At 30.8% G+C, this 144,179-nt stretch overlaps 14 protein-coding genes, 8 long non-coding RNA genes and 1 other non-coding gene across 25 annotated transcripts; 13 read left to right on the plus strand and 10 right to left on the minus strand.

The window, feature by feature from the left end:
- Positions 1 to 680: 680 nt before the first annotated feature.
- On the minus strand, positions 681 to 6,734 carry LOC133031165 (uncharacterized). The gene is made up of 2 exons (XM_061104593.1): positions 6,168 to 6,734; positions 681 to 6,056 (listed from the first exon to the last, which is right to left on the minus strand). The coding sequence occupies exons 1-2, from the start codon at positions 6,402 to 6,404 to the stop codon at positions 5,646 to 5,648; spliced, it is 648 nt and encodes a 215-aa protein (XP_060960576.1). The 5' UTR covers positions 6,405 to 6,734; the 3' UTR covers positions 681 to 5,645.
- A 1,574-nt stretch (positions 6,735 to 8,308) lies between these two features.
- On the minus strand, positions 8,309 to 9,679 carry LOC133028955 (uncharacterized). Its single transcript, XM_061117344.1, has 2 exons — positions 9,482 to 9,679; positions 8,309 to 8,947 (listed from the first exon to the last, which is right to left on the minus strand). Exons 1-2 carry the CDS (start codon positions 9,677 to 9,679, stop codon positions 8,309 to 8,311), a joined length of 837 nt encoding a protein of 278 aa, XP_060973327.1.
- Positions 9,680 to 15,337: 5,658 nt separating this feature from the next.
- LOC115708994 (protein ALP1-like) lies at positions 15,338 to 16,750 on the plus strand. Its single transcript, XM_061117392.1, has 3 exons — positions 15,338 to 15,874; positions 15,969 to 16,194; positions 16,284 to 16,750. The coding sequence occupies exons 1-3, from the start codon at positions 15,338 to 15,340 to the stop codon at positions 16,748 to 16,750; spliced, it is 1,230 nt and encodes a 409-aa protein (XP_060973375.1).
- A 295-nt stretch (positions 16,751 to 17,045) lies between these two features.
- Positions 17,046 to 18,110, plus strand: LOC115711326 (uncharacterized protein At2g29880-like). Its single transcript, XM_061117447.1, has 2 exons — positions 17,046 to 17,408; positions 17,526 to 18,110. The coding sequence occupies exons 1-2, from the start codon at positions 17,046 to 17,048 to the stop codon at positions 18,108 to 18,110; spliced, it is 948 nt and encodes a 315-aa protein (XP_060973430.1).
- A 13,239-nt stretch (positions 18,111 to 31,349) lies between these two features.
- Positions 31,350 to 35,935, plus strand: LOC115704825 (IAA-amino acid hydrolase ILR1-like 4). The gene is made up of 5 exons (XM_061104595.1): positions 31,350 to 33,901; positions 34,051 to 34,149; positions 34,605 to 34,919; positions 35,110 to 35,238; positions 35,330 to 35,935. Exons 1-5 carry the CDS (start codon positions 33,566 to 33,568, stop codon positions 35,729 to 35,731), a joined length of 1,281 nt encoding a protein of 426 aa, XP_060960578.1. The 5' UTR covers positions 31,350 to 33,565; the 3' UTR covers positions 35,732 to 35,935.
- Positions 35,936 to 36,034: 99 nt separating this feature from the next.
- On the minus strand, positions 36,035 to 36,841 carry LOC115704114 (serpin-ZXA-like). The gene has a single exon (XM_061104598.1). The coding sequence runs from the start codon at positions 36,701 to 36,703 to the stop codon at positions 36,035 to 36,037; it is 669 nt and encodes a 222-aa protein (XP_060960581.1). The 5' UTR covers positions 36,704 to 36,841.
- Positions 36,842 to 41,253: 4,412 nt separating this feature from the next.
- Positions 41,254 to 42,515, plus strand: LOC133039951 (uncharacterized). Its single transcript, XM_061119099.1, has 2 exons — positions 41,254 to 42,069; positions 42,149 to 42,515. Exons 1-2 carry the CDS (start codon positions 41,618 to 41,620, stop codon positions 42,300 to 42,302), a joined length of 606 nt encoding a protein of 201 aa, XP_060975082.1. The 5' UTR covers positions 41,254 to 41,617; the 3' UTR covers positions 42,303 to 42,515.
- Positions 42,516 to 43,741: 1,226 nt separating this feature from the next.
- On the minus strand, positions 43,742 to 45,991 carry LOC115704116 (uncharacterized). Its single transcript, XM_061117488.1, has 3 exons — positions 45,970 to 45,991; positions 44,999 to 45,907; positions 43,742 to 44,934 (listed from the first exon to the last, which is right to left on the minus strand). Exons 1-3 carry the CDS (start codon positions 45,989 to 45,991, stop codon positions 43,742 to 43,744), a joined length of 2,124 nt encoding a protein of 707 aa, XP_060973471.1.
- A 1,425-nt stretch (positions 45,992 to 47,416) lies between these two features.
- LOC133031169 (uncharacterized) lies at positions 47,417 to 48,441 on the plus strand. Its single transcript, XR_009684655.1, has 2 exons — positions 47,417 to 47,657; positions 47,733 to 48,441. It is a non-coding gene; the product is annotated as an uncharacterized LOC133031169 (long non-coding RNA).
- Positions 48,442 to 51,709: 3,268 nt separating this feature from the next.
- On the plus strand, positions 51,710 to 53,021 carry LOC133031171 (uncharacterized). The gene is made up of 2 exons (XR_009684657.1): positions 51,710 to 52,063; positions 52,736 to 53,021. It is a non-coding gene; the product is annotated as an uncharacterized LOC133031171 (long non-coding RNA).
- Positions 53,022 to 59,387: 6,366 nt separating this feature from the next.
- On the plus strand, positions 59,388 to 62,862 carry LOC115707021 (uncharacterized). Of its 2 annotated transcripts, XR_004009675.2 has the most exons (3): positions 59,402 to 59,911; positions 60,072 to 60,307; positions 62,038 to 62,862. It is a non-coding gene; the product is annotated as an uncharacterized LOC115707021 (long non-coding RNA). The 2 variants fall into 2 exon arrangements; XR_009684658.1 differs by having other exon boundaries at positions 59,388 to 59,911; positions 60,072 to 62,862.
- Positions 62,863 to 68,001: 5,139 nt separating this feature from the next.
- On the plus strand, positions 68,002 to 69,444 carry LOC133031173 (uncharacterized). Its single transcript, XR_009684660.1, has 2 exons — positions 68,002 to 68,488; positions 68,989 to 69,444. It is a non-coding gene; the product is annotated as an uncharacterized LOC133031173 (long non-coding RNA).
- A 2,634-nt stretch (positions 69,445 to 72,078) lies between these two features.
- Positions 72,079 to 74,726, minus strand: LOC133031186 (uncharacterized). Its single transcript, XR_009684662.1, has 3 exons — positions 74,353 to 74,726; positions 72,410 to 72,559; positions 72,079 to 72,330 (listed from the first exon to the last, which is right to left on the minus strand). It is a non-coding gene; the product is annotated as an uncharacterized LOC133031186 (long non-coding RNA).
- A 1-nt stretch (position 74,727) lies between these two features.
- On the plus strand, positions 74,728 to 75,397 carry LOC133031181 (uncharacterized). Its single transcript, XR_009684661.1, has 2 exons — positions 74,728 to 74,849; positions 74,949 to 75,397. It is a non-coding gene; the product is annotated as an uncharacterized LOC133031181 (long non-coding RNA).
- A 2,295-nt stretch (positions 75,398 to 77,692) lies between these two features.
- On the plus strand, positions 77,693 to 82,922 carry LOC115713565 (uncharacterized). Of its 2 annotated transcripts, XM_061104618.1 has the most exons (9): positions 77,693 to 79,006; positions 79,118 to 79,977; positions 80,127 to 80,417; positions 80,524 to 80,862; positions 80,966 to 81,046; positions 81,180 to 81,511; positions 81,618 to 81,747; positions 81,888 to 82,384; positions 82,517 to 82,922. In XM_061104618.1, exons 2-9 carry the CDS (start codon positions 79,708 to 79,710, stop codon positions 82,704 to 82,706), a joined length of 2,130 nt encoding a protein of 709 aa, XP_060960601.1. In that variant the 5' UTR covers positions 77,693 to 79,006; positions 79,118 to 79,707; the 3' UTR covers positions 82,707 to 82,922. The 2 variants fall into 2 exon arrangements, with proteins under 2 accessions (XP_060960601.1, XP_060960597.1); XM_061104614.1 differs by having other exon boundaries at positions 77,693 to 79,977.
- Positions 82,923 to 83,031: 109 nt separating this feature from the next.
- On the minus strand, positions 83,032 to 84,767 carry LOC133038904 (uncharacterized). The gene is made up of 3 exons (XM_061117536.1): positions 84,428 to 84,767; positions 83,810 to 84,000; positions 83,032 to 83,655 (listed from the first exon to the last, which is right to left on the minus strand). The coding sequence occupies exons 1-3, from the start codon at positions 84,765 to 84,767 to the stop codon at positions 83,425 to 83,427; spliced, it is 762 nt and encodes a 253-aa protein (XP_060973519.1). The 3' UTR covers positions 83,032 to 83,424.
- A 2,452-nt stretch (positions 84,768 to 87,219) lies between these two features.
- On the minus strand, positions 87,220 to 89,203 carry LOC115704117 (serpin-Z3-like). Its single transcript, XM_061104631.1, has 2 exons — positions 88,296 to 89,203; positions 87,220 to 88,210 (listed from the first exon to the last, which is right to left on the minus strand). The coding sequence occupies exons 1-2, from the start codon at positions 88,731 to 88,733 to the stop codon at positions 87,365 to 87,367; spliced, it is 1,284 nt and encodes a 427-aa protein (XP_060960614.1). The 5' UTR covers positions 88,734 to 89,203; the 3' UTR covers positions 87,220 to 87,364.
- A 9,315-nt stretch (positions 89,204 to 98,518) lies between these two features.
- On the minus strand, positions 98,519 to 100,090 carry LOC115704118 (serpin-ZX-like). The gene is made up of 2 exons (XM_061119101.1): positions 99,418 to 100,090; positions 98,519 to 99,328 (listed from the first exon to the last, which is right to left on the minus strand). The coding sequence occupies exons 1-2, from the start codon at positions 99,853 to 99,855 to the stop codon at positions 98,564 to 98,566; spliced, it is 1,203 nt and encodes a 400-aa protein (XP_060975084.1). The 5' UTR covers positions 99,856 to 100,090; the 3' UTR covers positions 98,519 to 98,563.
- Positions 100,091 to 100,392: 302 nt separating this feature from the next.
- Positions 100,393 to 102,176, minus strand: LOC115705113 (serpin-ZXA). Its single transcript, XM_030632352.2, has 2 exons — positions 101,636 to 102,176; positions 100,393 to 101,553 (listed from the first exon to the last, which is right to left on the minus strand). Exons 1-2 carry the CDS (start codon positions 102,080 to 102,082, stop codon positions 100,744 to 100,746), a joined length of 1,257 nt encoding a protein of 418 aa, XP_030488212.2. The 5' UTR covers positions 102,083 to 102,176; the 3' UTR covers positions 100,393 to 100,743.
- A 16,125-nt stretch (positions 102,177 to 118,301) lies between these two features.
- On the plus strand, positions 118,302 to 118,408 carry LOC115708433 (small nucleolar RNA R71). Its single transcript, XR_004009933.2, has one exon. It is a non-coding gene; the product is annotated as a small nucleolar RNA R71 (small nucleolar RNA).
- Positions 118,409 to 119,709: 1,301 nt separating this feature from the next.
- LOC115706465 (uncharacterized) lies at positions 119,710 to 121,811 on the minus strand. Its single transcript, XR_009684663.1, has 3 exons — positions 121,534 to 121,811; positions 120,771 to 120,846; positions 119,710 to 120,616 (listed from the first exon to the last, which is right to left on the minus strand). It is a non-coding gene; the product is annotated as an uncharacterized LOC115706465 (long non-coding RNA).
- A 256-nt stretch (positions 121,812 to 122,067) lies between these two features.
- Positions 122,068 to 125,549, plus strand: LOC133031202 (uncharacterized). Its single transcript, XR_009684664.1, has 3 exons — positions 122,068 to 124,578; positions 125,095 to 125,150; positions 125,255 to 125,549. It is a non-coding gene; the product is annotated as an uncharacterized LOC133031202 (long non-coding RNA).
- A 4,225-nt stretch (positions 125,550 to 129,774) lies between these two features.
- LOC115707110 (uncharacterized) lies at positions 129,775 to 134,602 on the plus strand. Its single transcript, XM_030634960.2, has 3 exons — positions 129,775 to 131,282; positions 133,346 to 134,057; positions 134,149 to 134,602. Exons 2-3 carry the CDS (start codon positions 133,619 to 133,621, stop codon positions 134,376 to 134,378), a joined length of 669 nt encoding a protein of 222 aa, XP_030490820.2. The 5' UTR covers positions 129,775 to 131,282; positions 133,346 to 133,618; the 3' UTR covers positions 134,379 to 134,602.
- Positions 134,603 to 144,179: the final 9,577 nt, after the last annotated feature.

The following is a 144,179-nucleotide window of genomic DNA, read 5'->3' on the forward strand; positions in this document are numbered from 1 at the left end:
GTAATTAAACAGATCTGGAGCTCCCCCTCGAATCCAAAAAAAGGTATGATATGAAAAAATTTTCACCAATGAATATACGTTATATTCAGTTGCATTTCTGGTTGATTCACTGGTGTACAACAGGCAATTCAGATTCTTAAAAACAAAAAATAAGATCTGATTCTAATTAAGGAACCACATGTTACGAATAAGGCTGTTTTTAATTTTGTGCGTTGCCTTACAGTTGCAATATCGTTTTAAATTGGTTTACGAATTATGAAGGAGTGTCACTTGACGTGTACCAAAAACTAGCAGATATACAAGGTACGATTTATGTAAATGGTGGCAAATTAGTTTTATAATAGTTGGAAATTGATCTGATTCAAATAAACATGATGAAAAGTCACAATGAGAAACAACTATGTTAATTTGAGTAAAGAGTTGTGGTTTTTAAGTTGATTTACAGTTGCATAATTATTTTATAATAGTTTAATTACATTTTTTGCAGGAATTTATTTTGGAAAAGAGAAAGTAGAAAACACTTTGAGAAATGGTTAGTTTCTGAAATATTTTTTGACGTTTCTTAATAGTTTTATTTTAGTTTCCTTATAGTTTATTAACAGCAAAAAAATAAAATAAAAATGGCAAAAGCAGGAATCAGGACAGGAAATACAATGCTTGAACAAAGGGACAAAAATAGAAGTAAGTTTGTACTCTATTTCATAACAAAATCAAACCAGTTTTAAAATCGTTGCCTTGCACTAATAACCATTTCAAAATCACAGGAAAAGAAAGACATTCCATTCCTAGTCTTCTGCAATGGACAATTTGATGATCGAATGAATTATGAAAATTATGAAGCTAGTGGACATTACATTTCAGCCAATTGTAACTATGAAGAATTACAACAGAAGATGAAAGATGTCCTGGAATGCAACCAAGAAATCACTGTTTTGCAACTGAAATATCAAGTGAAGGAAGGATACCAACCATTGAGGATAAAGGATGATCAAAGCCTGCATTTCTACATACAACTCAAACTGAAGGACCTCGACTTCACAACATACCCATTGTGTGTGAATGTCATCAACAACCCAAGCGCCTTCGAACCGATCGAATACAATGCAACAACAACAGAAGACTCAACAAATCAACAACATACAATTGAAGCTACAGAACCGGAAGATGGGGCAGAAAATTTTGACTTCATGGACTATGCAAAACTTGTGGCAGAGGAGATAGTTGAGCAACTGGAAAACAACAAAAACAGTGAACCAGAAATCACAGATTATGACGAACTACTAATCACAGATCCGCAACATCCTGAAATAGAAGAAGCATAAATATACAAAGACAAAGAAACACTCCAGAGTGTGCTTGGTTTCTATGCAATTAGGAACAACTTCCAATTCAGAGTGAAAAAATCATGTGCAAGAACATACAAAATTTGTTGTTTGGATCCAAAATGCAAATGGGCACTAACTGCATCCAGAAACGGGCCAACAAAGTCATTCATCATTCGAAAGTATGACAGCAAGGTGATACACACTTGTGATCTAAACATAAGATTTGCCGACAAAAGACAAGCTACAACGAAATTGATTGGAAACTACATCAAGCCACGGTTTACCAACATAAAAACAACTCAAATGCCACAAGACATCAGAGGAGAAATGAAACACAAGTATGGGGTGAGAATGAACTACATGAAAGCATGGAGAAGCAAAGAGCATGCGCAAGAAGAATTACGAGGAAAATCCAACGAATCATACAAGCTGCTGCCAAGTTTTTTGCACATGTTGCAAAAAACTAATCCCGGAACAATAGTGCACATGCAAACAGAGGAAGACAACAGCTTCAAGTACTTGTTTGTCGCACTGGATGCTTCAATAAAAGGATGGAAGAAGTGCAAACCTATAATAGTTGTTGACGGAACTTTCCTTAAATCAACATATGGAGGTACATTGCTCTCTGCTTGTACACAAGATGCAAATGGGCACATTTTTCCACTAGCTTTTTCTGTTGTGGATTCAGAAAACAACAACTCATGGCAATGGTTTTTCACAAAAGTAAGAGAAACATATGGGATTAAAGAGGAACAATGCTTGATCTCAGATAGACATGAGAGCATAATTAAGGCAGCTGCTCATGTATTTCCAGAAATCATGCATTGCTATTGTGTATACCACCTGTTAAGCAACCTTCAAGAAGAATGCAAGCAAGCTGGATAAACCATTCTTCACTGCTGCCAGAGCATACATAGAGAGGAAATTTGAATACCATATGAGCGAGTTGGTCAGCTTGGACATCCATGTCAGACCATATTTACAACAAGTTGGATACCATAAATGGTCAAGATACCACTGCAAAAACAACAGGTATTCAACTATGACTTCAGACATTGCTGAATCTCTAAATGCAGCAAACTTAGCAGCTAGAGAGCTACCAATCACAACACTGATGGAGTCATTGAGAGCTTTGATACAACAATGGACATACACAAACAGGAAAAAGGCACAGAAAACAACAACATTTTTAACACCTACACCAGAGAAGAAATTAGTTAACAACTTTGTGGACTCAATGACAGAAAATGTAAAATCTCTTAAATTTTTAAGTTGCATTACGGTTTCTTAATAGTTTATTTTTCGTTTTATATATATAATAACAATTTTATAAATTTACTTAATTCGTAGGTAAAGCCAATAAACGAGACCATGTTCGAAGTTGTAAAACTAACCAGATCATGGGTCATCAACCTGAATGAGAAAACATGCAGTTGCAATCGATTCCAACTTGACGAGTTACCGTGTGCTCATGCGCTTGCTGTTATAAAAGAGATGAACTTGAATGTTTACAACTATTGTTCAGGTTATTACACGATAAGAACATGGCTTGAAACATACAGCGGCTCAACATATCCGGTACACAATCACACAACATGGGATGTACCACAAAACATAAAAGATCTCATTGTTCTGCCACCTAACCAGAAAATAAGATCTGGAAGACCAAGGAAACGAAGGTTTTTATCTGAATGGGATACAAAAAAACATAACAGGTGCAGCAAATGTGGTCAACACGGGCACAACCGAAAGACATGCAACAATCAAGCAATAAAATATATACATATGAATTATTTGAATTGTTTAATTCTGTGTGAGAATTCAAACAGGTTGATATGTTATATTCTATACACATGGGATTTTATTTGTTAAAATTTTTAAACAGTTTGGTAATAGTTGCAAAATTGTTTTGTTACAGTTTTGACACTTCTTAAATAATTAGTACAAAAATAACTTCTTCATTAAAGTTTTAAAAAAAGTCAGATAAGAATTGATAAAACATAAGTAATTAAAGAAAAAAGTAGCAATGAAAAAACAGTGAATACAATACATTGATAGTCAATTTTAAAATACAAGTACATTGTTTGTATATAGTTGGAAAATAGTTTTTATATAGTCGTGCGACTGTATATAAAAACTTGAACAATTAGAAAAACATACAACTTTTGCTGATACAAACATATAGAATAAACATATTATAAGGATTAATGTCAAATATCCTAAAAGTTTAAAACCAGATCTAGAGTATAAAACTAAATATAATACCTAGATTCAACCAATAACACTAACTATTGTCTGATAATAGATTCAACCAATAACACCAAATAGTCACCAAATGAAAAGACCCTACTTTTCAATTTAGAAGCCTTAGAAGACTTGCTTTGCTTCTCATCCTCGCTATCAATACTTTCATCAATTTTCCTTTGGCCATATGAGAAGAAAAGGGCAGCAAGTCGAGTACGATAAACTTCGATGTCAAAATCTGCAGGAACATCTTTTCCATGAATGAAGAACTCGGCAAATGCAGCCACATATGCGCCGCAATCTCTATAAAAACAGAAAAAGGAAAAACAGTTTAGCAACTAAAAAACAACATAAAATAAACTTAAAAGAAACAACTCACTTTTTCTGCTGAGACGGCAGACCACTAATCTCCACAATTCTTAGAGGACCTGTAGGGTCAGAACGTAAAGCAGGAGCATGTGACCTATTCTTCCAGAAACCAAGGAGATCAAAAAACAAAGGGAGCAACACAGAATAAGCCTTCATGGCATTCCTAGCTGCAGCATTCATTTTCGCAGTCCTCAAAGAATTATACAGAAACAGAATCCCTTCATTCAAGTCAAGACGACCAAACACCCAATGACTTTCCCTCCTTAGATTGATGATGAATAACACATGATCGGCTTCATACCAAGGCTTAGAAAACGGAATGCGCAAACCTCGAATGTAATGAGCTATTGGGTGGGCAGCGTGAATGTGCAACATCTTAGTCTTCATTGACTTGGCTTTGTTAAATTTGTTGTACAAAGCTTGGATGGAATCATCAAAGAGACAATCAGTTGTCGCAAAATTCAATGTCACATCGGAAGAATATTTACCTTTTTTCCTAAGGTAATAGAATATGGTGTTCATATGCTGAAACAAAAACATCACAGAAACACAAATCAAAAGGTTGAACAACTGTTTAAAAACTTTAATACAGTATCTAAACTTAAAAACAATTAAAAACAACTGAAAACCAACTATCATAAACTATAATGGAAAATGGAAACTTTACCGAGTCATTTATAAACATGTCGTAGGTAGCCAAATGATAAAACCATGTTTTATCCTCCACATAATCAACACCTAACCTAAAACTCGGGGAAAATTTCTTCGCACCATCAACATAACAATTGTAATGCCTAAAAGAACAAACAAACAACAAAAAAACAATATTAAAACCAGAATAAAACTGAAAAATAAAACAGAATACAAATACAGATTTAATAAAAATAGTCACCTAGGATGTTTAAGCAAGCCTTGACCAATCCACGCGTCAAACTTTGCCTCAATCTCAGGAGATACGGGCTCAGCAAATGAATCATTAAGAGCATAAAGGCCCTTCACATAAGTAACCAATTTAAAATCCCTATCATCCCCAACTGATTGAGAACCTGAGGACATTAACTCCATTGGAGTGCTCCCCACATCAGCCGACCCGAAATCAACAAAAGTAGATTTCAAGGCCGGAGCACGCTTCCTCTTATCCAACAGAGGTGTATCAAATACAGTGTCCTCAGTTTCTTCATCAGTATGAAGGGCAGCTGACTTTTCACCAACAACATCTGGATTGGGTTGGGGAACCTAAAAAAACAAAGACTGGAATTAATCAGTTGCAAAACAAACAGAAAACTATTAAGCAACCAAAATGAAACATAATTTTCTTGCAAACAAATCAAGATGCACTTACATGGATTTTACCAACAGCCTCCAAGCCAGCCAACACAACTTGATCATCATCTATTTCAAGCTGGCTTAACCCATCAAAAAAATCGTCCCCCTTTAATCCAGACTCATTGCCCTTTGGCTTCTCAACATCCTTAGCCTTCTCATCACTGCCTCCAACAACCTCAAATGGATTCACATCAGAAGGAGGAACATCATTAACAACCTTATCAGCATCATCAACATCACCACCATCTTTAACCAACTCATCACCATCATCGGAGTCGGAATCAATATTTTCAGGATTAGGCAGTTCCTTCTCATCATCCTCAGCATCATCATCATCATCAGAATCTTGAGTTACTAATTCATCAGATGACTTTCCCTGATTCAAACAACACAAATGCAACTTAAATGAAACAGTAAAGAAACTAAAAACAAAGTATGAAAAAACAGAAACAATAAACTATGAATAAATACCTCATCAGAAGGACGACGATGAATGGCATTAACCTTCTCCTGAATATCCTTAATTACAGCCATTACAGACTTGAAATTAAGATCAACAAAACACCTCAAGGATATGAAGTCTTCAGCCAATGATGCTTGATTCGAAATGACCATCTCCAACTTAGATTTCATCAAATCAATATCCTCTGAATCAGATTTCTTTGAAGATGACCCACTCTCAAATGTTTGCTTTGATATACCACGGTCATCAATAGACTCATCAAGAAATAAACCTTCAAGTTGAAGCTTCTGCCTCTCTTCATCAGTAGGACACATGTTTTTGATCTTTAACTGAACAGCATAATCAAACAGAATATAAAAATGAAAAAAAACAATTAAAAAATCAAAATATTAACAACAGCATAAAACTGAAAAAAAAACAGTAAAGAAACTGTATTTTACCTTGTTCAACGGCAAATCAAAAATCTTGCCCTTCAAGTCTCGAAGAGTTGGATTTTTGGTCACAATGGTGTTGCTCCAATTCAGAATCCTTGGAATCGTAGATGAAACTCTTTTACAGAAAGAGTTGACCATAGCAGGACAACATTCATAAAACCAAACAGTAAAAACCCATGGACATCCCAAAGCCCTATACCAACCATCATACTGGCCTCCCTTCTCTGCCTTCTTATTTTTCATTATAATCCCATGCTTGTTGGAAATTATTTTATCAGGATCTTAGATCTACTCACAAGTATGTTGATTAACACCCTAAATATGAACTTCTAAAACGATTATAAAATTAAACACATATAAAGTATGAGAAACCTTACATTGGGTGCAGCGGAATAATATGTCTCCTTCCGTTCAGATCTCTAACCCTTGTATCCTTTCTGTCGCAGAGTATTATCAAGATCTGAACCTGGATCTCTTTCTCTCCTTTCTGTAATGCTGAATCTCCTTCTTGTTGAATGTCTTTCTTCACGATCTTCCTCACTATGATTGAGGTATCACTTGCTGTGTGTGGGCACTACTCTATCACTAAGAGGTTTGAAATTTAGAATGAAGAAGAAAGAGAGAGAAGAAGGTGGCGGCTAGGTATAGAGAGAGAAGGCTCAGGTTTTTCTCTGAAGGAAACAAGATGTGAAAGTGTATATTTCCTGAAGCCTTCACTATCTATTTATAGTATACCACATAGTGTTAGGCTTGAATTATTTGACATTAAAATAATGAAAATATCAGATGATATTTCCTATAAAGTGGCCGGCCATGGCTTTATGGATTTGGGCCTCCCTTTTGCAAATTTTGCAGTTTTATCAATTCTACATCTTACTTCCTCAAAAATGCCAATTTTCAAATTCAACCATTTAAATACCAATTCTAACTATTTAATAACTATAAATAATTATTAAATAATATTGTCATTTATCATATTTATTAATTGAACCATACAAAGTATCTTAATTAACAAATATGCCCTAAAAACTTTTTCTTTACAATTTCACCCTTACTTAGTGAAAAATTCACAAATAGACATAGTCTAATTTGAGAATTATAATTGATTAATCAAAACCAATTAAATGAGTCTTACAAGTAATATTGTCTCAACTAGTGGGGGGACCATGGGTCTATATAACCGAGCTTCCAATAAGCAGATCAAGAATTTATAACCTAAATTCACTGACTTATTAATTCTTCGTTGAATCCATGCGTAGAACTTAGAATTGCACTCTCAGTATATAGAATGCTCTATATGTTCCACCATATAGACACGTCATTAGTTATCCATTGTTATAATCCTAATTTGATCAATGATCCTGTATATGAATGATCTACACTGTAAAGGGATTAGATTACCGTAACACCCTACAATGTATTTTATCCTTAAAACACTTAACCCCGTATAAATGATATTTCAGCTATGTGAAATGAGTACTCCACCAATTATTTTCGTTTGGTCAAGCTCGAAGGAAATCATCCTTTACTTTCTATTCGCCAGATAGAAGCTATAGATTCCATATTTATGTTAGCGCTCCCACTCAATTGCACTACCGTGTTCCCAAAATGTACGTATCACCCTGTCCCAAAAGTAGGATTAACTAACAAATCAAAGAACACGAATAACACTCTTGAGATTGAACCTAACCATATCAGGATTGAGATCATTTGATCTAGGATCAACTAGGCGATATTGACTTGAATAGATATTACGGTAAGTTTAATAAATCTATGTCAAAGTTCAATATCGGTCCCTTCCGATGCATACTCCATGCACCCAACCTGAGCTTTACTTTAACCAATACTCTGGAAAGAACATAGCATTTCTCCAAATGCAAGTAAACTCTGTTGTAGATTGTCATATTAGTAAAACCCCATGTTCTGATAAATCTAGGAATCTTTATTCACATAGTCATGTTTACTTTCCAATGTGTTGACAACACAATAAACAGGATCAAGTATGTGAAAAGGGTTTCAGATGAATTTATAAATCAAATAGACAAGCAATTGATAAGATGAACCAAAACATACACAAATGAATGAAAAATACTTCTGTTTCTTTATTGATGTTGAATAAAATGGATTACATTGAAATAGAGTTTTATTTAGGGCATAAAACCCAAGAGCTGAATTCTACGTTTGAATGAATCAATAGTCAATTCAAAGGATTCCCTACCCCAACAATACTTGTCCCATCGACCGCTATCCACAACATCTAGATCAAACCTAGATACTTCTTTATCATGAGTATTACTAAGAAGAAAACACTGAATAAAATACAACACAACCATTTTCAATCCAAGGGACTCACCCAAACCCCACCTACTACCCAAAAAAGCATCCTCAATAGCTTTGTGGTCAATGGTTTTTACACCACGAAAACAGATTTCTACCAACTGATTTGATTCCTGTAAAAACAACAACTTGTTGCAATCACTGAAACAATCAATTCCAGTAATCAAATAAAATTCCTCAACACTAAACCGTATGAAACGACCAGCAACCTTAGCCCAAAACTCTTTAGGATTGGGCTGGAAAACTTCCCTCAGTAATAAACTATGAACAACTTGGGGATGAAAAACAAACTCAGGCATATCTAGAAAATGACCAAACTGAGTCTCACGAAACATGGACAGTAAATTAACAGATAAAATTTTCTTAATATTATCAATGACAGAAAAAAGACTAGTGCAAACACATTTAGATCTGTAGTAATCAGATGGACTAAATTTGTAGTCCCAGACCTGCAACATAACCAAAATGGCCACAGTAAATTATTAATTGTGAATAATGCAGTATGACAACTAAAATAACACTATAACAAAACAAAAAAAAAACTACCAAATAGATACAACTATACAAATATAAAATGCAAACATCTGAAATCATATTGATACCTAAAAACTAACAGCAAACAACTATACCTAATGAAAATCCAAAAACACATCAAACATAACAATATTAAACTATAAAAAAACTAATAAGAAACTACAACCAACTGAATACACACACTAAAACGAAAACAAATACAGAACCTAAAACACAAACGAACATTGTAAAGAAAGAAAACACAATGAAATTAAAAAGCCAAACCCAGAAAGAACAAAATAAATTGCTCAAAACCAAAAATAAAGACCTAAAAATTAAACAACATCAAACGGAATTTTAAAAAGGAAACCCTAAAATTTCACAAAATAGAATGAACAAAAAAACGCAAAATCTGGAAATACACTAAAATGTTCAAAAAGGGGGAAATGAAAATGAAACTGAAAACCAACCTCTGTTCGAACTTCGGCAGCAACACTAGCTTTTTTACTAGAAATTTCTTCAACCATTTGCTCCTCCACACTGAGCTTCGATTTCTTCTTAGCATGTGGCCTCCCACGCTTGGTTAAAGGAGGAGCAAAATCAGAATCCTCCTCTTCAACAATCGGACGTTTACCCTTTGCTTTGTTAGCTAGAGATTTCAAGCCCATTTTCGAATTTTTTTTTCTGAACTGGGGAAGGAGATGAGGATGAACGAGTGATGGCCATTTTATAAAGAAATTGGAAACAAGAATAAGCCGAGAGGGAAAAAAACGTGAGGAATCGTGGGTTGAGTGGGAGTTAAAATTTTTTGGAAGAACAAAAAATGAGAGGGAAAAAACCGTGATGAATAATGGGTAGTTATGCTTCAACAATGGAGGTTATTGATCTTCCAAACAAAAAAAAAACTGAAAGAAAATCAAAAATCAAATGAAAAGAAAAGGAAAAAAGAGAGGGAAGAGAGTGGAAGTTGATTGATGTATGATGGGGATGGCACACGTGTCTGTGCATGGAAATGATGTGTAAGTGGTATTATTGTAATAAAAGAAAGAGGATAAGTAAAAATATTGATGTAGGCGTGTAGGGGTAAATCTGTAATAAATTGTGTAAATCAAATTTTTGGTGTAAAAATTTCTTAATAATATTGGTAAATTAAAAATACCAATTTGTCGAAAAAAAAAACACATCCAAAACTCTAACTACACACAAAGAAAATATATATATATATATTTATATATATCTTTATATATTAAAAGTGCTTATCTAACGGCATTTCTTGGTTTAACAGAATATACTTAAAAATAAAAGAATATTCTGTTAAATTTAACGATTAGGTTTGATCTCCCGTTAACAAGTACACCCAATAATTAAACCCAAAAAATTAAACAATCTTTCAAATATTAATAATCTCTTTTTAAATTAAAAAAATCATCTTAGCCACATATCTCTCTAACAAACCTATCTTGGGAGAATATTAATAATTTTTTTTATTTATTTTTTAAAAAAGAAAAATCTTTATATATTAAAGTTAACCTCACGTTATCTAATGTTTTCTCTGGATAAGCATAGGAAGCAGAAATACTACTTCTATCTTTGTGTGATTGCAGATATACCAATTCTGTCATTGACCCACTTTTTAGCTTTATAAATGGAGATGTTCATATAATATTAACACTTTACAGAATATTTATAGATATAAACTTACATTACAATGCTATGTTAAAAAAAGAACTAAATAAAATAATCTACTACTCCAATAATAAATTTATTTACAATTTTATAATTACACTAATATTATTTTTAATACATTATTAAATAATATTTCAAATATAAATATTTAATTTTTTCAAACAAAAAATTTGTAATCTTTAAAAATAAAATACATTCAAAATCTTAGAAAGACCAAAATCTTAAATGAAACTAGCAATACGTGGTTCGACACGTACATTCACCTAGTATATATATAAGTGAGTGAGCAAAGCTCAAAAATCATTGTGAAACTTTCTATAAGCTTTATTTTTAGAGGTATATTTTTTAATAATTTTTTTTTATTATTTTTCTTATATTACGATTTCTTTTTTTGTTATATTTTTTTTTCTCTAAAATATCTCTCTATTTCAAATTTCCATTTTTTTAAATTATTTTTATATAATAAAACAAAATATCTATTGATTTTCTTTTTTTTTTATGTTTTTTTTTTAAAATATCATCCATCCCAAATTAATATTTTTGGATGTTTTAATAAATTAACATCGTTTTCAAAAAAATTATTTAATTAACATCCTTTTAACTCTTTTAAGTCTATTAAATAAAATATTTATATTTCGGGTAAAATTAATTTATGCATCCCTCCTAATCACTTTCTAAACTTATTTATGTATTTTTTTTAATACTTTTACAAAAGAGATAAATATTAAATTAAAAATTAATAATGTTACCTTAAAAGAATATTATATTATTCAAATAATAGTTACATTAAAAATTAGTGATGATCACAAATTAAAAATAATAATCAATTTTTGATTAGTTTGGTTGATTATTAATTGTTTAATTTATTTATTTATAATATCAAGAAGAGTACGGTGACAATATCCGTTTTAAATATAGAGATAACATAACAATGGATGCTTTATTTTATCCGTAAGAAAGAATCACAATAAGATTTTTGAGTAAATAACGACATAAGTACTCAATGTATTAAATTTGTAAGTGTCATAAATACCAAGTATTTATAAAATTGTATTTTTTCTCTAATTTTTCAGTACAAACTGTGAATTGTCTTAAACAAGACATATATAAGACTCAGATTCTAAATCGTTAGGTCGGATTGGGCTGATTTAATATCTAACTTAAGTTAAAATTGATATAATTTTATTACTTAATTATCATCAAATAAAATATATAATTTATTTCATATGTATAATTTAAATTTTTTAAACATCCGCCGCGAAGCGCGAATTGTTTACTAGTACCATAAAAAGTAGTAAACTTAAAAGTCTCATATTTTTATAATAAAATCTTAAAAAATTATAATGAGGCAATTTTCTAATTTAATATATGATATTATTAGTATTACTCCAAGAAAATAAAATCTCTATTCGAGCGATTTTTTTTTTTTTATTATAATTTTCTTAAGAGAACGATAAATCCATCAACAAATAAATGTGTATTGGTTTTTTAATAAATAACTTTATCGTTATATAGTTAGTATAAAGTGTGATTATTTAGATATTTTATGAGTGGTTTGGTAGATTGTATTGTATAATATTATATTAAATTATGTTATATATAATATTATGTTAAGTTTTTATTTTATGTCAATATATTATATATTTATATAGGGGCTTATAAAATACTCAATTCAATCCGCACGATCAAATTTAAAACTATTTACAAAGTGCGGATATCCGTACTTGTGCAGATTGGATTGGATTGAAAAATTTAAATTTTGCGAGTGCTAATTGCACTCTTCCTATTGTGTACTCTTTTGATGTTACTGGTGCTTATCTGCCTTTGAACTCTGCTATCCCTGCTTCTAAGGTTCAAGCTACTAAACTCCTATCTAAGTCTAAGGATAAGACTATTTTAGGGGCTAAGAGATCTGCTTTCAATACCCATTCTGTTTTGGTTGGTGAATCTGTGAGGAAGTTGTCGAAAAGAGCTAGATATAGCTTTATTGCTACCGTGACCACACCTGCTATTGTTGTTTCTCTTGAACAGGCAAGTGTTGCTGAGAAACCCCTCCCTAAAAAATGAGTCTGTTAAGTTGGAATGCTCGAGGGTTGGGGAATCCCTGAGCATTTTGAAACCTCTCCCTTGCTGTAAATAAGAATAAGCCTATATTTCCTTTTGTTATGGAATCTAAGCTCATGTCTGGTAGTTGTGAAGAGCTTAGGGTGAAGTTGTCTTTTGATCATGCTTTTGAGGTTCTTAGTTAAGAGTTAGGGGGTAGTCTTTTGTTGTTTTGGAATCAAGGAATTAATGTTAATATTTTAAATTTATCTCTTAATCTATCGATTGTATTATTAAGTTTAATAATAATGTTAATTATCATGTTTCTTACTTTTATGGCTTCCTTTATTTGCATGAAAAAGATCATATTTGGACCTTAATAAATAGGCTTATTGATAACACTCCCTTTCTTCCTTGGCTTATTATTAGTGACTTTAATGATTATCTTTCTATTCATGATAAAAAAGTATAATTCAGACCCCCTCATATGCTATTACTAATTTCCAGAACTTTGTTAACAATTTTGACTTTCACCCTATTCACTTTATCGGGAATTGTTTTACTTGGAAGCATGGTTCTTCTCTTAAGCGGTTAGATTGGGTTATTGCTAATCAAAACTAGGTTGATATTTTTCTGAATGCTACTCTCTATCACATGAATTTTTATGACTATGATCACAGGGTGTTGAAGTTAGTCCTTAATGATAATTGTATGACTAGTCCTTCCAAAAAAGGTTTAGTTTTGAAAATCACTGACTTACTGAGTCTTCTTTTTTTGATATTGTCAATAATTCTTGGACTAATAATGTTGATTGTGGCAATGCAAATTGTTGACCTCAAAAAGTGATCAACTGGCAACGGGATCGTATAGATATGATATTTGCCACGTGTTATAGAAATAGAATGAAAATTTATAAAAACACACAGATTTATTATAGAGGTTCGGTCCCCTTGTGATACCAGGTAATGACCTACTCCCCTTTCGGTTGTATTGATACCTAGAGATAATACTATTCAGATCGCTATAGGTGGGATCTGATATAGCTCTCTATGAGGAGAAGAAATATGAATCAGTAGGTAGATCTCTAATGAGAGAGTGATATTACCTTAGAGGCATGTTAGAGATATTAAGAGAGGAAGCCCTATTAGGCGTGTAGCAGAGAGAGAGAAAGAGAGACTAGGATTTCTGACTTAGAGTGATTTACAGGCTTAGTGACTTAGGTTTTCTAAGTTAGAGTTAAGGCCTTTATAGAGGAAGCCTCAAAACCCTAATTTACAATAAAACCCTTAGGTTGTGTTTGGTTCACTTGAATGGACAATGGAATGGACTTGTCATTCCTTAGGAGGGCCCAATCAAATGTTTGGTTTTTTTATTAAAGTTTGAAAGCCCATTCCAATGGAATTATAAATCACTTAAACTAAGGATTTCCATTTCCATTATAAAATCAGTAGAAAGCCAATTCCTTACCAACAAAATTCCATTTTACCCTTATCAATTCTTCTCCAAGAAGTTCCAACGGTACTTTCTCATCCTTTCTCTTTTTTTTTTTTTTTTTTTTTTCCCTTTAACGAGCATTTCTTCTTCTTCCTTCTTCTTCTTAAATATCATATGTATATATATATATATATATATATATATGTTTCTAGACAGGTGATTGTGATTGTTGTTCTAATAATAATGTATTTTTTTTTTTTTTTTTTTCAGATTATGAGAGCTTCTAACCAAATATTTCTGTAGGATCAGCTTAAATACTATTGAAAGGTATTTTTTTTATGCGATTTATTGTTCTTCCTTGTATTAGAAAGAAAATTTCTTTTTTAGGGTTTATATTTTTGATGGGTCATCTACTACTTTTTTTATACTCTTATAAGGATTGTGTTTGAGGGTATAAATATATAAATATTTATATATATATAAATTATTTGAGAATGTGTTTTGGAACAATAATCTTGTGAGGTAGTTATTTAGAATATATATATATATATATGATAATCGATTTAAAAAAATTGTTTTTTTTTTTTTTTGTCATTAGTAGTCTTCAAACCTATGTTAATCAATTGTTTATATAGGTTTATAAGCCATATATTTGATTTGGTTTAGTATTTCCTTCTATGTGATAAGAATTTTTTTTTTTTGTCTTTTTGCTCATGTATATATGCAACATGCTTGATGAATAATCGATTATTTTATAATTTTTTTTAGTGACTTGTGTTTGAGTGTATGTATGTATATATAAATTGGTGTTTTGGGACAATGATGTTGTGTCTTTTATTTTTCTAAGTTGTTTTCATTGGTAGTCTTTAGTACTCTGTTTTAGTTTAATATGTTTCTTATTTAATTTTATTAGACATATATGTTTGGGTTGATTTACTTTTTTTTTTTTTTATGGAGTTTGCTTTCTATTGCCTTAAGTAATTTTATAGGTCTTAGTTTAAGATTGCAAACATGTTGTATGAGATTACTGTGTTGAGACTACAAGGCTATAATTTATTTGATTAATTTGTTGGGGTAAAAATACTTGAATATATATACACTATATGAAAATTAATCTTATAAAAATTAATTTGATGATATGCTTGTAGGAATATTTAATCCAAATGGCTCGTCTAAATATAGCAAAACGAAATATTTTGAGAAAGAAGGAATTGGTTGCTGCTGTCATCCATTGGTTGAATATTATGCATGTAGTACAATGGTTTTTTGAGTTAGTAACAAGTATCTTAAAGGGTATAGTTGAATCAAATAGTTTACAAGAAAATATATATGTACTGAATGCCTTTATAAATAGGCAAATTGTTCATCGCTTGGTCTATGAAAGTGATGTTACTTCTCTAGAACAACTTAGAATGACTAGGCACGCTTTCACAAATTTATGCATGATGCTTGAGAATATAGGTGGATTACAACCATCTAAATATTTGGCAATAGATGAACAAGTTGCAATGTTTTTACACATTATAGCTCATCATTGCAAAAATAGAGTTATTAAATTTAGATTCATGAGATCGGGAGAGACAGTGAGTAGATATTTTTATAATGTTTTACATGCTGTCATACGCCTACACAAAGAATTATTAGTAAAACCCGAGCCGGTTCCTGAGAACTCCACAGATGAAAGATGGAAATGGTTTAAGGTATTTTATGTAAAATTTTAATTAGTTATGGAAAAATAAGTTATTGCATATATATTATAAATTTAATTACATTATTTGTTTGTTTTGGTGATAGAATTGTTTAGGAGCATTAGATGGAACCTATATTAGGGTGAGAGTTCCAATAGAAGATAGACCTAAATATCGTAATCGAAAGGGTGAAATTGCTACTAATGTTTTGGGAGTTTGTTCACGAGACATGCAATTTATATATGTTTTACCTGGGTGGGAAGGCTCAGCAGCTGATGGTAGAGTACTCCGCGATGCTTTACTTAGGAATCATGGTTTGCATGTTCCAAATGGTATGTTTAGTTGTTCATAGGATGTCATATAAGTATTATTTATAACAACTTCAATGAGAAGTTTATTTATGTTGTTTATAATTATATAGGTAATTATTATCTTGTGGATGCTGGTTATACAAATTGCAAGGGGTTTCTTGCTCCTTTTCGTGGACAATGTTACCATCTTAGTCATTGGAAGGAGGGTCATCAACCAAAGAATCCAAAAGAATTTTTTAATATGAAGCATTCCGCGGCAAGAAATGTGATTGAAAGATGCTTTGGTGTCTTAAAAAATCGTTGGGCCATCCTTAGAAGTCCTTCATTTTACTCCATAAAAACTCAAACTCGAATTATTATGGCATGTTGTCTATTACATAATTTTATTAGGAGAGAAATGCCTAATGATCCTTTCAATACAATATCGCAAGAGCCACAATCAAATGATCAAGTAACTATTGAGGATGATAGTAGTGGAATAACTAGAATAGAACCTTCTGATGAATGGAGTACTTGGAGAATGAACTTAGCAGAGCAAATGTATAATGAGTGGAGAAATCGTAGGCATGCAAATTAGGATGTAAAATAACATAATGTTTGTTTGTTACTATTATTAGATGACTTGCTTTTAAGTTGTAGTTTTGGATTTTGATTGGATAATATGTTACAAATTTATAAATATTTTAATATATGAAGTTTATGACTATGTTTATAAAGTTTGGTATTATTATTATTGTTATTATTATCGGATGGCTTGTTATCAAGATGTAATTTTAAATTATGATTGGATAATATGTTGCAAATTTTGTAAATATTTTATTATATCATATTTATGATATGTTTATAAAGTTTATTATTATTATTATTATTAGATGGCTTGCTCAAGAGATACTTCAAAAGTCAAAGGTCCAGGACAGAATAAGAGATTTTGGACAGAGGAAGAAGACACAAAATTGATTGAATCACTTTTAGAAATGCACAATGAGGGAACGTTTAAAGCTGAAGGAAACTTTAAACCAGGATACTTGAAAGCTCTTGAAAAAGCATTAGCAACTAAAATACCAGGATGTGACCTACAAGCTAGACCACATATTGAGTCACGGATGAAAACTTTAAAAACACATTTTCAAATTGTCCATGAGATGTTAACTGGACCAAATTGTAGTGGATTTGGTTGGGATCCTCAGAAGCAGATGGTCACTGCAGAAAAACCTGTGTGGGAGGCATATTTACAGGTAATCACACATATATATAGATATATTTATTAAAATAATTATATGCTAGCTATTTTGTTTTCGAAGCATACATGTACAACACTTACTATGACAATAACATGTTTATTTTTTTTTCAGAGTCATAGAGAGGCAGCACCATTCAAGAATCAAATATTTCCTTATTATGATGATTTGTGCACAATTTTTGGGAAAGATCGTGCAACTGGAAAACATGCAGAAACCCCAACTGATGTAGAGGAAAATGAGAAAGAAGATCAACATGTTAATCTTGATGATGATAACTTCAACTTTTTTCATACTATGGGGGATACATATGCTGAAAATGGAGAGTCTATGTCATTTTCACAAGCACAAAATGGACCAAGAGCTCCTCCAATCCAATCAGATGGCTCGTCAAAGAAAAAGCGAAAAAGTTCAAGTTTAGGAGATATTGCTGAGGCAATTAAGGATGCTTCACAATTCATCGGAGAAAAAATAGAAATGTCTTCTGTTCGACTAAGTCGTGCGATTGGCGAGGAAATGAATGACAAACAAATGCGAGTCAATGAAGAGATAATGAGAACCACGTTGCTTCCCATGATGGATCGCCATAGGGCTGCTCGCATGATTATGAGTGATAATGCTCTTGTTTCATTCTTCTTTAGTCTCCCTGATGAAGAGAAAGATCATTGGGTTAGAGCTTTACTAATTGGAGCTATCTAATATGTGGTTATGGATAACTTTTGTAATCTTTTGGAATGCATACTGATTGGAGCTTTGTATTTATTGAAGCTTTCTAATTGTATGCATTGATAACCTTTTGAAATCTTTTGCAGGTTTTACCACTTATTACTCTTTTGGATGTTACCATTATATTGCTAATGTTAAAATTATGTAATTATATTAACACTTTGAACATAATTATAATTATATAGATATATAATATCACTGTGTGGTGATTAAATTAAATAGATGAAATTTGTGTTGATACTAATTATTAGATATTTATATGTAATTTTATTATTTTATTTTTTAATAATTAGATTTAAGAATGTGCATATTATTATCACGTGATAAATATATTTGTTTGCTAAAAATATTATTTATTTTTTCAATTTATAAAATAATGGTAATTTAATAAAACAAATATCATTTTTGAAAAGTAAAGGGTAATTTGGGCAAAATAATAAATGTTCTATTCCATTCCATACAATACCAAACATAATAATTCTTATTCCATTGTTAATTCCATAGCCTTTACCAAACAAAAGAATAGAAATTCCATTCCATTCTATTCCTATTCCTATTCCCATTCCTATTCCCATTCCATTTTCACTTACTAACCAAACGCCACCTTAGATATTTATATATTAAATTGATTAAATATAAAAGACTAAACTACCCCTTGAAACTAGATATTTTCCATCAGTTTGTTGGGATATTAAAGGCCTAATTCGTAGGTAGCTTGTTGTCCACATTTTGGGTTCTACATAGAATCCTGCTAGTTTAATCCTGGCCGCCCATAGACTTACAGGGTGAGGTCTGGCCACCCAAGGCCTGTAGGATGAGGCCTGGTCGACCATGCTCCTGCCACGTCACTATGGCCATACCAAAAGGAGGCCAGCCTTTTGCAAGTTGAGGACAACTTTGTACATTGTTTCCTCGTAGAGGTCAAATTCCCTTGGTCAAAGGAAAGCTCCCTTGGTCTGGAAGTCACTTTTTGGCTGGCCAACTTGTGTACAGATCCTGGCCGGTCTATAGGCTCACCCTGGTCGGCCTATAGGCTTCTCTTGGCTAGCTAGGGATGTTGGTACAACTCCCGAGGGCTTGCTTCACTCCATTCAGTTATTGTTTGACGGTTTTGCTATATCTTGCATGGAGGCCCTGTTCTGCTACTGGCAGGGTTGTACTCTACCTGTACTCTGTTTTTGGCTTACGTGGACATGCCACGTCAGGTGGACAAAATTTGGAATAACAAATATCTATTGAATAAGTTCATTTTCAAGCAAAATAATTATGTTAATTCCATTAAGAATTGGAAGAACTCTTTTGATAATTTTAATACTAGAACTAACACCATTAATAATACTTTTAATGCTTATTACTCTAAACTTTCTCTCTCTTATAATGATAAGTGAAATTTTATTTTTATAATTACCAAGTGAAATTATCAAATAATTTAAATAATGTGGAACTGTAGTAAAATTGTTTAAACAAAATTTAACTATGTTCTATCAGATACAAAATCTAACAGAAAAGAAATATACTGTAAAAAGTAAAATTGTAGAAAATAAAATGACACAATATTTTATATGTCCACCGGGCCACGCCCAATGAATAAAATTTATTAGATGAATCTTAAGAGATTATAAAACCAAATTGACTTATACAAATACAGACTCTCTCTTTGAATTTATCGCAACTGTTGTAATCTATTCTTCAAATCAAATTTTTGACGTGTCGAGACCTTGAACTCCCTTCAAATAGTAGCACTTGCACACTTCGTCTTAAAAGTGACTCACTTGCAATCTTTCTCCCGAAGAGTGTCTATAATTTGCACTTTTTCTCCCAAAAAGTGTCTCACAAACAAGACTTCTCCCAAATCTTGATGAATGATATTCAAGGTGTTCAACCTGCACAATTTCAACAAGAAACAATATAGAATAACACAATAATAGAATACTAAGAACTTGTTGGACTCAAGTTCTTCACACAACAAAGAAACTCTCTCTAAATTTGAAAGTAATTTTAGACATGATACACCAAGAGAGATAAAGGAAAGCAACGTCTTGATGGTGTATTTATACACTTTAGAATCCCTCTAGGTCGTGATCAAACAACTAAGAAACAATCAGGTCAATAAATAGAAAATTTTTCCAAACAGAAAAGTCAGATGCTGTTTAAATAGACAGTCAGTCCATTAAAGGAAGTACATTGAATCTGGATAGCTTTTCAACAAAGTTTCTCAAAACAAATAAAGAAACTTTGACAACCCTTACACACACAGTTGTATATGGTTTCTTGGTTAAGAAATCATATAAAAAAAATAAAGCTAATTAGTACTTTTTTCCCCCGAACTTTGACATGTACTAAATCGTGTCCCTTGAACTTTTTTGGCCGTTAAAAATTTCCCCCGAACTATTGAGATTGTTAAATTTAAGGACTTTTGTCTAATTTTAGTAAGAAAATTCTAACATGGATGAAAGTTCAAGGGGCATGATTTAGTACATATCAAAGTTTGAGGGGCATGATTTGGTAGATATCAAAGTCTGGAGAGCATGGTTTAGTACATAAACAATCACTGAAACAGTAAAATTGAATGAAATTAGACAAAAGTCCTTAAATTTAACAATCTCAATAGTTCAGGGAGAATTTCTAACAGCCAAAAAAGTTCAGGGGGCACGATTTAGTACATGTCAAAGTTCGGGGAGAAAAATTACTAATTAGCCAAAAAATAAATATGATTAAGAATTTCCTTAAAAATACAAAGATAATATCAAATAATCTAAAAAAGGAAAGCTTATATTTATTCACAATAAAGTCAAAAACTGATTTGAATTTGATTTAAAAGACTTTTCAAGAATAGAAAACATATCTTTGAATATAAAATAAATGCGCACAAACAAAAATAATTTTGAAAATACCACAAATATTATTTATGTCTATTTTATCAAATATACCAATAAAATTTTTTACAATATGGTTAAGACCAAGAACCTTCAATCCCAACTTGATAGTCTGTTGTACAAATAGGAGTTTTTTTTGGAACAAAGATCTAAACTTCATCGGCTAGAAGCTAGTGATAAAAAATACTAAATATCTTCATAGTAAAGCTTCTACTAGAAAAAGGAATAATCATATTAAATCTTTCACTCTTAGGTAGGGAAGTTTCTTTTTTATCAAGATTTATGGTTTGAAATTAACAATAATTATTTTTTAACTAGGTAATATAGCCGCTCTTCGCGCGGTTAATTTAATTTTTTAGAATGATAATAAACAAATAATTCTAATATATAGTAATGATAAAATTATTAATTATTATTATTTAGAATGATTTATTAAAAAGTTTAAAATTAATATGATTATCAATGTATACATAAATTATAAATTGTTTTATTTTTTAAAAATAAAAAATAAAAAAATTGTTATTATTAAAATAGATAAATGGTGTAGGGAAAAATTGGAGTTCCCCGTAATATATTATTTTAATAATTGATCTTTTAAAATTGTTGTCATTCAAAATAAAAAAAATTGTTGTCATTATTGAATCTCACCAGTTTTCATAATCGTATCTCACTACCCTCCTTCCTAAATCTCAAATCTTATTCTTAGATTTTATTCCAAATTTTGAACTTATGTCACCATCTCATACCTCAATTTTATATAAATATATATTGATTATCATTCATTCAATATTATTATTATTATACCTCAATTTTATATAAAACTATTAATAATAAAAATCTAATTAAAACAATAAATAAAGAGTGCAAAAATTTATATAAAATTGAAAAGAAAAAAAATAAAAACATCCCATAATTAAATAATAAGTTATTTTTTTTAAAAAAAAATTAACTAAAAATATATCATCGCCTATTTTTTTAAATACCTCTCGCATAATTTATTCTCATAGACTTAGACATGTTTCGAAGAATTTATTGATGATTAATATTGACAATACTCTTGTTGGTTACTCTCATAAATAAAAATATAAGTAGAAAAAATGATTTATAGCAATTTTTAAACATCATTGGGATTCATGTATTGAACGAATATACAGTAAAAACATATCACCATATTTGGAAAAAAGATATGCTTAATAAATAAAATATTTTCTAAGTAGTACATAAAAAATGAAATTTTAAATTAATTATAAAATTTTATTAACTAAACATACATGAAAATAATTCACTCTTTTCTCTAATGTGAATCATTGAAATAAATCTGTACATGGCTTGGTGTAAAAATATTAGATTGAGTTGAAGATAGAAAGAGAATATTAATGGTAAATATTACTAATTGTGGTTTTGAGACTAAACATAACAATACGATATGGTATCTCCTCACGAGATTAAGCATAACAATGCTATCCAATAACACATACTCATTATAATGTTCATCAATAAGAAGCATATATTGACAAAAGTAAAAACCATTGAATGAAGAATGAAATAGTAGATATTTTTTATTTATAATTATATATATATGTAAAGCTTATGAGACTTCCTTCAGATATTTTTGTTTTACTGATATTTTTTTAAATTAACTAATTAATCAATATATATAAACTTAATATTTTGAATTGTATATGATTATTTTTTTAGCCGATTAATATTGTATAGGAATAGATATTTTGTTGTAGATTTGATTTTTTTAAATTGTATAAGAATATTTTTAATTAATTAATTAATTAAAATAAATTTTTGTTGGTTGCTTTGCTACGATTGGTATTAATTTTAGTTAGTTTGAAATTTTTTTGAATTGTATAAATATTTTAGTTAATTATTCAATTAGTATATATAAAAATTAAAAATTGGATAAAATTATTTTAAGTGATTTTAGAGTATTATTTTATTACTTTAAATGAGAAAATAGATAGAGTTAAATTGAGTGATTTTAGAGTGCCATGTCTGATTGATTCTGAGAATATCAGTATAGAGGTTGTTAATGATATTTACTCGGTTGTGAATAGAAGGGTTAATGAAAGTCATTATCTTTCTTTGTTTGTGCCTTTTACTGTTGATGAGGTTAGAATTGCTCTTTTTAATATTTCTAGTGATAAGGTGCCTGATATTAATAGTTTGAATGCTAGTTTTTATCAAAAGAATTGGAGTATTTTAGAATAGGACTTTTGTGATGATATTTTAAGTATTCTAAATAATAATGTATTAATAATACTCTGTTGTCCTTATTCATAGAAAATCTAATGCTTCTTGTATTAAAGATTTTCGTCCTATTAGTCTTTGTTCCATGATGTATAAAGTAATTGCTAAAGTTATAGCTAATTGAATTAAGCCTATTCTTTGTAATATGATCTCCCCTAGTCAAAGTGCCCTCATGTCCGGTCGCACCACTTTTGATAATAACTTTATTGTTCAAGAAGGTATTCATGTTATTATGGGGTTTTATTGATGCTATCCTGACATTTTTGGTTTTCATGTTAATTTAGTTAAGTTAATATTTGATTGTCTTAATACTGTTACTATTAGATTTAATATTAATGGTGTTATTTCTGTTACTATTGTGCCTTCTAGAGGTATTAGGCAGGGTAATTCCCTCTTCCCTTATCTCTTTTTACTATGCCTTGAAGGCTTATCTGTTTCTATTAGGCTTCAAGCGAGGAATGTTAGATTTACAGGCATTTCTATTTCTCACAATGCTCCTCCTGTTTCTCATATTCTTTTTGTTGATGATACTTTTATAAGAATATTTTTATTTAAAGAAATATATTTCTATTTAAAGAAATAAATTTCTATTTAAGGAAATAAATAAATAATTGATTTTCTGATAAATGAATATTTTATATTCATTGAGACTGGACATAATCAATTATGTAATATTCTATATATGGTCAGATTTCTATATTCATTACCTGATTTGATTTCCTGAATTAATTGTCAAAATATTCTGACAATTAATGTGGCACAGATACTGATGGAGTATCTCACCTATAAATATAGGGTCTCGGTCCCCGAGCTCCTCACTCATTCTGTTCTCATAACAAAATCCATCTAAAGAGAGTTGAGAGAGCGAGGAAGCCCGATTACCCACATCAATCGGTTTCTTTTGCAGATCAAGCTTATGTGGGATTAAAGCTCAAAGATTCAATGGCTGGAGGTATTTCGATCCTTAAGTTATATAGTGCATATATGTTTGATTTAATTCCGCATTTTATACATAAACATATATATTTCAATTTATACATATAAATGTCTAACAGTTGGTATCAGAGCGGATTATATATCTCTGCCTTGATTTATTTTGAGTTTCACATATATATATATACACATATATATACATACATTTACGGGGTTCTTCATTTATAATATAATATATATTTTATATATATACTTTCATATTATATAATTCCCGATTATATATATATTCATATACTCAATTTTTTATATATACATATATATATTCATCTTTATATTTACGTTCATATATATATATATATTATATACATTCATTTATACCGTATAATATATATATTTCTGAGTATACACTTTCATATTATATTCATTGATTTCTTTCCATATAATTGATTATCATATTCTTTTATATATCTTTATGATATTTTATATGGTTTGATGTGTGTATATGTAAGTATATATGTATATATATATACATATCTAGTATTAGTTTTTGTTTGTACGTATATATATTCATATTTATATATATACTTTTATATTAATATTTCATAATCTATATGTTCATATATATATGCACATTCATATTTATATTCATATACTGTGTGTATACATACAATTTTCATGCATATATGTTTATGTATAATACTCAATGCTTTTATATTTTTGTTGCATAAAATTGTATGTAATACTCTCTTTCATACATTAATGATGATTTTATGCAGTATATATACATTGTATACGAGTATATATATACATGAAAGTTTTATTTTTCAGTCTATAATTTTTCCGTTTTCATTTTCGGTATTTATTTTAAATCCTCTATTCATTACTATATTCATATAATATTTTAGATCGATTTTATGAATGAAAAGAATTTAAAACCCATCTGAAAACTGAAAAAATTCTCTTAAGAACACGATCAGACCCGAAAGAATTTTTTATGAAATTAAAGTCTACATTTTACGTGTTTTCGATGCTTGAAATCAATATGGATCTCTTAATTTATTCATTTAGATTATTTTGGAATTGGTTTCATGAATTTTGGTCATCGGTGTTGTTTTTCATGGCAGTTTTTCAAAAAAAAAAAAAAAATGAAAATTAAGAAAAATTTAAGAAAATTCCGAAATTTTGTTACTTTGATTTATTTTTGGAATTTTATTTTATTTCCTCATTTTTGTTGATTTAGTCAATTAAATTACATTTGTTTAACTTTTCATTCTTATTTAACATATATCTTCATATATTATATGTTATTTAGTAATAAATTATTATGGAAAGTTTTTAATTTGGTAAATTAATTACATGCTTTATTTTTACATGTAATTACAATAATTGTGATATTTTAAGAATGTGAATATTTAATTATTCTACAATTAAGTGCGCAATTATTATATTTATTTACCAATTAAGTAATTTATTGATTAAATTAATTGATAATCTGCCATTAAGTATATTCTTTAATTTTGCATTTAATTGATTTCATATAATTAATTGTACTAATTTGTATATTTACCTTATTTATACAAATTAATTATTAGTACAAATAATTAAGATATTATATGGTTATAAATGCATAATTAATTACATATCATGGAATTAAGCATTTAATATATTATCATACAATAATTATTTTAATTTGTATTTATTTGGAAAATTTATTTTTAATACAATTAATTTTGATTTGTATGATTTAAATGCTATACATAAATTCCTTTTATAGTGCTAGATATATTTAGAAATGTTCAAACATTAAGATAGGTTGAATATTTTATCTAGCACATTAAGTTTCATAAAACTTCATAAAATTATTCATAAAATATTCATAAAACTTCCTAAAATGAATAAAATATGAATAAAATGTAAGTAATTTTGTGGTTTGACATAAGAAAACATGAACTTGGGACAAATGCTCATATCTAGAACGGTTTTTAATGATCTTCGGACGACCACATCAGAGCACTTAATCTCTGATTGTCTATTATGTTAATAACGAAATTACTTTTAGGTAGAGCCCAATACCTAATGTCAAAGTGAAAATATAATTTTATATAATTAGGGAGTAGCCACAGCATCCTTATTTGTATAAAATTATACATTAATTAAAATTCACCTTAATGGACATAACTTGTAATTAATTATATAGGTATAATAATTTTACCCCACAGGGATTTTATTATATTTGTATAATTAATTAGGATAATATGTTAAATTAAATTCTCTTAATTTACCCCACAGGGAGTTATGGGGATTTAATTTAATAGTGTTATCACAAATTTAATTAAAGATAGATAATAAACCTTCATTTTCCAAAACTAATTGTTTAATTAAATCTATCATAAAGTTCATCTAATTTTATTAAATTTAAAATTTAGCCCACAGGCAATTTTGGATTTAGTAAAATTTTAATCTTCAGTTTATACTTTGGTGTCTAGTGAACCACATAATTTTAAATAATTAGGGAGTAGCCACAGCATCCTTAATTATATAAAATTATATATATTAAGTGGATTAAGATCACATAATGGACATGAATTATGTGAACATAATAATCTTACCCTACAGGGATTTTATTATATTCACATGATTAATATGTTAAATTAAATTCTCTTAATTTATCCCACAGGAAATTATGTAGATTTAATTTAATAATTTTATCATAAAGTATAAAATTTTGAAACATTTATAAATAATTAAGTGTTTCATACCTTTCGTTAAGATAGAAATATTAAACTTTAAGTTTTTTCATAAATTGTGTAAATCTATCATAATCTACATCTAAATCTAATCTTATCAAATTAAAAATTTAGCCCACAGGCAATTTTTGTTTAATAAGATTTCATATTTAAGCATGTTTATTCATTGGTAAGAACATGATTCATTTAAACCTCAAAACTATATATGTAATTTTATTACATCACTATTCATAAATTTCTTCCATACTAGTAGAAATTTCGAAAAATTTATTCTGATAACTTAATCTAAAATGTACAGTTTTTACTGTAAGATTAAGAAAAATAAATCACACTTTATTATCACCAATAAATTTTAATTTATTGTGTATGAATTCATTCTAATATAGTTAATGCGATTATTAATACATAGTGGATTATTTTAGATTGTTATTCCACATTCATAATTTCTTGCAAGGTTTAAAAATAAACCTAAGAAAGTCAGTAACTGTGAGCAAATCTTATCCACAGACAAGATAAGTTCTCACATTTAGAAGTGTAAGGAACAAGCAATATAGTAGTGGCTTTGTTTTAAAATTGGCAAAGACCTTTATGTTCCAAGATTCTATTGAAACTTGATTTAGACACATTTAGAGGTCTTTACTACAAATGATGTCACTCATAAAGATATGCAAGTTCAATCTGACAATAAGAAATGTGTTATTAATAAGAATTCTTCTACATTATATAGCACCAAAAATTATGGAACATATCTCCATAAATAGAATAAATATTAGTAAATGGTGGGGATCTTCATTACACTTGATTTTACTAACTTTATTTAGAACTTGTGTGAATTTCATTAAGAATATGTATTCCAACAAGTCAAAATCGGTGCATACTAGAATTCTATCATATTAGAAATCATAAAAGTCAATTAATTTTTAAGACATGGACTCAAATTTTGCATCTCTTTTTTAACGATTACTCACATAAATAATTTTTCTACAAAAGTATAGATTTATATGTTTCAAAGACATTTAAATCTTAAGTAGAGAAATGGTGCATTTTGCATATTAAGATAGTGAGATCAAATATAAAATGGAGAATACTACATTAAAATTCGTGAGTATGGATAAACTCCCAGTCTATTTGCAAAGTTTCTTTAAAAGTATGGGTCCATTACCCAATACATATGCTTTGTACACCCAAATTATAGTGTGTGACAGATTTAAGAAACTAAGCATTTTTTGGACATGGGGTGGAGCCTACATAGCAAACTCCAATCTTTCCTAAATCTGTGTCTATTGATACTCTTCAATGGGGTGTACATATCGAATCGTGTTCTAACTAAAATTGTTTCTCAAACATATTTTGAGTTGTGATAAGGTTGAAAACCGACTTGATGACATGTACACATTTTATAAATACCCATATATAGTTAGAGTACAATCGTCAAAGAAAAGATCCGTCCTAAACCATAAATGAGCATATTTCATTTGAAAAGCTATAAGGTTTAAGGGTTACATATTTTATCATCCATCTCACAACACTAGAATTGTGGAATTAAGAATTGACTTGATCAGTGGGAGTGATCAATCTAGGAACCTAGTTTCCGAGAAAGATCATTCATATTTTCTCAAACTTCCACCTCAAGTGTTAGATTAATTATGATTCACAACAACCCTTAAGATTAATGGTTATTGAGAATTCATAACTAATCATTAATAATATACAAGTCATTGGTAAAATTCTAATAAGTTATGTTATTTAGTAATTGCTTACAATTTCTAAAATAACATGCTATTGAACCATTTGCTCTTTTAAGAGTTTGTTGGTCCATCCTTAAGATGACTTATTAGAACAGTAAGATCAATGTATTCTAGTGATCACATTTTGTACAATAAGAGTTCAACTACAATATTAATTTGAGACACAAATTAAATTATAGAATGATAAAGAATTGAAGTTGTAGTACAATATGCCATGAATGAAGAAATGAATATCTTAAATAACAATAAATTTTATCTTTAGTAAAGTTGCCTAATGGGGTGGAGAACATTAATTTTTTTTTTTGAAAGAGGGAGAACATTAATTAAGCATAGGTTTTTTCACCAATAATATTCATTAGGCAACATTGAGAAACATAAAGATATAAAAAGAATATTCATTGCTAAGAAGTTCATTTTGAACTAAGAATCAATAACAAAGGAGATTTACATTCTCAATGGTTTTTATAAAAGATTCTATTATAGACCTTGGCATTTGTTGCTTGTTTTAATTCATTAATCAATTCCAAATAGTGAACTAGAGGAGAAGGTATACAAACTGCCATAAAGATTTTCCTCTAATAGTGGTGAACATATGCAAGCTTAAAGTGTCTACCTATAGATTAAAACAAACATCTCACAAATTGGTATTATATCATCTTTTCCTTTAGGTTTGAAAAGAGAATTATGGAAATAATTATATACCGAAGGTTGTTAGTGGGAGTAATATTTGTTTTATACGTAGACAATATGTTACTTGCAAATGATGATAAAAGTTTTCTATATAAGTTGAAATAATTCATATCTCAAATTATTATTTTGAGATAAAGAAAATAAATAATATATATAATTTTAATTGATTAGAGAGTAGCCACAGCATCTCTGATTAAATAAAATTATGTATTATTCATCTGATATAACTTTTATCTTTAAGTGTGATAAATTCAACTCGAACCAGCATCTGAAAAATGATCTGGAGTGAGAATAAATTAAGAACATTCATTTGCTTCTATTTTAGAAGCCTAATGTATGCCTAAGAGTCTGAATAAGACTTTGCATTACATTTGTTTCAGGATCGTTAAGTAGTATCAGAATTACTAAAGTTAAGACCACTTTATTTTTCATACAAAGTGATGAGGTATCTTTAAGATACTAAAAATTATATTCATACATATTTTAAGATGAATTGACCATATTGTTATTTCCACTATAAAAGTCAGATTCATTTATTGTTTTGAGGATACATCTCGTATGATGTATTATAGAGTTTCATAGTAGGCCTAGAGTTCAGAATTACAGTTTCATTAGGCCATTAAGAAAATTTTGCGATAAATTCAGCTACAATATTTATGGCTAATAACTCTAAGAGTACTGGTCGAAGCTAGCATATCGACATTAAGTATTTAGCCATAAAAAGGCGTGATAAGTGGTCATTAATCACACAAACTGAATTGGGTGATCGCATAGATCCTTGACTAAAGGCATGCCGCAACCAAAATTCAAGGATCATAAAGTAAATATGGGATTCAGTTAACCCATATGCAATTTTTTATTTGTACAACCAAAAATTATTTAATGAAACTCTAATTTCGATATTTTCTCATATTTATGTGCACCTCAATTTCATCTGAGAAAATTATCGTAAGAGGACCTGAATAAATATAAGGGTTAGGGTTTATTCGCTTAAGTACATTGCCACATAAAGTACATTGTTATATAATAAATATATCGTAATACATGGAAGATAATACTCGACTTATAATGAGGACATGTCGCTATGATTCGTATGTTTATTATATAATGAGGAACGTTTGGGTTTGAATGTTTTAGTCTAAATGCTGACCAAGTGAGAGAATATAAGAATATTTTTATTTAAAGAAATATATTTCTATTTAAAGAAATAAATTTCTATTTAAGGAAATAAATAAATAATTGATTTTCTGATAAATGAATATTTTATATTCATTGAGACTGGACATAATCAATTATGTAATATTCTATATATGGTCAGATTTCTATATTCATTACCTGATTTGATTTCCTGAATTAATTGTCAAAATATTCTGACAATTAATGTGGCACAGATACTGATGGAGTATCTCACCTATAAATATAAGGTCTCGGTCTCCGAGCTCCTCACTCATTCTGTTCATAACAGCAAAATCCATCTAAAGAGAGTTGAGAGAGCGAGGAAGCCCGATTACCCACATCAATCGGTTTCTTTTGCAGATCAAGCTTATGTGGGATTAAAGCTCAAAGATTCAATGGCTGGAGGTATTTCGATCCTTAAGTTATATAGTACATATATGTTTGATTTAATTCCGCATTTTATACATAAACATATATATTTCAGTTTATACATATAAATGTCTAACAACTTTTTGTTAAGGAGGCTTTTAATTATTACAATCTTGCTACTGGTCAAAAAGTTAACTATTCTAAATCCTCTGTGTTGTTTTCGCTTAATACTCCTCCTACGATATTTGAGTTTTTCTACAACACTCTTGGTCTTAAGCCTAAGCCTTTTATCAACAATTATCTTGGTGTCCCGCTTTGTTTTGAACATTCTAAAAAAAATAATTTTAGTTTTACTTTAGATAAAGTGTCTTCTTACCTCAATGTTTGGAACCATTGGCTTTTTTTTTTCTAGAGCATGTAAGGAGGTATTTCTTAAGGCTATTATCCAGGACATTCCTTCTTATGTCATGTCATGATTCAGAATTCTTGTGTCCATTTATAAAAAAGTTGAGAGTCTTAGCCATTTGGTGGGGTTCTATGGGGGACAACTCTAAAATACATTGGAAAAATTGATCTTATCTTTGTAATTTTTTTTTTTTTGAGGGTTTGAGATTTAGATCTCTTATTTCTTTTAACCAAGCTAAGTTGGCCAAGCAAGCTTGGAGAGTTTTTACCAATCCTCACTTTTTGTTAGCCACAATCTTGAAAGCCAAATACTTAAAGAATAACTCCCTGCTGGATGCAACCTAGGTCACTCTCCCTCTTATACTTGGAGGAGTTTACTTTAGGGGAGAGACCTCCTTAAAAAGGGCCTTGTTTGAAAAATTAGTAGTGACCTTAGAAGATCATTGGCTGCCAAAAATAATTACATTCACTACAGGGTTAATCAACCCCTCCTTCGGATAAGATCAATTTTATTAATCACTTGGGAAATTGGGATATGACTAAGCTTTCTCATTATTTTGATGAGGATACCATTTCCCAAATCCTTCATGTGCCTATTGGGGACTCTAGTAAGGAGGATTGCCTTATTTGGAGTTCACATTCCTCTAGTGCTTTTACTGTCAAGTTTGCCTACCACTTTGCTAAGTCTACTTCCCTCCCTCCTTCTTCCTTTAATCTCTCATTCCCCCTAAAATTAAACATTTATTACTTATAGAGCCTACCACCATGTTCTTCCATTTGCTTCCAATCATTTTACCAAAAAGATTATTTGTAATCCTAGTTTTTCTCCTTATAACTGCCCCATTGAGACTGTGACCCACACTCTGCTTGATTGTTCCAGCGCTAGTCAAGTCTGGAGAGTTTCTTCTTTAAAGAAGTTCTATATGGATAATAGATATTGTGATGTTTAAGGACTTTATGCTATGTGCTTTTGAAAATCTGAATAAAAATGACCTTGCTATTATTTTGGGTTCTCTATGGGTTATTTGGGAAAATAGGAATAATAAGCTATTTGACAAAGGATGGTTGCCGGCTACTAATGTTTTTGCTTGGATTAGATTTTATCTAGATGATTACAGGAACGCTCAAAAGAAGGTTTTTCCTACTGCCTTTCAGCTTCCATGTGTGCCCAGGAGTCTCGGGTTCCTCCTATAGCTCTTGATTCTCCAAGCTTTGTACTGATGCTGCTATGGATTGCAAAGGTAACATATTGGGATTGGGGGCTGTAATAAAAGATGAGAATGAGAATATAGTTGCTCGTTTGGCCATTCCAATCTCAGGAGCCTCAGACTCAACTTACGCTGAAGGTTTAACTCTTAAATCTGTTCTAAAATGGTGTGTTGCTGTTAGGCTCCCTATATCTGTTGTTGAATCAAATTTTGAAGTTACTTGTTAACAAAATTATATGTAATAAAATAGATTTCTTAGTGTTATCTGATATGGTTGTTAATATTGGTAATTCTTTACCCAAATTCTCTGAAGTTACCATTAGATGTGTTCTTAGGGTGTTCAATGCAGACGCTCATCAAGTAGCTACGAAGATTTTTGAGCTTGATAAAAAATTTGTGTGGAATGGTAATATTTCACAGTTTTAACATTGTAACTTGTACTCAATGTTTTTATTCTTAATGAAAGTAATTTTCAAAAAAATAAATTAAGCATGTATTCTGAAAAATAAAGTTGAATATCGGGCGAATATAATGAGTTTCGAGTTCATGAATTTTGGAATTAAAAAATTGTACCCAAATCCTGTTAAAATGTTCAATCCTATTAAAAAATAGAATAAAACAATTGCTCCTAACACTAAACATTAGGTTTTGGGGGATAATTGAATGAAGAATGTATTTGAAACATTAAAGACTGTCAGTAAAATATCTCAAGCCAAGTACTAAAATCTAACAAGGTGGCTGATTGTCCTTTGCCAATATTAAACACGTGTGCACACGCACACACACAAATGTCATTTTCTTTTCTGTCCCCCAAAGCCTGAGGTAAGCTTCATTGGACTATAACCTCTCAACTGTCTGTGTGGCCAAACCAACTATAGTGCTTCCAAAAAGGACACTAGCCACTTTATATTGTTATTATTATTATTCCTTCCTTCCTTTTACATCAACACCAATCAAACACTTCTAGGCTGCTGCTAATAACAACAATAACAACAACAATAATAATAATAATAGCTCATGGCTTTCTACTTCTTCATCATCAACTTCCTAGTGTTTATGCCATTACCCATTTCTTCCTCAAGTCACAATGATTCTCTGGGTCTAATCCCTGTTAAATTTCTCGACTTGATTCAAGAAAATGAACTTTTTGATTGGATGGTGGGTATCAGGAGAAAAATACACCAAAACCCAAAACTGAGTTTCAAGGAAATTGAGACTAGTGAGCTTATTAGAGCTGAGCTTGAGAAAATGAGTATTTTTTACAAATACCCAGTTGCTAAAACTGGTGTAGTTGGCTTCATCGGAACTGGTTCACCTCCATTTGTTGCAATCAGAGTGAATATGGATGAGCTGGTTTACTTTACTTTCACTAAATTTGCCTTTGTTGACTTTTTCGTTTTTTTTAATTAAAAAATTAATTCAAAATGTGTTCTCTGTGATCTTTGAACATCATTGGCTCTTTTTTCTTTTTCGTTTTTTTTTTTTTTTTGCTGTTAATGTAGGAGAGTGTGGAGTGGGAGCACAAAAGTAGGCATGATGCCCATGTTGCCATGCTTCTTGGAGCTGCAAAGTTACTTCAAAAGCATCGCCATGAACTAAAGGTTACATGTTTCGAACTTTTTATTATTTCTTCTTGGTAATCTCCAATGAATTGTACTAGTTTTATCATTGTGCTTGAGAAAAGAATGGTCAACTTTGTTGACAAAGAATTTGGATCATCTCACTCTGTAATTTCATGTACTAGTTTTATCTTTTCTTAATCATGATTGGCTTGAACTTTTGGATTTGTCTGATACGAACATTGCCAAAACTAACATACCTTTAGTGATTATTAGTCAATTAAAGTACCATTAACTCAATTTTTGAATATTAGCTCCCTTGTTATCATCTCAAATGGTCAAATTTTTAGAAGTGTTACAAAACTAGTGCTGGATTTGTATTGTGATAATCAAACTCACAAGAGTCATTGTTCATGTTATTGTAACTGCCAACTGGTTTAATTTCATGTCATCTTCAGACTACTATTTCTAAATTTTCTCTGATGTAATTCTTACAGGGAACAGTCCTACTTGTCTTCCAACAAGCTGAGGAAGGAGGTGGCGGTGCAAAGAAAATACTAGACACAGGAATACTAGACAATGTTGGAGCCATCTTTGGGATTCATGTCTCTCCTAGTCTCCCAATTGGCTCAGTAGCTTGTAAGTCAGGTCCTATTTTGGCTGCTGTCGGTTTTTTTGAGGCGAAAATAAGTGGGAAAGGGGGTCATGCTGCCATTCCTCAATACACAATAGATCCTATTTTAGCTGCATCAAATGTAATTGTTAGTTTGCAACATCTTGTTTCACGTGAAGCTAATCCCTTAGAGTCTGAGGTCCTCTCTCACTCTCTCTCTCTCTCTCATTAAAATTTTGTTTTTGCAGGACACATTTTTATTTGTTTATTTCTAATGAAAAGAATCAGAATGAGAACATGAGAAACTATCATAATTGTATTTTATTTTCCAACTACAACTAATAAGCTTTTAAGCCTATTTTAACTTAATGAATAGAAGAATCTTGCAGGTAGTCACTGTATCGAAATTCCAAGGGGGTTCTGCCTTAAATGTTATTCCAGATTCTGTAACGATTGGTGGCTCTTTCAGGGCATTTTCAAAAGAAAGCTTCCTTCAACTTAAGCATCGAATAGAAGAGGTATATGTCATTTCATCCTAATCAAGTTGTGCGTTTATTTTCTGTACAGATTATTATCAAACAAAGGTTTTTCCATGAACTTTGACTACAGGTTATAACAACACAAGCCAGTGTAAACAGATGCAATGCAACTGTTCTTTTCGATTCAGAAAAGGAGGCTTTCAATCCAGTAACTGTAAACGATCAAAATCTCCATAAACATTTTCTAAAGGTTGCAACTCAAGTGGTGGGAGAAAGGAACATACATGAAATGCCACTACTATTAGGATCAGAAGATTTTTCTTGGTACCAAGAGGTGATTCCAGGATACTTATTTTTCGTTGGAATGAAAGATGAGAAAAAGAGTGTGGATGAACTTGCACAATCACATAATTTTACAGTGAATGAAGATGTTCTTCCATATGGAGCAGCATTACATGCATCATTGGCAGTAACATACCTTTTGGAGAATCAACACAACTCTCCCAAACAAAGCTCTCATGATGAGCTTTGATGTGGATCAACTATCTTGGTAATAAAACTTTCTCAAATATTCAAATGGCAATTTTTTTTATGCTACAAAATTGCTCCACTTATATATTTGATTTGTTACCAGTAATTTCAGCCTTACTTATTTACTGTAAAACATAACATATATTAATATTTTTACTACCATTTCAAAAAACTTTATTATAAGGTAGAAGAAAATAACTGAAAACGAAGTGTAGATACTACTACTTAATGATTGCATAACACAAAAAGGTTTTTACTTTCGTGGATCAAGAACAGCTCCTGTAAAAACAACAAGGTTGGAAAACTATTCAACAATCATAAACATGAATGGATGGTCAGCATCAAAGGTAGGAAGTGGGGGAGGAGATGAATCTGAATCACATTCAGCTTCGATTTCAAAACGAAGTGAGGTGGCAGAAGTAGCCTTTGTACCTTCTTCATTCACTTCAATACAAGATTTGTGAAGCATAGTCCCTATAAAAACATTATTAGACTCAAGATGAGAGTAAACCATTTTTGAGAAATCTGCTTCACCCTCAGTGAAGGGCAAAGTTAATCCTTTTTCTTCAAGTAACTCCATAGCATCAACATCGTATGAGAATTTCATTTTGGGAATTGACACACGAGAAAGTTTCACCTTCCTTAGATGATTATTAAGACTCTTGGGCGCCAACAGTTTCGGATCCAAATTGAACTTTTCCACCATATCTTGTAATCCGTATGTATCATGAGGAAGAAGCAAGTACATAGAGAATTGTAAGGGCTTTCCATCATCACCAACTACTCTTTCATATCGGAGTTTGAGAACCTTGAAATCATCAAGGGATGCATAGGAGTGATAAACATAAAAACTCTTCAAGAAAGGTACTTTGATTGTTTCTCCGTTAAGAATGTGAAACTTTTCATCTGCAGTATTCGAGGCCATGAAAGGAACTTTCCATAATCCCTTGAAATATAATACGTTGAGAATCATGGGCTTCCATCTCAAAACCAATTGGAAGTACAAGACAAAGAGAGGGTGTCAATTTTACACTCTTCGGCAAAATTTCTTTGATGAGTCCTCTTGTCTCATTTTCCACCCATTGGTTTACATCATTCCTAACTTTATCAGCCTACATATCAAAATTAAAAAAAAAAAAGGAATTAACAAAGAAAACAATTACAGATATAGAAAAAAAAATATGAAATTATACCTCCAATATAAGGGTCGACGTTTTCCACTTTTGTCTTGTAGATTGTTTCAGTGATTTCTTTAAAAGATGGAATTAATTGAAAGTGATTATCAAGCCATAAGGCGTTTGCAACTGAAAAAAGAGGTTGTTTGTTGTTGTTGTGTCTTCTTCTGACGTTTTGCACGGTGAGTTGTGGTTTGAGCAGGCCCGTCTTAAGGTGATGAAAGACTTAGGGCGAAATTTAAAATGAGGCCTTTTTTATATAAAAATTTAAAATAAATTTTAATTAAATTTTGAGACAACATTAATTTTAATTTTTTTATTTAACGTAAACTAACTCAATCAAGTAATATTTAATAATTAAGAGCATATTTATTAAAGTGTTATATATTTTAACACATTTGAAAGAAAAAAAAAATAATGTATTTAAATTATATATATTTAAAAAAAATAAATAATAAATATACATTTTATTTATTATTAATAGTATGTTAAAATATTTTAAAAATTATAAATTACTTCAATATATTTTTCATACGTTATTTATTTATGAAATACTATGTAAGGCTTGCATTTAACAAATAACTAAAGTCTAAAAAATGACTGAAGAAGGGATCGAACCCACAACCTTAATGCCAACAAAAGCCCCGAGTACCAATTATGCCATACGTTTTTCATGTAACTTGTTGAGTTAAACATTTACATATTATATGTATTTTTATTTTTATATGTATATATATCAATTTTAATTTTTTCGGGGCCTCTAAAATTGTGGGGCCTGGGGCCTCGGCCCCGGCTGCCCTACCCTCTGGCCGGCCCTGGGTTCGAGTAGTGGGAACAGGGGAAGAGGTGTAGGAGGAGTGGAGAAGAGACATCATATGAGAAGAATTTTGGTTCAAATGTTCGATTCCTTTTGAACCAAGAAACTTCAAGAAATGCTCTAATGTGTTACCTTCAGCGCCAGCAGCCACCATATTCAGCATCAAGTTTATTGAGAGAGGAGACATTACAACGTTTTCAGCACTACTCTCATTCTTCTTCATCTCATTAAGAATTAATTTTGCTGCAATTTGGGTGCAAAACTCCATGACTTCTAGGCTACCTTCGCCTTGCAGTAAAAATGGAACACCGTAGAGAGCAAATTTTTATTTTTTCTATTGTAAAATTTGTCAAAATGGACTTTTGACAAATGGAAATTAGCAAAATAGACTTTTCTATTTTCTTTTTTTTTTTAATTACTTTTATTTTACACTTAACATTTAAAAAATTAATTTAATATTAAACAAAATTAATTAAAACCTCATAAAACAAAATACTAACCCTAATTTTTTTTTTTTTTTACAGCCTCTCTTTCTTTTTGTTCTTCTTCTCCTCTTCTCCTCACCCAAGTCACTCATTCTTCTTCCTAATAAGACTAAAAAGACCATGAATGCTCACAAGTGAACCATTCTTCTTCTTCTTCTCTTCCTCTTCTCATCCTTTTTCTTCTTCTTGTGGCAAGTGGTGGCAGCATAGACAAAAGAATTTAAAATTCATTCTAACAAAGGTAAACCCTAATAATTTCCTTATCTCTTCTCATTTTGTTTCTTTTCTTTATTTTTTTTTTTCAGTTGTAGCTATCAATATTTTTCTTCTCTCAATCTCTTATTGCAATAACTAATCATTTAGAATTATAATGGAATCAACAAGTGATGCATCAACCACAATACCCACACCACCCAATGAACATGAACAGGTAACATATATATTTTATTACAGTCTTTTGGGTTATAATTTTGATTTTTGTAATTTATGGATAAAAGACCTTGAATTTGCTCTGAATAACCATAAACGACCTTAAATTTACACTATGCGACCATCATGGTCTTTTATGTTCTTTAACTAACTTTAAAGAACTTGAATTTTCTCTGAACGACCATAAACGACCTTAAATTTACATTATGCGACCATCATGGTCTTTTTTGTTTTTCAACCATTCAAAGAACTTGAATTTGCATGGAACGATCATAAACAACCTTGAACTTACATTATGCGACCATCATGGTCTTTTATGGTCTTCAACCAATTTTAAAGAACTTAAATTTAATCTAAACGACCATAAACGACCTTGAATTTGGTCTTTTATGTTCTTTAACTGACCTTAGAGAACTTGAATTTTCTCTGAACGACCATAAACGACCTTAAATTTACATTATGCGACCATCATGGTCTTTTTTGTTTTTCAACCATTTAAAGAACTTGAATTTGCATGGAACGATCATAAACGACCTTGAACTTACATTATGCGACCATCATGGTCTTTTATGGTCTTCAACCAATTTTAAAGAACTTAAATTTAATCTAAACGACCATAAACGACCTTGAATTTACATTAAGCGACCATCATGGTCTTTTATGTTCTTTAACTAACTTTAGAGAACTTGAATTTTCTCTGAACGACCATAAACGACCTTAAATTTACATTATGCGACCATCATGGTCTTTTTTGTTTTTCAACCATTTAAAGAACTTGAATTTGCATAGAACGACCATAAATGACCTTGAACTTACATTATGCGACCATCATGGTCTTTTATGGTCTTAAACTAATTTTAAAGAACTTAAATTTAATCTGAATGACCATAAACGACCTTGAATTTACATTAAGCGACCATCATGGTCTTTTATGGTCTTCAACCAATTTTAAAGAACTTGAATTTGATCTGAACGACCATAAACGACCTTGAATTTACACTATGCGACCATAATAGTCTTTTATGTCCTTCAACTAATTTTAAAAAACTTGAATTTGCTCTGAACGACCATAAACGACCTTCAATTTATATTATGCGACCATCATGGTCTTTTATGGTCTTTAACCAATTTTAAAAAACTTGAATTTTATCTAAACGACCATAAACGACCACTAAGGTCGCACACGGTCGCACAGGTTGCATAGGGTCGCACATGGTCGCACTATCTATTTTCATACCACATGTGACCTTATTTATTTAGTTAAATTTGTAATTCTTTTTATACTTTTTATATTTATGTTCTTATCGTTTATGTATTTTTTATTCATTTCACTCATTATTATTGTAGATGCCCAAAACTATATTAACAACAGAGCTTCCATGTATACCTCGTGCCATTACTACTAATACAGCTGCAAAATCTAAAGTTACCATCAAATCCCCGCTAAGTGTAATAGGCCAAATAAAGAATTGGCTCACAAAGTCTGACCAGGATGTTTTTAAACATTACTCCCAATTAGGTCGTCTCTTGGACCTCGATACTAAAGGACTTTTTCCTGGCACCTTAGTAAACCAGATAGTTTTGAGGAGGGTAGATTGCCAAAAGAGGCATGAGTTATGGTTTTTGATTAATGGAAAACCTGTGAGATTTTCTCTCCAAGAGTTTGCAATTGTATCTGGATTGTACACTGATGGTGGCCCGACACCTGAAGAAATGGAGCTTGTTTCTTCTAAGAACAAGTTAAAAGAAAAGTACTTCAAGAACATGATGTCTATTAAAGTAACAGATGTTGCCAATGCTCTAGATAGCATATCTAGAGAATCAAAGACTAGAGACAGAGTGAAGTTATGCTTTATCTATTTGCTCAGTGCATTTCTAATAATGCCAAGTCCTTCTTCGGCTATAGATCTTGAATGGCTACAACTAGTGGACAATCTACCAATATTTGACAATTATTGTTGGGGAAAGCTGGCATATGAGAAAATAATAGAGCAAATTACAAAAAAAGATATGAAGAATAATTAAAGTAAGAAGGATATTAAGTGGAACCTCTTTAGTTGTCCTTGGATATTTCTGGTAAGAAATATGATTATGATTATAATTTAGTTTATTTATTTTTAGATATTTTTTATTGTATTTTGAGATATAATTTTGATATGAATTTTTCTTTGATAGATATGGATTTGCGAAGCAATGCCAAAGTTGGGTGAAATGGTAGGACAAAGAGTCCCGGGAAATCATATTCCCCGATGGCTTGGTTGGAAAATCAATGATAAACATAAAAATGTCACAGTTATAAGATTATCAGAAGTAATAGAAAATAATACTGAGGTATATTTATCCACATGCAAATTTTTTTATTGTATTGTATTAAAAAAATATGATCAAGAAACTTATGTTAGTTCATTTTCTTTGTGTATTAGTTTTTTGTACGACCTACATTAGCTCCAACCTCAAAGGAGAAGGCAGAATTGTTTTATGAAAGACTTGGTAGCTATGAGGATAATGAAGATGACATAATTGATCAGATTTCTTCATTTTTAGTGGGTGATGTCATTTTACGTAATCAACAGTGTGTTGCACCACATGTGGCCGAGGAAACGTCGACCATTGAGGTTAAGAAAACGTGCTACAAGCTTGAAATCACCTTTCACACCGTGGCCGAGGAAACGTCGATACTCTAAGTTAGAACCACCTACTTTTGATCCTTTCAGGCAGCCTATTGAAGAGGATGTGCAAGCATTCTTCAGGTGGTACAATGGCGATACAAACGGTAGAAGAACCATTCGTTGTGGCCAGACATCACATGATAGAAGTTGTTTTGAGATATTGTTGGCAAAGCAACGGTATATTGATAGTGAGGTAAGCTTTATCATTCGAATAGATCATAATTATTATATCATATTATCATCATAACTAACAATGAGAAAATAATTTTTTGGCAGCATGTAGATGAAATTACCTATTTATTTAGGAAAAGAATGGATAAGTTTCATAATGTCTTTCCAAAAGATATATGCATATTGACAGATGAGTTTGGACAGCGTGTGCGTGCTCTGTACAAAGAATCTCGAGAGGAGAACAATAATGTATGTAAGACCAATGAAGAGCTAATGATGTTTGGCGAAGGTACCAGGCCAATTAGAGGAAGAATTTGGTCAGATGTCAATTACTTCTATGTGCCTTGGAATGATGATAAACACTGGATGTTAGTGGTAGTTGACAGACATAGTTGGACAATATTGATTTATGACTCGATTCCAGATCACTGGATCTCCATAGAGGCAATGAAAAAATCTGTGGAGCCACTTGCAGCATATTTTCCTTTTTTACTTAAAAACAGTTGCCATATTGGGAGCCTCCATCATCAGTGTAGTGATCTCATGAGTATAAAAGTAGCTCCTGCAAATACTGTTCCTCTGAACAAGAGAACGTAAGTTTTATTTAATATATCTGCCTTTAAATCCAAGCTGTTAATATTAATGCTAACGTAGTTAAATTTGTCTTTATAGCGGAGATTGTGGTATATTCATGCTTAAGACAATGGAAATGCACATTGCTGGTAAGTGCAACGAGTCAGCTACAATGTTGCTCAACGACGACAACATAGATACATACAGGAAGGCATATGCAGTTCAATTATATGTGGGTAGTGCAGATCCTTAATTAACCATGTCTTTGTTCGTAATTCTGAATTTTGTAATTTTGTGGATAAACTTGAATTTACTCTGAACGACCGCAAACGACCTTGAATTTATACTATGCGACCATCATGGTCTTTTATGTTCTTCAACAAACTTTAAAGAACTTGAATTTGCTCTGAACGACCATAAACGACCTTGAATTTATACTATGCGACCATCATGGTCTTTTATGTTCTTCAACAAACTTTAAAGAACTAAATTTGCTCTGAACGACCATAAACGACCTTGAATTTACACTATGCGACCATCATGGTCTTTTATGTTCTTCAACAAACTTTAAAGAACTTAAATTTACTCTGAACGACCATAAACGACCTTGAATTTATACTATGCGACCATCATGGTCTTTTATGTTCTTCAACAAACTTTAAATAACTAAATTTTCTCTGAACGACCATAAACGACCTTGAATTTACACTATGCGACCATCATGGTCTTTTATGTTCTTCGATAAAAACATAACTTTGCTCTTAACGACCATGAACAACCTTGAATTTATACTTGTATATTGTGTACTCTAATTCTTTAAATAGTTAAAAATTAACTTATACCATGTAATTCAATGATTGAGTTATTTAAAATATGTAACTATATAGTCACCAAGACTAATACAATGTACTTTAATGGTGAAATCCCTACACAATTATAAAATATACTTTAATTATAATCTATAGATTATACTTAAATGGTTTTACATACATATTTTATAAAATAATTTATTTTATATATTGAATCTCATATATATATATATATAATATAGTTAAATAATCACATAGACTTATACAATTATATAATATACTTTAATTATAATTTATAAATTATACTAAATAATTATACACATACATATTTAATGAAATAACTTAGAAAATATAGTTGAATAATTTATTGTCATATATAATGTATTAAATGATTATATTGAAATATACTATGGTCGCACATAATCTCATAGACCAATATTATGATATATTTTGAAATATACAATGGTCGTACATAGTCGCACATGGTCGCACAGGGTCGCATAGACCAATATTAGGATATATTTTGAAATATACTATGGTCGCACATAGTCGCACATGGTCGCACAGGGTCGCATAGACCAATATTAGGATATATTTTAAAATATATTATGGTCGCATATAGTCGCACATGGTCGCATAGACCAATATCAGAATAAAGTTTTAAATATACTATGGTCGCACAGGGTCGCACAGGGTCGCACAAACCAATATTAGGATATACTTTGAAATATACTTGGTCGCACAGAGTTGGACAGAGTCGCACAAGATCCATAATAAGTACTTTAATTAGCATAAATTTTACAAATAGATATAAATAAAAGTTTGCATATATCAAACACAAGAAACATTAAATATATAATTTAGAGAACTAAATAATAATAAATCACACATGAGTTATGCTTCTACCATCTGATGGCACTTGTGGACATGTTTGCGAATTATGTCCTGACTGTCCACATGCTCCACAATTATATTGTTTCTTAAGAAATTTACCTTTGGAAGCTATGCGATTGGTTCTTGGTCTTCCTATAGCCTTGTCTTCAGGAGGTGCTATCACTTGTACTGCAAGAATATCTTCAGGAATGTCAGTCCATTGTGAGTTTGGAGGTACAGGATAAATAGTTTCAGCATATGCTAACAACCAATATTCTGATGTGTAGTACTGTGAACACATAGAATATATGAGTTCCCCAGTATTTTGGGGTTGTGCCTTTCCTGCTGCTGCTATTGCATGGATACATGGAAGTTTCTCAATATCAAAAACTTTGCACGTGCAACTCTTTGACCTTAAATTTACTATTGCATCGAGTTCTCCACACATCACATTGTACTCATTCTCATTTAACTGGAGAGTTATCAATGAACCGGCTTCATCCCATCTCTTGCGTAATATTTCTTCCCTCTTTGGTGTTAATGGAGTTGTAACTACACATGCTTCCCGCCGACGTTCAAAAAACCATTGTCCCATCGTGCTAATGATAAAATCAATCATAGCAATAATTGGATACTCTCTTGCCTTTCGCATCATATTGTTCACTGACTCAACTATGTTAGTGGTCATGACTTCATATCGGTTACCAACAAAATGTGCTTTAGACCACTTACTGAACTTGACATCATTCTCAAGATACTTAGCAACACGTGGATATGTTTTGCGAAGTTGGTCGAAGTGTTTATTAAACTCTTCGATACGGTACGCTATTGCAGCTTTCTTATACAATTTAGTCCCAGCAGCACTTTTGAAACGGTGTTTTATATTTTGCTTTACATGCCAATAACATGCCCAATGAGAAGCCATAACATAAACACGACGAACTGCATGTTCAATACTTTGATGTCTATCAGAAACAAAACATAAGTCTAAGCTATCAGGTATTAAGTCCTTCAACTTCTCTAAGAACCATGTCCATGAAGTGTTATTCTCACTGTCAACCAAACCCCACGCAATGGAGTAACTATGGTATTCACTATCTTGTGTAGTTGCTACTAATAACACACTTGTATGCTTAGTCTTGATCCAAGCTGCATCTATACCAATTACTTTTCTCATGTAAGTGAACCCTCTTATGGCCACACCTAAAGCCATAAAAAAAATACTTGAATTTATTTTCTAAATCAAGTTCAATGTGAGTAACTGTACCTGGATTTGCCCGCTTCAACATGTGACAATACGAAGGGAGCAATGCAAAATTTTCTTTAGCTGTTCCTCTAATCAAATTTTGAGCCCATTGTTTACCTTTCCATGCTTTCCAATAACTGACTTGAACTTTCATTTCCTCACGCATGAATCCTGCAAGGCTTTTTGGGTTAAGTGGGTCCTTACTATTCTTAAAGTGTCCCTGTACACGAGAACCAATAATGCGACTGGATGCTTGTCTATGATTGGCATTTCGGTTCATTAATGAGGAACTATGAAGACTATGATATTGTCGAATGACAAAGAAATGTGAATCTTTCATCTTCGTAGCACGCACTCTCCATAAGCAATTTTCACTGACACAACGAACCTCCTTTATAGACTTGTTTGATTTGGTTGTTCGCATTTCAAATCTCCCATTAATGGCAATGATGCTAAGATAATAACTCAATTCATCCTTACTCACAAAGTGTTGACCCACATTCAAATTCGATCCATCATGTCTGCCACTATCCTGACTTGCTTCTCTATTACATTGTGCAACATTTCCCATAAACATATCATAATGTTGATAAGGGATAATTTGACCTCCTCCGACTACAATGTCATTCTCAATTACATCATTATTTTCTTCAACTACTTTATCACATTCCTGAAGTTCATTGTTACCGCTCTCATGTACAATATCATCTGGTGTGGGATTGGAACCAATGATGCCTTCACCACTCTGAGGTATATCTTCATTCGGGACATAACTTGGATCATTCGGAACTTGATCTATTATATGACACCCAAAATAATTATCGTAAAAGCTTCCATTATCAAAAACATCATCATCACAATCAAATTCAACATCATTACCAGTGAGTTCATTACCATCACTATCATCATCATTGACAAACTTTGTCTTTCCTTTATCATTATTCTTTTTTACGCACACATATAAAGGAATCACTTCTTTAACTTTGTACAACTCTTTAAATAGATCCTCCACATCAGAATCACCGCAAATCTTACTTGGTGCCATCTTGTTGAATGTTTCACCTGCCACCTTATGAGTTATTTCAATTTCATACAAATTTCGATCAACACCTATTTTTTCATAGACTTTATTCACTAGTTGATGAAACTTGATACTACGATCAACCACTAATCCCTTGTTGCAACCAGTACCAAACCATTCCCAAATACGATTATCGGTAATCTTCCACTCACCATTATAGTCCATGCATATAAAGATATGATCCATACCTGTCATAAAGTTAAAGTTTCAAATTAACAAGTGTAAAGTAAGAATATCAAATCACTTAGCTTATAGTTATTTTGAAGCCATTTAGATGCATTTAGAAATACATGTCGGAATCCAAAAATTAGTAGAAAGCAACCATGTTAGACCATGTGCGACCATGTACGACCATGTACGACCTACATGGTCGCATAATATAATTTTCTAATTACATTGAGCGACCATGTGCGACCACGTACGACCTACATGGTCGCATAGTGTAATTTTCTAGTTACACTGAGCGACCATGTGCGACCACGTACGACCTACATGGTCGCATAGTGTAGTTTTCTAGTTACACTGAGCGACCATCTGCGACCTACATGGTCGCGCATGGTCGCATAGTATTTTTTTTGTTTTCACTAAACGACCATATGCGACCAAAGGCGACCAAAATTGGTCGCACATGGTCGCATATCACAGGTCATCTTCAACCTCGAACTGGAGTTGTTTTCACACCAGTTATTTTTTTTTTTTTTTTTTTTTTTTTTTTTTTTAAGAATAACCTAAATTTGTGCTTTATATTGCTATATAAATGTAAAATAACAAATACCCAATCATTAAACTTGAGAGTAAAGTTAGTTACTAACCTTTACAATTGTTGGATGGAATTTTCACTTCTTCTTTAAGGGTTTCTTAAATTTTTTAGGTCAAATGTGCATGAATACCATTGAAGAAGAAATTCTTGAGTAGTGCTATGAAGATGAAGATAAAAACTCATATAGTAATGAAGAACTCAATTGAAGATGAAGATGAAGATGAAAAGAGGTGATGGGAGTCCAACCAAATCTATTTTTTTTAATTATAAAGAAAAATTAATATTAATTGTATTTATTATATCAATTATTATATCAATTAAAAAAAAGACTATTTTGCTAATTAAAATATTTGAAAAACCATTTTTCTAATAAAAGTTTTCATAAGAGTAATTTGCGGCATAAATACCTAAGTTTTATGTCGAGTAGCAGATAAATACCAAAGTCCTATTTTTGGCGGTAAAAATACCTTCCGTCACTACTTTGGAACTTCCGTAGGTACCTCTCCGTTTTTTGCATTGTAATGTACTAGGTGTCGTGCCATGTCATTAATATAAAGGCCACATCACTACCACTACTAACAATAAGCACTGCCACATCATATATCTTAAAAAACTAATAAAATGTTTTCAAAAAATAAAAACATTAATAAAAAACTAAAATTAATTAATCACATCTCTTACTAATTAAAAAAAAAATTAATCACATCTCTTTCTCTTTTACTCTCTCTGTCTCCTGCTACCTCTTTCTCTCTCTCAAAATATCTCAAAGTCTCAACCCTAAAATGGAAGAGACGATCTGTACCAATGGGTATGAAGACCATGAATGGTCATTTCTCTATGTCAGTGAGTCAACAGAGGTATTGGCCGTTTCATCGTCTTCTTCTCCCTTCCTCACTATTTTCTTCTTTCTGCAGCTGTTGTTGTTGAGGGTGGGCAACAGCGTTTGGTGTGGGGGTTCGCCGATGGCTGGAGACGAGAAGATCGACATCGACGGTGCCGACTTTGACGGAATCGGCATCGACAGGATTATGGTTTCGACAGGACCTAATGGCTAAGAAGATCGAAGCCCTAATTTTTTGTTGAAGCCTAGATCTTCGTCTTAGTCCAACACCACCGCTTCTTCATCTCGTCGAAGGCTAGATCTTCGTGTCAATCCACCGGCATCTTCTTATTTTTTGTGATGTTTTTTTAACATGGGACTAATGTGTGGGGCTTCTGCTGTGTTTTTGACATGTACAACAAAAGGTAATAGAGCTGTAACATTCATTGATCTGAGATTGCATATATAAATAATTAGTTACAATGTGAAAATCTCTAAATAGTATATAAGAGTGATATACCTGAGTTTGTCAAGTGGGATAGCACCCAATTCGACTTTGCATACTGGACGGGAATTGCACCCTTCCTCTGTTATAATTCTCAAGAGTTTAGAATAAATCAAAAGCCATACAACCAAGGCCGGCCCTGAAAATATATGGGCCCAAGACAAATTAAATTTTGGGGCCCTCAAAAATATATAAAAAAAAATTAAAAGAAGAGTGTTATGGGATTTGAACCCATGACCTTAGACTTTATGCCATCCACCTCAACCAACTAAGCTATAAATATTTATTGTTTATAATACACTTAAATTTTACTTAAATAAAAGCCTAATAATTTTTTTTATTTTTTTTATTTTGGGCCCCCGGAAAGTGTGGGCCCTAAGCACGGGCCTAGCCCGCCTATGCCTAGGGCCGGCCCTGCATACAACCAATGTTTAAGTTTTAGTATATGGATCTAAGTCACATCTAATTATTTTTAATTTGGGATCTGAAATTTTGTGAAGTGTTTCAGTTTTTTTTTAAAAGCTTAAGTGTGATTTTGAATAGGTGTATCAATTTTAATGTGCTCAGTTTTTTTTTTTAAAAAAAGTCTAGATCTTCCTCTTAACTGTATCAGTGTTTTTATTAAAAGCTTAAGTATTTTAATGGCAGCCATTGAGAACTTGAGAATGAGGAAGAAACGAGATAGAAGAGAGAGAGAAATAATTTTTATTTTAAGTTTCAAATTTTATTAATTATTATTTTGTATTTTCTTTTAATTTTAAATAATTTTTTTAATAAAAATTTATTTAAAATGTTTTTTAAATAACATGGGCCAATTAAATATTGTCACATATACATCTATTTGACATATATAATAATTTATTGTTAATGATGTGGCATTTATTTTTAATGACATATCATGCCATCTGGCACATTACAAGACAGAAAACGGAGAGGTACCTACGAAAGTTCTAAAGTAGTGACGGAAAGTATTTTTACCGCCAAAAATAGGACTTTGGTATCTATCTGCTACTCGGCATAAAATTTAAGTATTTATGCCGCAAATTACTCTTTTCATACAGGCTATTTTGCCAACTCACTCTTTCTAATAAGAGGAAGAAAGAAAGATTGAATTATGAGAAACACTAAAATAAAATCGAGTATATATAAGCCTTTTTGATCGTGACTCCCAAGCCACCATTTGTGATTGGTTGAATATTGACACCTATTATAGTCCTTCCAAATAATAAATATGATACGAAGTAATTTGGTTCATTCTCTCAAAAAATAAAAGTAATTTGGTTAATGATGGAAAGTTGCCGTAAATTTTTTTAAAAAGTTTGGTTTGACCTAATAATATTTACAGGCTTTTTCATTTTTACAAAAGGTAAAATAATTTATTTTTTTTTACGAAATTCTACATAGATACTCCTATTGCAACTAGTGTTGCAACTTAAATTGTAACGAAAAATCATATAGAAACCCCTATTACAACTAGCGCTGCAAGCACTTTAGAACTCTAAACCGTAAATTTAAAAAAAAAAAAATTAAAAAAAGTATATGGGGTAATTCTCCTAATTTTTAAGTAATATTTTTTAAGTATGTTAGTTCTTTCTTTGGAAACCTAAACCGTAATTTTTTTTTTTTTTAAAAAAAGTATATGGGGTAATTCCCCTAATTTTTAAGTAATATTTTTTTAAGTATGTTAGTTCTTTCTTTTTAACTCAGCCTTTACTTATTTAAAAATGTCATGTGTTAAAATTTTATTGGTCTAATTATATTTTAATTAAAATTATTTTAAAAAACAAAATATATTATTTAAAAATCATAAAAAAATAATTTTTTATATTTTTTTTCTTTCTCTTTTTTCTTCTTCAACTTCTTCATCCAGGCGAACCTTGAACCCCCACTAGCCCACCTTACCTCCAGAGTGAGTTGGTAAAATAGTCTTTATGGAAACTTTTATTAGTAAAATAACTCTTCAAATATTTTAATTAGCAAAATAGTCTTCTTTTAAAATTGACATAATAATTAATATAACAAATGTAATTATATTAATTTTTCTTTATCATTAAAAAAATAGACTTGGTTGGACTCCCATGACCTCTCTTCATCTTCATCTTCATCTTCAATTGAGTTCTTCATTACCATGTGTGACAGTCAATAGTCACGTGATCCATAAGGGGAAATACCGAGTAAGCTGTACAATCCCACATCGCCTGGGGAAGGTCAAGTGGGATGATTATGAGGCTGTGTGGGTATGGGACTACACAGTTGAAGAGGGCTTAAATGGATTGATTGGTACTACCTATATCAACAAGGTGCATCTTGTTTTTCGGTAGCCCATCACGAAAGAATTCCACAGTTAAGCGTGCTTGACCTGGAGTAATTTCAGGATGGGTGATCTCCTGGGAAGTTTTCCCAAGAAGCGTGCGAGTGAGGACAAAGCACGCTGAAAACACTCGTGTTGGTCTGTAGGGTCAGTCATCAGTCCATGAAGCAGCCAGAGTGACGAACTTGTGTATAAGAGCCATTAGTCCGTGGGTGTAAGGGCCCAATGGAGGCTTGAAGCGGGGACGTTACAGATGGTATCAGAGCCTTGACCCAGCCGGAAGTGTGGTCGACGAGGACGTCAAACCCCGTAAATGGGGGTGATTGTGACAGTCAGTAGTCCCGTGATCCATAAGGGGAAATACTGGGTAAGCTGTACAATCCCACATTGCCTGGGGAAGGTCAAGTGGGATGATTCTGAGGCTGTGTGGGTATGGGACTACACAGTTGAAGATGGCTTAAATGGATTGATTGGTACTACCTATATCAACAAGGTGCATCTTATTTTTCGGTAGCCCATCACGAAAGAATTCCACAGTTAAGCGTGCTTGACCTTGAGTAATTTCAGGATGGGTGACCTCCTAGGAAGTTTTCCTAAGAAGCGTGCGACTGAGGACAAAGCATGCTGAAAAAACTCGTGTTGGTCTGTAGGGTCAGTCATCAGTCCATGAAGCAGCCAGAGTGACGAACTCGTGTATAAGAGCCTGTAATGCCCCGTTTAGAGTACTATAAATTAATTATGATATTATATATGTGATAATAATTATTTTTATTGCATAAATTTAGAATTGTACATTTTTTTCTAAAAGTATGAATAAGTAATATAAATTTGTGGCACATTAGAAATATAATAAGTGGTATTACACTTTAGATTATGGTATGAAATTTTTAGCATAATATTTATCACATGTCACCCTTGAAAATATGGTTTATTTGCTATTATTTAGATATTTTTTTATTTCAGATATATACGTGTTAGTAATTAATTTGAAAGAGAATTACATAGTAAGAAAATCATAGAATTGAAATGAAGTTGTTTTATTAATCAGTTAATCGATTTTGGTGCTATCATTTCTCTTAATTGGTTTTGGAATATAGTTAGTATTTATATGTAATATCATATAACAATATATGAGAAAATAGTGGAGAAATATACGAACTAATTAAACCCTTGACGCATGATATGTGTGTTAAGTGAGTTAGTGGCATTAAATAATATATATATATATATATAGGTTAATAAGAAAGATCTCAACAGAATAAGTATGTTTTTCTTAAGATTGAAAGCACTTTCTTTCTTATTCGATACTCATCAAATTTACATTAAGGCTTACTCCACTTAAACCGTAGTGAATCACCTCAAACATGAAGACCATCATATAATTAGTTCTTTGAGATTGGAATCTTAGAACTCATTTTATGTTCCTTCACATTGCAAAGATTGGAGTCAGCCACCACTCAAGAACAGGAGCATCAAAGTTGACGTCATTAAGGTTTGAAATTCCACACTAAGATTCATTAAAGGTTGACGTCAATCAGAGTTGTATTCTCCATAATTCAAGACTTACTGAGATCATTCTCATTCTTTATCTCTGTACTTGGTTATTAAGGTATGGAACACATCTGTTACACTTTCTATGGTCACAGTTAGTTATCATCCTTATTGTTTTCCCGTTTTATAGAATTATTGTTTAATAAAATTATCATATCTCTCTAATTACACATCCGTTTTCAGCGATTTTAGTATCGTTTGAAAAGCTTATTCGATTTCCCATAAGTTTCATGAAGAAACATTTCGTTAATTCGGAGTTATACCATGTCGAAAAGTTATTTTCCTTCTGTATCATTTGCTTCGTTTCTTTAATAATGTTCGTGCAAAACTGTTTTAGTAAAATTATACTATCTCTCTGAATATAATTCCAATTTCAAAGATTTTGGTATCATTGGAAAGAGAATTTAATTTCCTAAAACTTTCATGAAGATATTATCTTCTAGTTCTGAAACTTTCAATGCCAAAAATGTATATTTTCGCTAAGTCCTATAATTCGTTACTTAATATTCCTTATCAGAAATAGTTTCAGTAAAACAATCATAACTCCCTCAGTTTTAATCCATTTTTGATGATCTTTATATCATTGGAAAGATAATGGAATTTCCTATAATTTTTATGAAGACAACTTTTACTGAGTTAGTGTAGTTGTTGGTCAAAAATAGTGATCTTTCTGCTGTACTGTAAGAGTACGAATTTTAATATTAGGGCCTTGACCCATGTCTTATTATAGGTAGTAGTGACGAGATAACAAGTCTTAAGCAGCGGGATTTGAGGTAAAGAAATTAAGTAGTTGTTATGTGTTGAACTGCATAATTTAAATTATTTGTCTATTGAAATACTATTTGTGATGTATTATTATGAATGTGTATATAGTACTGAGAATGTGTGGTATGGACACAATATGAGTTTGTAAATCGACATATATTATGGTTGATACAATTTGTATGTTGTATGTTGTATGATGTATGTGGTGTGTTGTATGTTGTATGTTGTGTGCTAACGTCTCAGGTACAAATGAGGGGCCATGGTGGGGTATGATACGGGGTAAGGCCGTTGAATGTAGAGATACCCTACCCTGCATTTTTCTGATTCGTGTATGACATTGTTAGGGTAAGGTATGATACAGCGACAATGCTGTTGAATGTAGAGATACCTTATTCCATAGCAATGATAGGGCTAAATGTGCCCAGGTTATTGTAGGGCCTGATTAGGCCCAGGTTGTGTATGTAGTGACTATGTTACGCCACATTATGGTAAAGACATGATATGATTGAAATAATTATTATATATTATTGCTATGATTGGGCTATGAGTATGATGTCAGGGTTGTGATCCCTACATATATGTAATGGTTTCGTTTAGTACAAATATATGGTATATGATATAGCTTTCCATATTTGGAGTTATTTAAATTACAATTATGAGCTAAGGTATATAATATTGTTAAGACTGAATACGTTAATGTTATAAAGAATTGTATTATTGTGAATTTTAAGATATGTTTAGTGTATTGAATGCTATTGTATGTTAAGCATTTCCTTACTGGGCTTTTAGCTCACCCCCTTACTTTCCCCCTACAGGCAATAGACAGGGAACATTGAATGTAAGTTTGATGAGCTGGGTCAGTTCTGGTATGTATACTGCGAGGGGCTATGGACGAGCAAACGGTCTAGAACGCCGGTGGAGCCTTGGTTTTGTTTTTTTTTTTATAATAAAGTAATCTGAGCTCAGTGGGATGTTACAAATTTATTTTTTTTTAAAAAAAATACACTTAACTACTTATTTTGTTTTAATATGAATGATCATTCACCTTTTTGCATATTTATTGTAAAACCCACTGTGTATTTTCAAACAGCTTTGAATCTTTTTAATTAATGCATCAAAATTAGCATTTTGTAAAATAAGGCAAAATATCGGGGTGTTACAGAGCCATTAGTCCGTGGGTGTAAGGGCCCAATGGAGGCTTGAAACGGGGACGTTACACCATGTGAGCTTTTATCTTCATCTTCATAATACTACTCAAGTATTTCTTCTTCCATGGTATTCATTCACATTTGACCTAAGAAATTCAAGAAACCCTTAAAGAAGAAGTGAAAATTCCATCTAAGAATTGTAAAGGTTACTAATTGACTTTACTCTCAAGTTTAATAGTGGGGTATTTGTTATTTTACAGTTATATAGCAATATAAAGCATAAATTTAGGTTATTTTAAAAAAAAATTGGTGTGAAAATAACCCCAGTTTAAGGTTGAAGACGACCTGTAATATGCGACCATGTGCGACTAATTTGGTCGCAGGGAACATTGAATGTAAGTTTGATGAGCTGGGTCAGTTCTGGTATGTATACTGCGAGGGGCTATGGACGAGCAAACGGTCTAGAACGCCGGTGGAGCCTTGGTTTTGCTTTTTTTTTTTTTATAATAAAGTAATCTGAGCTCAGTGGGATGTTACAAATTTATTTTTTTTTAAAAGAAAATACACTTAACTACTTATTTTGTTTTAATATGAATGATCATTCACCTTTTTGCATATTTATTGTAAAACCCACTGTCTATTTTCAAACAGCTTTGAATCTTTTTAATTAATGCATCAAAATTAGCATTTTGTAAAATAAGGCAAAATATCGGGGTGTTACAGTTGGTATCAGAGCCAGGTTCGTCCGTTAGCTCGAAGGATACTCACGGTATACATACAGAAGACTGAAAAAGATCCCTCTCACTATAACGTAAGTGTTGCTTTAATATATTTGGTATTGCCATTAATAGTTTTATATGTGATACGCAGATTTTTGATAAAAATATGCCTCCTAGAATAAGAGCGTCACGTGATGTGGTACTTAGAGAAATTAAGAGCATTTTATCGCTTAAGATCGACCAGGTTTTGGGCATGGAAGATAAAATACTTAGAGCTTTGAGGGAGATTATTGCTATTAATGGAGAGATCAATAAAATAGTAAGAAAACGGGGAGCTTTGATCTGATCACAAGAGAAGTTTTTAGTATTAAGGGTGGCACTGTCTCACGTCCCCGAATTGCTTTATTATATCGATAGCATTTGGCATAGTACCATAAAGAATGTTAATGAGACAACTAGGTACACAATGTTGATACGGGAGTTAATTAGCAATGAAATTCCATAGTTTCTCTTTTGAGAAGACTTATACTGCAGAAGTCAATGGTGTGGAGAAAACATGCATCAAGACCGTACGGTACAAACTTAGTGATAAGAGTAAGAAAGATATTACCGATTCCATTGACCCTACAATTGAACGGGACTGTAAGGAAACAAAAAGGCCTGACTATTTTGAGGTGATAGAAAATATGTTAGTAGTGGAATTAAAGAGCCTACCAGAAATTGAAGTAGAAGAGATAATAGAAACGATGGAACTCCTTTTGGACTCAAAATCTGAAGATGAAGAGATGGTAGAAAATTTAGACGAATCAGAGTATTCCCCATCATTAGATAATGAGGAATTAGAAAATGCAGAACTGTCTCCAACAACAAATGATAACAAGTCAAATGGAGATATACCAGATTATCATTTCGAGGTAGAGATCAAAATCAAAGTCAGAAAATGAAAATTTACCGGCATACCACCCATCGCCAGGACAAGAAGTCTCAGTTGCACCAATACCAATTTAAGAGGATGTGAGAATGGTAACATATTCAGAAAAAAGGCTTGAAGAGTCAATAGTTGAGTCATGCGTGGAGGACAATTAGTTATTGAGAATTTTTTTAGTTGTTTAGCTATTTAGTTTGTTTATTTGCTTTCCACTTTTAAATTTTAGAAGGAAAGGAATTTAACCCTTTTCTCAAAAATTTAGAATTTATGTTATTAGGAATTCATAAGACTTTGTTTGATAAATAGAAAAATATGTACTTATTATTTTTTTGCAACATTAAGTTTAGATGTGCATGGGATCTTCTCTCCCAAGAATGAGACCCTTTTGTACCTATTAAATCAAGCTTTCTTGTAAGAGCTCACAAATACAACTAGACAATCAATTAGAATGAATGTGAAAGGAACAACCAATAGAGGTGGGGGCTAAGGATGTGTGTTCCGCTGACCCACAGATAGTTGATGTTCCAAAGAAACCAATAGTAGTTAAGGCTAACGATCTAATAGAGGCCTTGGAAGGAATACGAGCATGACTGAGACGATTTGTTGAAGAGTTTTCATAGGCTCAATGCCATAGATCACCAACACTGGTAGTGCAACTTGAGGCACATAATAAAATGTACCAATAGCTAACTAAATACCGATGCATAGGATTGTACCTGTCTACAAATGGTTAAAGAAACAGTCCCCACACCTAGTTATGAAAGAAAGCCGAACCTATAGGAAGTAGGTAATGGCTTAGGATAGTTGATGCTATACTAGATTGGGACAGGGCATTTCACCAAACTCGATTAATAAGAAGGATGAAAAAAAATATATCTTTAAGGAAAAGTACTATCTTGATGGATGTTTTATAAGTTACACACTCCTAAGTTAGATAGTAAGAAGTATGTATGTGAAGACTTTAGAGATAAGTCTGTTATCGAAATTAGTCCAAGGAGGACAATGCCATCATGTAAAAGAGTGTAGTATGCTGAATAGAATCTAAGATAAGAAGTTAGAGAGTAGATCGCAAATTCAAAACTTGAAGAAAAGGAGAAATTTACATTCAAGGTGACATCCCTAGATTCCAATACTCATCGATACAACAACAACTGTGTGGAGCATCACTCAAGGAGGAGAGGTTTGGAAAGCCTCGCTTAGGGATAAGAGACAAGGGAGACACAACTAAGACTAAAGTGACATGTCTTGAAGAATTTTATGGCATGGAAAGGACGATACTGGTTTCAGAGAAGTGTTGGGATTATTAAATTCTCAGGCAACATACATGGATTCAAGGAACAACATAATCAAATGATACTACAATCTACTTATGATTCATGGAAAATAGCATAAGTATGTTGGAGTGTCACCGCAAGGAGAATTAAGAGGTAAACTTTCAATGAGTGCCAATTTTTGGTTAAAGAGGTGGCATTTTAGGTCTTATAGTGCTCGGGAAGAGAATGACAACAAATCTCTTAGAAAGATAAAGCGATTAAGATTTAAGAATTTTGACAAATATTAGGAGATTTTCTCGACCTGGAAGGCTAGTCATGGGGACTTTTAGATGGACTTTCCAAAGTCAGAATACTCCATTAACAAACGTCTATACAAACAATTGAAGATCATCCAACTAGAAGTGGGAAAATAAGAAGAAAAGAACAAGATAGGTATTGATAATTTGGTTGCGCTTGGATATAAAATGAACTGATTAAATAAAGTATCGACTTGTGCTTAAAGGTAGTATGGGAAGTAAGAATCAAAGATCCCTGACTAAGGAATTATAAATAGTGAGTCTCTAGTAGTAAATCAAATACAACTAGGGGTATAGGAGGTATAATAGAGATGGACAGAGTAAGGTCTGTTCGGCATAGTTTGTCAATTATATATATAGTATCCTTACCCTAATAACTTGGTTGATCAATACATTATGAGATAGGTATGGTTGACTTATTGTTAAAAGTCAATGGAAAATAAATAGTTGGGTTACGATAACCCATGGTAGGGTTGAAGTTATTTTAAAGGGGTTATTAGTGCGTTTTTTTTTAATACATATATGGTATAGTCTTAAGTAAATAATCAGTATAGGAATGTATGTTTAAGAGATTTGGAAGTTTTAGAGGTACAATTAAGAAGTTAAGATATGTTTTGGCGAACTAAAAAAGAAGCGCAAGATACAGGGCATGAATATGGCTGGAATAATCAATGGTATGATAAGTATGAAGTTATGTGATACCTCAGATGGCTAATGTATTAGAAGAAGCAATCATTGAACATAACTATCAGAATCTATCGGAATTATAGATTCAAATTTCACCACTATATTAAGATAATACCAAAGTAGATAAAAGTTAGTATATAAATCTAGCTAATCTCATAATCAAGTCAACTTGATTGAAGGGGGTAATGGAGGACCAAGCACCATAGGAGAGATTAGCAAAGAAAATACAATAGAGTGATACAAGAAAGAGACTACAAAAGAAACCAACAGCGGTTACCTAGGAAAATGGGAAGGCGTGACAAGTGCAATGAATACATGGATAAAGGATATCAAGAAGTGAATGTTAGACAAAAAGGTGGTCGAAATAGATCATTAAATATTTATATATAGAAGACCTTTTAAAGAGCTTAAATGTTTATTTCCAAGTGCCATGGAACAAGTGTTTATCGATGAGTGAGTAACATCTATGAAATTGAAAGAATGACATTGTAGCCTTACAGTAGAAAATCAAGTAGAGAAGTAAGATTTTTATAGGTAATAACATTCAACTAAAGAATGAGAATGATTAAAGACAAGTTTGCATAAGGTCTTCTACCCTACTCTTTGTGTTTGTTATTTTGTATTATATAATGTGTTCTCAAGTGACATGTAAGGATGTTCATTTAGAGAATAAATAGTGATACTCTAAATGGCATGTAAGGATGCTCATAGAAAAATAAACAATTTCACTCTTAATGGCATGTAAGGATGGTCATAAGAGAAAGAAAAACTTTTCTAATATTACGAGCATGTGATTGCAAAACTTATGAATTTAAAGCATGTATATGTGAGTTATTATGATGGAGTACATTTTGATATTTAAGTAATGTATAGAGAAATAATAATACTTAATTAAGTTGTGTATATTTTATGTGTTATAAATTGACCGATAAGACATAGGTTAAATGCATGTATATTGGGTCCATATATATGGTAGATAGGGAGACAATGTAGTAAGTGGTGAAAGACATGAAGATACAATACTCTGAGTGCTTGTAAAGTTAAATTTCAAGGACGAAATTTCTTTTAAGGAGGGAAGAATGTAATGCCCCGTTTAGAGTACTATAAATTAATTATGATATTATAAATGTGATAATAATTATTTTTATTGCATAAATTTAGAATTGTACATTTTTTTTCTAAAAGTATGAATAAGTAATATAAATTTGTGGCACATTAGAAATATAATAAGTGGTATTACACTTTAGATTATGGTATGGAATTTTTAGCATAATATTTATCACATGTCACCCTTGAAAATATGGTTTATTTGCTATTATTTAGATATTTTTTTTATTTCAGATATATATGTGTTAGTAATTAATTTGAAGGAGAATTACATAGTAAGAAAATCATAGAATTGAAATGAAGTTGTTTTATTAATCAGTTAATCGATTTTGGTGCTATCATTTCTCTTAATTGGTTTTGGAATATAGTTAGTATTTATATGTAATATCATATAACAATATATGAGAAAATAGTGGAGAAATATACGAACTAATTAAACCCTTGACGCATGATATGTGTGTTAAGTGAGTTAGTGGCATTAAATAATAATATATATATCTTTATATATTAAAAGTGCCTATCTAACGGCATTTCTTGGTTTAACAGAATATACTTTACAAATAAAAGAATATTCTGTTAAATTTAACCCCAAAAGCTTTTAACGCCGTTAACTTTAACTTTAACTTTAACGCCATTCCGTTAACCATTCTTCTCTTTCACGCTATTTTCAATTGGTCCCAATTAGAATTTTACTCTCAATTCCAATCGAGTTAAACTCAGAATCTGGCGATCGATTAAACTCAGAATTTTACCTTTTTTTTCTATTTTTATGCATCTTTTTCTCACTACTGGCACTATCAACCCACTATTTTATCGTCCTCCTCCATAGGCGGCAACTTTATTGATTTCGGCACCAATAACTTTCTTGGAAGGGTTTCGCGAGTCGATCACCTTGCCTATGGCTGAGATTTCGATTAACCAGCCAAGTCAGCAGCGCCCACCGACCGGTTGTTAAATGGAAGAATCCCGGTTGATTATTTTGGTGAGTTGATAGTCTCTTGATTATTTTCTATTTAGTTAGTGAGAATAATGGTAAAAAAATGTTAATTTTTATCTATCAGAAACGATGCATTTTTCTTCTTTTTTTTGCTATTTCTTTTTCTCTTCAATAATATATGTCCCTTATAAATTCAATGTTGCAGAAGGATGGTTCTCTGAAGCTTCTATAAACAGGCAGGATAATATATATCATATATAATTGTATATGAAGAATTTAGATAAATGGGTTTATTTAAAATTCCATTAGGTAGATAGTGAGGTTTTGAGAGCTTCCATCTTGGGCAATGGCACCTTTAGATTTCACTCATAATGCGATTCTTAACTATCTTAAGCACATAAGAAGAAACTGGCTTGAAGAACATTCTGCCTCTGCCACCCAGTAACTATCTTTCTCTACACATTATGCATTTTAAATTAACATGTTTTGACATAATTTTAGAGTTTATAATTTAGAAAACAATGAATCTTGGCATCCATACAATATATGTGTGTTTGTTTGTATTTATGTCATGCAACAACTCTATCGTTTCACTTTGTTTGCTTACCCTTTTTATCTGGTAAGTGATCTCAGTTCTAGCTTTTCCTCTCTCATTCCATTTGTTTGTTACTTTACTAGCTTCTTATCTTGTGGCTTTGGTATCATTTATAGTGGAGTCAAAGTCCTAGAAAGAGTGTTCTTATTTTGATTCAAACAGTGACTAATTGCTTGTTGCAAGTGAAAGAAAAGATATTGCAACTTGGACAACCATGGTTGCTTTCTTGCTCGGTGTGCTTTCCTTTGTAATGGGTCCTGTTCAAATCATTAAGCTATTTATAGGGCTGCTTTTTCTTTTCTTTATGGTTAATACAGTTGCTTTTACTTTGGATGAAAATTTCTCTTGTTTTTCAATTCTGATACCTTCCAAATACAAATTTGTCATGTGGTTGGACTTGGTCACTTACTTGCATTACTATGTGGCCACGAGGACAAACTTCCATGGTTATTGAAAATGAATACACATACATAAATAATATACATTTTGTTTTAGTACTAAACTACCTCTCTGATTATCAATGTGTTGCTTAGGTACTTAGGTTTATTAATTTTTTGTTTAAGCAAAAAACAGTTATATATGTTGTAGGTGGTATATGATTTCCATTAGTATAATATAAATAGTCAATCAATATGAATATATAAATTTTTACTACTGCTAATTTTATCTAAGTTCAATCTAAACAATAAAAAATGTTGAGCAATTCAATCGATTCTTTCAACTGAGGTTAAAAAAAAAAGGTAGAGTGAAATGTAGCAGAGGAAAAGGGATGGTGTTGGCCCATTCAATGGGTAAGATGCCTTCTGGTAATATCTTAACTTTCACTTTGTTATTTAGTATTTATAGGTATTATATTGCTTTTTTTCTTTTTTGTTCTAAAAATCTCAACTTAATGCTCGATTTGAGTTTGTTAGTGAAAAGGCTTATTTCCTTAATCTAATTTCTTAACTTCTCTTAATTTAGTTGACGATTCACTCAAATGGTTGTTTTTATGTGTTTCTTAATTTGTATTGACTTTGAACTAAACATAACATCACTTACAAATTGTATCATTTCTTAACTGTGAATTAGGGAGTGACTACTTACTGATTGTTTTTGAGTTATTATCAATTGTCACTCTGTAGATAGCCACTGGTTGAGATTCCATTATATCTTAGATATAGTTTTTAATATCTTTATTGAATTAATGCTTCGTAATCACTCCCACTTGTTGCGGAAATGGGTCCAAGAGCTTTCTTATTGATGAAAAAGTATAATCTTATTTTTCTTATAAGCATCTCAACGATTATACCAAGTTTTATAAAAAGAATTTAAAATACATACATTTGAACTATTTTTGGTTCTTAATTTTCATCTTTATTTTTTATTACTTATCTTTATTTTTGATACTGGGTGAAATTTTGTTAGTTTAGATCTCCATCTCTGTGTACTACTCTGTATTCTTTGATTAAGAATGTGAAAGTACATTTGATTTAATTCATCTATTATTCTTTTGCTGAGAAATTCAATTAATCTATTATTGCTTTTACTTTTATTTTTTATTGTTTGAAAATTTAAGGTTTTAATTTCATTGTAGAAGTTAAAGAGATGATAAAACGAAGAATATGCAAAGAATGAGGACCTTCAAAAGATTAAACTGACATCATCACTGCTATTTTTGGGACACTGTAAGTTTGAAATAACCCACTTGGATTTGGTCATGATTTTGATTACTGCCTTTTTGGAATCCCATATCTGATACAAATTTCAATTGACTTTCTAAGTGATTATTATTTGGCTCTTGAGTAAATTTTTAGTGGCAAGTGGTCCGAGAAGGCAAGTGTTTATAGTTTTAGAATTCTTGTCTTTTAAGTAGTATGTGGAAGAAAGAACAATTCTTCCAATAAAAGTCCAAACCCCTGTTGTGCAGATGGTAAGCTCTTTGTTTCAAACATAGGTTAAAGACGGTCATAAATAATGTGATAAAGACCATTATGTAAAGGTTTGGAGCCATTATGGAAGCAGTACACTTGGTGAATTAGTTGATCCAAGCCTAGGAGGTAATTTTCAAGCTGAGGAGCATCTTGGTTGCTCCAAATTGGGCTAATTAGTGTACAAGCCTCTGCTGAGCTACGACCATGCATTTGTTGTGGATCTGCTTACCGAAAATCATGAGATTCCGTAGCCAACACAACCACCTTTTTCTGAGCTCAATCTCCACAGAAATTGGCCATGGCATCTCTTCTAACTAATACTATTCTTCTAGGCGTGAATCTAACACGCAGTCTTCTGGGAACAAGATGAAATGATCATTTATTTTCTTCTTTCTGAATCACTTTGTGTATTGCTTCCACATTCTATACATACAAGGCTCCATTGGCTTTTATTCGAGATGTCCCTTTACTAATCTTTTGATTCTTTCTTATGGTTTAAAATGTTCCTACCTTCTTGTCACCCTTATATGTCTCTTTGCTGTTGCATCAGTATTTATATAATAAAAAAGTTATATAATATTAAATATTTAACATACATAACTCATAACATTGATCACGTATATAAACTTAAATAAATATCAATAATTTTTTTTATGATATAATATTGAATTTTTTAACATACGTAACTCATATATTAAAATGATATTAAAAAATCTCAATCAAGCTTTCTATTACATGTTATGATTCATGTAATACAAAAATTATATTCTACAATGACAATGAAGAAAATGAATGTGAGAATCCAAATTGCAGAAAAAGATATCTTCTTACACCACGGTAAAAGCATTATATTTAAATTGACATTTGAACTTAAGTTACATTCATACCAACGTTTACATATTCTGTATGGATCATTAGTGCAAAGATATATGTTCAACTCAACAATGGTACTGAAAAACTAGATGTTGTGATGTTCGGAGATGTTGCAGAAAATATATTATCATGTATTGCAGTTCAATTAAAGTCGTATTCAACTAAGGTATATTTTCATATTTAGTATATCATATATTTTTATATATATATATATATATAAATGTGTAATATTTTTTCTGCAATTACAAGCCTACTGAAACTTATCTTAATAATCATAAAAGTAATATTTAAATTAAATTTTGCAGATGCATCGCTTGTTTCTCTAAAAAAAAACTACGGAGAGATTATCAGTCATTAAATGGAAAATTCAGTTGTATGTAGATCCAAAACGACGGATGAGCTCAAAGTACAATCAATTCACCATTTAAACTGCTGAGCCCATAGAAAATTAAGATAACGTTTCATTATGCTTAGTTTTATTTTTCATAAGGTTTTCTATATTGAAACTTTAACTAATAATTCTTTTTCTTTATTTTAAGATGACATTTTTTCATTCATTTCATTACATAATATTTTCTTTAAATTTTCCAAAATACATATATTGATCCTTTTAATTTTCTCGAAACCAAGAGTAAATGTTAAAGTCATGTGTTGATATGACTTATCATAAATTATTTCATCACATTAAGGATAATTATTATATGAGTATGAATATATTGAGATAAATTTACTGGTTATTATTAATAACAATGTGTATATCATATGTTTATATACACAATCATGGCATTCTTAACAACCTTACTTTTATAAAACAAATCGTTTAAAAAATAATTTACAATTAGTTACCGAATTCTTAAACAAAAACCACTAGAACTTAAATAAAACTAATATTTACGTGGCTCGCCACGTAACCTTCATCTAGTATAATATATATTTATATATAGGTTAATAAGAAAGATCTCAACAGAATAAGTATGTTTTTCTTAATATTGAAAGCACTTTCTTTCTTATTCGATACTCATCAAATTTACATTAAGGCTTACTCCACTTAAACCGTAGTCAATCACCTCAAACATGAAGACCATCATATAATTAGTTCTTTGAGATTGGAATCTTAGAACTCATTTTATGTTCCTTCACATTGCAAAGATTGGAGTCAGCCACCACTCAAGAACAGGAGCATCAAAGTTGACGTCATTAAGGTTTGAAATTCCACACTAAGATTCATTAAAGGTTGACGTCAATCAGAGTTGTATTCTCCATAATTCAAGACTTACTGAGATCATTCTCATTCTTTATCTCTGTACTTGGTTATTAAGGTATGGAACACATCTGTTACACTTTCTATGGTCACAGTTAGTTATCATCCTTATTGTTTTCCCGTTTTATAGAATTATTGTTTAATAAAATTATCATATCTCTCTAATTACACATCCGTTTTCAGCGATTTTAGTATCGTTTGAAAGCTTATTCGATTTCCCATAAGTTTTATGAAGAAACATTTCGTTAATTCGGAGTTATACTATGTCGAAAAGTTATTTTCCTTCTGTATCATTTGCTTCGTTTCTTGAATAATGTTCTTGCAAAACTGTTTTAGTAAAATTATACTATCTCTCTGAATATAATTCCAATTTCAAAGATTTTGGTATCATTGGAAAGAAAATTTAATTTCCTAAAACTTTCATGAAGATATTATCTTCTAGTTCTGAACCTTTCAATGCCAAAAATTTATATTTTCGCTAAGTCGTATAATTCGTTACTTAATATTCCTTATCAGAAATAGTTTCAGTAAAATAATCATAACTCCCTCAGTTTTAATCCATTTTTGATGATCTTTATATCATTGGAAAGATAATGGAATTTCCTATAATTTTTATGAAGACAACGTTTACTGAATTAGTGTATTTGTTGGTCAAAAATAGTGATCTTTCTGCTGTACTGTAAGAGTACGAATTTTAATATTAGGGCCTTGACCCATGTCTTATTATAGGTAGTAGTGACGAGATAACAAGTCTTAAGCAGCGGGATTTGAGGTAAAGAAATTAAGTAGTTGTTTTGTGTTGAACTGCATAATTTAAATTATTTGTCTATTGAAATACTATTTGTGATGTATTATTATGAATGTGTATATAGTACTGAGAATGTGTGGTATGGACACAATATGAGTTTGTAAATCGACATATATTATGGTTGATACAATTTGTATGTTGTATGTTGTATGATGTATGTGGTGTGTTGTATGTTGTATGTTGTGTGCTAACGTCTCAGGTACAAATGAGGGGCCATGGTGGGGTATGATACGGGGTAAGGCCGTTGAATGTAGAGATACCCTACCCTGCATTTGTCTGATTCGTGTATGACATTGTTAGGGTAAGGTATGATACAGCGACAATGCTGTTGAATGTAGAGATACCTTATTCCATAGCAATGATAGGGCTAAATGTGCCCAGGTTATTGTAGGGCCTGATTAGGCCCAGGTTGTGTATGTAGTGGCTATGTTACGCCACATTATGGTAAAGACATGATATGATTGAAATAATTATTATATGTTATTGCTATGATTGTGCTATGAGTATGATGTCAGGGTTGTGATCCCTACATATATGTTATGATTTCGTTTAGTACAAATATATGGTATATGATATAGCTTTCCATATTTGGAGTTATTTAAATTACAATTATGAGCTAAGGTATATAATATTGTTAAGACTGAATACGTTAATGTTATAAAGAATTGTATTATTGTGAATTTTAAGATATGTTTAGTGTATTGAATGCTATTGTATGTTAAGCATTTTCTTACTGGGCTTTTAGCTCACCCCCTTACTTTCCCCCTACAGGCAATAGACAGGGAACATTGAATGTAAGTTTGATGAGCTGGGTCAGTTCTGGTATGTATACTGCGAGGGGCTATGGACGAGCAAACGGTCTAGAACGCCGGTGGAGCCTTGGTTTTGTTTTTTTTTTTATATAATAAATTATTTTGAGCTCAGTGGGATGTTACAAATTTACACTTAACTACTTATTTTGTTTTAATATGAATGATCATTCACCTTTTTGCATATTTATTGTAAAACCCACTGTGTATTTTCAAACAGCTTTGAATCTTTTTAATTAATGCATCAAAATTAGCATTTTGTAAAATAAGGCAAAATATCGGGGTGTTACAGAGCCATTAGTCTGTGGGTGTAAGGGCCCAATGGAGGCTTGAAACGGGGACGTTACACCATGTGAGCTTTTATCTTCATCTTCATAATACTACTCAAGTATTTCTTCTTCCATGGTATTCATTCACATTTGACCTAAGAAATTCAAGAAACCCTTAAAGAAGAAGTGAAAATTCCATCTAAGAATTGTAAAGGTTACTAATTGACTTTACTCTCAAGTTTAATAGTGGGGTATTTGTTATTTTACAGTTATATAGCAATATAAAGCATAAATTTAGGTTATTCTAAAAAAAAAATTGGTGTGAAAATAACCCCAGTTTAAGGTTGAAGACGACCTGTGATATGCGACCATGTGCGACTAATTTGGTCGCAGATGGTCGTTTAGTGAAAATAAAAAAAAAATACTATGCGACAATGCGTGACCATGTAGGTCGCACATGGTCGCTCAATGTAACTAGAAACTATACTATGTGACCATGTAGGTCGTACATGGTCGCACATGGTCCCTCAGTGTAACTAGAAAATTATACTATGCGACCATGTAGGTCGTACATGGTCGCACATGGTCGCTCAGTGTAACTAGAAAACTATAGTATGCGACCATGTAGGTCGTACATGGTCGCACATGGTCGATCATGGTCGCTTTCCACTAATTTTTGGATTCCAACATGTATTTCTAAATGCTTCTAAATGGCTTCAAAATAACTATAAGCTAAGTGATTTGATATTCTTACTTTACACTTGTTAATTTGAAACTTTAACTTTATGACAGGTATGTATCATATCTTTATATGCATGGACTATAATGGTGACTGGAAGATTACCGATAATCGTATTTAGGAATGGTTTGGTACTGGTTGCAACAAGGGATTTGTGTTGATCGTAGTATCAAGTTTCATCAACTAGTGAATAAAGTTTATGAAAAAATAGGTGTTGATCGAAATTTGTATGAAATTGAAATAACTCATAAGGTGGCTTGTGAAACATTCAACAAGATGTAACTAAATAAGATTTGTGGTGATTCTGAGGTAGATGATCTATTGAAGGAATTATACGAAGTTAAAGAAGTGATTTCTTTGTATGTGTGCGTAAAAAAGAATAATGATAAAGGAAAGACAAAGTTTGTCAATGATGATGATGGTGATGGTAATGAACTCACTGGTGATGATGTTGAATTTGATTGTGATGATGATGTTTTTGATAATGGAAGCTTTTACAATAATTAAAATACTTATTATGGATCTTGTGTGACCATGTGCGACCAAGTATATTTCAAAGTATATCCTAATATGTGTCTATGCGACCCTGTGTGACTATGTGCGACCATGGTATATTTAAAACTTTATCCTAATATTGGTCTATGCATACAACCATGTGCGATTATAGGCGACCATAATATATTTCAAGTATATCCTAATATTGGTCTGTGTGATCCTGTGCGACCATGTGCGATCATAGTATATTTCAATATAATATTCATTTAAATACATTATATAAATGGCAATAAATTATTTAACTATATTTTTAAAGTTATTTCATAAAGTATGTATATGTATATTAACCATAGTAAAATTTATAAATTATAATTAAAGTATATTATATAATTGTATAAGTCTAGATCACTATTTAATTACATTATATATATGAGATTCATTATATAAATCAAATTATTCTATAAAATATGTATGTATAACCATCAATATATATATATATATATATATATATATAAAGGAATGCACAAAGGATTCCATGTGGCAAGCTTAATTGTTATTTTTTCCTAATCTCTCTACTCTTAATTTTTCTGATTTATTCCTAATCTTTCTAATTTATTTAAATTTTTATTAGTCAATTATTTTTTAAATTTTAATTAATATTATTTAAACCCATTGATTGGTTTTGATGGGTGTTAATGGGTTTAAATTTTTATTAATATTGTACTCTATTCTTTTCATCTCCTCCATCATTTGCCTTTTAATCTTCTCTCTTCACCTACCTATTGTTCTCTTATATTTTGCCAAAGGTGCTCATCTCTTTTCCCATCCATTTCACTACAGTCATAAAGTAAAGATCACAGGTAACATCATTTCCATTGAAATCTTTCCTCACAATCTCTCACTTTCACTTTCCATTTATAGTCATTCTTCTTGGTTACTATTAAGCAATCACCTCTCACTATTATTTTTGGGGCTCCTTCAAATTTTGTTCTTTAGTTACCATTAACCAGATTTTTTTTTCTTACTTTTGATTTGTTAGATATATGGAACAAGATGGGTTCTTTGTGAATGAATTTAAACCTTTATGTGTTCTTAAAAATTATGTGGGTCTTTCTAAAATTTTGATTTTTAGTTTATATTTGTTAGATTTGTGGAAGAATAAATGTTATACATAAATTAGAACTCACAAATTTATTACAATCACTATTTTTAAAATTTAATTTTTTTATTTTGTATTTGTCATAAATTTATATATATAAAAAAAGATTTGATGTTATATATATAAATATATATATAAAAATAGGGAGGAAAGATTTGATGTATTTCAATTGACCTAATAATCACTTTCTCTAATTATTAGCACATGAAGAGTGAGTTTTTTCTTTGAAAATGGATGATCGAGAAGGTCAAACATTTTTCATTGGGAACAATGAGAGAATGGTATTGTTTCTGTTTTAATAATAGTGTGTGAGAGTGATGTTCTTTTATATTATTATTTGTTAGTGCTTGTAATATTTTGTCTCATTTATAATTTGGTGTGTAATTTTGAATTATACAGGTTAGTAATTTGAGAAGATGGAAAACTTGCTCCTAGAGTAATGTGATGTGTGGTTATTCAAGATAATGATGTGCTGCCACTGAAAAAGATTTTTTTTAATAAGAGAGCCTTGTATTATCTTTGGGTAATTTAAATATTTAATTGGTGTGGTCAGTGTTCTAATTAATCTTAATTATTTTTTCTTTTGTTATGGTTTGGTGCTTTGAACTTAAAACTTTTGGATTGTTTGGTTAGTGAGAAAGTGATTTCTTGATGATCTTTAATTTTTTATTTTTATTTTTTTAAATCAATTCTTCTCGTGATTTCAATCATCTATGTGTTTATACAAATATATTTATATATATAAATTGATACAAAAAATAACACTCCTTTATAGATTTATGCGTGTATCTTTATTATTAAGTTCGTTAGCATATTAAGTTTCTTTTATGAAGTTTATTTTGATCAAGTCAAACTATCGTCATATGCAAGCTTGGCTTGAGTTGGGTGCAAAAAAATTTCACGACGGTTTAATTTTGGACCATTATCTGATATTAAACTTCTTAGGTATAAAAAAAGCCCTTCAATTATTTCTTCATATAAAAAGTATTTTATTTATTTTCTATGTGGGTAATTGGTGAACTTAATCTTGCCCATTACAATTTTTTTTTAAAGTGAATGCAGAATATATTTTTGCATTTTTCAATCTTTATTAAATTTAAAATAATTATAAAAAAAAAAACCATTTAATTATTTTTTCATATAAAAATTATTTTCTTATAATTCTTTATTTTAATTTTATTTAAATAATTAAAACTATATTGATTTATTAATATATGATATTTATTAGAATAATATGACACCCTAAATATATATTTTTTATATATGCTGGTCAAATTAATTTCATTAACTAAAAATACTTTCTTCCTTAAGGATTTTTTATTTATCTTATCCCATTGAATGAATTTTTTTTACCAAATTTTATTAATTGTACTGAAGATTCTAATTTATAGCTACTAAAGATGAGCATATTGATGACTAATTATAGTGAAAATATTGAAAGCGCTGAAGTCAAGTTTCTAACCAGAAAAGAGTAGGTAACCGAATGATACTATCTTAAAATCTTATAAGAGGTTTGTTTTAAATTTTAGAAATGTGTGGTTTGTTTTGAATTTATGTGATTTGTGAAGTAAGCAAAAATTAAATTTAAATCAATTTATTATACAATTGAAATATATTTGGTAAGGCCTTCTCTTAGATTTTTCAAACGTGATATATTAAATCAAGCTCTTATTATTAATAAATTAACAAGGTGTAGAAAATGTATATAAAAATAATATCATTAAAATAATATTGTTTAAGAAAAAAATTTTGAGGTTGAATTTGTTTTTTGTTTTTTGTTTTTTTTGGAATTGTTTAAGAAAAATAATGTCCCATCAAAATAATTTTTTCATTTATTTTATTTTCTTTAAAACATAGATCATAAATATATAATAATGAGAAAAATGGGAGTAAAAAAAATAAAAAATATTTTAACTATGATTATTAATTCAATCACCAACATTTTTATATAATCTCTCATTTTCAGTTTTCAAAAGTAAAAAATGTTGTGTGACCTATTTTATATCCTACATTCACATTTGTGGAAAGGACATTCAATTTTTGTTTACACGCTCTGTTTATTAAACTTAGAAAGTTATTTTTTTTTTTAATTTAATTTAGTGCATTGCTATAAGGCACTGGTGTCTAGCAAATTTTTATATGCATTGCTTTGCGATTGGTTAGCAATACTCCCTACAAATTATTATATTAAGTTATTGGGAACTCGATACCTAATTGCATTAATAGCGAGATTGATACGAATGTGAGTACTAGGCACCACTTGTATCTTTTAGTATTTCTCTCTAATTTATTATAATAACTTGCGATTTTATTTAATTTGTTAATTTCGCTACCTTTCTAATATTTGAAAATATTAAATTATATTTCTAATTTCATAACTGTTTCTTTATTTATAATATACACACATTAAAATATTACATTTTAAACTATATCACTTAATCATTTAAAAAAAATACTAAAATAGGGTCCAACCCGCGCGAATCGCGGCTTAGTTCCCTAGTTTAAGTATAATCTATAGACTATAATTAAAGTATATTTAATAATTGTATAGTGATTTCACTATTAAAGTACATTGTATAAGTCTAGGTGACTATTTAATTACATTATATATATGAGATTTAATATATAAATCAAATTATTCTATAAAATATGTATGTACAACCATTTAAGTATAATCTATAGATTATAATTAAAGTATATTTTATAATTGTATAGTAATTTCACCATTAAAGTACATTGTATAAGTCTTTGTAACTATTTAATTACATATTTTAAATAACCCAATCATTGAATTACATCGTACAAGTCAATTTTTAACTATTTAAAGAATTTGTGTATACAATATACAAGTGTAAACTCAAGCTCTTCAAAATTGGTTGAAGAACATAAAAGACCATGATGGTCGCACAATTTAATTTCAAGGTTGTTTATGGTCGTTAAAAGCAAAATTAGTTCTTATCGAAAAACATAAAAGACCATGATGGTCGCATAGTATAAATTCAAGGTCGTTTATGGTCGTTCAGAGCAAATTCAAGTTCTTTAAAGTTTGTTGAAGAACATAAAAGACCATGATGGTCGCATAGTTTAAATTCAAGGTCGTTTATGTTCGTTCAGAGCAAATTCAAGTTCTTTAAAGTTTGTTGAAGAACATAAAAGACCATGATGGTCGCATAGTTTAAATTCAAGGTCGTTTATGTTCGTTCAGAGCAAATTCAAGTTCTTTAAAGTTTGTTGAAGAACATAAAAGACGATGATGATTGCATAGTGTATATTCAAGGTCGTTTATGGTAGTTCAGAGCAAATTCAAGGTTGTTTGCAGTCGTTCAGAGAAAATTCAAGTTTATCCACAAAATTACAAAAATTAGAATTATGAACAAGGACATGGTTAATTAAGGATTTGCACTACCCACATATAATTGAACTGCATATGCCTTCCTGAATGTATCTATGTTGTCGTCGTTGAGCAACATTGTAGCCGACTCATTGCACTTACCGTCAATGTGCATTTCCATTGTCTTAAGCATGAATATACCACAACCTCTACTATAAAGACAAATTTAATTACGCTAGCATTAATATTAATAGTTTGGATTTAAAAGCAAACATATTAAATAAAACTTACGTTCTCTTGTTCAGAGGAACAGTATATGCAGGAGCTACTTTTATACTCATGAGATCACTACACTGATGATGGAGGCTCCCAATATGGCAACAGTTTTTAAGTAAAAAAGGAAAATATGCTGCAAGTGGCTCCACAGATTTTTTTCATTGCCTATATAAACATCCAGTGATTTGGAATCGAGTCATAAATCAATATTGTCCAGCTATGTCTGTCAACTACCACTAACATCCATTGTGTATCATCATTCCAAGGCACATAGAAGTAATTGACATCCAACCAAATTCTCTCCCTAATTAGTTTGGTACCTTTAACAAACATCATTAGCTCTTCATTGGTCTTACATACATTATTGTTTTTCTCTCGAGATTCTTACATACATAGTGTAAATTCAAGGTCGTTCAGAGCAAGTTAAAGTTCTTTAAAATTGGTTGAAGAACATAAAAGACTATTATGGTCGCATAGTGTAAATTCAAGATCGTTTATGATCGTTCAGATCAAATTCAAATTCTTTGAAATTGGCTAAAGACCATAAAAGACCATGATAGTCGCATAATGTAAATTCAAGTCGTTTATGGTCGTTCAAAGCAAATTTAAGTTTTTAAAAATTGGTTGAAGGACATAAAAGACTATTATGGTCGCATAGTGTAAATTCAAGGTCGTTTATGACCGTTCAGATCAAATTCAAGTTCTTTAAAATTGGTTGAAGACCATAAAAGACCATGATGGTCACTTAATGTAAATTCAAGGTCGTCTATGGTCGTTCAGATCAAGTTCAAGCTCTTTAAAATTGATTGAAGACCATAAAAGACCATAATGGTCGCATAATGTAAATTCAAGGTCGTTTATGGTCGTTCAGAGCAAATTCAAGTTCTTTAAAATTGGTTGAAGAACATAAAAGACCATGATGGTCACATAATGTAAATTTAAGGTCGTTTATGGTCGTTCAGAGAAAATTCAAGTTCTTTAAAGTTAGTTGAAGAACATAAAAGACTATGATGGTCGCACAGTGTAAATTCAAGGTCGTTTATGGTTATTCAGAGCAAAATTTAAGATCGTTTATGGTTATTCAAAGCAAATTCAAGGTCTTTTATCCATAAAATTATAAAAATTCATAGTATAATCCAAAAGACTATAATAATATATATATATGTTACCTTTTCGTGTTCATTGGGTGGTGTAGATATTGTTAGGGGTGTGCATAAATTGATCCAATCCAATGACAACCGACCGATCCAATCACAACAGACCACCGAACATTGGATATCCAATTGTGATCGGATCGGATTGGATGTTATTTTTGAATATCCAATTGGATCGGATCGGATGTTGGATGGAGTGTATAAAAATTCAATACATCCAACATCCAATTAAACTAATTAGTATTTTCATTTAGTTTGGATGAGTAATTAGATTTTATAATGTCATACGTAAAATATATATGTATACATAAAAATTAACATTAAAATTTTACTCTTTTTTTCTTGGATTACATGGATCCAGTCTAATCCAGTACATATTGGACCTAAAATATTGGATGGATCCGATACGATCTAAAAATAATAGTCTAAAATATTGAATAAATTCAAATTGAACCAATAAATATATATGAAATATATCCAATGGATAGAACCGATCCAATCCAACATCCAATGGATGTTGGATCGATTGGATGACTGAAATCAATTGGATCGGATCGGATGGTAAAATCTAACATCCAATATATAATTGGATCGGATTTGGATGAGCCTAAAAACATTGGATGTGATCCAATGAACACCCCTAGATATTGTGGTTGATGCATCACTTGTTGATTCCATTATAATTTTGAATGATTAGTTATTGCAAATAAGAGATTGAGAGAAGAAAAATATTAATGGCTACAACTGAAAAAGATTAAAGAAAAGAAGTAGAATGAGAAGAGACGCAAATTATTTGGGATTTACCTCTATTAGAATGAATCTCAAATTCTTTTGTCTATGGCTGCCACCACTTGCCACCATTTATGAACAATGGCTGGTCTTTTTGGTCTTATCGGCAAGAAGAAGAAAGAGGAGGAGAAGAAGAAGAATGGTTCACTTATGACCATTCATAGTCTTTTTGGTCTTATTAGCAAGAAGAAGATAGAGGAGGAGAAGAAGAGAAGAAGAACAAAAAGAAAGAGGAGGAGTTCTTCTCTCTAAAAAAGAAAGTTAGGGTTATTTATTATTTTTTTTTATGAGGTTTTAATTAATTTTGTTTAATATTAAATTAATTTTTTAAATGAGTTAAAGTGTAAAATAAAAGTAATAAAAAAAAGGAAAAGGCTATTTTGCAAATTTCAATTTGTCAAAAGGCTATTTTGACAAATTTTACCTACCTCCACCCCACCCCCAGCCATACCCCTACCCCATATGACGAAGCCTTGCTGTCAAAAATGGAGGCCACCGATTCTTCCGTTATGGTTTGTTGCAAACAACTTCTTCTTCTTCTTCTTTTCTATATATTCCAAACACGAAAGTATACTTAGGGTATATGTTCATCTTTTTTTATCCTTCTCTAGTTCTCTCTCTCCCTTTCTCTCTCTCCCTCTCTCTCTCTCTCTCTCTCTCTCTCTCTCTGTGTGTGTGTAGATTAACGATAGCGATCTGGTCGTGGTTAGGATCGTCGATAACCGTTGGAATGTGAGGGATGACTTGGGATGGAGCGAAATCACAGTCGGAGCAAGGTACAAAAATTATGGTTTTTTGGTTTATTTTTCTTTTTCTTAATTAGTTTTTTGAATTTCTTTTTATGGGAGTTTCTTGAGTTTTGTTCGGATAAAGAGATGGAATTGAGAGATGAATTTTGCTTCGCAGTGGAGAACTTGTAAAGGGTATGGTGGTAATTTCATTTTATGGTAAATTGAGATTGATGAATGAGACAAAGAAAAGATGAATTGTGAGAATAATGATTTGTGTCGATGATGAAAATGAAATGAAATCAGGAGTGATGCACAGTTTCTTTTTTCAATCTGAGCTTTTGATTTTTTTTTTTGGCAGCTAGAAGAACACGAAGAAGAAAAGGAGAGAAAAGAAAATAGAAAAAAAAAATAATAAGTTTTTAAAATATATTTTTTTTTGAAAAATTTAAATGTTTTAAACTAAAAATAAAATTTGGACCAATAATTTGTGAGCACGTGGCATTTTTAATAAGTAAACGGCTCAATTAGAAAAAAGTTGTTACAAAAAAATATCACCTTATTATTATTGCTATTTTGTGAGGTTGGAAATTTATTTACATCAAATTGAACTTTTTAAGAATTTTTGTGGTAAATTTTCTTATTTAATATTACTATAATAATATCACATATCAATATTTTACTTTTATATACAAATTTTAACCATTTGTTTATTAAGTTATGTTTGATGATGATTTGGTGTTGATAGCCTATTTATAATAAGTTAATTATGTGCATTCTAATAACGTATATCTCTATATAATTTTAAATTTTGTATACATTGTTTTTTTTTTTCCAAATTTTCTATATACATGTTTATATATTTTTTTACTAACTATATCATTTTACAAAGATTTTTGGATATACTAATATATTTATCTATTATATAATATGAACAATAACAGATTAATTATATTAACACAAATAAATTAATATATCCAAAATAGACCAAACAAAATCAAATTAATAATCACAATCAAAATAAAAATATCCAACTACTATTAGTTGATGGTGAGGATATATTAGTTAGGCTAATTAGCAATTTTTTACTTCGAACTTTGACATATACTAAATCATGCTCCCTGAACTTTTTTAGCCGTTAAAAATTCCTCCTGAACTATTAAGATTGTTAAATTTAATGACTTTTATCTAATTTTAGTAAAAAAATTCTAACATGAATGAAAGTTCAGGGGGCATGATTTAATACATATAAAAGTTTGAGGGGCATGATTTGATAGATATCAAAGTCTGGGAACATGATTTAGTACCTGAAATAGTAAAATTGAATGAAATTAGACAAAAATTCTTAAATTTAACAATCTCAATAGTTTAAGGGAATTTTTAACGGCCAAAAAAGTTCAGGGGACATGATTTGGTAAGTTCGAGGGAAAAAACTACTAATTAGCCTATTAGTTATTTCTGAAGAACGTGTTTTTGTGGAACGATCAGCAATGCTCAAAAAAGATATATCAACCAAATCAAGAATCAAGTCTCAGCATTTATACCTGAGATCGTAAAACATACAAAACTTGAGAATCCTTTGATAACTTTCATTGAGGTGGATGCAACACATGTTCATTTTTGCACATGGGGTGTTTGGTATAAGTGATATAATCTAGTTAAGAGGAATATTAAGAAAGAGAATATTATTATCTGTAAACTTATTACTGTGTTTGGTTATTCATGGTAATATTAATTAAATTACTGTTAATTAAATTATAGTGTTTGGTTGAGCACATGAATCTTATATACTATTTTGGAATAATAAAATAAAATAATAATTATTATATCTCTTTCAACATAATTATAAATAAAATAAAATTATTATTTGTAAAAAATAAATATATTCATTAATAAATAAATTTAATTGTAATGTATTTGTCCGACTGATGAGCCAGCAACCAAAGTTGCAGCGACAAGAGAGCGATGCGATGTTGAATTTTAACGAAAAAGCTGTGATAATTTTGTATTGTTTGAAGGAGTAATAGAAGAAGATAGTGTGAATAATAAAAAATGGCAGATTAACTTGTGATAATTTTGTATTGTTTGAAGGAGTAAACAGAAGAAGATGGTGAGGATAATATTAATAACAGATTAAGGAGTACTATATATATATATATATATATATATATATTATAAACATCTTTTCTTAAAGCAATCGTGTAGTGTTTAATTTTTTTAAAATTATTATTTGATTTTTTATTAATAAAGATTTTAATTATACGTTCAAATAACTGATATAATGTTTGAATCTCACATTTTTTGAAGGATCAACATTATCTCTTTTTAACGTAGTTGGAATACTAGGCAGGGCCAGCCCAAGCATTGGGCAGCTTGGGCCATTGCACAAGGCCCTCATTTTTTTAAGGCCTATTTTTTTTTTTTTTTTTTTTTTAAAGAAAAGACCTATTTTTTCTTTTTCTTTTTTTCCTATTATATACACATAAATAAAAATTTATAATTGAAAATTTATGAAGAAATCTTAAAAAAAAATAGTAATAGAATTGTAGTTTTAATGTACAAGGCTTTTTTTTTATTATTATTATTTTTAAAGAAAGCCTAATTTTAAAATTTTGCACAAGGCCCCCAAAATGCTTGGGCCGGCCCTGATACTAGGACAAAAGTATTACATGACTCAAAAAATTTAAAACCTCGTAACAAACAGGGTAATCATTGAGATTACCTTTCCTCTCCTCACATTAACCCATTCCAAACAACACCTAGAGTAATCACATTACAACTCGCCAATAAAAGAATAAAAAGGGTACTGACCAGTAATGACAGTTAGTCAACATCTTATACAAAGAAATATTGAAGAAGATGGGTTTAAAAATATGGAATTAAAACCTTGTACTGTGAGTCATATTTATGTAAAGGGAAATTTACACCCACTACTGATTTTTCCCATTTTATTACATTTATACTGTGCCACGCTGGAAACAACATTTATACTGTTTTTTTTTTGGCAGTTTATTGCCTTGAAACTTTAGCCGTGTAAGGGATTTATCATTGCCACTTGTCACGATAGGGTTTTGCCACGTTTATTTTTTTTTTAAAAAAAATATTTTTAATTGTTTGATTTGACGGTTATGTGTTCTGATCAAAAAGTATTGTATTTATGTATTTTTCTTTTATTTTTTTTTTATTATTTTCGAATCTAAATTTTGTAATTGGTAATCTCTCTCACCTCAACTGTTCATCTTCTTCCCCATTTTCAGTTTTGTTATACGGTTGTAGTAGTGGGTGGTTTTTTCATTTTAAAAAATTTCAAATCCCATACCACTATCTTAAACTTCCCTCTCATTTTCCCTCCCATTTTTATTATTTTTGTCTATAAATACCTTCATAGTTCTTGATAATGGCCGTTACTCGTTCATCACCATCTCCGGCCAAAGTTACAAAACCCACAAAACAATCGCAGAAAACCAGACCCAAATCAAAAATGGGTAAAAAAAATCTGAAAGAGAACCCTCCTAGCCCCACTTCCCCTTCTGTTAAAAGAAAAACCATTGCTGGACCTTCGAAGAACACTCGAGGAAAAAGACCTCGAACTGTTGTTGAAAATTCAGACTCAGATTTTGAGTTGGATTCTGAATTTCTTAAGTCGCTTGTTTCTGTTAAGGTATTTTACTATTTATCTGTTGTTGTTTTTCAGGTTTTTTATTTTTTTTGTTAAATTCAATTTTTGAAGTTCATATATCTGGGTATTTGTTTGTTTTTGTTTATGTATTTGTAATTGTTTTATATATCTTGTTTGCTTTATTTATGTGTTTTTGTTAATTTTTTATTTGTTGTTTTGTTGGTGTTGTTTTGTTTTATTTTAGGGTAAGGGTAAATCCCCTGTAAAGGTGTTGCCATCATCAGGTGTTTCTGAAGAAATTCCTGTTAATAGGATTGTTGAGGTTTGTCATGTTATGCATTCTGTTCCATGTTTTTTTATTGTTTTTTTGTTGTTGTTATTTTCGTAGTGTTTTATGGTGTTTTATCAGTGTTTTTATTGTTCTGTTTTTTAGGATTGGGAATGCAAGTACACCCGATCTCAATTCTATCATTCTAGAGTAGTAACATCTGGGTATTACTCTGTACTTGGTGACATTAAGAGAATTTTAACTGAAAGCCAATTGGAAATTTTTTCAAAATCTGTGTTTGGTTATTTTCTTCGAATTCCTGAGTACATAATTCATTACCAATTGCTTCATTGTTGCTGCTGAGGGAGGTTCAGCAGCCTAATGGGTTGGAGTTTTGGGTTTGTGTCCAAGGGAAATACCTTAGGTTTAGTATCGAAGAGTTTGCGTTGGTCACGGGGTTAGATTGTCATGTTGATTCTGATTTTTATCAGTTTAAGCAAGATGATAATGAATTGGTCAAACATTGTTTTAAGGGGTACAAAAAAATTACCAAGGGTGCTATTCAGACTGCTTTTATTGCTGACAATCTTAAGGATAACGACGATCTTGCAGTCAAGTTGGCTGTATTGTATTTTGTGCAGTGTTATTTGTTAGGTGGTCCCCTGGGTAAAGTTGTTTCGTCTGAGGAAATAGATGTTGTCGATAGTGGTCGATATAATGAATTTGGGTGGGGCAAGCATTGTTTTGATATCACTATGCATTCTTTGAAGGGTAAGATAGATTCTGGTTATAAGAGGGTAGTTCGTAGTGACGAGGATGGTGGGTATTACAGGTTATTGGGTTTTCCTTTGGCTATTCAATTCTGGTTTTTCGAGTGTTGCCCGTATGTTATTGGGAAACTGTCCTTGTACTCAAATGTTGGCATTCCAAGGATTTTGAATTGGCCTAAATTACCCAAGGACAAGGAGGGTATGGTGAAAATGGATGTCATGAACACCCTCATTTTCGATCGGTCTTTGAAAGAGGTAATCCTGTTGTTTTTTATTATCTTTCCACTGTTGTTTTAATGTTGTTTTTGTATACATTATTTATACTTTATGTTTTTATTGTTGTTGTTATTTTATAATTTCAGTTTCATGTGCATATTGTTTTTTGTTTGTTTTTGTTGTTTCAGTTAAAATTAAGAAACATCACTCCAACTTCCGTTGAGAGATTGAGTTTGAGCCTCACTGATTTTTTCTCTGGTGAGACTACTCCCGAGGCTGTAAAATTCAAAATTAAAGGTGGTTCCAAGCCTGCTGGTCAACCTGGCTTGATGGGTTCTTCTTCATCATCTGCTCATGAGAATGTCTCCCGAGTTGAGTTTGAGGAATTTAAAAAGTGTTTATCTGTTGTTGTCAGCCAGCAAGGGATTCTTATGAAATCTGTTGCTGAGATGAACAAGAAGCTGGACATTCTTATTGAGGTGTTTTTTTTTAATTGTCATTACTTTTTCTGTTATTTTTTTAGTAGTGTTTTTATGTTGTTTTATACAGTTAATTAATTTTTCAATTTTTTATTTTTGTTCTCAGTCATCCCAAGGTGGTCTTACTCACAATGGATCTCAGTCTGAAGATGCTCTTCGTACTTCAGAAAATGAGGATGATGAAGATTCCACTTCGGAGGAAGACGAGGATGATAAATTCGACGATGACAAAGGAGATGATCATCATGACGATGAAACTGATGATGATGATGATGATCTGGGTGGAGATGGTGTTGGTGCTGGTCAGGATGAGGCTCACACGGGCGATGTTCGTAACGATGAGGGTGTTGTTGTCCCCGAGGTTGTTTCGAGGGATGATGATACCGGCAAGGTGGATGATGCCAAGAATTCTGACCCTGTGGAACCTATTGCAGAGATCAAACAGGTGTATTTATTGTTTGGACATCATTTTTTTGTGCTTTTTTGTGTGGATTTCTGTGTTTTGTGTTTGTTTTAATAGTTTTTTACTGTTTTTTTTTTGTTGTCAGCCTGAACAGTCTCAAGGTGGGGAGGACAACATTGATGTTGATGCAACAATTGCATCTGCTGTTAAAGCTGTGGAGAATTTGGTTTGTGTTTCTGTTTTTTTTTTTTTGTAATTTGTATTTATATGGTATTCTATTGTTGTTTTTATGGTGTTTTTATTGTACTGTTTGAAACTTAAAAAAAATCTTCTTTTTTTTTATCCTTTCTCTTTTTTAGATTGGTTCCTCAACTAATGCCCCTGCTCCTGTTGAGACTTATGAGAAGACTGATCTAGAAATGGTTGTTTTTCAAGAGACTCCTATTTTACGTCCTCAAAAGAGGGATCGGAAGAAAGGAGCTGTTTTGAAATCCCCATTCATTGAGCTTGCTTCTGGTGCATCTAAATCAGGTTCATCCTCAGTTTCTCCTGATGATTCTGTGTATAAGGTCGTTAAATATGTGCGTGGTTTGTGCCCGTTGGACAACAAGATTGGTGAACCTGTCGATCCGCAATTGGAAGCTGAGTTTGTCAAGTGGGTTGATACAGGTCTTAGAAAGCATAAATCTAAGTAAGTATTTTTGTAGGTGTTTTCAGTTATATATCTGTTATCGTTTTCCATTTATTTTTTATTTTTTTATTTGTGTTTTGATATTTTTTTATTTGTTTTTTTTTAGCACAACAACTAATGTGTATTGTAAGGGTAAGGACACAATATTTCCGCCATTTCGTTTTGGTGTTGAGGACATCAGCAACAAGATGTGGTTTCACAACCTTGCCTACCCTAATTGTTTCCTTACCAATTCTGTAAGTTTTTATTTTATTATTATTATTATTTTACATATTGTTTTTTTGTTTATTTTTTTTAATGTTTTTAAGTGTTGTTCTGTTAGTTTTTTATAAGTTTGAATGTTTTTTTACTTACTTTTTTTTTTCTTTTTGTTCAGCACATTGACATCATTTTCTATTATCTTCGTAAGAAAATAATGTACTCAGCCGAGCCGAAAATCAAAGTCACCACAACTGATTGCCTGTTTTGTTCTAGCATAACAACTTTGTATGAGAAGTTTGTTGAGAAAAACAACGATATATCGGTGTTGTCTCTTTCTCACAATGTGGCCCAGTACATTCAAGGTGGTAAGATATTATGTGCCACTCCTTGGCATTTGGTTGATCATGTTGTTATGCCTATCAATGTAAAATTACAGGATCATTGGATTTGTGGTCGTCTTAACATAGTTGACAGGCGCATATATCTGTACAATTCATTGCGTTCTGGGAGGTATATGACAGCTGCCAAAGAGGCTTGCAAGCCTTTCTCTGTTATTTTACCATATTACTTCTCTATGTTAGACTTCAAAGGCCTTCGCAACGAAGCTAAGTTTAGCACTATGGAACCTTTCCCTATTGTTGCTGTTGATGGTTTACCCGAGCAGGTCACAGCGTAAGTTTTATGTTTAGTGTTCAATGTTTTTCACTGGTTGTTTGTATTTTTATTTTTTTGTTATGTGACTTTGTTTTTTATCAGTGTTCTCATAGTGTCTTTTTTTGTGTTTTCTTGTTGCTTTTTTTCCAGTGATTGTGGTGTTTTTGTTGCATCATTTGCTGAGTATTTCATTGATGGCAAACCCATCCCATCCTCTGATTTTGATGTGGAAATTCACCGCGATCGTTTGGCTGTGTTATTTTATCAATATGGGATGAAGAAGCAAACTGAGAACATTGAAAGTGAATCCGAGGCCCCTCCCAGCCTTCCCAAGAAGTGATTTGTTTTTTCAATCAGACTGTCATTGTTCTTATAGTTTTTTAATGTTGTTTTAATATTTTTTATGTTGTTTTTCTTAAACAAACATTGGTGTTATGTTGTGTTTCCTTACGTTTTGTGTGGACAACATGTAATCTTTTTATTTTTGTATGTTTTTTCTTATTATTTTTATGTACAAACAAGTTGGTATGTTAAAGTTGTTTGTTTTTTCATTTCACATCCCTTCTTTTTTTGTTTTTTTTTTTCTTATAGTTTCTCTGTTTTTTTGAATACAAATATTAATTTCAGTATTAAAAACACAAATTGTTTCAATAACAAACTTCATATATATATTCAATTTAGTATCCAACATCTTTTAATATCCAATCTAAAGTATCAACAATTCCCAATGTAATCAATGTTTTTCAAATAAAAAATGTATTCCCTTTGTATTTCAGAAATTTAAATTCCTCAATATCTAATTCTCAAAACGTATGTGTAGTTTTCTTTTGTTTTTCCACTGTTGTTCTGTTGTTGTTTTTATTCCCTTCTACGTCTTCTGCTGCATGTTCTTTTGTTATGCCCCAGTTCACCACATTTGCTGCACTTGTTGTGTTGATCCTTTTCCCATCCAGCCTTCCTTCTTAATGTTTTTGGTCTTCCTGATTTTACTCTTTCATGTGGAGGCAAGACTATAATATTCTTCACTTCTTCCGGTACCTCCCATTCACTTTGGTGTCCTATTGGGTAAACTGTCCCTGAATAAGTTGCCAGCCAATTTTTTTTGTGTAGTAATCTGAACAGTAGGTGTACGGGTCCATGTTCATCTCCCTCATCACGGCCACTGCGTGCCCGCATGACATTTCATCTATTTGGAACCTGTTGCACGTGCATGTTCTTTTTTCTCGGTCTACTTCCCACGATTCTTTCATTCTTGTTACCTCAAACAAGTAATCTGTTGTTGCTTTAACCTGTTTTAAATTTTATTGAAAAAAAAAATCAAACATAGCTGTAATTCCAACAACAACAATACAAAACTATTAAAACAACACTACAACAACAACTTTTACTTACTGTTTATTTTTTTTTTTTACAAAAAAAAAAGAAGCATAATTAATATTTTACCTCCAGATTCAATGAGTATGTGTAATTTTTCAACAGTATGTCTTCTCCAGTTGGTGATAGCTTAGTGAAGGTGTTGTGTGCTTTTGTCCTATTAGTATGCGTCCATTGTTGCACCAATGCTCTCAAGCATTCTAGCAGTGTTGTAATTGGTAGCTCCCTTGCTGCCAAATTTGCAGCCGTTCCAAAGGATTCTCGATATGTTTGAGGTCATTGTGGAATACCTCTTGTTTTGGCTATGAATTCTTGACCACTTTTCATACCCGATTTTTTTTAGGTAAGGTCTTATGCGTTTGTCCAATCCATCCAATTCAGCCATGTGGAACTCGAATTGCTTTTCTGTGTAGGCTTTGACTGCTCCAAAGAATGGCAGATTGTATTTGGCAAAGATGTTGTTTGAAGCTTGTTTTAAGGTTGCTCAAAATGTGGTAACCGCAAAAGAATCGTGTGCAATTTACGGATAGATTTCTCTTGCTGCTTTGATGAGGCTTTCATTCCTGTCTGAAATTAGGCATTGGTGTTCCCGTACCCCATACGCTTCTTTAAATTTTTTGAAGAACCATTTCCAAGATTGGTCATTCTCAGAATCTGCAACACAAAACGCTAGTGGAAAAATATGACCTGCTGCATCTTGTGTGCATGCGCACAACAAAGTTCCCCCATAAGCTGCTTTGAGGAACGTTCCGTCCACAACAACTATCGGTCTGCATGCTCCCCACCCTTTTATGGATGCATCCAACGCCATGAAAACAAAGAGCAAGCTGTTGTCTTCTGCCGTTTTCAGATCGACAAATGATCCAGGGTTTGTTTTTTCCACCATGTGTAAGAAACTCGGTATTAGGCTGTACGAGTCACTAGCATTACCTCTCAAGTCGTTTACTGCATGTTCCTTACTTCTCCAAGCTTTCATATAGTTCATTTTGATGCCAAATCTGTATTTCAACTCCCCTTTTATGTCCATCGCTGTTGCCTTGGTCTTTATGTTCAAGAACTTCGGTTTTATGCATTCCTATCGGTTTCGATGTTGCTTGCCTTTGGTCTTCATGCCTAATATTTATGGGGCATGTGTGCATATTTGAGAACCTATTGAAACAAAAAAACAACAAAAACAACATTAAAAAACTATTAAAACAAACCTGTTGCAGATACCAAACATGTGTATTTCAGTACAAATTGTGGAAACAGGGCATTTGTTAAGGCTGACAACAAAAACAACATTAAAAAACTATTAAAAAACCAACCTCCTGATTATGAATGTGTTTGTTGGGTCATTTCTCGATGCTCTTAGTGACCAGTTGCAGCTTTCGTAAACACATTTCAGACTGTACTCTTGAGAGCAGGACTTCCACACTTTGTACTGAAAGTTGTTTTTGATTGCGTAGTAGCTGAGGACATTTTTTAGAGTTTCTTTGTCTTTGTATGCCTGTCCTTTTTCCACTTCGGGGTGTTGCTTGTCTGTTATTAACTTTGCATTGTTGATGTCGATTTACGGATCCGGTTTTTTGCGGTGTTTTCAAGTTGTTCTACCATTTCTTCAGCAACCAGATTTGCATAGTCAATTATGTCGAATTTGTCCTCCTCGTCTTCTATTGTTTCTGACTTTTCCCCTTCTTCTGTTTGCTGTCCCGTTGTGTATGATTCTGTTGTTGTTATGTTGTTTTCAAGCGTTGTTGTGTTGTTTTCGATCATTGCCACATTATATTCATTCGGTGTTGTTGTGGATATCGAATTTGGTGTTGCAGCAGGTGTTGTGTTGTTGTTTTGCTGGTTGACACATAGTGGATATGTCGTGAAATCTGTTTCCTTCATTTTCAATTCCAAGTAAAAGTAGAGGCTTCGATCGTTGCATATTTTGATCGGTGGTATTCCTTCTTTAGCTTGGTACTGTATTTGTAGTGTTGTGCTAGTGTTTTCGCAACCCAATGAAGTAAGCAGTATTTGCAGTAGCTCTTCGTACTTGCATTTTGTTGGTATGAATTCTCCACTAGCCACATAGTTCACATAATTGTGATCTTCATTCCATTGTCCATTGCTCTTGATGAGTACTGGTAGACGTTTCATTACCTGTCATTCCAGGGTCTTATTTAATGTTAAAACAATAGTACAACAACAATAAAACAATAGCAAAACAACAAAAAAAAAATTAACAAAAAAAAAAACAACAACGATAAAACAACACAAAAACAACCAAACAGAAATACCCATTATATTTTTTGTTAGTTTTTATTATTATATTTGTCTGATACATATATGTATGAATGTTTTTGTATTACTAACCGCAAAACAACATTAGAACAACCCTAATGTTGTGTTTGAATAATTGTACTATTTTATCAATTTTTTTTTTCGAAATCATTTTGTGTTACAAACGTCAAATTAACAATAGAACAACCCTCATTTATGTTTTTGCATCATAAATTAAAGAATATCACATTTGTGTTTTCGTTTTTTTTTTAAAACTTCAGATCTAAATCTTGTTTTTTTTTTATTTTTTATTTTTTTTTGGTTTCTTAAGAATTAAATTATTTTTTGGGTTTTGTTGTGTTTACCTCTGTTATTTTGGGGGGACAGTTTTCTGTACGTCTTGTTCTTCAATTCTGATTCCTTTTCAAAAAACTCTTCGCCGGATTTAATAGTTTTTTCTTGGTGATTTCCGTCTCCGGCGTCTCCCCACACACGAAGAAGGTTGTTTCCCGTGTGTTTTACTGTTCACAGTATAAATGAAATGATGTTGGGCTTGGGCAGTACAAAAGTAATGAAATTGGGCTGGGGCAGTAAAAATGTTATTTTTGCCGTGTCCCAGTATAATTGTAAAGTTTTGGTCCAAAAGCAGTATTTTTGTAAAATTCCCTATGTAAATAACCCTATAAATATTCTAACATGTTGGAGCTATCTTCAGGATTCATGTCTCTCCTAATCTCTCAATTGGCTTAGTAGCTTGTAAGTCCGGCCCTATTTTGGCTGTTGTTGGTTTTTTTGAGGCAAAAAATAAGTGGAAAAGGGGGTCATGCTGCCATTCCTCAATACACAATAGATCCTATTTTAGCTGCATCAAATGTAATTGTTAGTTTGCAACATCTTCATTCAAGCTAATCCTTCATACTCTCAGGTTCTCTCTCGTTAAGAGTTTGTAATTGTATTTTATTTTTCCAATTACAACAAATGATGAGCTTTGATGTGGATCAATGTCTTGATAATAAAACTTTCACACATATTCAAATGGCTTTTTTTTTAAGCTACAAAGTTGCTCCACTAATATATTTGATATGTTACCTGTAATTTCAGCTTAAGGAAAAACATCACACACATGATTTGATCAGTTTATTCTCCTGTTATGCATGATATTTAAGTGGTCAAATGAAAAAGAAAGTTTTCTAACTTTGATCGACTCAAAATGACACTAGTCAAAATTATCTTGGGCAAATTCTGTTTATAGAACAATAATAATATTTTTACATTTAACAACGCTAGCTGAAAATTCAGGACCAAATAAAGATAAAAGCTGAAAACAAAGTCTCAATGAATGATTGCAAAACATAATCATAAACATAAATGTTTCTAGTTTCGTGGATCAAGAACTGCTCCAGTGAAAACAACAAGGTTAGGAAACTCTTCAACAATCATAAACATGAATGGATGGTCAGCAACAAAGGAATCAAGTGGAGTAGGCATATAATCTGGAGCAATTCCAGGTATCATACCAAAAACGGCAGCTAGTGGAGGAGGTTCAGAATTCAGACAAGAACCGTATGACATACCAACAAAGGTTGTCGCAACAGCCCTTGTCCCATCTTCATTCACTTCGATAAAAGACTTGTGAAGCATATTCTCTACGAAAACATTGGTATCAGGAGACTGAGAGCACACCATGTTTGGGAAATTTGCACTAGCCTTACTGAAAGGCAGACTTAATCCTCTTTCCTTGAGTAAATTCTTAGCATGAAGTTCAACATCATATGATAATTTCATCTTGGGAATTGACACACGAGAAAGTTCCATGCTCCTTAGATGGTTATTAAAACTCATGGGTGACAACAATTTTGGATTCACCTTGAACTTTTTCACTGTATTTTGAAATCTGTATGTGTCATGAGGAAGAAATAAGTACATAGAGAATTGTGTTTGGTTTCCATTATTACCTAATGCTATTCTTTCATATGGGAGTTTGAGAACCTTGAAATCATCAAGAAAAGCATAGGAGTAAGAAACATTATGACTATTCATGAAAGGTACTTGGATTGTTTCCCCATTAAGAAGGCAAAACTTTTCATCTTGAGTCTTCGAAGCCATAAAAGGTACTTCCCATGATCCCTCGAAAGATAATACACTTAAAAGACAAAGTGGGGGTGTCAACTTTACACTCTTTGACAAATATCGTTTAATGAGATGTCTAACTTTATCAGCCTACATACAAAAATTAACAGTGGTCAATATGAAAAATAATAAAAGAATCAACAAAGACAAACAAGTACAGAATTATAGATTGTACCTCTGGCTCTAACTTAAGGTCGACATTTTTCACTTTTGCCTTATAGATTGTTTGAGTGATTTCTTTAAAAGATGGAACTAACTGAGAGTTATTATCAAGCCATAAGGAGTTTCCAACCAAAAAAGGAGGTTTTTGTTCAATCTTCTGACGTTTTGGTTGGTGAATTGTGGGAAGAGGGGAAGGGGTGGAGGCCTTAGAGACAGAAGAGGTGAGAAGAAGAGTCATCATACGACAAGAGTTTTGGTTCAAATCTTTTATTTCTTTAGAACCAAGAAACTTCAAGAACTGCTTTAATGTCTTACCTTCAGCACCAGTAGCCAACATATTGACCACCAAGTTTATTGACCGAGGAGACATTAAAACGTTTTTAGCACTACTCTCCTTCTTCTCTATCTCGTCAAGAATTAATTGTGCTACAATTTGGGTGCAAGACTCCATGACTTTAACTTCACTTTGCAGTGTTCAATGGAATAGTAGTAGAAAGCAAGAACAAAATTACTGAAATGTAATACTGGTAGGATCGAGTAGTTTATATAATAGCAGTTTAAGGATTTAGATTTATTTTTTAAAATTAACTAAAAAACATTAAATGGTGGGATCCACTCATCCAAGAATTGTACTGACTGTTTTGAAAAATATTAGGGAGTTTTTCAATTATATACTTAAAATATAAATTATTTACAAAAATACCATAATAAATTTCAATTACAATAATACCTTGCCACATCATTAAAATATACCTTAATTCTAAAATAATATACCTGAAATAAAATTAATTCCAAATTTCGTTTTTTTATTATTTTCCTGAGTTTTTAAATTAACATTTTGGTTACTTATAATGCTGATAAGAAGCTAATTAGTTACTTTTACGTAAAAAAAAAATCATTTTAAAATAATATAATTTGGTTACCTCTAAAATCTTATTTATAAACATTTTAATAATCAATTAGCTATTTTTAAATTATATTGTGCTATCTTATTATTTAAAATATATTTGGGTAACCTTAAAGTTTATTTTCAAAACTAATGAGTTGTCATATAATATAATAAGCTACTATTTTTATTTACCAATTATTTTATATACTTTTTTATTACTTTGAAACTTATGTATTTATTTTTAGATTATATTAAATAATTTTTTATTTTAAATACTTTTACGTTACTTTTTTATTTTACTCTTATAAAAATATTTATGTTACTTAGACTATTTAATAAAGTAATAAGTTACAATAAAATTAAAAAAAGGCACTATAACTTATTGGTAAAATTACTAAATATTTAAACTACTAATTAGTTATTTTAAAATTATTTTTTTAGTTATCTTTTAAGTTTATAATAAAAACTAACTAGTTTTCATATAGTGTAACAAATAAGCATGGATATGAAATAATTTTATTTAGTATATTTTATAGTAATATTTAAATTAATTATAATTTTAATAATATACCAATTGGTTACTTTCATAAAATGATCAACTTTAAATAAAAATATCTCCTGTAGAAATATAATCTAATGGTAACTAATTAGTATATGATTGGTAGCATGTGTAAGTGTAACTCAAATATTTCTTTTATTTTTAAAAAATGATAAATTATATGCTTTCCACGTATTAAACTGACCACGTTGAATAGTAAATAATGATTGTAATTTTTTTAAACTTAATTGAGCAGTATAAATTTTTAAATAAGATATAAAATAGAGATAAAGGAAAAATATAATATGTATCAATATATATAAAAGGGGGAGAATGGCTAAAAGAGAAAAGCCAAAAAAAAAAAAAAGAAGTGGCAGGCAAAGTTGCAGTCGTTGGTATAAATGCCAATACGGTATAAAATTAGTGATTAATTTAAATTAAGTTATTTTTAACATTAAGATGTAAAAGTAAGTGTATAGTGTAATTATCCCAAAATATTATAACTTTCCATTAATAGCCGCATAATAGATCAACAGTTGTCCATTTTCCAAAAATCAAAAGTTAGTTATTACTATAATCAGATTTAAATGCGGTTTAGTAACACTTTTGTATTCTAATTTTTTAATCACAAAATGAAAATAAAATTTTTGCTTTTAAAATTTTTTTTCTGCAACCACTTTTATTTTTCAATTTTAAAAACAGAAAACAAAAGTATGTTCAGTAAAGTTTATTTTTATTTTTATTTTTTTTATTTTATTTAAGTCGGGTTTAGGTTTGTGGTCGGATTCGGGTTCGGGTCAGAGGTCGGGTTCAGCGCTAGGGCCGTGGAGGGAGGATTTGGGTTCGGGTCTCGTCGGAGTCTAAAATATTGATTAAGAAAAAAAAATGTTTAAAAAATTATTGAAAGTAACTTTTTTTGTTTTTAAAATTTTGATTCTCAATTAAAAAATTAAAAAATGAAAACAGTTTTATAAAACATGCTTTTGAAAAATATTTTCACCTTTTTTTACTCTTTTTTCACCCACTTAGATAACTTAAAAAAGATAAAATTAATTTCTAAAAAACATTAACCAAACACTTCTTCTATTTTGAAAGTTTAATTGTTTCGAAGTGACACTAGCGAAAATTATCTTGGTCAATTCTGTTTCTAGAACAGCAATACTACCATTTCAAAATACTTCATTAAAGAGAAAAGAACAGATAAGAATTATTACTATCTTAAAATTCAATACCAATAATAATTAAAAAAAAACAAAAAAGCAAATTGTAGATACTTCTACTATGATTGCAAAACATAATCATAATTTCATAAACAGAAAGGTATTTTAGTTTCGTGGATCAAGAACTGCTTCGGTGAAAACAACAAGGTTAGAAAACTCTTCAACAATCATAAACATGAATATAAAAATATTTTTATTTAATGAAATATATTTCTATTTAAAAAAATAAATTTCTATTTAAAGAAATAAATAAATAATTGATATTCTGATAAATAAATATTTTATATTTATTGAATCTGGACAAAATCAATTATGTAATATTCTATATATGGTCAGATTTCTATATTCATTACCCGATTTGATTTCTTGAATTAATTGTCAAAATATTCTTACAATTAAGGTGGCGCAGATACTGATGGAGTATCTCACCTATAAATATAGGGTCTCGGTCCCCGAGCTCCTCACTCATTCTGTTCATAACAGCAAAATCCATCTAAAGAGAGTTGAGAGAGCGAGGAAGCCCGATTACCCACATTAACCAGTTTCCTTTGCAGATCAAAGCTTATGTGGGTTTGAAGCTCAAGAATCAATGGCTGGAGGTATTTCGATCCTTATTCATAGTGTATATATGTTTGATTTAATTCCGCATTTTATACATAAACATATATATTTCAGTTTATACATATAAATGTCTAACAGTTGGTATCAGAGCAGTTTTTATCTCTGTCTTGATTTATTTTGAGTTTCATATATATATATATATATATATATATATATACACATATGGAGTTTTTCATTTATAATGTATCTTATATATTTTATATATATATTTACACTTTCATATTATATAATCCTGATTATATATATTCATACTCAATTTATTTTTATATATACTTGTTCATATTCAAGTTCATATTTATATATATACATTTATATATATACACATATATTCATATACATAAAATTTATTCATATATATAAATTCATATACATATATACACTTTTCATATATATATATATTTATGTATGTTTATATATACGTATATATACAAAATCATCATGAGAGTTCGTGTATATATATGGTATATATATTATTCATGTATATATGTTTATATATAATTATTATGAATTTGTAATTTTATTGTTTATCATTCATTTGAATGCTTCATTATCTCTATTTCTGTATTTAAACAATTAAATTACTGTACATAATTATATATGTATATATATATTCACGTTTGTTTTCCGGGATGGTGCGTTCAAAATTTTGTTTATTTTCTTTGAATCTTTGATGCGTTTTTCAATATTAATAGCCTTATCATTTTCATATGATGTTATACATTTAATCTATGCATGAAAAGGTTTTGAAAACCATCAAAATTTGGAATTTTTTTTTTTTTTGAAGAACTCATTCGGACCCGACCCATTTTTATTGAAATTAAAGTTTAATTTTTACATGTTTTCATTTCCTAAAACTTACATGGATCTCTTAATTATTTCATTTACATCTTTTTGGAATTGAAAACATGAATTTTGGTCGTTAGAATTGTAAATTCTGACCAGGTCTTCAGTCGGGTCCGTGTGACCCGCGTTGCAGGAAAACGGGTCTAAACGACCCAAGCAAGAGGTCGGGCTGAAATTTTGGTATATGTTCATGACTAGAAAGAATTTTGAGAATTAAAGTTTGATTTATTTAAATTTTTTAATGCAAACTAAATTCATAAATCTCTTAATTTCTTAATTCTGTTTAATCTAGGCCTTAAACCATTAATATCAATATGTGGAAACTTGTTTTCCTATGAATTCATTGGACCCATGCACAGAAGGACCTGGTCATGGACGACCACATATAGCCTCAAGTTGCTTTATTTGGCAGTTAAAAAAAAGGAGGAAAATTAAGAAAAAATTTTAAGAAAATTCCGAAATTTATTATTTTTATTTTTGAAATTTTATTTTATTTCCTTATTTTTGTTGATTTAGTCAATTAAATTACGTTTGTTTAAACTTTCCATTCTTATTTAACATATATCTTCATATATTATATGTTATTTAGTAATAAATTATTATGGAAAGTTTTTAATTTGGTAAATTAATTACATGCTTTATTTTTACATGTAATTACAATAATTGTGATATTTTAAGAATGTGAATATTTAATTATTTTCCAATTAAGTGCGCAATTATTATATTTATTTACCAATTAAGTAATTTACTGATTGAATTAATTGATAATTTTTCATTAAGTATATTCTTTAATTTTGCATTTAATTCATATCATATAATTAATTGTACTAATTTGTATATTTAGCTTATTTATACAAATTAATTATTAGTATAAATATTTAAGATATTATATGGTTATAAATGCATAATTAATTACATATCGTGGAATTAAGCATTTAATTTATGATCATACAATAATTGTTTTAATTTGTATTTATTTGGCAAATTTATTTTTAATACAATTAATTTTGATTTGTATGATTTAAATGCTATACATAAATTCCTTTTATAGTGCTAGATATATTTAGAAATATTCAAACATTAAGATAGGTTGAATATTTTATATAGCACATTAAGTTTCATAAAACTTCATAAAATATTCATAAAACATTCCTAAAATGAATAAAATATGAATAAAATGTAAGTAATTTTGTGGTTTGACATAAGAAAACATGAACCTGGGACAAATGCTCATATCTAGAATGGTTTTTAATGATCTTCGGACGACGACACTAGGAGCACTAATCTTAGTGATTGTCTATTATGTTAATAACGAAATTACTTTTAAGTAGAGCCCAATACCTAATGTCAAAGTGAAAATATAATTTTATATAATTAGGGAGTAGCCACAACATCCTTATTTGTATAAAATTATATATTAATTAAAATTCACCTTAATAGACATAACTTGTAATTAATTATATAGGTATAATAATTTTACCCTACAGGGATTTTATTATATTTGTATAATTAATTAGGATAATATGTTAAATTCAATTCTCTTAATTTACCCCACAGGGAGTTATGGGGATTTAATTTAATAGTGTTATCACAAATTTAATTAAAGATAGATAATAAACCTTCATTTTCCTAAACTAATTGTTTAATTAAATCTATCATAAGATTCATCTAATTTTATTAAATTTAAAATTTAGCCCACAGGTAATTTTGGATTTAGTAAAATTTTAATCTTCAGTTTATACTTTGGTGTCTAGTGAACCATATAATTTTAAATAATTAGGAAGTAGCCACAACATCCTTAATTATATAAAATTATATATATTAAGTGGATCAAGATCACATAATGGACATAATTATGTGAACATAATAATCTTACCCTACAGGGATTTTATTATATTTACATAATTAATATGTTAAATTAAATTCTCTTAATTTATCCCACAGGGAATTATGTAGATTTAATTTAATAATCATAAAGTATAAAATTTTGAAACATTTATAAGTGTTTCATACCTTTCATTGAGATAGAAATATTAAACTTTAAGTTTTTTCATAAATTGTGTAAATCTATCATAATCTACATCTAAATCTAATCTTATTAAATTAAAAATTTAGCCCACATGCAATTTTTGTTTAATAAGATTTCATATTTAAGCATGTTTATTCATTGGTAAAAACATGATTCATTTAAACCTCAAAACTATATATGTAATTTTATTACATCACTATTCATAAATTTCTTCCATACTAGTAGAAATTTTCAAAATTTATTCTGATAACTTCATCTAGCATATACAGTTTTTACTACATAATTAAGAAAAATAAATCACACTTTATTATCACCAATAAATTTTAATTTATTGTGTATGAATTCATTCTAATATAGTTGATGTGATGATCATTAACACACAGTGGATTATTTTAGATTGTTATTCCACATTCATAATTTCTTGCAAGGTTTACAAATAAACCTGAGAAAGTCAGTAACTGTGAGCAAATCTTACCCACAGACAAGATAAGTTCTCACATTTAGAAGTTTAAGGAACAAGCAATATAGTAGTGACTTTTTTTTAAAATTGGCAAAGACCTTTATGTTCCAAGATTCTATTGAAACTTGATTTAGACACATTTAGAGGTCTTTACTACAAAATAATGTCACTCATAAAGATATGCAAGTTCAATCTGACAATAAAAAATGTGTTGTTAATAAGAATTCTTCTACATTATAGCACCAAAAATTATGGAACATGTATCCATAAATAGAATAAATGTTAGTAAATGGTGGGGATATTCATTACTCTAATTTTACTAACTTTATTTAGAACTTGTATTAAATTCATTAAGAATATGTATTCCAACAAGTCAAAATCGGTGCATATTAGAATTCTATCATATTAGAAATCATACAAGTCAATTAATTTTGAAGACATGGACTCAAATTTTGTATCTCTTTTTTAATGATTACTCACATAAATTATATTTCTACAAAAGTATAGATTTATATGTTTCAAAGACATTTAAATCTTAAGTAGAGAAATAGTGCATTTTGCATATTAAGATAGTGAGATCAAATATAAAATGGAGAATACTACATTAAAATTCGTGAGTATAGATAAACTCCCAATCCATTTGCAAAGTTTCTTTAAAAGCATGGGTTCATTGCCCGATACATATGCTTGGTACACCCAAATTATAGTGTGTGACAGATTTAAGAAACTAAGCATTTTTTGGACATGGGGTGGAGCCTACATAGCAAACTCCAAACTTTTCTAAATCTTTGTCTATTGATACTCTTCAATAGGGGTGTACATATCGAATCGTGTTCTAATTAACCAAAGTTGTTTCTCAAACATATTTTGAGTTGTGATAAGGTTGAAAACCTACTTGATGACATGTACACATTTTATAAATACCCATATATAGTTAGAGTATAATTGTGAAAGAAAAGATCTGGGCCCAAAACTATAAATGAGCATATTTCATCCGAAAAGCTATAAGGTTTAAGGGTTACATATTTTATTATCCATCTCACAACACTAGAACTGTGGAATTAAGAATTGACTTGATCAGTGGGAGTGATCAATCTAGGAACCTAGTTTCTGAGAAAGATCATTCATATTTTCTCAAACTTCCACCTTAAGTGTTAGATTAATTATGATTCACAACAACCCTTAAGATTAATGGTTATTGAGAATTCATAACTAATCATTAATAATCTACAAGTCATTGATACAATTCTAATAAGTTATGTTATTTAGTAATTGCTTACAACTTCTAAAATAACATGCATATTGAACCATTCGCTCTTTTAAGAGTTTGTTGGTCCATCCTTAAGATGACTTATTAGAACAGTAAGATCAATGTTTTCTAGTGATTACATTTTGTACAATAAAAGTTCAACTACAATATTAATTTGAGACACAGATTAAATTATAGGATGATAATGAATTGAAGTTGTAGTACAATATGCCATGAATGAAGAAATGAATATCTTAAAAAGCAATAAAGTTTATCTTTAGTAAAGTTGCCTAAAGGGGTGGAGAACATTAATTAAGCATAGGTTTTTTCACCAATAATATTCATTAGGCAACATTAAGAAACATAAAGATATAAAAGAATATTCATTGCTAAGAAGTTCATTTTGAACTAAGAATCAATAACAAAAGAGATTTACATTCTCACTTGTCTTTATAAAAGATTCTATTATAGACCTTGACATTTGTTGCTCGTTTCAATTCATTAATCAATTCCAAACAGTAAACTAGAGAAGAAGGTATACAGGTGCCATAAAGATTTTTCTCTAATAGTGGTGAACATATGCAAGCTTAAGATGTCTACCTATAGATTAAAACAAGAATCTCACAAATTGGTATTATATCATCTTTCCCCTTAGGTTTGAAAAGAGAATTATGGAAATAATTATATACCAGAAGGTTAGTGGGAGTAATATTTGTTTTATACGTAGACAATATGTTACTTGCAAATGATGATAAAAGTTTTCTATATAAGTTGAAATAATTCATATCTCAAATTATTATTTTTGAGATAAGGAAAATAAATAATTATATTTTTAATTAATTAAAGAGTAGCCACAACATCTCTGATTAAATAAAATTATGTATTATTCATCTGATATAACTTTTATCTTTAAGTGTGATAAATTCAACTCGAACTAGCATCTGAAAAATGATCTGGAGTGAGAATAAATTAAGAACATTCATTTGCTTCTATTTAGAAGCCTAATGTATGCCTAAGAGTCTGAATAAGACTTTGGATTACATTTATTTCAGGATCATTAAGTAGTATCAGAATAACTAAAGTTAAGACCACTTTATTCTTCATAGAAAGTGATGAGGTGTCTTTAAGATACTAAAAATTATATTCATACATATTTTGTTAAGATGAATTGACCATCTGGAAATATAGTTAACCAATTAGATTCTAACGTACTTTACTGGTTGTATTGATTCACGTAAATCAATATTTTATTACAACCTTAAGATTACTAGTAAGTTACATTGTGGAGAATCTTGATTGTTATTTCTACTATAGAAGTCACATTCATTTATTGTTTTGAGGATACATCTCGTATGATATATTATAGAGTTTCATAGTAGGCCTAGAGTTCAGAATTACAGTTTCATTAGGCCATTAAGAAAATTTTGCGATAAATTCAATTACAATAATACTGGTCGAAGCTAGCATATCGACACTAAGTATTTAGTCATAAAAAGACATGATAAATGGTCATTAATCAAGCAAACTGAATTGGGTGATCGCACATCCTTGACTAAAGGCATGCCGCAACACAAATTCAAGGATCATAAAGTAAATATGGGATTCAGTTAACCCATATGCAATTTTTTATTTGTACAACCAAAAATTATTCAATGAAACTCTAGCTAATTTCGATATTTTCTCATATTTATGTGCACCTTAATTTCATCTGAGAAAATTATCGTAAGAGGACCTGAATAAACATAAGATTTAGGGTTTATTCACTTAAGTACATTGCCACATTAAGTACATTGTTATACAATAAATATATCGTAATACATGGAAGATAATACTCGACTTATAATGAGGACATGTCGCTATGATTCGTATGTTTATTATATAATGAGGAACGTTTGGGTTTGAATGTTTTAGTCTAAATGCTGACCAAGCGGGAGAATATCAGAATATTTTTATTTAAGGAAATATATTTCTATTTAAAGAAATAAATTTCTATTTAAGGAAATAAATAAATAATTGATTTTCTGATAAATGAATATTTTATATTTATTGAATCTGGACAAAATCAATTATGTAATATTCTATATATGGTCAGATTTCTATATTCATTACCCGATTTGATTTCCTGAATTAATTGTCAAAATATTCTTACAATTAATGTAGCGCAGATACTGATGGAGTATCTCACCTATAAATATAGGGTCTCGGTCCCCGAGCTCCTCACTCATTCTGTTCATAACAGCAAAATCCATCTAAAGAGAGTTGAGAGAGCGAGGAAGCCTGATTACCCACATCAACCAGTTTCCTTTGCAGATCAAAGCTTATGTGGGTTTGAAGCTCAAGAATCAATGGCTGGAGGTATTTTGATCCTTATTCATAGTATATATATGTTTGATTTAATTTCGCATTTTATACATAAACATATATATTTTAGTTTATACATATAAATGTCTAACAATGAATGGATGGTCAGCAACAAAGGTAATAATTTGAGGAGGCTTGTTCCGAGGAGGCTTGCTCCTCGGACAAAAAAAGGTGGCAGCAGCAGCCTCTGTCCCATCTTCATTCACTTCGATACAACACTTTTGAAGCATAGCCTGTATAAAATCATTAGAACCAGGAGACTGAGAGTAAACCATTTTTGAGAAATCTGCATCAACCTCATTGAAAGCCAAAGTTAATCCCTTTTTCTTAACTAACTCCTTAGCATCCACATTATATGAGAATTTCATCTTGGGAATCAACACACGAGAAAGTTTCACCTTCCTTAGATGATCATTAAGACTCTCAGGCGCCAACAATTTCGTATCCAAATTGAACTTTTCCACCATATCTTGTAATCCATACGGATCATGAGGAAGAAGCAAGTACATAGACAATTGTATTTGTTTCCCACATTCACCAATTACGCTTTCATATGGGAGTTTGAGAACCTTGAAATCATCAAGGGATGCATAGTCGTGAGAAACATTATGACTATTCATGGAAGGTACTTGGATTGTTTCTCTGTTAAAAATGTGAAACTCTTTATCTCGAGTCTTAGAGACCATAAAAGGATCTTCCCATGATCCCTTGAAATATATTGCATTAGCAAGACAAAGTGGGGGTGCCAAATTTACACCCTTGGACAAAAGTTGTTTAATGAGACCTCTTGTCTCCTTTTCCACCCATAGGTTCACATCTTCCCTGACTTTATCACCCTACATTTCAAAATTTACAATTGAAATGAAAAAGAATAAAATGAACAAAGTAAAACAATTAAAGATATAAAAGACGAAATTGTTCATACCTCGCGCATAAGGTCAACATTTTTCACTTTTGCCTTATAGATTGTTTTCGTGATTTTTCTGAAAGATGGAATTAACTGGAATTGATTATGAACCCATAAGGCGTTTGCAACTGAAAAAAGAGGTTGTTTTTGTTTTTGTCTCTTCTGACGTTTTTTTTGGTGAATTGTGGGGACATGGGAAGGGGTGGAGGCCTTAGAGCCAGAGGAGTAGCGGAGAAGAGACATCATAACAGAAGATTTTTGGTTCAAATCCTCGATTCCTTGTGAACCCAGAAATTTCAAGAACTGCTCTAATGTGTTACCTTCAGCGCCAGCAGCCACCATATTCAGCATCAAATTTATTGAGAGAGGAGACATTACAACGTTTTTAGCACTACTCTCATTCTTTTTCATCTCGTCAAGAATTAATTGTGCTGCAATTTGAGTGCAAAACTCCATGACTTGTAGCAGTGATGAATGGAATGGCGTAGAGAGCAAGACACTAGAGATTGAATTGTGGGAAACTACTGAGTGTAATCAAGTATATATAGGCTTCTTAACCGTGGCTCTCAAGCCATCCTTTGTGATTGGTTAATACATTATTGAATATTTTATATTTGATACCCTATTAAAGTTGTTTTTATAATAACCTAAACCCTTAATAGGACCAATAGCCATATTAAAGGGTGCTAGGCACCACCCATTTAGCATTTCTCTTAATTATTTTCAAAAAGAAAAGATTATTAGGTTTATTACTGTTTGATTAGAAACCAAGGTTTATTCCTAGGAAAATTTATTATAGTATATATAAAAGAGTGTGGAGGGTTCGAGTCCTCTTCTTAGTTTTGGGACAAATTGAATTTTTTCAATCAATTATGCACATCATAATTTTGCATTGATTTCCCTAATTTTGCATTAAAACATATCCCTCAAATTGTAGAATAGTCATTATATGATTTCTTAAAGGAAAGTTGAAAAAAACGAAAACAAAAAGAGTAATCCATAACTGTATTTTATTAAATAAAACAAAATAGCCAAATGACAAAGAAAACTTTCTAAGTTTTATAGTTTCAAAATGACCATTCAAAGTTATCTTGGGCATCTGTTTTGACAGGACAGTACGTGTAAACACATAATATCACTAATACCATTTTTTTTTTTTGAAAAAATATCACTAATACCATTTCAAATACTTCATTACAAGGAAGAAAGAAATACACGATATATGTATTAATAGTTATACTAGCTTAAAATTCAGTACCAAAAGAAAAGTAAAAAGAAGCTGAAAACAATGTCTAGAAACTACTATTACTAATTACAAACAACAGTTCATAAACAAAAATGTTTCTAGTTTTGTGGATCAAGAACTGCCCCGGTGGAAACAACGAGGTTTGTAAACTCTTCAACAATCATAAACATGAATGGATGGTCAGCAACAAAGGTAGAAACTGGAGTAGGCTCACAATCTGGATCAAAACCGAATGCGATTCTAGCAAAAGTGGCTGCAGCAGCCTCTGTCCCTTCTTCATTCACTTCGATACAAGACTTGTGAACCATAATGTTTACATAAACATTAGTAACAGGATTGACATTAACCATGTTTGAGAAATCTGCATTCACACTGAAAGGCAAAGTTAACCCTTGATCCTCAAGTAACTCCTTAACATCAACACCATAAGAGAATTTCATCTTGGGAATTGACACACGAGAAAGTTCCACCTTCCTTAGATGATTATTAAGACTCTTGGGCGCCAACAGTTTCGGATCTGAATTGAACTTTTTCACCATATCTTGTAATCCGTACGTATCATGAGGAAGAAGCAAGTACATAGAGAATTGTAATGGCTTTCCATCATCACCTATTCCTCTTTCATATGGGAGTTTGAGAACCTTGAAATCATCAAGGGATGCATAGGAGCGATAAACATCATAACTATTCAAGAAAGGTACATCGATTATTTCTCTGTTAAGAATGTGAAACTTCTTATGTTTAGTCTTCCAGGCCATAAAAGGATCTTCCCATGATCCCCTGAAATATAAAGCATTAGCAAGAGAAAGTGGGGGAGCCAATTCTACAGTCTTTGGCAAAATTTCTTTGATGAGACCTCTTGTCTCCTTTTCCACCCATAAGTTCACATTTTCTCTAACTTTATCAGCCTACATATACAAATTAAAAAAAAAATGAAAATTTGACAATATGAAAAACTATTATAGATGTAAAAGATGAAATTATTCATACCTCAAATTTAAGGTCGACATTTTCCACTTTTGCCTTATAGATTGTTTCCGTAATTTCTTTGAAAGATGGAATTAGCTGGTATTGTTTATCAACCAGTATAGCGTTTGCAACAGAAAAAAGAGGTTGTTGTTGTTGAAGTTGTTGAAGTTGTTTTTGTTCTGTGTTGTGGGGAAATGTGGGGAAGAAGCCCATGGGATGCTTTGGAGGAGCAGAGGAGGAGTGGAGTAGAGACATCATCAGAGAAGATTTTTGGTTCAAATCTTCGATTCCATTTGAACCAAGAAACTTCAACAACTGCTCTAATGTCTTTCCTCCAGCTCCAGCAGCCAATACATTCAGCATCAAGCATATTGATATAGGAGACATTAAAACGTTTTCAGCACTGCTCACATTCTTATTCATCTCGTTAAGAATTGATTGTGTTGCAATTTGGGTGCAAAACTCCATGACTTGTAGGATAGAGAGCAATGCTTTTCAAAGATTGAAATTTGGTTATTTGAGAGTAAGAATTATATAGGGCAAGATACAAAGATCAAAACTTGGTAGGGTATACAATGTATACGATCAAAGATAGTAATTATTTATGTATTTATTTATTTTTTTTGAAAAGGTTTCTGTTTCTTATTCATATTAATTAATAATTAATGTTTTCTTTTCTTTCCTTTCTTATTGGTTAAGGTTTATTTAGATTTATTTTGTAATTAATAACATTTAATGGTGGGATCCAATTAATACTATTTTATCGATTGTTTTGAAATAATTTAAACCTTTCCATTGAAAAAGACTTGCTAAAATTGAAATCATTTATGAAAATTGGAAAATAATCAATATCAATATATCTCTCAAACAAACATATCTAACGACATTTCTTGGTTTAACATTCTTGGTTTAACAGAATATACTTAAAAATAAAAGAATATTCTGTTAAATTTAACGATTAGTTTGATCTCCCGTTAAAAAATAAACCCAATAATTAAACCCAAAAAATTAAACAATCTTTTAAATAAACAATCTTTTAAATATTAATAATCTCTTTTTAAATTAAAAAAAAAATATAGATAAAATATCTAGAAAAGATAATATAAAAGAAGATTGTTGTGTTGGCTTAGAGATTTTTGGGCTTGGCTTAAAAAAATAAATAAAAAAAAAAGATGAAATGGGCTGTAATTAGTATTTACCTTATATGTTTGTGCTTATTTTTAGTTTTATTTTTAATTTTACCACCAAGAGGAGAAGGTTGAAAAATATTAGAATATGAAAATATTATTGGTGCTTATTAGTAATTTGCAAAGAGTGTGAAAGTCTATAAATATATAGTTGTGTAGCTATTATTAGATATGAAATGAGATAATAGAACTTTTTTCAATTCGAAGATTAATGTACATTTTACTATTAATAACATACATTATTATAACACAACTATGTTTTACTTACTAAATATACTGACACATATTTTATTTTTATAAAACAAATCGTTCAAATAATTATACTATTTTAATTATTAATTAAAATAAAAAACTAAAATATTAAATAAAACTAACACTACGTGGCTTGGCACGTAACAATCACCTAGTATATATAAAGGAAAGCACAAAATAGTTTAGGTGGCATCCTTTACAATTTTTATTCTATTTTTTAAGAGCTTAACACATTTTTCTAATAAAAATCAAGTAAAAGCATATAAATGCATTAAATATGTAATAGTAAAAAATTATTTATTTATATCCACATTAATTTATAGCATTTTAAAACTATTGGCATTCTTTATAAAAAATAAATATATTTAATTTTTATTTATTAAACACAAAAAATATCATATATTCATAACAAAATAGTGATAATACCTTTTAAAAAAAGGAAATTACCATATAATTTAGGTGGCATCCTAAAAAAATATCAATAATATTTCATAACAATTTTATAAATTTATAATTACGCTGTTGCTAGGAATGATGATGTGGTACACTCTATAACATTTCCTATATTTTCTTTGTTTTCTCATTTTTTTTCTATATTATTTCATTTTTATATTTAACAATAATAATACAACATTTAAATCAAAACAATAATGGCCCTCTTTGAGCTATCAAACAGTCAAACTTCCTTCTCTCGCGTGAGACCAACAGTATCATATATGTTTTATACTCATGTTCTCCAAAGGTATACAAGTTGAAAAGCCAAAGCTATTAATTAATAATAAAACTTATATTATGAATATTAATATTAATTACAGTAAATGTTTTTACTTTAATTTTTTGTCGTTACATTTTTGCATGTATATATATAGTATACATACTATAGGCTATCTTCATTCTCATGATTATCATATCCTTCTCTTGCACTTTATACTATTTTTTTTTTTAATATCCCTCTTAAGCTTTTTCAAATCTTTTATTTTGATTATGATATTCATCTCTACATCATCTTACTTAATTATATTATATTTGATATCCTCCAAAAATATTAGTCAAACATGTAAATGTTTTTTTAGGTAATATCTTCTTTATTATTTCAATTTCTATTTTTTATTATAACACAATAAAACAATTGATTGGTATATATTTTTGTGCAAAAATTTCTGCAAGATTGTATGTGCCAAGCCAATAACAAATTTTATGTTGACAAATAGGATATTTATTTTGAAAGAGAGAGGACATAGAGGTGACGTGACGACAAAAAAATCATCGACTCTGCATGCAATCAAGGCGAACAGGCGACCATTCTTCAGACCCGACCCGAATCCACTTGATGACAAATAGAATATTGATTTACACACATTATTCCTCTTATTTATTCTCCATCTAATTTTATTAAAAATTTCTAAATTATGTTGAATTTGAAAGTGCTTTCAGTTTTTTATTTTTATTTGTAGTAACTCGTGAATATACAAGTTATATATGCACTAATAAAATCATTATATTTTTCTCCATTTACTCTTAATGGATCAAATAAATACATATTATATTTATATTGTATTATAATTTAATTTTTTTTAAAGGGTATTATAAGTATAGATTTATAGAATTATGACTAAGTACAATCAATTTACGCTATATTTGCATAATTCTATTTTTTATTTTTAGTTGTGTGATAACTCTTTTAATGAATATATAAATGGCAAAATTATCATGTTAATTTTTTTTCCCATGTTGTTAATATATAAATCGAATAAATGAATATATATATATATATATTTATATAATATTATTATTTATTAATTAAAAAAAATGTACAATTAATACTTTTTTGTTAAAAAAAAAATATAACTGATCTTAACACTGTTGATATCTTTTATACTATTAAGTGTGATTATATCAATTCACATTTATTTTACACTTTTATTTTTATCACCACCAACTAATAATTTATTCATATAATTACAATATATATTTGATAACTTTGGTAAATGTATTGTCTATATTTATATTTATTAGAAATAAATTATTGTTCCTTAAAAAATAATAAATAAATAAATTAATACTAATTTTTATCATAGCAGTTACTAATAATAAAATAAAATTAACAATAAATTTATATAATATGATTTTTTTTATATATATATATATATTGTTTTAACTTTAATAGAACATGGTTTAAATTGTGGTAATTTAAAAATACACTAATTTATTTTCTCTATAGATACATTATTATAATTTTTAAAATATATAACTTCAAGCATTTCTATTAATATTAGTAATTAATTAATTTTGTAACTGAATCTATATAATATCAATCATAACAATATATGTTATTAATTTTCTATAGTTTTTTTTTACAATATAATATTTTAATTTATTTAATATTATAACAGTTACTAATTAGCTAAAAAATAATATTAATTTAAATATAATAATTGTAGTAGTTAATAATTAATAAATTTTTTTATTGAGTTCATATAGTGGTAGAATTTATTTATCAATTTTACTTTTTTCATTTCTTATGGCAAAATAATTTTAATATTTTTATATATCATTTATCCCTTTTTTCACTATTTAATGATCAAAAATTTATACATGAAGCCATGAAGGTGTCAATAATTCAATTTTTTTTTCTTAGATTTATATATTTATTATGTGTTTATTATAAGTTATTTTGAGCCACTTATAATTTACATTTTGTTTAATAGATACATAATTTGAGTTGTTATGGTCAACTTTAAAGAATGCACACTGAAAGTTTTCATAGTATCTATATATTATTTTTTGAAAAAATATTAGTAACCTACAAATATAAATTTTATAAATATAGGATAAATGTCACATTCTAAAGTTATTCCAAATCTATTAATTTATTCTATTTTTTTTTTCTCTTTTTCTAATTTTTAGACTTTTTTAAATATTTTTTCTATTTAATACTAATTACATTAATGACAAGCTATTAAAAAAGTAATTAAATAAAAGTAATAATGCATGTGTCTTTTCATTTATTTTTTTTTTTTTGAGTATATCATTTTAAATTTTTAAATAAAATCTATCTATATAGATGTGATGATAATCAAGAGCTCATGTGTAAGTGCGTGTAACTCACAAGTTAAAAACTTATTTATATATATGCTTGTATAAATAATAATTATGATCATTAATATATTATAACTGATGATCCTACCTTATATTATAACTGATAACCATACTTTATTCTCTTTGATCTTCCATTTACATGTGTAATGATTTCTCTTATTGTAAAAATTAATTTCACAATTAATTCATAAATAAATTTAACAATTAATTCACGACTCTTACACTCCATTTGACGTTCTTATCATATTTTTTATTATATTTGATTTGACAGTTTAGATATAAGACATTTTGTATGTATAAAAATGTATTATATATATATATGATATTTATAATTTATGTATTTTTTAGTAAAATGTTACATGAGAGAGAGAAAGATATTGTTGGCAATAGAATATGAACAACCTCCGAATATTTACATATGATAAGAATTGTCTGACGCAGTTGAATCGATAACCTGTGACTCAATCACTTCTCCTTTGTGAAATGTTTTCATCTGCTGCACCAAAAACAGTAGACAGACTATCATTTATAAGGTTATTTTTCATTCAATTTACTCTTCACTCTTAAATGTATATGTTCAATGTTATTCATCGTTTTTTTAATAAATATTTTCATGAATTTATCAATTATTTTCTATTGAAACATTTTTTTGTTGTGTAGTATATATAACTATATATATATTCATTATTCATGAGTCTTCCTTTTCAATACAAGTTTTATGTATATATAAATCATATTTAGTTGTTTTTTTTTTGTATAATTACTTAAACCATCAGGAGACCAAAGTGATGTGTTTCCTCTATTTTGAGGTAAAAAATTATATATTCTTCACATTTTATTTTATGTATCACTTAAAATTCTATAAATATTCTGTTAATTTTAAATACAGTTTCCACAATATCGATTTATGGATATGTATGTATATATTTTACTATTTTTTTTTCCTTACAAGACTCTTAAATTTAATAATAGGACCATTATTTACGAAAAATATTATTTTTATTTATTTATATATCTAAAAGTACATAGAATCATATATATATACTAGGAGAAAGCTACGTGCAAGGCACGTATACTTAGCTTTATGATAGGTGTTTTATAATATAAATGAGAATGATTTAATAAATAATCATATAATTTAATTTATTATTATAGTCTAATTGAATTCTTTAATAAAGTGATTAATTCAAGAAAAACTTATTTTATTATTGAGTGTAAAATTTTTTATGTATATTCAAATAATTTAAATGATAGTGTTGCAATCTAAAATAAATACTGATTGCAATATGTTAGTTCTAATAATTCAATATCTTGAAAAAATTATGATAATGTAATTACAAACTTAATATTCAAGATATATTCAAACTTAATATTTTTAAATATTTTTTTCTTTTTTTTTTAAAAAAAAAAAAAACCAAATAACAATACGAAAAACAATATAAAAGCCAAAACTAAAAAAAAATTAACCAATTCACAAAGTAGTCAAATTTTTTTATTATTATTATTATTTTACTTTATTTTCTATCTTAAAAATAAATCAAAGAACAATACCATATAAAAACCAAACACATTTCATAACATACATTGTTTAGAAATAGACTAAAGTACAATGACATAAAGAATTAATTTTGTTATTTTTTAATTGTTATTATAAAAAATATCATATAATAAAAGAAAACAAAAAAGTGTAATATAAAGTATGAAATGGAAACTTAAAAAGCAAAAATTTAAAGAAAAAAAATCATAATAGTTTTATAAATAAAATATTCAATTGTGTCCATAGAGAGAATAGTATATTTTACATACATAATTTTTTTTTTTTTAATTAGCTATCATATGTTATAATTTCCAAGCAAATATATATAATATTTTTACAAAGTAATTTGAAGTTTAAATAGCTTTAGATATAATTTATGCAAATTAACTTGTATACAACAATTCTTTTGTCATTGATTAAAGTAATGGCTCTAAAAGTTGACAGCAATATCAAACCTTGTATATTGCAGAAATTTATAAAATTATAAATGAATGGCTTTGATAAACTATCGAGCAAAAATAATGTATGCATAATTAACAATAGAAGTAGAATGCATTTCAAGTACGAAACCATGGTGTTATTACTAAGTTCAATTATTGTGATACCAAACTTATAATTTATAATGGCCAAAAGTAAATAGAGGAAAGTATGAAATTAAGAATTTTTTTAAAAAATGATTAGAACTTTACTTTCAATAAGTAAATATTTATCATCCATCTTGAATTGCTTTCCAATATTCTTGACCATTGGAGGAAAGAATAGTATTTTTTACTTATACCATTACTGCTGCAATTCGCTTCATTAAGATGGAAATCAACTTTATGTATGAATAAGAGGGAGTGAAAAACAAGCAAAGAAAAACCAAAGTAATGTGATGTTTAATGCAAATTTTTACAAACAACATAAAATAACAGAATGTGATAACCACTTCACACACTCAAGATTTTCAAAAACAAATTCCCTCAACACACCTCACAATAGAAGATGACGAAGACAATATCCGAGCTCTAGGAGAGGCTGCCTGGAGCTTTCCTTCCTCCAGCAGAACAGCTCTATCATCATCCACTGGCTCTTTTACCACCACCTCCAAAGGGATATCAGAATGCCTACTGTGTAGAAGAGCAACCTCAATGAGAACAAAACTTTAAGTTTTTTCTTCCTCATTCTTTCACTTGAAAACATATTCGAAGTAATCAACCATTGCTTGACATTATTGAAGCTCTCTTGGTCTGTGACATCATAGACAACCTGAACAAAAGCGGCCAATTAACATAAAATAAAGTTGTACAGGGGAATACCAACATGGGCCATATATTGAAAGGCACACACAAAATCACAAAATGAGAAATGTACTTACAATAATGCCATGAGCCCCAAGGTAGTAACTGCTGGTGATTGTCCTGAAACGTTCTTGGCCAGCTGTTGCTATATTTTTAAACGCTACGCAAGTATACGCAATCAAGTAGTAAATCTCACACAGGTGAGGTCGATCCCACAGGGAATTGGATTAAGTACCACTAAATTATACTTATGATTCTATTCGGTAAATCAAAAGCAATTACGGTTTAAAAACAGTAAAATTTGAAAGAAATTCAGAAAACTTAATAACACAATTTAAAGTTAAGCAAGATGAGACAATAGGGAGGAGAATCCTGTTGTTGTTTACCCAAATCGTTAATGATTAATTACTATCCTATTCTTGGGGTGAATGACAGATTATAAAATAACCTAGCTCCTTTCAGATCTTCTAGATTCTAAATCACATGTTATCTAATTAATTCCTTAACTAAACTAACATGAAATCAGCATTAAGCAATAATCTACTCGTCACATAAGTCATGTAAATACTTTCGTTTCACATAGAACATCGATTATCCTAATTTTAGCATTCTCAATTCTCACTTTTCAGATTTTGAATTGAGATCATAGAGCATGCACAAGGTGATCAATCTTAAACATGAAGTTAAACACAAATTAAGATAATTTCACACACAAGAATTGAGGAATGGTAATTAAACATTAACTAGGCAAAACATTAAACAACAATCATCATCCTCCCTAAATGGGAAATTTAGTTCAGAAATAAATCCATAACCATTCCTATAGCAATATTCAACATAAATAAATTAAAGAGGAATAAAGAAAAGAACTGTTGGAGGATGAATTCTGGATCTTCACTTGAATCGCTATGCTCTTCCTGCCGCTCTCAGCTGTGTTTTAGGGTTCCAAATCGCTCTCCCTGACTTCCAATCGCAGTTTTCTATTTATACTTGAAATTTAGGGTTCGATGGACAAAAATACCCCTGGTCCGTACGGGATCTCGCCGCGGCCAAGCTTCCTCTCGCCGCGGCGAGAATTTGCCAATTTCAGCCTCTCTCTGTATCTCGTAACTCGCCGCGGCGAGCCTCTTCATCGCCGCGGCCAGATATGCAAAAACTCAAAAATTAAGTTTTTCTTCGGCTCAGCACGTCTTTTAATGAATTTCTGCACCCGAGACCTCTTTTACTCCAAAGAACCTGAAAACATAGAAAACAAGCGTAATTCCGTCCCAACACAGCTAAAAATGCACATAAATTGGATCCAAAACATAGGCTAAAAATAGCCTAACAAACTCCCCCAAACTGACTCTTTACTCGTCCCCGAGTAAACTAAGACTAAACTAAGAAAACTGACAATGATAGCTGAACTTTCCAACAATTTAATTGTTACCACCACCTGCACAACTTCAATCCATCAATAACCAGAATTTCAACTTGCCAACTCTAAGAACTACGTTGAATGTGCAATTTACAAGTAAGTAATTCATACAAACCTAAAGCACCGCAATTCCCATCAATATCACAACTGTTCTAACTTTCCAACTTCCCACTAACACATGATCAATAAGTTTGAATGACATACTCCTCTCCACTAATGTTGACAAATTTCTATTCGGAATCAATAGGTCTTTTTCGGTTAAAATCACATGGCTTAGGTACATGGGTAGGTGAGAAGTCATTTAGGCTATACTATACCATAAGCACAATTATACCAAACAAGCCTAGACATTTATTTTGCTTTCTTTCCATATATCCCAAAACAGAAATAAGAGATTGCAATTTTTTCAAATTTTTTCTTATGTGTGTACCTCATAATTTTCTTAACTTTTTTCCAATAAGACACATTTTTTTTATAGGCACAACACACAATATTATTCTTTTTTTCCTTTTTTTTTTTCAATCTCTCATTCCTACACTTTATATTTTTTTTCACTTACAGCACTTATTCCCCCCCCCAAACTTGCTTCAAGGCTCATGGCATAATAAGGTATGTTCAGGGTGAAAAGAGTTTAAGATAACGAATTCAGCTCAGTTAAGTGGTGAAAAGTTTTTAAAACAGGCTAAGGCTCAACTTTGGGTATACTAAGGATAAAACTTTTCTAGGTAGGCTTGAAAGGCTCAATCGATCCAAAGAAAATTTGCCTAAATCATTTTCCAAACAAAAATCATCAAGGATTTCGCTTTAAGAGAGTATGTCAAACAAATTCTATTCCATGTTCAATCAGTCATTCCACAATCCAAATAGAACAAAAGTGATATGTGAGAATAGCCAATGTTTTAAATCTACATGAATCACTTCCTAGCACACATCCAATTTAATTCAAACAGTTGCAAGTCAAGCACACAGTTATGTTTCAATCCATTGCACAAGTGAATAACAACAATTCAATCCATTTTTCAATTTAGCTATCACGCAAGACTAAAAAAAAAAACTAAAACAAACTAAACTAAAACAAATAAACGCGAAAAAATAAATTAAGTAAAAAAAATAAATTAAGTTCCCCCCCCCCCCAAACTAAAATGCACATTGTCCCCAATGTGTGAAAATAAACCAGGGTGAGAGAAACTTACCTGAGCCCCTTAAAAGGGGTTTGGCGGCGGTGGCTGGTCATAAGGGTTGAAACGGGGTGGCATGGGAAAATAGTTTGGATCATCCACACCGATATTCATCCTCGTGACAAGTGTGTTCAATTGAGCCACCTGCTGCTTCATCGAAGATACTCCTCTGGGCCATGTAATTTTGCATATGCATGTTCTGCTGAATCAGATAATTCAGCTGATTGTGAGTGTACTGCATGGCAGGGTCAAGAGGCCCGACAAGACGTGGTGGTTCGATGTCCTCACGTTCCTCTTCTTCTCTTGCCGGAGGACCTCCTTGAACTGGCGGTTGACCATGAGGATGAGGAGGTTTGAAGCGAAGAACAGTCGCCAAATTAATAGGGCGCTGTGGCGGTGCCTTTGTATCATAAGAGTACTGTGGTACCCCATGTTTCTCACATAGATCAGTGATTATTCCAGCCAACCCAAGTCCTCCACCGGAAGATCCCTCAACCATAATGTCAAAGGTTGTTCGAACAATATCCCCCACATTCAAATTATACCCTTTCATAATACCGTAAACCCATTTAAGTCTGTCCATTTGAGCATCAGAAAAATGCTTGTTGGGGAGCATCCTTGCACTAACAAAGTAAAGCCAAGCCTTGGCCACTGGGTTGAGTTCACATCGGTACAATTGGTATGGTACTCCACTAAGCTCATGGAACCTAAGGCCAGGATACCCTAGAGTCTCAGCCATATCCACATAATTCGTACTTCTCTCATAAAATTGTCGTTTCAATGGTTGTTCTTCATAAGTGAAAGTTTGGAGATCATAAAGGGCATGAATAGCGTCTGTGGTAGCAGGCACTCTAACCCCCCTAACTCTAACTTTGCCCTCTTCTCTTTCAGGCCAGTTGGCTAAAAATTCCAAGGCTAGAGTTTGATTACCACGCTCAGTGACATCTACGAACTTAGTCCACTGCCTCTGTAGGATTTGATCCCTAATAGATGCAAAAGCAGGGGGAATGTTGGCAGTTTGGCTTAGGTTGACAATGTCTATCCCTCTATCTTCAATGAATGCCCTATCTTTCAATTTCAAAAACCGCTCTTGAGCCTCCATGTTGGTAAACCTAACTCTATCTAGATTAGGGCGTCCCCTAGATGGGTTGGATGATGAAGCTCCCTCTTCATTAACCCTTGACCTCTTTGGACCCATAGCACCCAAATTTTTCTAACTTTCAAAATTTTTCAAAATTTTGACAGCACTTCCCCTTAAAAATTGACTTCCCGGGATTTAAATCCCCTTCAATCTAACCCAATTCTATTCACACAATCAATTTCAACAATGTATATCCCAAAAATCCCAAATATCCACTAAATAATCCAAACTATCCAACAAATTCACAAATTCTTCAATAAAAATTGGAGTGGAAGTCTTAGAATCAATACCTCAATGACAATGTTCCTTTACTCATCCTCCATTGTTGACATCATGAAGCTTTTGAGAAGAAAAGGATGAATAAGGTATTTGGGTGAGATTTTAGGGATTTGGGGTTGATTTTGAGTGGGAATTAGTGTTTAATGTGAGAAATAAGGGTTTAGGATGATTGTTGATGAAAGTTTATGGTTAGATTTGATGAAAAGGAGTTTGAATGGGATTAGATGAAGAAAAAATGGTGAAAAGGGTTGTTTTCAGCGTGGAGAAGAGAGAGTTTGAGTGTGGGGTTTGATTTGAAATGTTAGGGATTTGGGATTTAAAAAGGGAAAACTGACCCATCTCGCCGCGGCGGCCTGTAGCCTCGCCGCGGCGAGAATCCGTGAAAATATGGCTGTTTCTGTAAGTCCAATCTCGCCGCGGCGGTATGTCCCCTCGCCGCGGCCAAAAATCTCGAAAATAAGCTCCTTTCTGTAAGACTATTCTGGCCGCGGCCAGACATCTCATGGCCGCGGCCACTGACCAAAAAAAAGTTTTTTTTTTTTTTTTTTTTCAGTAACGAAACAGAATGAACATCAAGAAAAATAACAGTAAACTTAAAGAGAGTTCAACTAAATCAAAAGAACACTTGGGTTGCCTCCCAATTAGCGCTAACTTTATCGTCGCTCAGCTAGACGTTGATCGAGATCTTCAAAGTGGCGCCAGAATCATGGCGGACTTGGTTTGATTAAATTGACCTCCCAAGTAGAGCTTTAATCGCTGTCCATTCACTTTGAAAGTATTAGGACTTTCACCTCTTAGTTCCACTGCTCCGTAGGGAAACACTTTGATCACCGTAAATGGCCCTGACCACCTTGATTTTAATTTACCAGGAAACAACTTTAGTCTTGAATTAAAGAGTAGAACTTGTTGACCAGGTTGAAACTCCTTTCTGACTAGATTTCTGTCATGCCATCTCTTAGTTCTTTCCTTGTAAATCTTGGCGTTTTCATAAGCTTCATTTCGAAATTCTTCCAACTCATCCAACTGTAGTAGTCTTTTCTGCCCAGCAGCTTTTAAATCCATGTTCAAAGTTTTCATTGCCCAATACGCCTTGTGTTCTAGCTCCACCGGTAGATGACAAGCCTTTCCAAACACCAACCGATATGGTGACATCCCGATTGGCGTCTTGAACGCTGTTCTATAAGCCCACAATGCGTCATCCAACTTTCTTGACCAATCTTTCCTTGATCTCTGCACCGTTTTTTCCAGAATCATCTTTATTTCCCGGTTAGAAATCTCAGCTTGGCCATTACTTTGCGGATGATAAGGTAGAGCTGTTCTATGACGAACACCATATCTCGAAAGGAGTGCTTCGAACTGTTTGTTGCAAAAGTGACTCCCTTCATCGCTTATGATTGCTCGGGGAGTTCCAAACCGAGTGAATATGTTCTTTTGAAGGAACCGAAGGACTGTTTTACCATCATTAGCTGGTGTGGCTGCAGCTTCCACCCATTTTGATACGTAATCCACAGCTAGTAAAATGTATAGATTGCTAAATGATGAAGGAAAAGGACCCATAAAGTCTATCCCCCATACATCAAACAACTCTACTTCCAAGATTCCTGTCAAAGGCATTTCGTTTCTCCTTGAGATGTTTCCTGTACGCTGACAACGATCACATGCCTTCACAAAAGTACTAGCATCCTTGAAAAGCGTTGGCCAAAAGAATCCACTTTGCAACACCTTGGCAGCTGTTCTAGTTCCACTGAAGTGTCCCCCACATGGTAAAGCATGACAGTGATTAAGAATAGAGTACATCTCCTCTTCAGGCACACACCTTCTTATTATCTGATCTGCACAGTGCTTGTAGAGGATTGGCTCTTCCCAATAATAATGTTTCACCTCAGAAAAGAACTTCTTTAGTTGTTGTCGAGATAGCTCAGGAGGAGTGATATTGGCAGCCAAGAAGTTAACATAATCAGCATACCATGGTACCATCAGACTTTCCCTCACACTAAAAAGTTGTTCATCGGGAAATTGTTCATTTATTTGTACCTCTTTTGTATTCTGACTTTCTTCCAGTTCTAGTCTTGACAAGTGATCTGCCACCAAGTTCTCCGTACCCTTCTTATCTTTTATGTCTAGATCAAATTCTTGCAAAAGAAGAACCCATCGAATCAGTCGTGGTTTGGCATCCTTCTTAGTCATCAAGTATTTGATTGCTGAATGATCTGTATACACTATCACTTTATTACCAATTAAGTAGGGTCGAAATTTGTCACATGCAAACACTATGGCCGCATCTCTTTTTCGTAGTAGTAGCGTAGTTTAGTTGGGCATCATTCAAGGTTTTGCTTGCATAATAAATAGTTCTGAATACCTTGTCAACCCGTTGTCCCAAGACTGCTCCAATAGCATAATCACTTGCATCGCACATGATTTCAAAAGGTAATTCCCAGTTTGGTGTAGTCACAATCGGTGCTGAGATTAACTTCGCCTTGAGAATTTGGAATGCTTCAAGACAATCTTTCCCAAATTCAAAAGGTACTCCACTAGCAAGAAGATTGGATAGCGGTTTGGCCACTTTGGAGAAATCTTTGATAAATCTTCTATAAAACCCCGCATGACCCAAAAAGCTTCGGACTCCCTTCACTGAAATTGGAGGAGGCAAGTTCTCAATTGTAGATACTTTGGCTCTGTCAACCTCAATACCTTCTTTTGAGATTTTATGTCCCAAAGACTATTCCTTCGTAACCATGAAATGGCACTTTTCCCGTTCGGCACCAAATTAGAGTCTTCACATCTTGCTAAAACCAACTCCAAGTTACTCAGACATTGGTCAAACGATGAGCCAAACACTGAAAAATCATCCATGAACACCTCGATGCACTTTTCTATTAAATCTGAAAATATAGCCATCATACACCTCTGAAATGTTGCTGGAGCATTACATAGCCCAAATGGCATTCGTCGAAAAGCAAAAGTACCATATGGACATGTGAATGTTGTTTTCTCGATCCTCCGGTGCTATAGCTATTTGGTGATACCCTGAGTATCCATCAAGGAAACAATAGTACTCTTGTCCTGCCAACTTGTCTAACATCTGATCAATGAATGGGAGTGGAAAGTGATCTTTTCTTGTGGCCTTGTTGAGTTTTCGGTAGTCAATGCAAATTCTCCATCCCGTGACAGTTCTGGTTGGGATGAGTTCATTCTTCTCATTCTTCACCACCGTCATCCCTCCTTTCTTTGGAACAACTTGGACTGGGCTCACCCATTTACTGTCTGAAATAGGATACGCTACCCCTGCATCTAACCACTTCAAGACTTCTTTTCTGACAACCTCCTTCATTGGTGGATTTAATCTACGTTGTGCATCTATGGTTGGTTTCACTCCTTCCTCCATTAAGATTCTATGCATTACAGTTGAAGGGCTGATCCCTTTAATATCTGCTAAAGTCCATCCAATGGCTTTTGAATGCTTCCTTAGAACCCGTAATAGCTTATCTGTCTCTACAGAAGATAGGGAAGAAGCCACAATAACAGGAAGTGTCTTATTTTCACCCAAATATTCATACCTGAGATGCTCTGGTAGGACTTTTAACTCTAGTTGAGGAGGCTTTTCAGTAGATGGGGTAGGCTTTGTTGGTATGACTCCTAACTCTTCATAATACTTTCTATTCAGCGGTCCATAAGAATCGAGCCACATAGCATATTCATAAGCTTCCTTACCATCTTGTTCTACCACCTCTTCTTGTACCAAAGTCAGATTAAGAGGATCTTCAGCATGTGTCTTTGTCTCCACCAACTGATCCACCACATCAATTGCAAAACAGTTGTCACTAGCTGTAGGATAGGTCATTGCTTTGAGTACATTAAATACAACTTCATCTCCTTGTACCCTTAGCTTTAACTCTCCTTTCTGAACATCAATTAGTGCTTTCCCTGTTGCCAAGAAAGGTCTCCCCAGGATGATAGGAACATTACTGTCTTCTTCCATATCCAGAACAATGAAATCAGCTGGGAAGATGAACTTGTCCACCTTTACTAACACATCCTCAATGACTCCTCTAGGGTGAGCTAGCGATCGATCTGCCAATTGAAGAGTTACAGTAGTTGGCTTTGCTTCACCTAGCTGCAATCTTTTGAACACTGACAGGGGCATTAAGTTAATACTGGCTCCCAAATCACATATTGCATTTATCCCTTCAATTTTACCAATAGTACAAGGAATAGTGAAACTCCCTGGATCTCTGAGTTTTGGAGGGAGTTTCTTCTGTAGAATAGCGCTACACTCTTCAGTTAGAGCCACTGTCTCATAGTCTTCCATCTTCCTCTTCTTTGACAAAATTTCCTTCATAAACTTCACATAACTTGGCATCTGCTCTAGAGCTTCAGCAAAAGGAATGTTAATGTGAAGTCTTTTGAAGACTTCTAGAAACTTGGTGAACTGCTTGTCTAAGCTTGACTTTCTCGGCCTTCCGAGGATAGGGTATCTTTACATGATGATCAATACTAATCGGTGGAGACTGTTGTGATGGTGCTGGGCTATCAGTAGCCTTCTCTGCTGTCGGTGTTGGTGTCGGCACTGGTTGAGCATTTATTTCTACATCTACCTCAACTGGTTGTGGTACTTCAGGCCCATCATACTTCTTACCGCTCCTCAGGGTAATTGCCTTGCAGTTTTCTTTAGGATTAACTTCAGTGGTGCTAGGCAAATTTCCTTGAGGGCGGGTTGCTACCTGAGTTGCTAGCTGGCCCATCTGAGTCTGCAGGTCTTTAATTGAAGATCTAGTTTCAGTCATGAATTGGAGCAGTAAATCTGTCTGCAAGCTAGAACTTCCACCAGAAGATTGTTGCTGATTAAACTGTTGGTTCTGATTTCTTTGTTGATAGAACCCACTATTTCTTCGGTTGTTATTCTGGTTGAACCCATAATTGTTGTTGTTGTTGTTCTTTGAAAAATTCCCAATGGCCTTAGCTTCATCCATTGGCAAATCATCCACATCTGCTTGGCACTCCGAAAAGTGATGACTTCCTCCACATAACTCACAAACAATTTGGGCTTGCTTAGCTTGCCCTGCAATGATTTTAGTCAATGCCTCAACTCCGAGCCGTTAACTTTGTGATGGCATCGACTTCTAACACACCAGCTACTTTCTTGGATTGACTCCTTTCAGTTGGCCACTGCTGGTTGTTTAGAGCCATCTCCTCCAATAGATCATATGCCTCATTAGCACTCTTTCTCATAAAAGCTCCGCCCGCTGCTGCATCTATTAGAGTTCTAGTATTACCAACCAACCCGTTGTAGAAGTTGTGAACCAGCATCCACTTCTCTATACCATGATGGGGACACCTCCTGATCAGATCTTTAAACCTCTCCCAAGCCTCATAGAGAGATTCATTATCTTGTTGGCAGAAATTGTTGATTTCTCCTCTTAGCTTTGCAGACTTAGCTGGAGGAAAGAACTTTGACAAGAATTTTGTTGCCAGATCATTCCATGTAGCAATAGAATTCGGTGGCAAAGAATTCAACCAACTCTTGGCTCGTTCTCTGAGCGAGAATGGAAACAACCTCAATCTAATGGCATCGTCGCTAACTCCATTAACTTTAAAAGTTTCACAAAGTTCCATGAAGTTAGAGAGATGCAAATTAGGATCTTCAGAAGGGAGACCACCAAACTGAACTGAAGACTGCACCATTTGAAGGATGGCAGGTTTGATCTCGAAGTTGTTTGCATCCACTGCCGGTGGCCTAATACATGACTGCACTCCCGTCAGAGTAGGGAGAATGTAATCTCTCAAGCTACGGCCATTAGCTTGATCTTCCACAGCGCCACCATTATTACCATTATTACGCCCATTGTTCCCAACATTATTGTTCACATTGGCAGCCATGATTTCTGATGTTTCAGCAGTTGCTGAAACTCTTTCTTGCCTCTTGTTCTTTCGATTCTTCCTGCAAGTTTTCTCAATTTCAGGATCAACTGGTAATATGACTGATTGTCCTTGACGGCGCATGCACTTAGGATTCCTGAAATAAATCAAGAAAATATTGCAAGAAAAAGGTTAGAAAAATCAGCAAGAGAAAATATACCAAAGTAGAAGTTAGTATAATTTTATGTAATATTAATCTTTAACAATTCCCCGGCAACGGCGCCAAAAACTTGTTGCTATATTTTTAAACGCTACGCAAGTATACGCAATCAAGTAGTAAATCTCACACAGGTGAGGTCGATCCCACAGGGAATTGGATTAAGTACTACTAAATTATACTTATGATTCTATTCGGTAAATCAAAAGCAATTACGGTTTAAAAACAGTAAAATTTGAAAGAAATTCAGAAAACTTAATAACACAATTTAAAGTTAAGCAAGATGAGACAATAGGGAGGAGAATCCTGTTGTTGTTTACCCAAATCGTTAATGATTAATTACTATCCTATTCTTGGGGTGAATGACAGATTATAAAATAACCTAGCTCCTTTCAGATCTTCTAGATTCTAAATCACATGTTATCTAATTAATTCCTTAACTAAACTAACATGAAATCAGCATTAAGCAATAATCTACTCGTCACATAAGTCATGTAAATACTTTCGTTTCACATAGAACATCGATTATCCTAATTTTAGCATTCTCAATTCTCACTTTTCAGATTTTGAATTGAGATCATAGAGCATGCACAAGGTGATCAATCTTAAACATGAAGTTAAACACAAATTAAGATAATTTCACACACAAGAATTGAGGAATGGTAATTAAACATTAACTAGGCAAAACATTAAACAACAATCATCATCCTCCCTAAATGGGAAATTTAGTTCAGAAATAAATCCATAACCATTCCTATAGCAATATTCAACATAAATAAATTAAAGAGGAATAAAGAAAAGAACTGTTGGAGGATGAATTCTGGATCTTCACTTGAATCGCTATGCTCTTCCTGCCGCTCTCAGCTGTGTTTTAGGGTTCCAAATCGCTCTCCCTGACTTCCAATCGCAGTTTTCTATTTATACTTGAAATTTAGGGTTCGATGGACAAAAATACCCCTGGTCCGTACGGGATCTCGCCGCGGCCAAGCTTCCTCTCGCCGCGGCGAGAATTTGCCAATTTCAGCCTCTCTCTGTATCTCGTAACTCGCCGCGGCGAGCCTCTTCATCGCCGCGGCCAGATATGCAAAAACTCAAAAATTAAGTTTTTCTTCGGCTCAGCACGTCTTTTAATGAATTTCTGCACCCGAGACCTCTTTTACTCCAAAGAACCTGAAAACATAGAAAACAAGCGTAATTCCGTCCCAACACAGCTAAAAATGCACATAAATTGGATCCAAAACATAGGCTAAAAATAGCCTAACACCAGCAGTGTCCCACTGCATATCCAAACAGCAAGAATGACAATTAGCAATTGCAACAGAAAAATGCATCACAAATTTATAAAAGAATATTGGGATGAAAGAATGTGATCATATAACAACAAAAGTAACAGATATATTATTCATTAAAACATTTGTCAAGTTTTTAAACATCAGGCAAATATACAGTGAGATAGATAATAACATCATGATCATAAAAACAACACGCAAAGAGGAATTTCGTTTACTTATAATTTGAAGTTTAATGGTCTTCCCATCCTGTTCCATAGTTCTGATTTTCTAGGAAAGGAAAAAGAAATAGAGAGGTTATAGATGCCTAAATAAAAGATATTAGTATTAGATATGTAACATAGAACTGTATAGAAATAACAACTTACAAAATCAACCCCAAAAACAGAAGAACAAAGAAGAAAAACACATTAAAGTAGTATACCTGGGAGTGCTTTCCTTTCTTTGTTGTCATTTTGTCCAATGTCAAAATTCTATTCTTGAATTAAGCAAGATGGAAGCTATGTACAAAAGAACATGAAACATGAGAAGAAGAACTTAAATAGTTGAAGCAACCATGGGGCTCCAATTATCACTCTGCTTATATTTTTTTTTTATATATATATATAAATATTTAGTACTGTCAGAAGTTCAGATAAAAATTAGGTCCTACATAAAGTGAGAATTTTATTTCTATGACAGACAAGTATGGATGAAATCCACAAAACTCTCCCAACTTGCAATTGCCACAGCGATTTCAATCAAAAGTTTTTAAAGGAAGAGAATAAGTGAGAAGAATCGTTTGAGCTAAGATCTATATGTAAATATATAGATAGATATATGTATACTTTAATTAACTTCATACATGGACATATTACCTTCATATTATAAAGATTTTGTTGGAGAAACAGAATAACAGAACGAATATCTATTAAAGATACATGAAATTGAAAACTAATTAATCGAACTCAAAACCAGGTTCTAAATTCTCTTGTCAAAGTAATATTCATGAAACCCACAATATATCAGATAGAGCAAACACAACTAAAATTCCACATTCAACCAGAGAAATTTAAGAGAAACTTTGAAAACCCACAAAATTCTTCAGCCAATAAGTACAATTCAATCACAGAGAAATATTTATTATTAAAACAACACTAACTGAGAGAGAAATAGATAAATAGGAGTGGAATGGAATTTCAATCAACCTGAGAGTGAGATTGTGAATTAGTAGCATCATCCGAAATAGGTAAAGCTCCAACCCCGTTCAACCCTGTTGAAACGGTTAAAGCCTTTCGAGTTTCAGGGAAAGAATCTTGAATTTAAAATCAAATCTCTTTCTCCGAAAATTGAAAATCCATTCCAATATATTCTTCGTATTTCCATGGATGCGAGTATGCGACTCTGAAAGAAGCTGTACGACTCCAGCCGATTTTTTTTAGGTTTTTCCTTCGCAGAGAAAGTATATATTCTTAAGAATATTTAAAAGCCAAAAAAGTCACCAAATAATTTAAATACCTCCTCATCAATCGGAGCTATTGAAATATAGAATAGATTATTTTTGAATAAAAAACTTTTAAAAAAAAAAATTACCCATGAATTTCTCATAAACTAAGAATTCTGTTATATAGGCATACTTTATATAGAATAGATACACTAGCAAAAAATTACGTGCGAGGCACGTATACTAAATTTTATGCTAAGCTTTTTCTATGTTATTTGAAAGTGATACGATTAAAAATTAAAGAAAAAATATTGTTAGTTATTAGGTGAGATTATTATTATGTGTATCTAAATATTATAGTTTATAATGTTGTCAATTAAAAGTGAATACCGAATGCAATATATTAGTGTTTAAGAAAGCTTAATGATTTAAATATGTTCTTAAGTTAATCCAAAAATAAACTAAAAATTGATATTCTCATACTTAAAGAAACATTACTTAAATGGGTGTAAGATAAAAAGAAAATTAAAAATCAATCTCCAATTGTTGATAATTGAAGATAGCATTAGTCTAAAAATTGTAGATAAGAAAACTAATGATAGTCATTGGTGGATTTCAATCTTCATTTTCTTCGATAGAGACAATAGTGTAATTTTTGTATTTTGCACTTTTCATTCTAGCCGGGTCCGCATATATCTGGATTATCCATTTTTTCTTTGATAAATTGAATATCGTAGTGTCGACAAAGCGGCGGTGTTCTTGCAAACAGTGATACATTTTCATTTAAGATGATTAGACATGGTGTGCATAATTTATTTAATTAAAAAAATCAACTTATGAAAGGCATGTAAAACTATTTTATTTTTTAAAAACTATACCTCTGAAGTATATTTCATTAGTTTGGCAGCAGTACCCGAAAATATTTTTTTCTACAATATTTGTGAACATGATAGCAGATAGGCTCTTTGTATTGTCATCAAGTTCAACATATGCTATAGCACTGTAAAATGCATAATAAGATTATTAGTATGTTTTTTAATTTTAACTTAATTTCAATAACATCATAAATTTTTTGTAATATACCGTGGTGTAGGAAATCCTTCTTGGCCGCATGTTGGCTTGTCACATATGATTTTTTCATCGCGATTGTATAAATCTATTTTTTATGACATGTGTTAATTGAATTTTTAAATTTTCGCTTTTAAATATCAGTAGTTTAATTAATGCAATAATCTCTCTTGGTTTGAACAATTAGTTTTGATCCCAATATTATGGGTCTGTCTTCGATTACTTCTGCTAATTGTAAGCATTCATCGTGGACTTTATGTCCCCACATCGTCAAACATACTGGTTTGAAGCTACAACTTTGTAAAGAAATAAAAAAAATGTATTAGCATAAATTTTATCAAATAATATTTAATATATCGCAATAAAAATGAACACAAGGGTGTATTTATAGTGGTAGATTAAATGTATAGTTTACCTTTCATCAATTAAGTATATCTCTTGAATTGTATGTGGTCCATAGGGAGTGTTGACTTCTTTTGGTGGGTTCATTTTGAGAGCAATAGCCAAAATATCTAATAAATTGAAATATTAAATAGTTAGTCAATGAGGAATATATATTTATGAAAATCAAATTGTAAATACCTATAGGTTTGCTGAATTCTTTAGGTGTATGCAGGTCGCTAAACGGAATGAAATCATAGTTTGGTGCTGATATCTGGTTGTCTTCTGTTTGGATTTCTTCGATTTCTGTTCTTGAGTTCACTGTCAAAGTATATTTGTAGTCTCGCTTTTTATCGAAAGGCGGGGCTATTTTTTTGACATAGGCGTTGCTGATGTAGTAAGTGTGGTACACTTCCAAAGTATTTTCTCTAGCGTCAATTTCAGTGCCAAATATTACTGCTTCAACATCATTACCTTGTGTTTATTTTTAAGGAAAAAAAATATATTTATGAAATAATAATCTGTTGCAGCGCGTTTATAGTCAGAATTCGGAAAATATAGCATTTATTAGTAGAGTATTGACAATTTAAACGGTAAATAAATTGATTGTATATCTTTTTATCTGCTAACATAAGCTTTTAATATTTGAGTGGTGAACTCTTACTTGTCCGCTTTCCAGATTTTTCTAACACTCTCATTTCAATCTTCCAACTTTCTGTAGTTGGAGTGATGTCCTTAATTGTTGTGTATATTGTAACCATTTATTCACCTGTTTTCAAATAAAATAATAGATAGACAAAATAAAAAATATAATTAAGCTCATACACATGATGATGAGTGTATTTCCATTAAATATATATTATATACACACTTTGTGAACCATTCATTCCAACGACTAATAAATTATCCAATTATTAGGGAAGCATAAACATCAAGTACTTGTGTTGTGCATGTATAAGCATAACTATATATATACACAACTTTTATTCATTAATTTTAGCAGAAAAAGAAAACTTCATTCATATACTGATTCAAAATAGATACCGAACTCTGTGTTTGGTATATATTATAATATATACAATGAATTAATTAATTAAGAATATATATGTAGATATATATATATATAGTGCCACCAACTTTTGCTTCAAAGTACGTACGGAAATCAGTTATTTGAAAAGCTTTTAATAAATAATGTTATTATGGACAATGTTGTAACACTATATGTATCGTAGAAATGCTCCAATATATGCACAGAATATATGTTAGTTTTAATATACTTGCGGATTCGGGCGTGGTTGTTTTGCAAGATTTCGCAAACTTCTGCTGTGTGGATCAAACATGTCTTCCGCTTGATTCGTTGGTGAGTCTCTGAACATTATAGAATCATAAAATATAATAAATATCTTATAAATTATAATAATGTTGATCATTAATTAATACCCAAGATCAATAATTCAATTTTAAATCATTAATAATAACAATGACTAAATATATAAAGAAATATATAGAGAATATATAAAGAATCACGTAAAGAAAAAACAATTAAAATATAATAAAAGGGAAGTGAGAAGTAGATCTGACTTAATTTTATTGGGCTAGAATGGAACTAATTAAGCCTAAAGTTTCACATTATACATAAAAAAAAATTGATTAACAATTAATTAATTATAAAACAAAATATGTACTGAATCAGTACGTACGTATATCCTCTCGCTTAATTTGGTTGATGAAGAAATTGTTAGGTTGATAAAAAAGAAAAAGAGTGATATGAGAGAGATAGGTACCGTAGCAATGTATGGTTATCGTAGCAATATATGGTTATCCTATATCATTGAATGTATACCATCTTCAATAATAACCACAAGCTGTTCCTCAGCTAAATATACAAGGGACGAGATAAGTATTGCATTTGGGGATGCCTATAGTAATCAGGTTCATCTTTTTCTTTCTCATTTTTTAATTGCTTTATTTATTTATTTATTTTGTATAATTATGATGAATAATAAATTAATAATGATGTTTTTAAAATTGGTCAGATTTATGCAGCTAGATTAGACGACCCAGCAACAAAATATGTTATGTATATTTGTACAGAACTGGTCCAGATGGATGGAAGCCCGAGAGTGTGAAGATCTATGGCTATAATTCAAAGGCTGTTACGTTTTACTACAACACCTTTATACCAAGTATATCCTCAACCTCTTACTCTTCTTTCCTTATTTGTTATTATAGCTATTTTTTTTCTATTTTCTGATGACTTCTATTAATTATAGTAACTTATTTTTCTATTTGCATATAAATAACCAGCAAAACTTACCTATTTGAATCACAAATAAAACGACATTATATAATAAATATCTATTTGAATATTATATAATCAAAACTTATCTGTTTGTTTTACTTTTATTTTATTATTTTATTATTTTATTATATGTAAATAATATTTTATTATTTTATTAAATATAAATAAAAACTCACCCATGAATTTCTCATAAAACAAAAATTTAGTTATATAGGCACACTTTATATAGAATAGATATATAATATATATATCAATTTTATATTATTGATGTAAACTACTATAGGTTTATTGCCCTTGAGACACTCTTTTGTATCAAATAATATCTCTTTTATAACTTAAATCATTGTATATTTCAGATAGTACAGCTGTTTTTTTTTTTTTGAATAACCTGCTAGCTTAAGAAAAAGAAGAAAAAAACAAGAGTAGAATAAGAAGCAAGACTTTATTACATATTGAAAGGTAAAGAATTGTTCTAAATCAACTCATTATCTAGATCTAAACCTCTCTTAGCATAAAAGTGTGTATCACTTGGCACATGTAAAATAATTTTTTTCATTTAATAAATTGTGTAGTAGAGAAATAGGATATTTATACTTCTAAATAATTATTTGTTTTATTAAAACAAATATTGTTTGTTAATTATTCTTTCTTTTCTTTTATTATTTATTAAAGAAAACTTACATTTGAATTTTTGGATACATAGAACAATATATTTCTTCTCAATATTAAATTTTATTGAAATGGTTTTAGTGAGGGATATCAACTTTAATTTTAATATGCATCTTTGGTGTTATTACCAATGCAAGATTCTAATATTGTACTAAATTTAACATAAAAAATAAAAAAAAAAATATTATATTTAGCACAACATTTTCAGTTGTATTTCAATGCACAATAATATTTTAATATGCAAGTTACTTTTAAAAAATAAAATATCATTTATAAATTAAATATTTCAAAAAATTATTAATGACAATGTTGTAGTTAAAAAATATTAATTAAAGTCAATTATTAATAATTAATAAAAATTATGTAATTAAAAAATAACTTTTATTATGCACTAAATTTAACATAACTTATAGCATACAATTAAAAAAAAATTTAATTAAATTGTGCTAAATATATTAACACACCACTTATTATTTTTTTTTATCATTAAAAATTGTTTCTAATTATTATAAAAACCGCGCGAAGCGCGGATACGTTGCCTAGTCTTCCAATAAAGCTGATCCTACAAATAAATAAATAATTAATTAAACTATAATTTTTTTAAAAGATGAATAAAACTGTGAGAAAATAATAGCTGTCCAGTGTCCATTTTAACGGGTTTCTTATAAAGGGATAAAAAAAAAAAAACCAATTTATGTCATAATAAAGATAGTTTACAATGGAAATTTCTCCCATTAAATATTGGAATTGCTGTTTGAGTATGTTTATTACTTTAATATGTGTGCATTAATTTAGGGTTTAAAATTGGAATTGTGATTGATTATTGGACTGAAAATCTAATAAAACCCTATGGTGGTCATTACTGTTGTACATAGATTTTTGTAAACCGTCCAAATTGTAACCCGCTCAAACTAAACCGAGATAACCCGACGAAAAATACAAACTGAAAAACTTGACGAAAATATAACCCATCCAAACTAATAACCTGACCAACTCGACTAAGAGGATTTTTATATATATAGGTGCACTTTTAATGGGTATTACCCATGAATTGGTAAATTTTAGTTTTTAAGCTTAATTTTTCTATCTAATTAGTTTAATCTCTTATTTTTACATTATATGGGTTAGGGTTGTTCCATTTGTTGGAAAAAAATTAAGAAAAAAAAATCGGTAAAAAAAAGATAAAAAAAAAATGAGTTTGACTTAAATATTTTGTATCTAAACATATTTTTGATATAGTATAAAAAGAGATATTTTTTTATTTTTTTTTAATTATGTAGCTAAATAAGCATATATATATATATTAAAATTTCTCTTTTATTATTCGTCATTGGATCAAAATCTAATAATTTAATATTTCTAAATTAATATTTATAGTTTAATTTGTTTAATACCATTAGGTAATACCCATTAAGAAGTGTTTCATATATATATAACAAATAAATTATATATATTGTAAACGGTTTGATTTGGTTTAATCAAGAACGAATTAGATTAACAGAAGTACCAAAGACTGTCTCACCTATTACGATTTGATTTATTGTGGTCCGAATTTAAACTGCAATTTGTCGATTTTGATAAGCAGCCCTAGGCTATTCTACTCACCGTATTTTCTTTTAGAATAATAATAACCGATTTTTTTATTCACAAGGAAATGTTTAATATAAAATATCTTTAATATGATATTAATATCTATGTATCATCACCATCTAAGAGCATCTCCAATAAGAGTTATTTATTTGAGTAATCTTGTTAGGTCTAATTTTTAAGATTAAATTTATATAAAGTGTTACTCAATATAATTAACGACCACATATATATATTTTTTAAGGAAAGGTTACTTTTTTACCAAAAAAAAAAAATCATTTATTTAATATAATGTGGACATGGTGGGCAACTTTAAAAGTTGTAACTGTTAAAGTATTTTTTTTAGAATAATTATCAATTTTATTCCCTGAACTTTAAACAATACTAATTCAGTCCTTAAAATATACGGTTGGTTAAAAATTCTCCTAAAATTATTTTTTTTATTAAAAAATCTATTTAGATATAAAAAATATATTTAAAATTTAATTTTTTAAAAAAGTAAATTTTACAGGGAAGTCTATTTTTTTTTCTCTCCAAAAAATTAAATTTGCTTAAGTCAACATAACATTTTTTATATTTCTAACTTTTTTTCTAAAAAAAAATATATATAAAAATTATTTATTGAATTTTTTTTCTTTATTTTGTAAGATATGAGTTTATAAATATAAATAAGCTTAATTTTTTCTTCACAAAATTTTAACTTGTTTAAATTATTTATTGAATTTTCAATAATTTTAGTTTGATTTCTTAAGTTATGATTTAAAAATAAAATAAAGACTGAAAATTTTAAGGAATAATTTAGGTTTTTTTAAGTAAATGTAATATTTTTTAAATAATTTAATATTTTGTCAGATTTTTTAATAATTGTTATTACTTTTTTTTTTTCAAAATTAATAGAACATTATAATTTTTGAAATTATATTTTTAATAAAATGTGAAAAATTTTAAAAATTTACAAAATAGACCAATAATTTGAAAAAAAAAAAAACTATAAAAATACATCAAAACGGACAATTTTTTATTTTTACTCTTTGAACTTTTTTATTTACAACAATACCTCTTTAGTAAATATAATAAACTGTTTTTTTTTTTGTTATTTTATAATTTATTTATAGTTGTTATGAGGTTATTTATCTGGTTATTTTTTATTATTTTATAGTTTATTTACAATTAATTTATAGTTGTCGTGAGGTTAAGTTCTCGTTATTTTTTTACATTTTGTTGAGTAAAGTACATTTTTGTAATTTTAAAACTTTATAAGTATATTTTTGTAATTAAAAATTTTAGACTGTAAAATTATAAATTAAACATAAAAGATATATATTTTTAAAAATTTCCTGCAAAATTTTGTATTAGTTAAAATTTTGGGATTAAAATACTAATTTATAATGGTAAAAGAAACTGAATCTAACAGAAAAAGAAAATGAACCTAGTGAGCATAATTATCTAACTGTTATATTTTAGAGTATAATTTTTACCAAGGGATTTATTTTAAGGAATAAAATCAAGTAGTTTCGAAAGTTTTAAAAATAAAATTACTAAATATTTTTTAATTTAAGAAAAAATATTGAATCTTATGTGAATAAAAAATAAAATAATATGTTAGAATAAAACGAGTAATTTTAACAATTAGAAGTCAATGAAAATGATTTATGGCTGAATTATGTTATAAAAGATTTTGCGACAATCAATTTTAAATTTCAGGTGATTACCTTTTTTCTATAAAATAATTATTTTTTTTTGAAACAATATAAAATAATTAATTAATTTGTTTAGGCGATTTTAAGCAATTACCTTTCAGAAAAATAATAATAATAATAATGGGACAATCAATTTTAAATTTCAGGCAATTACCTTTTTTTATAAAATAATTAATTTTTTTTTTTGAAACAGTATAAAATAATTAATTTGTTTAGGCGATTTTAAGCAATTACCTTAAAAAAAAAAATCAATTTCAGGCAATTATTGCAGCCCTGCAGGGCATAAAAGATTTAGTATGTGTTTTTGAATGGAAACTTCTAATATCTCAGAATAATCAAACAGACATCGGATTGTTTCTTTTTATTTTTGATAAAGAACATTTAATGTTTTTAATTAATTATAAATCTAAATCCTTAAACTTGTATATATACTAATAATTCGAACCTATTCCCAAACCATCACGTTTCACCATTTGTTTTCTTGCTCTCTACTCCATTAATTCCATTGATCTCTGCAACGTGAATTAAGCTAGAAGCCATGGAGTTTTGCATCCAATTTGCAACACAATTGATTCTTAACGAGATGAAAAAGAATGTGAGTAGTGCTAAAAACGTTGTAATGTCTCCTCTGTCAATAAATTTGATGCTGAATATGTTGGCTGCTGGCGCTGAAGGTAAGACATTAGAGCAGTTGTTGAAATTTCTTGGTTCAGAAGGAATCCAAGATTTGAACCAAAAATCTTCTGTTATGGTGTCTCTTCTCCACTCCTCTGTCTCTAAGGCCTCCACCCCTTCCCCTCTTCCCACTACTCAAAACCAAACAAATCGTCAGAACACAGAAGAACAACAACCACTTTTTTCGGTTGCAAACGCCTTATGGGTTGATAATCGCATTCACTTAATTCCATCTTTTAAAGAAATCACTGAAACAATCTACAACGCAAAAGTGGAAAACGTCGACCTTACATTGGAGGTATAATTTCATTTTCTTTTTATTCTATATCTATAATTGTTTTCTTTGTTCATTCATTTATTCCAATTTTTATTTTTTTTTGTAATTTTCATATGTAGGGTGATAAAGTTAGGGAAGATGTAAACATATGGGTGGAAAAGGAGATCGAGTTCTCATTCGGAAGGCAGAAGATCATGGTTTTCTGCACTCAATCAAAACAAACACCGAATCAAGTTTCCCCAATTCGTCTTGGACCTCATGCAAGGCCGTTCCATTCGATGTCAGAGGTGGCAAAGGGGGTTTTCTTACTTGATCTGAGTTTTGGTTTTTGGGAAAGAAGATTAGGGTTTTGATGAAAAATCAAGTTTTGGGGGTGTTCTTATTTGGCATCTCATTTATTTATTATCATCAAGCGAAACAAAGAAAAAAGAAGATAGATCTATCATTTGTCCATGCTTCAAGGTCGAAGACATTTCTCAGGAAGATTGAGCTCTCTGCGTTTTTCTCGATCTATGAATCCATTTCCCCGGTAATATGAATTTTTTCCCCTTTATCTCTATATGATTGTTGTTTGTGGATATTGTTTTTTCATTGGTATTAGGGTTTCTTTCTGTAATTGCTCTTAGCTGAGTGGATTTTTAGAGTAACTTAAATTCACGGTTAATAATATATTTTTTTGTTTTTTTCTGTGAGGGATTTGGGATGTTTTGGGGTCGGCCTAGGATGGGCAATCGGAGATGGAGAGCTCGGTTGGCCTTGGGAGATGGTAATTTGGGTCACTCTTTCTTCTGCTGATTCTCAGAAGCAATTGAGAAGTGTTGAAATTTTTTAGGTCATTATCTATTTTGGAAAAGGTTAGGTTTTTTTCTTAATTTTGTTTTACCTTTTATTTACTTTGGAAATGTTTTGAAGCATAATTTTGAGTCAGATTTCCTTTTGAATTTGTAATTTAATTTGCTTGTTTATGTTGCCCTCTTTTGTTTAATCTGATATCCCGGCTTTGGTTCAAGAGTTTTTTCTCTGTTAAAATGTTTTTGGATGCTGTTTTAAATTTATGGATGTTTTAATTCTTCGCTGGGATCCCAGAATTTGCTTTCGTTTTTTTTCTTCAGTTTCTTTTGAAGTAAGCATAGGTAGTTCCAAATTATAGAATTAAATCTCAGTTTTGTTGTTGGTTTTCCTGAATAGTATTATTGCATCTCTTAATATCCTTATTCCAGTATTTGGTTTTACCAATCTATTTAGTTTTGATCTTATGGTGATTTTCCAATGATGAATTTTAAAGGATATGTGGTTTTTCTTTTCTGGGTCACGATGTTTTTACAAATTTATTGTGGTATGTTTTGTCTTTCGTGGTTTACACTTTTGGGTGCTTCATAGTTACGTTCAGGCATGTTTTATGTAAGCCAGTATGGTTTGTTTTGTTTTTTTGGTAAACCAGTATGGTGGTAAAATGTTTTTTGATAAGACTAGTAAGGTCTTTCGGTTGGTATGATAATTCAGTTTGTTAAAATATTTTCTTAATAAAAATTGTTTCTTTCTGTAATATGAATAGCAAGATTGAAAAGTGTTAATGTTTAATTGGGGGCTCTTGTCTTGATCGACATATTATGACAGTAGTGAAAATATGGTAAGATTGCATATGGGACTTCTATCAAGGAGTGAAAATATACATTAAGAGGTGAGTAGGGTACAATTTTGAACCTATTTTGTTTTAATTTAATTCTTTTTCTGTTTTATATTCTATTGCTAGTTAAAACTAAAAGTTCTTTCTCTCCAAATACCAATTATTTTAGAAATAATAGTTTAATTAGGAAAACTAAAAAATTGGAAAAATGGAAATTCAATTTTGCAATGTTTTCAAATATGATGAAATTCTTCATACATGAGTAAGAGGTTAAATTTGACTAAGTGTCTCAAGATTTCCTTGGATATCTATTGATTAAATATAATTTTAGAGTTATAAATTTTAATTTATTGCAGTTATTTTTTTGAGGGCTGACTTATCCATAAAATTGTATTATTTTGTAACTGGATTCTGAGATGAGCTGTGCCTAAAAGGGCTCATACATAACTGTATATATCTTTTCAAGTAATAGCTGTATAATCAGCATAAATTACAAATTTCTTTACGTTTTAGGTTTTATATTAATTACAATTCACATAGAAAATTAAGAGTATTTTAATTGTAATTTTACTGTGCAAACGTTTTTGATTGATATCTAGTTTTCAAATGAGCTGTATCATAGGACTCATAAATGGCAATGTAAACCATATTAGGTAATAGGCTATTTAATCAACATTAATTATAAATATTTATTACTAATTATATTTTATATTGTATAAGGAAAACCTAAGATATCTACACTATTTTGAAAAACACGCTAATTGATTTTAATTTATTTTAATTGTACTTCATAAAATTGTTACTAATCTGTCATATGAGCTGGTGTGTGAAAGGGCTCATTAATATCAATATATATCATATCAGATAATAGTCAATATAATCTACATTGATTATAAATTTTATTACTAAAAATATCTATATTATATTAGGAAAGTCTTTAGTATCTACATTAATTGTAATTCACATAGCAAGTTAATGCTAATTCCTACCATGACTCAAATGAGCTGTGTTTAAAAAGCCTTATGGTTGGTGTGTTAGCTTATATTAGAAAGTGTTTGCATGATTTTTAAAATAGAGAACTCTTCTTTTATTTCTCAATTATTTTTTCACTCTCTAAATCAAAATGGAGCCTCATTATGATGACTTTTCTGAAACCATCAGGCTCCATCCTCAAGAGTTGGTTGTCATATCTGCCACAAATAGTGCTACTGAATCTGGTCCTGTAGTGTTACCCAATATTGTTTATGGAAAACTCCTAACTGACAAACCTTTTAATCCTCAATCATGCAGAAACTTCTTTTCAGGATTGTGGAGGAAACAACCAGGAATAACGATGGAGGAAGCTACTGATGGTATGTTTCTCATAACTTTTCAATCAGAATTTGTTAAACAAAGGATTATTAGAGGTCAACCATGGCATTTTTTGGGTCATTATCTGTCGCTTGTGGAGTCATCTGGGATTAATCAGGTTGTAGTGGAGGATTTTAAGAATATTTCGTTTTGGATCCAAGTTCATGGTATTCCTATAAAAAACATTAATGAAACTTTGGGTCAAAAATTGGAATGATAATAGGAATTTTTGCTGAATATGATGCTGAAAACTCAAGAACTTTTATGCGAATTAGAGTACTTTGGGATATAAATCGTCCTTTATTAAGGGGAATGTTATTTGAGGGGGAGGACCAACTATCTAATATGTGGATCTCTTTTAAGTATGAAAGGCTAAATACTTTTTGCAAGTTTTGTGGTCTATTGGATCATGTTCATACCGAGTGTGTAGCACTTTTGGAGGAGATCGAGGCAGGAACTCGACCAATCTTACAGTACGATGATAAAATCAAAACAACTGGTTTAGATCATATGTTTTCGCCGGTTCGCTCCTCAACTACTGGAGGACCTATACATAAATCAGTGACTCAAATGGCTAAGGATGTTGCCCTAAAGAAGGCTAGTAATGCAGTGCTGGGATTAACCACTAAGAGGCAGAAAATCTTCATATCTGGTAAATACCATTTTAATCTCATTTAAATTGAAAAAATAATTTCATAATGTTATAGTTTTTCTTTTTAATTTACTTTAAATGGAAATATTAGATCAAGAGCAAGGGACAACTTACACTCAGAGAGCTATAAGTAAGGAAGAAGTTTCTTTGCTAAATCAGAAACCGATTGATTCAAATAAGAGTGATTATACTAATATTGCCTTCATAGAGAGTGGTAATGCAGCTGAGAAAACAAGAAATTCAGAGCTATCAAAGGGGAAAACAATTGAAGTGGGGGCTAACTCTGGATCAAAAGGGAAGACTAAAAATTCAAAGGCATAAAACTCATTGACAAATGAGATAGGATTGCTATTACTAAGTATTTCAATAAATGTGTGGGCTGTTTTCTAGCTAAAAGTAGACTATTATTGGGTGTTTTTTAATGTTATGTTGTGTGTTTATTTCAAGAACATAAGTCATGGATGTTTTCTGGTTTTAAGTATATGTTTCTCTTGTCATATTTTAAAGCGTAAATTTCCTATTTTATTCCTCAAATTTTAAAAATATTCTGTATGTACTTAGAGTGATGGTTATAACTTTTAGTTTTAAAGGTAAATGAACTAAAAAGAAAAATGATAGAAGACTGCTACACTTATTATAATTTACAGAAAGTGATGGATATCAACCATCTTATAATCTCGCATATAAATTTTACATCCTCAAAGATCAACTTAATTATCTACAGCTGTTGGAATGTTATTATCAATAATCTATCCCCAAATTGACATTTTCTTAATAACCAACTAAGTCTTATATTATCCCACCTTTATAGGCAATAATAAGAGAGAAAACCATATGAAGAGGATATTCTAATAATTAAATACATATTTTTAAGTTATTCTCATAAATTAATTCATTTTATTCTCACATCATACAGAGGATTGATATGTTTTGTACAAGATTAAACCCTGAAATAGTGTAAAAAATTAAATGTAGAGATATTGAAAGACTTTTAAAAATCATAAAATTAAAGTGGGATTAGGAAAAGTATCTGGAAAGTATCAAGAACTTTCCTATTTTTCAAATCAAATATTAATGACAGAAATTAATTTGAATGGTAGATTAGTAGGGATTTTCTTCAATGAGATAATTTCAAAGGTCAACCCCTATTTTAATCACTCCAAAGTTTTCATTAGAGATGATCATATAGATCCTAACATATATTATTATTATTGATTGGTGTGTATGTATCACGTCAATACAACAGTAGTGTGTATATATTAATTCTCTTAAAAATCAAAATATATGTCATCACTGACTATTTCACCTATTATATAAAGCATTCACAAGTACACATATTTCTTTATGGGCTCTCAATCCACATCACATTATATCAAATGTATAACTGAGTGTATACACTACATGTTTATATCTTATATCTCCTTTTAATATTTTATACTATATATACTTACAGAATGTAGAGCTCATCTATTATACAGATCAGGATAAAAATAATCAACTTGTATTCTTCAAGTTTTGTAATATTTGTTTTATTTTGTTATTTTTTGATCTGATTCTCACCTGTTCACATTAGGCACTCACTATCATCGAAAACAAAATATCAGATAATTAATGATATCGACTTAAATTAAAACACATAATTATATAATATATATATATATATACTGTAGATTCTAAATCTGCAAAACCAAAATTTGGAGATATACAAGCCGTGAACTAATTTATTAATTTATTCATTTTGTATATGAACTAATTTCTAGGAAAAAGCAATTAAGGAAAATTAATGGCAGAAATTAACTTAAATGGTATTAAGAGCATTCCTAATTTTCAAATAAAAAATAATAATGGCAGAAATTAACTAGAATGGTAGATTAGTAGGAATTCTTTTCTTCAATGTGATAAATTACAAAAGCATATATATACATAGAAAAACGTAAAACAATTTGCACATTGTTTTGTTTCTACAATAAAACAGTTTTTAAACTTTGGAGTATTGAAGACCTTTTTCTAATTTTGCTTCATTTTTAAAATACTTTGCAGAATAATAGGAATTTCTCAAGAAAGGAAGAGTCGACTTTTGGAGTATCATCTAAAAGGTATTAGTTTTGGTATTTTATTTGTCTTTTCGATTATCATTTTTATTTTATTTCAAAATCTAATAACAAATTACAACAAATTTATTTTCTAATAAAAAATTTAGATAGGAGCAATCAAAATTTAATAACCATCTAATTTTAAATGGGATAATTTATCAATAAAAATTATGTAAGCACTAATCGCTAATAATAATGCTTTTATATATATATATATAATTTTATAATTCAATTCTTAAACCACCTATTGTTCAAAAAAAAAAAAAAAAAAAAAAACCTTGAACCACTTACTGAAAATTGGTTCACCATTTTTAATAGTTATTGGTAACATTATTCAGTTTAAAGAAAATCTCCAAGTATTAGTGCTACAGAAAAATTTACATATTGTTAAATATGCATATGTGTGAGTCTTATCTAATTATGATGCTTACACCACTTATATATAGTAATAGTGTTATTAACTCATATGTTGGAGTAAAACAAATTAAAATTTATTCAAAATTTGGAAGGATGAGAGAAGTATTAGAAAAATAATATTACAATTACTTTGATGAATTGATACAAGTAGTGTAGTTAACTATAAGATTTGGGTCACGTTTTAATTATATAAAATTATAGTCTTTGGAAAAATATTTTTAATTTATAATATGAGGAATTGGGCACGAAAGGAACAACAACACCATATTATATTTAATAAATTTAATTAGTGCGCCTAATAGGGCTAAAACGTAACGTTGAACACTTTCTTAAATATCTTAATATTAGTTTTTTGTTTGAATGATAAGTAGGTAATGTCTATAGTTAGTTGGAATGTAAGAGGACTCAATGGTGATATAGCTTTACGACAAACAAAATTGTTGTTGAAGTATCATAAAGCAGATGTCATCTTCTTTATGGAGACTAAATTAGCAGAAGGAAAACTGGATTATATGAAAAAATGTCTCGGTTTTGAAGAGGGATATGAAGTGCCACGGAATGGTCTAAGCGGGGGATTAATGTTACTGTGGAAAGGGAACGTTGAAATCTCAAATATAAGATCCTCTTCCAATCATATTAGTTGTTTTATACGACTGGAAAGTCAAGTGGTGGCATGGCATTTTTGTGGATTCTATGGGGATCCTAAGGTCTCTAATAGACATAATACATGGCAATTGCTCGAACACCTCAGAATAGTGGCTACTGGACCATGGATGGTAGTTGGGGATTTCAATGAAATCTTGACTAATCAAGATAAGGAAGGAGGGAACTTGAGAAGACCTTCACAAATGGAAGCTTTTCAAAATACAATAGAATTGTGTGCTCTACATCCTTTGCCTTTTACGGGTGAGCGCTTTACTTGGGCTAAAAATACAAATGGAAATCTAATCAAGGAAAGATTAGATTGGGTAATGGTAAATGAAGCATGGACCGAGATGTTTCCCATAAACACTTTAACCCATTTGGATTATTACCATTCAGATCATAGAGCTTTAATAGTTAATATGCAAGAAAGAACAGATAATTCCTTGAAGATTATGAGGAAAAGACCACGGTTTCGGTTTGAAAATATGTGGGCTAAGGAATCTGAATGCCAAAGCATCATCAAGGACAGTTGGTCTTCCTCCTCGACATCATCTATAAATGCCATTACCAGTAACATTCAGAGATGTTCCACAAATCTCTCTTTATGGAGTCGTGTCAAATTTGGTTCTTTAACTGAAAAAATTAAGGAGACTCATGACCAGATTGCAAAGTTGCATAATCTTCAACAACTTTCAACATACTCAGAGGAATTGGGTGAATTGGAAGAAAAATTGAATGATTTGCTTTTTAAAGAGGAAGTGTATTGGAAACAAAGGTCTAGAATACAATGGCTACAAGAAGGAGACCAAAACACTAAATTTTTTCACCAAAAGGCAAAAACAAGGCAAAAAACGAATATTATCAAAGGTATGTTTTCTAGTAGTAATTTTTTGATATTGGTATGTTGTTTATTAATTTATCACATCTCAAGGTATGTTAGAAAATCAAGGTGTATAGACAACTATACTGTGGAGGTGTTAACTCAACATATCTATAATATAAAGTGAAATTCTTAAATAATTGTGGTTTAAAAATAAACTTCTAAGACATGTTATAGGTTTCAAAAATAGTTATGTCTCTGTTCTAAAGTTGATAATAGGTTAATTTACAGAATTATAATTTTGAAAATACGAGTTTTTTTGTGTTAGAATGTCTTGATATTTTTGTAATTAAAGGAATGGTTTTGAATAAAGAAGAGGATGAAGATTATAATATTAAAAAGTATGTGGATAGGTATAATTGGATTTAATACCAAAATTGCCTTCTATTAGTAGGTATAATTGGTGTAACAAGTTTGTTTGAAAACTAGCATAACTCTTTCAGTAGGAAAAACATGCGAAACTAAATCATGGACCTTAGATTTATTACTTAAATAATATTTTAAAGTTTTAAGTTTTGTATCCATGGTTTCTTAACTATTATATAAAACTAAAGAGGAAATTTTAAATTATATACATACATTAATTAGTTTTAGTTTTAAGTTTTTAAATTATATAAAACTATGTAACGTTAATTTTATTTTCTTAAGTTTTAATAGTTGTATTCTTGATAGGCCTTTTAAATAGGGATAATGAATGGTGCTCGAAAGTTGAAGATATGACCAAGATTATCACAGAATTTTATGGACAGTTATTCACAACGGGAACCCCATCTCTACCAAAAATTGAGGAGTTACTTGAAGTAGTTAAACCTGTAGTAACAGATGAAATGAACTCAACACTTAGAAAACCATTTACACCCGAAGAGATAAGAAAGGCGGTATTTGCCATGTCTACAGATAAAAGTCCAGGACCTGATGGTATGAATGCAAAATTTTACCAGGAATATTGGGATATAATAGGACCATTGGTAACCAGGACTGTGATAGATTGTATTGAGGGAAATGAAGAATTATCATTGATTAATTCTACAATAGTAACTCTTATTCCCAAAATAAAGGAACCAACATCTGTTAGTGATTTCAGGCCGATAAGCTTATGTAATGTCCTTTATAAAATCATCTCCAAAGTTTTAATCAACAGACTAAAGCCTTTTCTCTCAAAGGTAATAAGTGCTACACAGAGCGCTTTTGTTCCAGGTCGGTTAATAACAGACAATGCCTTAGTTGCTTATGAGGGGTTACATAGTTTACGAAGGCATACAAGTGGGAAACAATATTTTGCTGCAATGAAACTTGATATGAGCAAAGCCTATGATCGGGTTGAGTGGGTTTTCGTAGAGAGAATGTTGCTAAAGCTAGGTTTTGAACAACAATGGGTGGATAAATTGATGAAATGTGTCTACTCAGTTCGGTACTCTTTTCAATTAAATGGGCAAATTTATGGGGAAGTAATACCGACTAGAGGCTTAAGACAAGGAGATCCACTTTCGCCGTACCTTTTCCTTATATGTGCAGAAGGATTTTCAGCGCTCATCCGACATGCAGAGGAAAAGAGGGATATTTTGGGTCTAAAAATAGCTAGACATGCCCCACCAATTAGTCACTTATTCTTCGCAGATGACAGTTTGCTCATGTTTAAAGCTTCAGAGAGAACTTTAGTATCAATACAAAAAATTTTCAGCCTGTATGCTGCTTGTTCTGGACAGGTATATATAGTATTATTATTATTATTATTATTATTATTATTATTATTATTTTATTATATTATAAAATATTGGTTTTACTGTTTTGTAGATGATTAATTACACCAAATCACTGCTTTTGTTTTCCCCTAATACTCCTGAAGGAATTAGAGTACAATATGTCTCCTCTCTTGCAATGACGATGACAGAAGAGATTGAAACATATCTGGGATTGCCAATGGTGGTTGGAAGAAATAAAAAAGCTATATTTCGACCAATCAAAGATAAAATTTGGTCAAAACTAAACTCATGGCATACAAAATTATTCTCACAAGCAGGAAAAGAAATTCTTTTAAAAGCAGTGGTACAATCTATGCCTATGTATTATATGTCGTGTTTCATTATACCAGACGGAACTTGTGAGGAAATAGAGAAACTAATGGCTAGATATTGGTGGGGTTCTTTCCAATCAAAGAGGAAAATTCATTGGCGAGCTTGGCAAAAGCTTTGTTTTTCTAAGCGAAAAGGAGGGTTAGGTTTTCGAAGATTTGTTCAATATAACCAAGCGTTATTAGCAAAACAGGCATGGAGGGTATTGATAAATCCTACGTCTATTCTGGCACAAGTTCTAAAGGCCAGATATTTCCCACAACAAAGTTTTTTGGAAGCTACAGAAAGCTCTCATCCATCTCAAATATGGCGTGGTATAGTTTGGGGTAAGGAATTACTTATTAAAGGATTGAGAAGGAGAATTGGGAATGGTGCTAATACAAGGGTGTTTAAAGATCCATGGATTCCACGACCACCTTCCTTTCTACCTATTACAAAGGAAGTTGGTAATCTTATGATGGTATCAGAATTAATAGAGCAATCAGGACAATGGAATATAGATCTGATTCGCCAAGTTTTTAGTACTCCTGACTCACAACTCATTTTATCAATTCCAATTACCCTGTATGAACACGATGATGATTGGTTATGGCATTTTACTAGCCATGGCCACTATTCAGTTAAGAGTGGATATAATCTGGCGATAGGAGGAGAAAATTTGCAACCTTCATCATCAAATGAAGTTATGGCAGCTTGGTGGAGTTCATACTGGGCAATAAAAATTCCAAAGAAAATTCTACATTTTGGATGGAAGGGTTTTCATGAAATTTTACCCTCCTTTAGTGGTCTATTTCGAAGACAAAGCTCATCTCATAGTAATTGTCCTATATGTGGTTTCGGGAATGATACCAATGCACATGCAATTTTTTGGTGCTCCTTCTCACAAGTTATATGGAAGGAAATGAGTTTCCCTTTTCTTGCAAGCCCAAAAGAGGACCTGACCTTCAAAGGAGTACTTCTGTATGCATCAGAAATACTTGAAAAAGAAGATTTTGAGAAAGTGTTAATTTCAGCATGGACAATATGGTTTGAAAGAAATAAGAAAAGTCATGGAAGAACCATAAGAACTTCACACCAAATCAAGATATGGATTTCCTCTTATTATAATGAAATCTGTCGAGAAAGAAATAAAACCAAAAAAGGGGTTTCAACTGGGTGTACTAGCGAGCAAAGTAATACAGAGACAGAAGTCAATAACTATAAACTATATGTGGATGCAGCGATATCAACCCCTCAAAATGTGATTGGTTTTGGAGCAGTCATTTTCTCCTCAGACAAACAAATGAAGGCAGCCTTATCTAAACCACTACAAGGTAAATCAATCAAAATTTACTAAGTTACTAAGTATTATGTCTCTTATAGCAAGAACAGGGATAATACATACAATTTTAAAATAATATTAATAATTATCATTTGGGTCTATTTTTTAATTTTCAGTTTATGTTTTCAAATTTACTTATGAAGGTATAAAACGATGTAATAATAACAAATGTGAATACAACTTAAATATTTTAACTAAAAATTTATAAATGGTTTTATCTGGATTAACTTTAAAGAATTTTAATAGTTATAGTTTTCAAAATAGATATATGATTCCTTTTAGCATAGGGGTTATTTAAATTTATACTATTATATTATCATGTTAAAAGTTAGGGAAAGAGTCAAACCAAAGGGGTTTCCCTTTGGTGTTGACTCTATAATAATTATACTCTAAAATTTGAGTTTTAAATTTAAATGAACTTATTGGTTTAATTATCTCATTTGCAGGTTCCTTTTCAGTTTTCCAGGCAGAAGCAGTTGCTTTACTAGTAGGATTGCGTTGGGCTCAAGATGTGGGACTTCCCGTGGAGAAAGTTTTTTCTGATTCACTTTCTTTGGTCTCAGCTTTGGAGGGCCAGACTGTGTATTTAAATGAACTGGGGGTTATCTTTTCTGATATTAAAGTCCTATTGTCTAGTTTTCCTGGGGCATCTCTTTCTCATGTTAGCCGCAACTTTAATGTTGAGGCTCATAGATTGGCTAAGCATGCCCTTAGGATAGACAATGAACTTTCTTGGATGGAAGAAATCCCCCCTCCTTCTGTGTAACTCTTGTTACCGGTTGTTATCTTAACCTTTATCGGTTACCCCAACAAAAAAAAAAAAAAAAACTTTTGGCAGAGAGTGTAAAGTTGTTACCCCCACTCAGTCTTGCAAATGCATTATATTCAAGGGATCATGGAAATATCCTTTTAAGGTCTCGAATGTAAGAACAATAAGAATCACAAGAACAGAGGAACAGAAATGAGAAGGCAAAAGCTAATCCAAGAGATTAGCAACATCTTTATTTATAGAGAGAGATTACAGAGTCTTTACACAGAAAGAAAACTTTAACTACCTAACTAATAACTAATTAATAGAGTTAACAGAAATAACAGACAACCAAGATTAGTTATTAACATCCCCCTCAAACTGAACTTGGAGATAGCCATGTTGAGTTTGGACTTTAGGTAGTGAAATCTATCTGTGGACAAAGATTTGGTGAGAAGATCTGCCACTTGATCAATTGAAGGAACAAACTGTACAGCAAGTTGATGAGCAATTATCTGTAGGGCTGAACATTTAGGCCCGAAAACCCGACCACGCGCCCCAACCCGCTGTCGAAAAAAGCCGAAAAATTTAAAACTCGTGTAGTCGGGTCGGGTCTAACCCAAAAATGCTCAACACGGGTGTCGAGTTCGGGTTTTAAAATAATGCATTTTTTTATTCGGGTTTTAACCCGATACCCGAACAATACTATTAAGTTTAAAATATATATTTTTTAATACAATGAAAAATAATATTAAAACTTAATACTTAATAGGTTGGATCGTGGTCATGGTTGCCCATTTCTTTGGTTCTCTCTTTATGTTTGTAGAACTAATGATTTCCTCTTCTCTCAACAGCAGCAGCAACAACAAAATAAAATAAAAAGAGTATATTACCATTCGTAAACTAAATCGTAACCCAAGAAAACCAGCGGTTGCTTCGTCTTCTCCGGCGGGTTCTCATCTCAGCGGTCAGCTCAGTCAGGCGAACTGTGCTGTCGGTGGCCCGGTGCCTCTTCAGCTCCTCATCCCTCTTCTATTTTTCTGAGATCTGACCGCCGGTGCCCCTGCCCGTGTCCGCCCATGCCCACCTGCTCACTGTCGGTCCGAGATTTGTTCTTGAGTTCTCCTCTGCCCTCTCATCTCTCTTTTTCAATTTTATATTCATAAATTATATACATTATCATGATAATAAATTATAATTTATATTATATATAATGTAATTTTTTATTTAAACTTATATGTTTTATATTATACATTTTTCAATTTTCAGTTCTTTATATTATACATTTTTTATTTAAACTTGCTGAATAGAAATAGAAAAATAAAAAAAAATGGTATTTTTAAAAATCAAGTTTTATTTTGGCCCAAAAATAATCATTCGGACTGCCTACTAAAACCCGAACCCGGACACATTAAACCCGCCAAATCCGACCCGAAACCCGCCGTACCCGACCACCCGAAATCTGAAAACCCGAACCCGACCACCCGAAAACCCGACCCGTGTGCAGCCCTAATTATCTGGTCACGGACAAAGTGTAAATCAAGTTCAATGTGTTTTGAACGCGCATGAAACACCGAATTTGCTGCAAGAGCAGCTGCACTTTGATTGTCCACCCAAATAATAGGACAATGTTGTAGAGTAATGTGAAGTTCAGATAACAGTGACGATATCCATTTGAGTTTAGCAACCGTATTGGCAAGGGCCCTGAACTCACTTTCCGTGCTTGAACGTGCAACAACTTGATGCTTTTTTGTAGTCCACGAGATCAGATTGCCCCCTAGAAAGATGACATACCCTCCAGTTGACTTTCGATCATCAATGCTACTTGCCCAATCGGCATCAGAGTAGCTGTGAAGTGTCATCTCAGATGTAGGCCGAAGCACCAAACCTTTAGTGATAGTTCCTTTGAGATATCGTAAAAGTCTCTTACAAGCATTCCAGTGACA

The sequence above is a fragment of the Cannabis sativa genome, chromosome 1, assembly GCF_029168945.1.
Source record: "Cannabis sativa cultivar Pink pepper isolate KNU-18-1 chromosome 1, ASM2916894v1, whole genome shotgun sequence".
Classification (NCBI taxonomy): Eukaryota; Viridiplantae; Streptophyta; class Magnoliopsida; order Rosales; family Cannabaceae; genus Cannabis; species Cannabis sativa.

Coding starts and splice junctions, on each gene's coding strand:
- LOC115711326 (XM_061117447.1), top strand. CDS start 17,046: ATGGCTTGCTCAAGAGATACTTCAAAAGTCAAAGGTCCAGGACAGAAT. Junction 17,409..17,525: donor TGTGGGAGGCATATTTACAG/GTAATCACACAT, acceptor TTTTTTTTTCAG/AGTCATAGAGAGGCAGCACC.
- LOC115707110 (XM_030634960.2), top strand. CDS start 133,619: ATGATAATAGGAATTTTTGCTGAATATGATGCTGAAAACTCAAGAACT. Junction 134,058..134,148: donor GCAGAAAATCTTCATATCTG/GTAAATACCATT, acceptor TGGAAATATTAG/ATCAAGAGCAAGGGACAACT.
- LOC133039951 (XM_061119099.1), top strand. CDS start 41,618: ATGGATAAGTTTCATAATGTCTTTCCAAAAGATATATGCATATTGACA. Junction 42,070..42,148: donor GTTCCTCTGAACAAGAGAAC/GTAAGTTTTATT, acceptor TTGTCTTTATAG/CGGAGATTGTGGTATATTCA.
- LOC115704117 (XM_061104631.1), bottom strand. CDS start 88,733: ATGGAGTCTTGCACCCAAATTGTAGCACAATTAATTCTTGACGAGATA. Junction 88,211..88,295: donor ACCTTAAGTTAGAGCCAGAG/GTACAATCTATA, acceptor TTTTGTATGTAG/GCTGATAAAGTTAGACATCT.
- LOC133038904 (XM_061117536.1), bottom strand. CDS start 84,767: ATGGACATAAAAGGGGAGTTGAAATACAGATTTGGCATCAAAATGAAC. Junction 84,001..84,427: donor ATGCACACAAGATGCAGCAG/GTCATATTTTTC, acceptor AAACATATCGAG/AATCCTTTGGAACGGCTGCA. Junction 83,656..83,809: donor CATACTCATTGAATCTGGAG/GTAAAATATTAA, acceptor AATTTAAAACAG/GTTAAAGCAACAACAGATTA.
- LOC115708994 (XM_061117392.1), top strand. CDS start 15,338: ATGGCTCGTCTAAATATAGCAAAACGAAATATTTTGAGAAAGAAGGAA. Junction 15,875..15,968: donor AAAGATGGAAATGGTTTAAG/GTATTTTATGTA, acceptor TTTTGGTGATAG/AATTGTTTAGGAGCATTAGA. Junction 16,195..16,283: donor TGGTTTGCATGTTCCAAATG/GTATGTTTAGTT, acceptor ATAATTATATAG/GTAATTATTATCTTGTGGAT.
- LOC115704116 (XM_061117488.1), bottom strand. CDS start 45,991: ATGTGGAGGATCTATTTAAAGA. Junction 45,908..45,969: donor GTGGAGGATCTATTTAAAGA/GTTGTACAAAGT, acceptor ATAATGATAAAG/GAAAGACAAAGTTTGTCAAT. Junction 44,935..44,998: donor GTTGAAGCGGGCAAATCCAG/GTACAGTTACTC, acceptor TTATGGCTTTAG/GTGTGGCCATAAGAGGGTTC.
- LOC115713565 (XM_061104614.1), top strand. CDS start 79,708: ATGCATTCTTTGAAGGGTAAGATAGATTCTGGTTATAAGAGGGTAGTT. Junction 79,978..80,126: donor TCGATCGGTCTTTGAAAGAG/GTAATCCTGTTG, acceptor TTGTTGTTTCAG/TTAAAATTAAGAAACATCAC. Junction 81,748..81,887: donor ATTGTTTCCTTACCAATTCT/GTAAGTTTTTAT, acceptor CTTTTTGTTCAG/CACATTGACATCATTTTCTA.
- LOC133031165 (XM_061104593.1), bottom strand. CDS start 6,404: ATGAAAAATAAGAAGGCAGAGAAGGGAGGCCAGTATGATGGTTGGTAT. Junction 6,057..6,167: donor TTGATTTGCCGTTGAACAAG/GTAAAATACAGT, acceptor TATGCTGTTCAG/TTAAAGATCAAAAACATGTG.
- LOC115704114 (XM_061104598.1), bottom strand. CDS start 36,703: ATGATTCTCAACGTATTATATTTCAAGGGATTATGGAAAGTTCCTTTC.
- LOC115704118 (XM_061119101.1), bottom strand. CDS start 99,855: ATGGAGTTTTGCACTCAAATTGCAGCACAATTAATTCTTGACGAGATG. Junction 99,329..99,417: donor ATGTTGACCTTATGCGCGAG/GTATGAACAATT, acceptor TTTGAAATGTAG/GGTGATAAAGTCAGGGAAGA.
- LOC115704825 (XM_061104595.1), top strand. CDS start 33,566: ATGGCTTTCTACTTCTTCATCATCAACTTCCTAGTGTTTATGCCATTA. Junction 33,902..34,050: donor GAGTGAATATGGATGAGCTG/GTTTACTTTACT, acceptor CTGTTAATGTAG/GAGAGTGTGGAGTGGGAGCA. Junction 34,150..34,604: donor AGCATCGCCATGAACTAAAG/GTTACATGTTTC, acceptor TAATTCTTACAG/GGAACAGTCCTACTTGTCTT.
- LOC115705113 (XM_030632352.2), bottom strand. CDS start 102,082: ATGGAGTTTTGCACCCAAATTGCAACACAATCAATTCTTAACGAGATG. Junction 101,554..101,635: donor ATGTCGACCTTAAATTTGAG/GTATGAATAATT, acceptor TTGTATATGTAG/GCTGATAAAGTTAGAGAAAA.
- LOC133028955 (XM_061117344.1), bottom strand. CDS start 9,679: ATGGGCTTGAAATCTCTAGCTAACAAAGCAAAGGGTAAACGTCCGATT. Junction 8,948..9,481: donor CTGCCGAAGTTCGAACAGAG/GTTGGTTTTCAG, acceptor GTTATGTTGCAG/GTCTGGGACTACAAATTTAG.